This window comes from Camelus dromedarius, unplaced genomic scaffold, assembly GCF_036321535.1.
Source record: "Camelus dromedarius isolate mCamDro1 unplaced genomic scaffold, mCamDro1.pat HAP1_SCAFFOLD_179, whole genome shotgun sequence".
Taxonomy (NCBI): domain Eukaryota; kingdom Metazoa; phylum Chordata; class Mammalia; order Artiodactyla; family Camelidae; genus Camelus; species Camelus dromedarius.
The window spans coordinates 3952537-4077502 of record NW_026989756.1 but is presented as its reverse complement, the minus strand read 5'-3'; the positions used below and the strand labels follow the sequence as shown (position 1 = coordinate 4077502).

Below are 124966 nucleotides of genomic sequence, written 5' to 3'. Positions count from 1 at the left end.
AATTTTTCTATTATTTTAAAGGGTTAGTAACACATTCTTTAGAATGGAACAAAGTCTCTTATTCTTTATCCTAAAATGACCTACTAAAATAGTAACCTGTAAGTTACAGAGAATTTGGTAAATCTAAACACTCACCTTGCTATTTATTTTAACATTAAATTAAGATGAATGCAAAGATTCTTTAATCTGGAAATAAAGATGAGAGATGCATCAGTACATATTTGGTGATTGAAGCCAAAAAATTAGTAATTTTGGACATTAGGAAATTTAAATCCTAGGACATTATTTAAGAATGTACAACTGCTAGACTGGCACCAAAACACAAACACTGGAGTGGAGGCTACCAATTGTAAAGCTAGTATTCATAAACAGTAAGGACTTCTCTCAAAATACTTTGATATTTTTTCCCCAAAGTGTGACCAAGGATAGAGCATTTATCGAGACTTAATTGTGATAAGTATCAGGATTGTGTGTTTGTCTGAAATCCATCAATGAAACATAATGAAATAGTCTATAACCACGGATTTAATATTTCCCCTGTTATTTGATTGTGAATATGGGGGGTGGAGAATAAAGTTTAATAAAATTTCAATCACATAGATGCAATAGCATTCAATCTCAATATCCCAAACAAGTGGTTCAAAACAGAATGTCATATATCAAATCACTGATATGCTCATCCAGGACAATGACATTAGCATTTGTCATCTTGTCTCTTGTAAAAACCCTGAAGACCTCAAGAGGCAGAAATATCCATTTTCCTACCCCCAAAGGCCAGTCTCAGATAGGTTGATGTAAATTCTCATGTATTTAGAATCAATTGGAGACTTTTCAATAAAACTAAAATTATATAGCAGTTTTAAAAAGAATTTTACTCTCAGAGGAAACACAGCAGTAATGAGAGAGAGAAAAAAATAAAAAAAAACCCTTGCATTTACTTGGCATTAGTTTTGGCTATTTAGATTCTGCTTTCAAAGGATGTCCGTGATAATTATTTTTCTTTATTTTCCTTCGGATTGGCCCTTCATTTGACAATGACTGTGTAAGCTCTATGTTTTGAATATGCGGCTGATTGACAACAGCAAAAGAGGAAGAAATGGTCACTTAACTTGAAACTCCACAGGAAAACAGGACACTCATATAAAGATGATTTTAAGAGCTGAATATATGTTATTCTGTTTGAAAATCATTGTACTGAGAGAATTTTAATAATAATATTGTAATTAATGTGTGATGAGAAGGAAGTCTGCATTTATGGTACTTGTACAATATTCACTTTGATTTCATGTCTTTTAAAAATATATTTTCTACAGTAACATATCTGGTTCATTGACAGTCATTTATACTACTCATTAGATGATAATACATGAATGAAATTGTAGTTAAATGCATAAACTATCACTACAGGAGGCAAAGATTCTAAAACAAATGCATTAAAGCTGTCTGCCATTCTGCCTGATGCTCCAGTTGATCGCTGATATTTAGGTTGCCATGACAACATGAAATGTGTGTACTACTTAGCATTTAAGAATTTATTTTAATTTTTATCCTTATTTGATTTTTTAATATATTAAATGATAATTTCTCACATATTTCTGTTATATATCAAAATAATAAAACATTTGAGCACCTTAAACTGTTCTAATGTTATTATAAATATTATTGTAATAAATTATATAGTTACTATTTATGAAGTTACAATAAATTATATAATTAATAAAAATATATAGGTATACAGTTTTCTGACAAATTATTAAAATACTATAATAAAGGACACAAAAATTTATGGCAAATGTTTTGCCCTTATGGAATACTTCTTTATTCCTAGTAATACAAATAATTCTAAGAATTAACAGCAGCCCTGATATTTAATAATTTAGTCCATACACACACATGCAGACACACATACACTGACACTAACACACAAAAATCATATACTGGCCAATGTTAAGGGCACCTTCTTAAGAAGACAGTGTCATATCTAACACTTGTTTTGTTGTTTTGGTGGTTGAAACTCTCCCAGTAGGGACTTTGCTTTATTGGTAACCCTCTTTTCCCAAAATGCCATCACAAGGAAATGACTGATTCAACTGTGGCTAAAGAGTTTATGAGTGATTTGTTCACAACTTATTTCTATTTTTCATTTTGTGAAGATCAATGGAAGTCAGCAGTTATGATACTTACAAATCTAAAAAGCATTAAGTGCACCACCACATAGTAGGTCCAGGAATGTTCCCATGTGTGTTTATCAGCTTTACTTATACAAAAGCCTACAGCAAAACTCCAAAGAAGGACTCCATCTTTTCACCTCCTGCTCCTGGGAAGGCGGTGGGGATATTCAGCCTGAGGGACCAATCATATTAAAATAAAAGATAAAGAAATGGAGCACAACCTTATACAAGGCCAAAAATAATATAGACCTTGTTTAGAAATATTACCTATTAAAGGACGTGTGAAAAGCAAGAACAACTACAGATAAACAAACACCCTTTGATCCCAAAAGCCTGTCTTTCCTTCCCACTTCTCTGTTAAAAACCACAAATAAACTTAATAAGGTTATCAGTGTTTTCAGATGACACCTTAAACTCAGGAAATGACCAATATTCAGCCCAATTGGCTTAGTTTGTCAGGGATTGTCTTCAAAGAGAACATAAGAGAAAATACTTGGTGTTTCAGGGAACATTATTTCTTCCTGATGAAAAGGGAGAGTAGTAAGAAAGATCTCCTCCACACACTTCTTCCTTGCTGCTTTCAGATGTTGTTAACTGAGGATGTGATACTGAAACCTCAGCACCATCTGATGAATGGGGGAGTAGCCCGAATACTCAGCAGAATGCTTGAAAAGGATTCCATCATTCCATCACTGGAACACCGTTTTTGATATTCTCTTTTTCTAGAATTTCTATTAAAGGAAAGCACACAAGTGCCTACAGTAGAAGCCAAAATTATTCAGATTTTCTGCAACTTGAAGACAACACATCCTCACTGAATCAGATGCCCACTTGGAAATCAGATTCAGGATTACACATATTTGTTGATTTTCTCCATTCTCTTATTCCACTAGGAAGCAGTTTTGGTTAATTTGTGAAACCAGAAAGAATTTGAAGCCATAGGAAATATATAAATTATGATGGCTATAGAATCTGCTTGCCCTCATTTTGTTCACTTGTAATTTTATCTGGTACCCTTCTTTTCTCTATTTCACTTACTTTTACTGCTTCATTTTCATGTGCTTTATCCTATCAATTGACATCAATTCATATTACCATATTTGGTTGGGCAAGATAAGAAATTATTACCCATGCTAATCCAAATAGCATAACATTCAACTATCAGTGAGTACACATGTATAGCATATAATTCTGTGCCTTATTTTTATCTTTGCAATTATGCTCTGTTTACCATGATATCCAATTGAGGACAGAGAGAGGGCAAAGATAGAAAACATTCAGGAAAAAGTCAGAGCATACCACAAAAATGCAACAAATTAGAAAGCTAGAAGGTTAATAGTAACTACTTAATCCAGTTCCATTCATGATAAAACTAAGATGAGAGACACAAAGCAGTATCAATCCCTTGTGGTGGTATAGTCAAGAAATGAATCCAGGTTCCTATTTACTGACATGGTCCTCTCTTAATTGCATTACATGGCATGCTTTCAAATGGAGCATCTTGGATGTCACATGATTTGCCCTGTTGATAAGCCAAGGCAAGTTAGCCTTACCTATGTAAAATATTAAATGAAGGATGGATGCAGAAATGAGCTAACAAGAGTGAAGCTAAAAGAACAATTTAATTTAATTCAAAACAGTACAGATAGATTTTCTTTATAATCCTCTCTTCTCCCAATTCCCCTGTTTGAATATTTCTTCTGGGCATTATCTTATTTAATTATAATTATTTGTTGATATCTTCTTGCATCTTTATGTATATTTTTTAACTCTGGTCTTTCTATTCATGTATAGGCCAGGCATTTTTTCTAGGATCTAGGAAGATTGTGTAAATAAACTGACAAATTGCCCCTTCTCATGTATCTTTCACTCTAATGTGAGAAATAAATAATAACAAATAAATATATAACCTAACATTGGGTATTTTCCATGTGCCAGGCACTGTTTTTTTAGCCCCTTAGATAAAGTAACATTATCACTATCAAGGTACTATTATTAGCCTCATTTTTAGGGTTATGGAAACCAGAGCACAGAGTGGTAGGTAAAATTGCTCAAGGTCACATAACTACTAAGAAGTAAAACCGAGGAAATATGGCTCCAAAATCTGTACTCTTAATCACTATGCTATGACAGTTCTCCATGTAAGAAGAGTTCTGAAAACAAATTAGAGTGTAACTTGTTAAGAGAAAATAGCATGAATGTGTGAAAGATGAGAGAGTTTTTAGTTAAGGAAATAGATACATGCACCCCAATGTACATAGCAGCAATATATACAACAGCCAAGACATGGAAGCAACCTAAATGTCCATTGATAGATGACTAAAGAAGTTGTGGTATATTTACACAATGGAATGCTACTCAGTGATTAAAAAAAAAGAATAAAATAATACCATTTGCAGCAACATGGATGGATCTGGAGGTTGTCATTCTAAGTGAAGTAAGCCAGAAAGAGAAAGAAAAATACCATATGATATTACTCATATGAGGAATCTAAAAAAAAAGAAAAGAAAAGAAAAGAAAAAGAGGGCACTAATGGACTCATCTACAAAACAGAAACAGATTCTCAGACATAGTAAACAATCTTATGATTACTTGGGGAAATGGGTTAGGAAGGGATATATTTGGAAGTTTGAGACTTGCAAATGTTAACAATTATATATAAAGATAGATTAAAAACAAATTTCTTCTATATAGCACAAGGAACTATAGTCAATATTTTGCAATAACCTTTAATGGAAAAGAATATGAAAATGAATATAGGTATGTATATATGCATGACTGGGACATGATGCTGTACACCAGAAACTGATACATTGTAACTGACTATACTTCAATTAAAAAAATGATATAAAATAAAAAAATAATAGGAGAGCCTCAATGAGAAGATAAGGGAGTTAGCCAAAAAACTAGATGAGAAGGAACTTCAAAGGGGTCTGCAAAGGTAAAGCCTTACTGTGGGATGTGCTTCCTGTGGTCAGGGCATAATCAAGAAAACACCTTGGATGATCTGCAGATGGCGGATGAGTCAACAGAGTGAGAAATGACCAGATCATGTCAGACTTTTGATTGCAGTATGTTTTTTATGAGTAATGAAAACATTTTGAGGAACTCTGAGCAACTAAGTAGCACATTCAGATGAAAAGGATTAGTTAGCCTGGGAAATAGCATATAGGCACTAAAAGTGAAAGAAGAAGAATCAATAAATATTTGAGCTTTAACAGCAGAGGTGGTGAATGGTGGTCAGTTTTTTTTTTTTTTTTTACATTTGTATCACAATTTCCTGGACACTGGATATGAGGGGTGGAAATAGCCTAGAGTTAAGTCTGACTTCAAGTTTTTTGGCCTTAGCCCACAGGCAAATGACAGTGCCAGGTACTGTAGTCAGGAAGCCTAGGAGAGAAGCAGATTTGAGGGTAGGGTAAACATGCAATTTGTGAATCTGTAACTTTGAGACAACTGTTTTTCCCACATTGTTTTATATGGTAGCCTCTGGTACTTAGCAGAGACCAAATTTTACATTTTATTTAATCTACTGAAGTTAAACTTAAATTTAAAGCTGCTACTCAACTCACTGAAAAATTTTCCTTGTATTTGGATCAACTTAGCTTGTGACTCTACTTTCTGAATTGAAAATTTTATAAAATCCAAATACAGATCAAGTAATTGATGAAAATCTAGTATCTGAATTGGGATATCTTTTAAGTGTAAAATACATGCTAATTTTCAAAGATTTGAGGTGAGTACCCCATTAAATATATTGTCTTCCATTCATTAGAGATATTGAGATTGGAGATACGCATTTTGAAAACATCAGTAAAAACATGGTGTTGAAGCTTTGGAAATTAATGATTTGATTAAAGAGTGTGTTTGGTTAGCAAGGAGTAACATCTTCCTATGGGTTGACAATGTGACCATGGTGAGCACCTGGCTTCTTCAGAGGAGGTCTGGTTTGCTTATTTGTGTTCAGGAGTTGGAGGATGGGTGGGGAAGGAAGGGAGAGGAAGGAGAGCTTTTATCCTCTTTGTTTTCATGCAATCTTAGAAAAATAGCTAGATGCTTAGATTTCAGTCCTTTTCACCCACAATTTTCAGTACATCTAGACCAATTTTGGCAAGATAAAACTAACCATCAAATCATTTAGCTAATTTTCAAAAATTTTCCCAGAAAAGTAGTGATTAATTAAGATTAGGATTTAAATACAGTTCAATGTATAATTCAGCAATGATTCCATTATCCTCAGGGTGACCAGATGCCCAGGTTTTCACAGCCTGCTTTAGTTAGAAGTTTCTTGTTTAATTTAATTATCAATAGTGCTCCTTTTCACCCTAAACTCTTTCCTGATTCAGATGATAAATTATATATTCACCCAAATTATTCTACTGTTTTTCTTTAGTCTGATGAATCAAGGGTTTTTTTTTTATTAGTTTATTTCATCTGGTTTTCTGTTTTTGCTTTTATTTTGTTTTTTGGTTTTGTGCTTTACTTTGTTTAATTTCATATTTTTATTTTATATTTCCTAATACCTGTCTTATTGTTTTCCATTCATTTCCACCACATTATTTTATATCAGGTCAGCATCAATTCTTACTTGGATTATGCAATCAGATTTTTAAATAGTGTTCCTGCCTTCTCATCTCATTACTCTAATCCTATCAACAATGCAGGACTGATCTTTCTAAACTACTATAAAGGAAGTAAATGTGAAGGATTCAGAATGGCAGAAAAGGAAGAGATTGATAAAAGAAAGACAGAACTGGAGGTGAGACCAGCCTCACAATGTGCTGACATTTAAATTTGACCTTGATAAAGAGACAGACATTTCCCCATGGGGGTAAAAAATGAAAAGAAAAGGCAGAGACTTTGATAAAGAAGAAAAGAAGGTAAAACCAGGAGAAGGTTGTAGACCTCCCTGACATAAGTCTGTTCAGTTTATGCTTTCCTGCTACAAAGCTCTTAAACTTTTTTTGTCTCTTCTCAGAAAACATTTTTTGCAGAATAATGTTTATTTTTTACATAAATGCATACTGAATGCACTATAAAATGTGATAACTCAACAATATGATTCCAAACAAAGACACACCCAAAAATGAAAAGAGGTTTCTAGTGACAAATTGTCTAGCTTGTACAATGTCACATGGGGCATTTTGAGTCACCTGCCATGTTTTGATGGACCCCAAGCAATTTACATTCCCCTACCTATGCCAATCAAGACAAGTAAAAATGTAGCATTTTCTGCAACTCCTCTATCTGTTTTGCACATGCAATATTTCCAAGTATTTTTAAATCCTCTCTAATATAGCCTTTATCTTTTCCTAAGCATGTTTTCTGTGTTGTAACAATATTTAAGGGCTGCTTGTTTGTTTGCCAGAATAACTGGCACACTAAAAGCCTGGAAACATAAACAAAGAATAAAGTAACTTTCTAAGAATGATCCCTTTGCTGTTTTTATCTACCAACCACAAGTCATTTATTCTTTTTTTAGTGAGGCCAGCACACATTCAGTAGAATACATGTTATGGAAATAATTTTCTAATTAATAATTTGGTGTTTTAAATAATTACTTTTAGGACCAGAGATTCTTAGCATGTTAAAATGCTAAATGTAGCCACTTCTTCCAAAAATACACACCAGGCTCATGGCATCAGTGAGGTCACTTTCATTAGGGCATGGGTGAAATGAGGTAGGCAGAGTAATTAGGAATTGGGAAATCAGAACAAGAACCTTAATTCTGCTAAGAAAATCCCCAGACTTTCTTTTATTTACTGCGGTGTTCTAGCATCTAGACCAAAGCCTGACTTTCATTAGCACTAAATAAACACTGATGAATGAACTCAAGGATACCAAGCACAGCAGTTCTTCAGTTTTCTCATCTGATGTTAAAGGGTCATATCAAAGAATTCTGATGTTTCTGTTGCATCCTATATTCTATAGTTTAGCTAACAAAACAATGTTAAATGTTATTTTTGTTGCCTATCATTTTCCATATATCATTCTTCCTTCCTTCCTTTCCTTTCCTTTCCTTCCTTTTCTTCTCTTTGCTTATTTCTATTTTGTCCTCTCCATCTTTGTCTTTTTTCTTTTTTTTCTTTCTTATTAACATCTTAAAGATAGTAGAACTGAACCTTTTAAAGTTTAAATAGCATGAGTTATCTTTGCTTAGAAGCAGATGATAAGTAGTGGTCCAGAAAAAAGGAAACAAGAAGCCCTTCTCTGCCTTTCAGAGAATGCACAGAACATAGGAAACATTTCTTTTCACATAGAAAAGGAAAAGTTGTCATCCCTGAGACACAGGGAGGTGCTGAGTTACAGGTAGAAATCACTGATTATTAACTCAATTTTTGGCCTATCTCTCCTCCCTGGAGAACAGGGGATGAGGCTGAAAGTTCCAAACTTCTGATAATGGCTTGGTCTGGTGACCAGCTCTGATGCTGAAGCTATCCAAAAGCCCACCAAGAATTTACTCATTAGAACAAAAGATATTCTCATCATCCAGGAAGTTACAAGAGATTTAGAAGCTCTGTGTCAGAAATTGGTGGCAGAGACCAAATATATATCCTATGTTTCACATATATTCATATATTCAAGATAAGAAAATATATTTAATAATTAAAATAATATGCCTTCAATGAGCATTTTACTTATATTGTAGTATCAATTGCCATAATCACTCATTTGGAAAGTACTATTTTAATCCTTAGTTTTACAGATAAGGAAACTAAAGCATAAAGGCTTTAAGTTACTTGATTATATCTAGAACATGCCTGAGCCAGAATTCCAATCCACGCAGTTTACTCTAGAGTTTACTATTTTAAACATTTGTACATTTATGTAGTGATAGCTGCAATTGTTTGGATAAAATAATTTAGAAATATTTTAAATAAGATTCTTTAGATAAGTGGCTGTTCATGGTTCTACTGCACATAATCATATAGTGATGTCTGAGTTTACCATATTGAATGGAAAATGATATTGTTTTTTAAAATCATAAGTAGAAGGTTTGCAAGAAGTGTTAATAATTTCCTGGAAGTGCTATAACACTTGAGTAAAGAAATTGTTTTGATCTATGTTCTATGTTTATTACTTTACAAGAAAGAACAATTCTGAGAATATCAGAGAGTGACAATTTAATTTGGATATACCACAAAACCATAAATGAGTTTGTAGATTGAAACAAATTTATGTCTGTGAGACTCATTAAACTAATTTGTTATCTTTTCCTGTTAATGAATTATATGAATAGCAATAATTGCCTATCCTATAGTACTGCCATCAATGACAGTTCATTTTTTCTATAAAGTAATTTAAGATAAAACAGCTGATCAAAATGTTCATAATGATGCAAAATATTTTTAATGTATTAATGTCCATATGCATAAAATAGAAACGCTCACATGGTATCATGTAAAGATTAAAACATATTGAAATCGGATGTGTTTCCCCCCCCACAAGATTAGTCTCCAACATTTCTAATGAAATCATCAAGACATATAAAATAAGTAAAATTTTCTATCAGCAAAATAGATTAAAATTTACTCACAGATTTGACATTTGAAAAATTACTCCCAGACAAAAACAAGTAAAGCCAGCTTCAAAAATTTGCCAACCAAAAAATCTGTAAAGCAGAATTGAACACATAAGAATCAAAGAATGACCACATTCATGGCCTCCAGTATCACACTAGATGAGAAAGCTTATTATTCTTATTCAGATTTGTTAAGAAAATTCTCAATTCTGTAGGAATCCATGCTGGGGAAAAAAAAATTCATCCATTCAGGACACAAATCTCATTGAAATTCTTAGTCTAGCCCAGTCTTTCATATGCTTATTTGGCTGTGAAATGCACTATGGGATCATTTTCATGAGTTTTTGATAATGCAGGCCACTGGGCTATTAATCCCAGCTTGTGGACTTTGTTCTAGATAAATTCATTGACTTTGTCTTCAGAAAAAGAAATTCTTACTGCAGGATGAATTTACCCACCTTGGCTACATCAGTATGCAGCAACTTCCTTCCTGTTCATCAGCCATTAGCCTCATCTGAGGGCTGGACAAATCAAACACTCTGAGAATGGCAGAGAAGAAAGATGAGAAGAACTGGGTCTTTGTTGATGTCACTGCATGTCAACAAATACAGTTTCATAATGTCCTGTCTCTAAATGTCTTGTATACAAATAATATACATACAGTTAAATGCAAGTTGTTTTGGAGTCTTCTGTTATTTGAAATCTAACAATATGTACCAGCCTGTTGTGCTTGATTCTCTAGAAAATTTCCTGATGGACTTTATTGCCTTACAATGTTATTTCTGGGATGTAGAAGGTTTGTATCTAACACTTGAATTTTATAAACTATGGCCTAAGGCTTAAAATCTGTACCTTAATATATTCTAACTTTTATTTTCAAACAGCAAAATTTTCAGTACTGAGAAATGCTCCTCTAATTTTTGTACCTTCTTTATTTATTAAATACTTAGTGAAAGGAGCAAAACAAGCTGAGTTAGTGATTTTCATGTTACACGTTGCAACATCAAGTAAAATATTCACTTGCAGCTTAGAGTAATCATGAAAAAAAATCCAAGTTTCCTTGGATAAAATATAATCCTTGCCATTCAGTGGTCAGAGATAAATTTATTATGGTTATTTATGTTGTTATGTTTTATTTTATCTAAACAATCTTTCAATCCCCCAAATGTGAGGTTTTTTGCTTGTGTTTTTCCTGCAATCTGCCACCTATAGGTGAGAGAGAAAAGCCCTACACTCATTTCTTTCTTTATACACATTCTCTGAAAGCATTCTCAAATATATATCATGTCTCTAAAGAAAAGCATAGTACATCCTCTGAAATTTTCCTGGCTCCCTCACTAGGCACATCTCCAGCATCATGTTGATGGGCCTTTTCAGATTGTCAGCATCTGTGATTTTATGCTTGCACTGTAGGGAAAACTGAATATGTAGTTAGATGATGCAACCAACCTATATCCTTTAGCTTGACCATGATAATTTCAGTTAGACTTCATCAAAATATACGCACTTGGTTTTGTTCATCTAAAGCTAAAGAATAACAAAGAAATACAACATTGAATATCTTTGTAGGACAATTTTTTTTTCAGGAAAATATATGTGCTTCTTCTTCTTTTTTTGCCTTTTACAGCAGAGCCTTTAAATACTCCACAAACAATATGAACAAATGAAACCAATGGATTTGTCAATATCTGAAATGTTGTCCTAAGGAGAAGCCAAGAACTTAGATATATTGGGAAAGTCTTTAAAAACATGAGGAAAACAGATTAAATGGAGACACACATCTTGAATAATCCTTTATAATAAGAAAAAAAAGAAAAAAAAAGACTCTACAGGGAATGCATGGAACTACTGTGTATTCATTTTAAAGGTTCTATTTGTTGGTTCTTTACTTAAGACTCACTCCCTAGAATTCTAACTAGAGCACTCAGTTTTTCTTTTGTGAAATGGCATTCCCATTCCACTCTCTCCTTGAGTTCGATGGGAATGATTAATCTTAAGCTCCGTGAAGGACTCCTATTCTCCTAGCCACAGAATTCAGTTCTGAGATGACCACAAGACTTAATCCGTGTCATGTGACATTGAGAACACTTAGCTAAGGCAGTAAGGAAAGAAGCTTTGTCTAACTCCTTGAGAACAACAGAATATTGGACTGGTTGGAGTAGCATAGGGATTTTAGGAACTCCTATATATATTTTACTCATCAGATGAGCTGTCCTAATGGTGAAAGTGACTCACAGAGGAAAAAAATGCCCAAAACATCACAGAATACACAGAAATAAAGCAAAATTTCTGAGGATGTGTGAATGTGGAAATTAACATTCAAAAGAATCCAGGGCTCTTTTTAAGTTTTCTGCTCTGTGATCTAAACAGTTACCTTTTTATTTAAATGAGTATATATACATTTATTTACAAATATTTCATATATTAAATATATTATGTATATAGTTATATTTAACTATAAAACTCTTAAATTTTTCAAAGACCAAGTTCAAAATTGAGACTACCAATAAGCCTTAGAAGTAAGTGAAACAATGCTGAATTCAGATTTCTAATCACTTAATAATGAAGAAATAACATTGCAATATCATTTATTCTAAAAATTGTACATATTATAGCATACATATATTTTTATTTATTTTAATATTTTTTTATATATATATAAACAATCAAATATTTCAAGAAGGCAATTTTGCTGAGCATTTAATATGTCTCAAACATTGTTCTAAATATTTTCACATATTAAATCATGTAATCTTTAAAACAACACCATGAATTAGGTTTCTGTATTATCTTGATATTATAGGAAAACACATCCAAGATATTGGGCATCAGCATCCAGGAACTTAACATTTATTTATTATATAAATAATAGGTTGATTGTGAAAAGAGATTGTAGGAGGTAATGTATAAAACCAGTGTATCACATGTTAAGATTTAAGTTTCACCCATTAGGTTAGAATAGCTCTATTTTTGTTTTTCCTCTCACTATTGCAGACTTGTAGTACAAGAATTAAGTACATATTTCCCCATTCTACTTTCTACATGCTTTCAATATCCCCAGTTCCCCCAACAGAGATATTCTAATGCTTTGGGCATGAATAATTGAATATATGTGTCTACAAACATATGTTGAATATGTATGTATCCTTTTAAGTATAATGTATTTTTCTTGCATATCTTCATTGTTTACATGCATAAATGTGATTGAGAAATGATAATACAATGACATTTTATTTTTCTTCTTGTTTGTGCTCAACTTCATGTTTTAAGATCCATCAAAATGCTCTGAGGGCCTCTAGTTTATACATATTTGTTTTGCTACCTATTATGGCATCATATGTATTACACATATCCTACATTTGCTACCTATTATGGCATCGTATGTATTACACATATCCTACATTTGCTACCTATTATGGCATCGTATGTATTACACATATCCTACATTTACATTGTTATTTTTAGTAATCAGTAACAAGGATGGTTCCAATTGTTTGCTTCCACATAGAATGCTGTAATAAACATCTTGAAATTATACACTAAAGGACTTATCATGTACAGAGGCCCCTCTTTCCTTTGCTTATTAGTGAGCTTTGTCCTCTTCGCATTTGGTCTCTACTGTTTTTATTATGTTGATATAAACTTGTATAGTGTAGATGTGAAATATTTTTCAGATACTAATTTTGCAAATACCTTCATATCTCTATTATCTCAGCTTATTTTTCAGTTGTGCCTTTGATTGAACAACAATATTAAATTTACCAATACTGAACCAGAATTTTTAATTTTTGGCCTTGTATATGTGCTTTCAAATGCTTTATTAAAATCCCTTACTGAACACAATGGTGAATATAGTTTCCTTGGTTTTATTCTATTACCTTTACAATTTTACTATTCCCATATAGTTCTTTGTGTATATTGATATGTAGAGATCCAAAGTTATAATCTTCTCCACGATTCAGTTTTTCCAATACCTTCCTTTAAACAAGCTGCACTTTGTCCAATTTTTGTGATACTTTTACCACAGAATAGATTAATTCATATGTGTTTTATTTCTATTTTAAAAATTTCCAATTTATTCCAAGAAGCTGATTTGTTTACTGTGATGTTTATACTACATTGTTTTGTTTTTTTAAAATATGACATCTTCTCAGGTAGGAAAAGTCTTCCAGGTTCTTTTTTTTTTTTTTTTTGAAATGATTGAACTATTATTAAATAGATGCTCTTGTGTATGTATGTTGAGTATTTACTAAAAATAATTTGTCAGGAATTATAATTTAAAATTCACTGAAGTTATGATGGTTTGGGTAGTGATAGTGGGTGACCTGGTCTTATTGTCAATCTTAAGAAAATATGGAATGAGCAAATGCAAATTACAATATATAAAATAGATGAGCAATAAGGATTTACTGTATAACATGGAGAATTACACCTAATATCTTATAATAACACATACTGGAATAAAATCTGCAAAAATACTGAATCACTATGCTGCATACCTGAAACTAATACCAAAAAAACCCATATAAAATTTTCTAGTACATTTAACTTTTACAGAAAGTTATATATCATTTACAATCTTAAAATAGCTACCCTCTGTTCATTGCATTAATAGGGTAATATTCTTTAAGTACTTTTATGTATCTATTTAAATATAAACAAATATAAAGCACTTCCTGAAGTTGGTGTCCCAATAGGGTAGAATAGATTTGGACTACCCCATAGAGCCTTATTCCTACAGATATCTTTTATTATTATTTGGCATGGCAGCCCCCTGTAACCCAAATTCAACAGCTGCTTTTTATTTGATACAAGTCAGCATGTAGAGTGGAAATTTTTACCCCAGGACACGTGTTAAAAACCATCAGCCATAATTGTTTAGTACCACAACTGCTTGAGCCAATAACAACACCTGGAGCAAATGGGAAGATGACCAAAAGACTTAAAAGGAAAAATTGGAAAATAGGACATCCATAGGGGGTTTTAAATAGCTCTGATATATTCCTGAGAATGTGGAAGGTCATGTATAGGGCAGTTTTTAAGCCCAGGAGGAACTAAGAAGGTCTTAATATCTCACTTCTGGCTGATATTGAAACTTCAAAGTGAGAGATGAAGCATAGTGTAAACTGAAGGAGCATTAAAGATGTGTCTAACATGCACATAAAACCCCTCAGCAATATCCAGGAGACTTATTGGAACATCGCATTTAAGTAAAATATGTGCACTTATCAGGTGACCGCTAAGCTAATAAAAGTAGTTCTGGTGACAAGTGATATAGAACACAGACTTTACAGGTTTGTTCAGGAAATGTACCAAAAAAAAAAAAAAAAAAGCAGTAAGAACAAAAATCTTATTTCCACAATCGCCACATTATATTACTTTAAATGTTCAGTTTTCAAAAAAAAAAAAAAAACAAATTTATGAGACATGCAAAGAATCACGAAACTATGCTACACAATAGGGAAAAAAGAGTAAAGAAACTGTCCCTGAGAAAACTTAGATGTGGGATACACCTTACAAAAACTTTATATCAACTTCTACAAATATCTCCCAAGAATCAAATTAAATCATGTTTAATGAACTAAAGGAAAACATAAGAGTTATGCCTTGCTAAATATAAAAATGTTTCCATATACTTACAGATGACATGTGAGTGGATACAGAAATTACAAAGTATTTCACACACACTCAAACACAATTACAAGTAACAAATGAGTTTAGCAAGATTGTTGGATATCAAATCAGTATAAAATATTAGTTGTAATTCTATACAATAGCAGTGGACAAATTTCATACATTTATGATCTTGCATATAAAAGAATAAAATGTTTAAAATCTATTTATCAAAAGAACTATAAGACTTGTACACTGAAAACTGTAAAACCTCTTTTAAAGAAATTAAGATAAACTTACATAAGTGGAAAGGAATCTTGTATTCATATATTGGCAAACAATATTTTGGGGGGATCAGTAGTTCCCAGACTGATTTAGATTCAGTGAATTCCCTATTGAAATTCTACCTAACTTTTTCACAGAAATTGATAAGCTGACTGTAAAATTTATATGGAAATTCAAGGGTCCAGGATACCACAAAAATGGAAAAGAAAAACAAAGGTAGAAGACTCACATTTCCCAATTTCAAAACTTTCTATAAATTACATTATTCAAGATGGTGTGGCACTGTCAGAAGGATAGAGATCAAGTTAACATAACCCACCTCTTGATAAACAATGTTGGAGGGATTACAATTCAAATGATATTAAAAGAAAAACATAGTTACTAACAACTTGTGAGCCATGAAAGTATAGTGCAGAATCAAATATATTGAACAAAATACAAAACACTTAAAGGAGGGTATTAATTCTGAAAATGATCTGTTCCATAATTTGGAAAATGTTTGGGAAATTGTTTTGATTTCTCAGAAGAATGTTATTGATTAAGTGACACGGGGAACAATTTGAAAAGGTTTCCCTGAATTCACAGGACAAGATGAAAATTAACAGAAAAAATATGCAAGTATCTATAGAAGCTGTAAACTGGTGATGCTAAAATGCAGATTACTGGTGATTACTGATAGAACAGAACAAAAAGGGAAGAAGTGGTAGCCAAAATTGTAGTGTGGATATGTTTTCTAGACAAATAAAAATGTTTAAAAATCATTGCATATGCAATGAAATTCTCCCTATGTTACATGTAATATAATTCTTAAGACACCTACATGTAAACACAGAGGAGAGAGGAAGGAAATTCATCCCATAAAATATATAACAGAAAAGTCAAAGATAAAGGTTAGCTTCATACTAAAAATAGCAAATAAACAAACTCATATTCCTCACATTTTCTTTTGAAACACAAAATGATAGAAGAAATAATAAACTCACAGCATCATCCATAGTTTAATATTGAAAATAAAAGCTCATGATCAGATATTCCTTTTCAAGATAAAATCCACTTAAATTAAACAGGAATCAAGAATAATTTAAACCTGTTTACTTTGCCTAAAAATAAATAAATAAATAAAGATCTATTTTAACCAATTGATAGAAAAAGGAAAATTAATACTCTTAAATAGAAAGATTGATTAAAATGTCTAACAATGAACAAGGCTTAATGATAATTCAGAGATGATATAAATAATTGTTAACTTTATTACAACTGTAACAGCAAATTATAATTAATAAGATAATATCTATAGCATATTGGACCTTTAAAACTAAAACTGATTGTGATTATTATGTATTTATTTCTTACATGTTTGTAACAAACACATACACCCCCTTTTTTTGGTTATCTATTCTTCTACTTTGTGGAAATTTCTACCAAAATGTGTCATTTACCATTCCCAAAATTAGGCACATTGAGGTTGTTTCAAACATGTTCTCAAATTCTCACAAGATATATGAGTCTTTGGAATATGGACTGGTTTATTGACTCATTTCTAATGAATATAATGTGTCAGAAGTTACATTGTATAACTTGTGACTCAAAGAAAAAGGAAACGCAACTTCCTTCCATCTGGATCTCTTGTTCTGGAACTTCTGAGCTAACACATTAAAAGCCTGATTACCCTAAGCTTCATACTGAGGTCAGGTGATGAGACCACATGGAGTAAGGAAGAGATGCCATAGGATTCCTGTCTATTCTTTCCCTAAGCTGTCCAACTCCCTCTAACTTCAACCTGCAGACATATGAGTGAGAGAGACTTCAGATTACTTCAGACCCCTGCCTCTGAGATGTCCTGGCAGATGTCAAGTGAAGCAGACAAGGCTTCCCCTCCATTCCCTGTCTGAAGCACTGACCCACAGAACCAACAAGCAAAATGAATTTTCACAACAAAAGTTTTGATAATTTGTCAAGAAGCAGTCACTGCAAAACACAGAGACCAACATTTCAGTTCGAATGTATCTTCCACAGATTGCAATTGGTTTAAGGATGATTATGTGGTTTAAGCTAAGCAAGACAGAATTGGGATTGCTTGCTTGCCTGATTGCTTGATTAATTTGATTTAGCTTGATTGATTCTTTTTTCTGGGTGGTAGAAGTAGACATATGTGGAGTTTTCAACGTGGAATTTGGAAAGGAGGATATCTCTGCATGTGAGGTCCTGAAAAATAAGTTCTTTGTTAAACTGGAACTCTGAGCAGCATTCATAATGATGAAGAGAGGGTGTCTCAGAAAGAAGTCAGAAATGAGATGCAGAAAATGATACAGGTTGCTAGTTACATATTTGAAGCCTGGAATCCATTCTCACCTGAAATAAGCATTTTTCCCCTCGGTTGGCCTGCTCCCGATTCTCAGGAGTGTACTCTCTTTTAGTACCTTTTTACTTTACTAATAAAAACCTTGCTTATATCACACTTTCTATCTCTCATTAATTTTTTTTCAGTTCACTAAGAACCATGATAATTCTTATTTCCCTTATCACAGTATCTATCCTTCCAAAGTATGGACTGATAAGTAATTTTTTATGTCTTAAACTAGTTTGAATCAATGTCACTTTTAACCAAACGGTTACTGAATAATGCAATAGTAAAACATGTTTTATTGTCCTCTTACAAATCTGATTCTCACAGATTTCTTCCAAACAGTATTCACTTTCTATCAGTGTTGTTCCTCAGTAATTCTCCAAAGGGGCATAATACCCTCTGAGAGCTGCCCTACATCAAAGAAAATAAAAAAGTCAGTTTATTTGGTTATAATACAAATTTGGGAAAACTTTTTTCTAAGGAAGTTGCTTTTTAAAAAATTTGGATCTGTGACAATTGTGATTTATTACAAGTCAAAAAAACCCCAGACAATGTCAAAACTTTGAGCAATTGACAATGGATATTTGAAAATAGATAATTGAAAAGAGATATTTGACAGTATCTCATTTCCATACTCATAAAGGAAGACAAGAAGGGTTGCAGATGATCTTTCTCATCTATTGATATTATGCTGTCTATCAGATCCTAATAACATATCTGATGTATATAGTTTCAGATGCATTTAAAGCTATTTTTAGGACATTCAAAAATTAATTGTTGTAAGATTATTAAAGGAATAAACAAAATATTTTCTTCTTTAAAATATTAAAATACTGTTTGAGAATTAATATTTTAAGAGACTAGTTATATTCTCCATTTCAAACTTGGGGATTGTAAATAAATAGAAACAAGTATGAAACTCAGTTTTAGAAAAAAATATGGATAACCATACATTTTGTTCTACTATTTTCTTTTCTTTCTTGTTTTAAACCTGAAGCTGCCAATCATGTTTTTCCATAGGACATATATTCTTCTGATTTTATTCCTTTCAAAATCTAGTTTTTCCCTTAGGGAAAAATGTTTATATTTTAAAAAATGATCTGGAATTTCTCAACAGAGTCAAGGAACCATGTTGTATGAGTCAAGGGTACAAATGGTGTCTTTTTCCCTGCACCGCTCCCACCCAATCAATCTGCATGAAACACTGATGCATGGCAAATTCCAGAATAAAAAAATATAGTGTCAAGAGGAATAAAGCATGACAACAAGAGTGATACAAGATTCACTTTTCTGATTGTATGCACATTCTCCATTTCCCCATTGTATTGTCATTAAGTTCTCACACTATGTAACAGTGCAGAGTGGCCAGAAGTTGGTGAACTATCCTTTCCATCAGAAAGCATACATGCATAAACAAACAAACAAAGAAAGTACAATTGTAAAACACAAACCCCAAAAAATAAGGAAAGAGAAGAGGAGTAGAGGGGAGGGGAAGATCATAAGAGAGAATGCTGTCAAAAACCCACTAGCATAAATATTTAACACACAGGAAACAGAAGCAATGTAGCAGGTGTGACCCAGAAAGAGAGCAATTGACTTAAGATACAGGAGAAATTAAGCCTTGGAAGGATAACACAGAAAGAAGATTTTCCTGTCACAGATTTGACAGGATTGTTTAATACATGTTAATTCCTGTTTTATTCTTACAACTGTATCCTACACAGCAAAGAGTGAGAGACCAAGGTAACCCTCCTCCTCAAAGTCAGAGAAGCATTGTGTCCTGGGAATTGTGGCTATTCTGGACTTAAACAGACAATGGTGAGAAACTAATTTGAATATTCAAATTTTAGAATTAGAGTATTCCAAAATGTGTAAACGCAAAAAGAGTATAACTGAAAGACAGCTGCATGGCCCCAAATGATGATTTTCATAGAGTATTTTCCTAAGCTCTGGCTCTATTACTACATGCTGCATTTGTTGCTGTGCACCATCTCTGGGTCTTGCCCAGAGCCTGCTGAGCTAAAGAGAGATAAGCTGTCAGATGTTGAAGTAGCTGATCAAGACAAAAGGCCAGATGAATGTAACAGTCAAGCCTTCTATCACTTGTTGAGATGACACAGTTAGAGGTTAAACAGGAGAAAGTGCCAGCACCCATGGTGGTTCAATTTCCCCCAGGATATTGCCCAAGACAATGGTCAGGTGGATCAATGAAAATATTTGTCTTACTTTCCAGGGAGCCCTCAAACCAAATGCTCCTGTCATGTTGGATCTGAGGTCTGTGGGGAGCCAAAGGGTAAGGGCTAGGATACCACAGAGAAAAATATTTTCAAGGGTCCCTGATAAGGTTATCAGGGCAGAGGTGCCTGAGAGCCTCCTCTGCAGTGAGACACTGATGATGAAGCCTCCAAGAGGAGGGCCTGGGCCAGGAAATGAGGTAAGCATAAAGACATGCATGACTAGGGTCCCTGGGTTCTGAGACTGCAATTCATTGGCTGGGCACTGAGTCTGGGTGGGCTGAGCAGCTTTCCCCTGTGAATTTCCTCAAGTGAATCCTTTGCAATTGCCTATAGTTGGACTTAAATTAGACATAGTCTTTTGTCCTGGAGTCTGGCAAACTCAATTCTGTCTATGTAAATGATAGTAGTGATAGGACATTAGCCAACTAGTTTGGATGCTTTCAAAAAGAGCAGAGACCTAAGATTGATGTGCTGAATAGATCATGTCAGGGAGGGAGTCTGTGTATAGGGGAGAGCATTGTGTAACTTACCAGCCAGTGAAAGTCTCCAAGGGTAAAATGTAAAAATGCCAGTGAGGAGGAAACAGCTCCCTATTGAGTAACTTGGCTGAATAGAATAAATATTTCTCACCACATAAGGAAGAGGTGTTAATATACAAGTGGTTTGATTTAAGGAAATTAAAGCAACATAATATTTCTTAACCTGAAAGATATTCAGCAAAAATATACCCATTATACAACTATAAAAATATACCAGTGAGGATTGTATTCAGCAGAATATTACAACCTCATGTTCACCACAAACACAGGACTTTTTTTAAAAAATTATTTAACAACATGCCAAGTGATAGATTTTACAAAGGGAACCTAATTTATGTTATCCCAGAAGAGACTTAATGTCTCAAGGATATGTAGGAGATATTCTGAAAAGTGTATCCCAGGTGACAAATATGTGGACCACAAGGTACCAAGGATCCTGGGCTGCTGGAGGGTCTGAATGAGGCCTCCCTGGGCCAAGTCTGATGGCAGGAGATAAAATTGGAGAGGCAATAAGATATTCTTTTCTGATATAAAATTTAAAACTCTCAAAAAAAAAAAAACACTCATGACATTTTCTTTTATTGTACCATATGTCTCCCCCCTTATAACTGTTAACCTAAGATATGAAATATTTTTTAGTGATATGTACTAATGATTTCCTAGAAAGGCATTATAATATATTCAGTCTAGAAACCCATTAGAATTGCTCTTTTAAGATTTATGGTCATGACTTTTTACTGTATGATTTTTCATGATTTTAGAAATGTGTATAAATTTTCCAAATTGTGAAAATAGCTTGATTTCCAGTTATTCTTTTCCTTCCTATTTTTCTCTGAATGTGAAACTATCATCTGAACAATGAAGCTGTCTGATCCCTCACAGCCAAAATGAAAGAGACCCTTAGAAAAGTAGTCCTTCCCTGAGAAAGCAAGAATATGCAGCTTCACTTATAAGGGAACCCAGAACATCTTAAATTTACCAACCTCACAAAGAATACAGGGATGTGATATTGGAATGAATGGCTAGAAATAATTATAAAACTTTCATCCTTACAACCCTAACAGGTTTACTCTCATTTAGAAATCTCCAGTGCATGAGAAATCAAATATGTCAATTTATGAACTTTTAATTCCTTATCATTAAGAGAATATGCTTCACATTTAATTGTAATTTTCTAAGTTCTTTCTGAAACTGCATTTCATGTTCTCCTTACACCTATCTGTGAGATAAAGTGAGCAAATGTTTTAATTCCAATTTTGTACATATGGAAATCAAAATAGAGAGAAAGGAAATAATTTTCTCCAATTTCTTGAAACCAGTCATTGACCAAATTGGGTTTCAAATCTAAGTCTTCATTTTTCAAACACTTAATGGCCTAAATAAATAATTGGATCTGAAGGGCTGTAAAGTTAACCCAAGCAACAATAGATTTTCTCTAAGAAGCTTAATTTTCATGTGAAAATTATTGCACACATGTGGGTAGATAATATCATCCAATGTAGCTCAAAGAAGAAGAAAGGATAGGTCAAAAGAAAAAACATTTAGAGATGATAAATAATCATCATCCAAGAATACTGTAAGTATCTTCTTAGCTATATAAGCAAACATAAAATTGGAGAGTTGAAATTATTTAAGATTAGAAGTAGAATAAGAATCAGATGGCTTTTTTCAGGTCCTCAACATCAATTATATCTTTTCCTTTGTGATTAGTTAAAAGGAAATTATTTCTTCCCATTCAACTTCTGAAAGGAGAGTTAGGCAGTCTTTGCCTGTGACTCATATTAGCTGGTAAAGATGAGGTGCTCAATAAACATTTCTCAAAAATATAGTCTTACAGAATGTTTTTAGTGCTCTTCATTTTTAAAATTCTTGTTTATTCTTGTCTCCAAAACAGACAGACAGTTTAAAAGTAATAAAAAAAAAAAAGAGTCATTGTTTTGGAATATGATGTATGTTTTAGCTGTGGTGTGTGCAATTAGCAGAGCAACGCTCCTCATTCTCTCTTGACTCATGAATCACAGCTGAGCCCAACACATGGCATCACCAAGTGACACACATACAAATCTTCATAAAATATAGTAATACATTTCTCACATAAATTATATTTATTGGCTATTCGTCAAGTCACAGGTTCTTTCCCTGAGTTTTCACAATGATTCAGGACTTGGGACAGTTTGGTTTTGGCAGCTGTTCTCATAATTGCCTGATTGTCAGTCATTAAATTTGCCCTGTTTTTTTTAATAACCTATGGGTTCACACACACTTGGTGTAACAATGATTAAGCCTACACTTATTCAATTATCACTTTTTTATTGTAAAATATTTCTAAATAATTTTGAAAAGAAATTCACTTAACTCTTGCAACATCTGTTAATGAGGGAATCAGATCACCAGTATTGTCTTTTTTGTTTTATTTTTGTTTGCTTGTTTTTGTTTTGACAATGACCAGCACCAAGAGGTTGCTGGCTTTATTTTATTTTTTTAAATTAAAGTGTTGATTTACAATGTTGTGTTAATTTCAGCTGTACAGCATAGTGATTTAGTATATATATATTATTTTTCAGACTCCTTCCCATTATTGGTTATTACAAGAGATTGAATATAGTTCCCTGTGCTATACCTTGTGCGTCTGTTGATCCCAGACTCCTAATTTATCCCTCCACTGCCTTTTCCCCTTTTGTAACCATAGTTTGTTTTCTATGTCTGTAAGTCTGGTTTAGTTTTGTAAATATGTCCATTTGTATCATTTTTAGATTCAGCATGTAAGTAATATGATATTTGATTTTCTCTGACTTCAGATAATATGATAATCTCTAGATCCAAAAATAATTAATAAAAACCATTCTTAGTTTCTAATCAATTCTCTCATTTGGTGGACTCAACACTTGTAGATTTTAACTTTAAACTTTTAACTCTTCCCAAGGAACCCTACAAGTTCATAGTATGTAATATTTTGTATCTTAGTTATAGTGAAATTTAGATTCACAATTTCTCTTGCTGGGTTGAAGAAAAATGTTTTTGAACTATAATAAATTCACATGACCATCTCATATAAGAATATCAGTGCTTTTTCTGGTTCTTAATTCCCTGTCAATGCATAAAACTCGAGAGGAGTGCTATGAATAATATTTCCTAAGGAACGAAAAACATTGTTTTTAAATTTTAAAACATTGAGTGAGAGAGAAAACTTCTGCCAGAAGTGAAAAGTTTTGCTATGTAGATATTTTCCCATGACATATCAAAATATAGTGACTTAAAATCACATCTACCTGTTATTTTTTTGCAAGGTTTTGACTCAGTTTGGAGGTCTTGCTAATCTGAATTGAGTTGGACTGACATTGCTGAAGGTTCTTTCTCCTGTATAATACACTTATGAGTCAGTAGTGAACTGACCAGACTTGGCTGGCTTCAGCTGGGGTGACTTAACCCAGCTTGATGGGGTCTCTTAGCTGCCAGGAAGCTAGTCTCAGCTCATTCTCAGGTTGATGGTGAGGATTCAAGAGAGAGTAGGTCATGTCATGAACAGGACAATCAAAAGTGCACTCTTCTATCTTCAATTAATTTTCAGCTTATATCACAATTGTTAACATTGCTTTGACCAGAGCTTGCAACGTAGAAAAGTCCATTGTCAAAGGGAAAAGCAGAAAATTACAAAGTAAATGACAGGATTTAGAAAAGAATTAATGAGACCATGAATGAAATTAGCCTACCACAAAAGGTGATTCACTTGTTAATAACACTGTTGAAGACCTGTCTTCTAAGACAGGGACTGATTCTCCATTGAAGGGTGAAGACAGTAGTCATAATAATTAATAATAATAATAATAATAATAATAATAATTATAATAATTATAATAATAATAATTAGAACAGATATAGCAAAGCAGAAACAGACTCACAGATACAGAGAATGGACTGTTGGTTGTCAGAAGAGAGGGGTGTGGGGTGGGGCAAAGCTATTATAGAGGATTATGGAATACAAACTACTATGCATAAAATAAGATACAAAAAGACCTAATGGATAGCACAAGGAAAATAGTCACTATTTTATAATAGCTTTGTATGCAGTATAATCTATAAAAATATAAAATTTCCATGCTGTACACCAGAACTAATATATTGTAAGTCAAAAATACTTCAGTTTAAAATAAAAGAACTTAGCGAATGAAATGAGGGTCATTTGGTTTTTTACTATAAAATAATTACCATACAATAATTACTAGCTTCCTGATGGCATTTATAATGACTATAACTTTCAGCTAGAGGCAAACTAGGAACCTCTAAGAAGTCAAAGAAAACACATATTTTGCATGATTGACAAGTCTTTCCTTCCAAAATACACTCATACTTCGATTTAAAAAAAAATCTTTATTAAGAGCCTGGAAATACAGTTATGTTCAATTCAGAGTCCTTGCAGTTGAATTGACAATTGAAATATAAAGAAATCCATGTGCCAATAGAGCTAAATACATGAATTCTATGGAGTGCTACATAATCAAAAACTAAACTTTGCCACATATATGCTTTACTCTAAAAGTCTTTATTGAAATACATAAATGATAAGACAAGTGCATAAAACTTAACTTTAAAGCTTGATGAGATTTCACAAATTGAAAACACTGACATAACCAGCTCTGGGATGTTTTTGAATGTTTTCTCTGTGTTGTCTCTTTCTTTCCCCTTATTATTGGCAAATACTTAGAATAGCAAGTGCGTGTAGTGAAAAATTTGTGGCTCAAACTAGACCAGATAGCTGACCATGTTTTTTTTTCCAGATGCATTTTTCTTGAGAGACATTAAAATGTAATATACTTGTTATCAGTGCATTGCCTCTCTGCTGCAAACCACCCTTAAATGACTGCTCTGAAATAATATATTTGGACCCTGTAGATGTTTCTCCTGTGGCAGATGGCATGCTTTGTTAGTAGAGAGTACCAGAGAGACACTAGAGTAAGAAAGGGTTTTCTCTTCCAAGTCTGCTGTGTTTTCCTAGGCAGGCTCCTGCACCATGTCAACTTCCAAGCTCAGCAGAGGGCATAGTTCCTCCAGTCCCTTGACTCCAGACGTACCTGACTTATAAGCAGCTCAGGATATTCCTGGGGGGTAGATTTCTCCACCAACTCCACAGTGGCTTCTTAGTGGGGATTTTGCAGCAGGGTACCTCCTATTAAAAATTTCTTCCTGTACTCCCTGGGAGGCTTGTGGCCTCTGTGAACTTCTCCACTCTCTCATGAGCCATAGATATACCCACCCTCTAAAAAGAAGTCTGGGTGTTCTCCACACTTCAGGAAATGAGTCTCTCCCTGTGGTTCATGATCTCATCTCTAGGAGATCTGGTTGTTATTTTATCTGTTATTTCTAGATTTTCTATAGGACCCTTTACATTCTAGTAGATGTTTCCCTGTTATAGTTAATACTTTTAATTAAAATGTCCACATTCAAGGTACCACATGGTTCCTGCCTCTGGATTAGTGCTTGACTGATGTGCTTGCTTTCTTCAGGGTCCCAGAGCTCTTCTGATTCAAGACATGATTCACAGTAGTAAAGTTGGGTGCATTTTGCATAGTATTATTTGTCAGTTGAATCTATGAAATTTAAAATATCTGTCAATGAATATTAAGCTCAACTTAGTAGAATATTAAAATCAACCTTAGATATTGGAAAGGTAATTATTGAAATTACATTGAAAGAAAGAAGCAAATGTTATTGAAAAGCAAATCAAAAGGGAGTGGGGAGGAATAAATTGGGAGTTTGAGATTTGCTGACACTACTATGTATAAGATAGATAAACAACAAGCTTATACTGTTTAGCACAGGGAACAATGTTCAGTATTTTTCAGTGACCTGTAATAAAGAATATGAAAAGGGATATATGTATGTATATGTCTGATTGAAATATTATGCTGTACACCAGAAATTGATACATTGTAAACTGACTATACTTACATTAAAAAAAAACATCAGAAATGTATATTATTTGAGTACAAATACCGAGACATATTTTGTTTTATCACTTGAATATATAATAGCATCAGAATATAATTTTAAATTGTCTTTATTAGTTATTTATATATGTTCATACAGTTAATTAATTGATTCATTGATTTGTACACTATATATGACTGGGTGATCCAACTTCTAGCCAGCAAAAGCATACTTTACACAGGATAACTGACCTTGTTACCTCCCTTCTCTGATTTCTCTTAACCCCTTTGGCGGATCATTCACTCCTCTAAATTATACATCAATTTTTTAGGCACGTTGATAACTTTATTCTGGTTCCACCTGGTCTCAAACACCTGGGAGACACCCCATTTCCTAAAGATGATCATGTAATTTTCTCTGACAGAGTTTAATGCTTCCCTTCATCTTTGGCCTTTAGCAGTATGAATTTATTTCTAGGTTGTTTTTTAATTCATTATTTGTTGAAAATTCTTGACCATTCATTTTGCAATTTTTTTCCCTCATTCTTTTACTTTCTTTTTCCTTCTGGGACTTCAATTAAATATATTTCAGACTGATTGGCCTACATCTCTTGGATACACTGTTCTTTTAAATTTAAATTATTAAAATTTTCCAAGAATTTCCTCTTTTGTTTTCATTTGAGTAATGTCTGTTGACTTATATTCAAGTCCACCAAGGCTTTCCTTGAATGTGTCAGGCCTACTGATGAGCCTGTCAAAGACATTCTTCATTCCCTTTGCTGGGCATGTGTTTAAATTTATTCCTAGCCTGCTCTTTGACATTTTCTTATTGTTTCCATTTCTCTGCTGAAATGACCCATCTATTCATGAATATCTTCAAGTCTTTTCACTGGAGCGTGTGATGTATTAATCATAGTGATTTTATATTCCCTGTCTGATTTTCACTTCTATTATTTGTTTTATCTTTCAACAGTGGATTCTTTTTTCTTTCCATTTCATAGGTCTCATAACTTTTAGTTGAAATCTACATATTCCATGTAGGGGGTCAGAAGCCTAAGTAAATAATGTTTAAGGCTGGAAATAGGCACGCCTCTTTTCCTGCTATGCTTTCATTGAGGAACTGAGCTGTGTTTCTGTTTTGCTGGTAGTTTCAATTACCTGCCATGCATGGCCAACCTCAGGTTCCTTCAGTGTCACCTTGTGGTTAGGGCGGGAGCTAGACTGATAGACTATCTGAGTTTTATTCTGGAATGTGCTTGGTCCACCTTCAGTTGTAGATGTTCCCTGTGACCCTGCATCTTGGTCCCTGTGTGCTCTTATCCCTCTGCTGGGGGTTGGTCTGCTGTTGCTTGTTTCTTGGTCCTGGTTACTCCAGGTGGTGAGAAACAAAGAGGCTTTCCACATTTTCCTCATTTAGCATCAGTCTTAGGTTGCTCACGTGTCTCTGAGTCATTGGAGCCAAGTTTCCTTGGTGATCCTGCCCTGCCCTCCATGGTAAAAAGAAATCTTTAATTTTCTGAAACTAGGAGGATGTCTGCCTGTCTCCATTAACCAAACTCTGAGTTTTCAACCCCCTGAAATTGACAGGATTTACTGCCCTTTATTTTCAGCATCTTAAGACATTATTCCACTGGGGAAAGCATCCAGGTAAGAATTGTTTTCTCCCTCAGCAGTGCCATCCCAGGGCAACAGGAACACACCAACTGTGGGAGGCTTTCTCCACTCTTTCCTGCCCCCAGGCTTTTTCACAAGCAAACAGTGAGGTCCATGGAGAAGGGGCTGCGACCATCTGTGATCCCAGGACTCCATACTCTCCCAACTGGGAGTGCTCAGCTTTGAGCAGTTCATTAAGGAGTTAGTTGATACTTTTGTATCTGTTTGCATCCCCATCTTGTCTCCTTCTGTTACCCTAAAAGGGGGAAGGAAAAGGCCCCAGTTCTTGACTTACTCAAAAGATAAGAATTCACATGGGAGATGAAAGCATTGTGCAGTGAAAGATTTTATTAGGAAAGGTGAAGTACCCCTCCAAGAACAGGAGGCAGGCTGATCCAAGTGCAGACAGCAATGGTCTTTGCTCCTTCCTCTTGTACCCTCACTTAGAGGTGGTCTTTTGATTGATTGATGGCTCTTGCCCCTGGAGTGCTCAGTCATGTTTGTCCCCTTTTGTGAATGCCCTTATCCATGATGAACACAGAAAAACCCATGGAGGGGCCAGAACCTCAATGCTAATTATATTACAATGAGCACTGTGTCATGTCCGGTTAGGTCCTTGTCACTACCATGAAGTTCCAGCCTTTTAGTTCTAACTGGTTTCTTGCTGGCACTCACTTAGAAGAAGTAAAGCCCCTTTATGCTGGAGGCAGGCATGCCACCATCATCCAGACCATCCTCTCTCTCCTCCACCTGTCTGCCTGGTGCCCCCACTTATCTAACTACCTAACACTTTCAGTGCTCTGGGACAGGTGACGGATTGCCAGTGTCTTGTCTGTCTGGAGGCTCATGCCAGCGTTCCTCAAATTTTACCCTGATGGTAACCATTCAAAGTCAGCACTCTGATGGGTTCAGCAGCAGTGTGATTTTGCAGATTTCCCAGCTTCTTTTTATGGTTTGATAAGTATGACTCTCTTTCCATGTGTCTATCCTTAGATGGAACCAGGTCTCTGTAATACATGTGATTAAATCACTAATTATTCATGGTTACCAAGATTCCAGGTATTTTTGGTTATTATGTTATTAATATTTCATGATGAAGCCAAAATAAAGATGTGTTCTCCTTTGAAATATGCCAAAATATAGCTTAAAATCTAATGTTTTATATTTATTCCATTAAATTAAAAAATACAGTTCCTGTCTATTTAAAGCAATAAGAAAGAGATGTGGGATTTTCTATGTATACTTAGGGGAACCTATGTACTTTGAAATATGTGACAATTTTTATTGAATTTTTTATACGTATTGCACACATGAGGGTATCTATAAGCTACATACGACTTAAAGTAAAATAATACTCTGATAACTGTAGAATTAATAATCATTTAAAAATATACAATGGCAAAGACACTTGAATCCCTTGGAGGCTCCTCCCCACTAAATTCTCCTTTTTCTCTAGAGGTAACTCCTACCATGAGTCCTATGTTAACCAGTTCTTTGCTAGTCTTTGTATTTTTACTGTAAATGTATGTATCTGTAAAACATGCCATTTATTTTTGCCTGTTTGGAATTTTACATAAATTGAGCCATACCTCATACATGTATGACAGAGTCTGGAGTTCCATCTGTGTTAATATCTATGTCTATAAGTGTGGACTTTCAGAACAGGGACTCAAGAGCCAGAAGGCCTTGTTTCGAATATTATATCATTAACTTAACAGCCTTCATATAGAAGGTCCTTAATTTTCCTGTCCTGTTTCTTTGTGTGTAAAGCATATTGTCATATTAATTAAACAATTTAATGCAGTCGATTCATATAGCTAACTAATACAGCTCAAGGCTATATGACCCTTTAACTTTTAAAGCCCCTCCATTTTGAAGCGGCTCTATTTAAGAAATAGAAGACAAACTATAAATAACTATCAGTCACAAAATAAAATATTAGTTACAATAAGAAAAATATCACAATTATAAATACATTTCTAAATGTAACAAAAATAACTGACCATATAAACACATTCTAGGACTGTTTTCAGGTCCCTGGAAATGTTTGTACAAATGAGGTGCTCGGAAACAAATTCCATCAGCTTCATGGCAAGTCTGACTCCGCATATGTAAAACACTGAATAATAGTTCTGTAAAAGTGACTGATATTTTTATGTATTTTTATTATGCATGTTAATAGAAATTTTTTACAGTATTGTTTCCTTAAGTGAAATAAAATTAATCTAACTAATTAAATGTACCATCAAATAATATTGTCACATAGAATTTTCATACTTTTGGTTTTAGTTTTCTTTTGTTGTTGTTCTCAAAGTTTATTGTTGCAGGGATTAAAAAGAAATTGAAACTAATGCTATTATTCACTCGTGCAGTTAAATACCTTCAGGCACATATGAGACACGGAGTGAAAATTTGAAGCTTATCTTTCTGCAGTCAGGGGTTGGGGACGAGGGAGGGAAGCACGCTCCAGCTCCGGGGGAGGGGGCTGTTTGCGAGTTTATGCGGTGCGCGGTGCAGATCCGGGGATGCCCGCAGGCAGCGGGGTTCCCGAGGGGAGATCATGTCTCCCAGGTGCCCCCCTGGGGCTCTAGATCCCGCGCGCTTGGCACGACCAGCAGCGCGCCAGCCCCTCCCGCTCCAATTCGGACTCGCGGGTGGGCGGCAGAGGACGCACATCTGTCCCGCTGGAGACCTTTTCTCTCTCTGACTTGGACACCAAGCTGGGTCCAGTCAGCCCAAAGCCCCAGCTCCGGGAGCCCGGCTTTGACACCGGATACTCGCCAGCCCTGCACTGAGGCCAGCGTGCCAGGACCTGAGCCCCCAACCTGCCTGGAGAGGTTCTACCCGGGGCAAGGGCCGGCCACGTGGGCAGTCCCCTCTTCCACACCAGGCCTTGACGCTGGATGTCCCCGCTCCGCGTGTCCCGCCGCCCCTGCCCAGGTCCGAATCCCGGCTGGGCGACTTTCTGGGCGTCGCAGCCACGTTAGGGACAGGGGTGCTCATCGATGAACGGTGGCGCCCGCGCCGGGCTTACGTTGGAGCGGGAGCGGCGGAGCGGTCTCGGGCGCAGCCACTCCGCCTGTGCCCGCGGCGCGAGACGCTCCGGTCTCGTCCTGGAGTTACTTTCTCTCTAGGTCCCAACCCTCCCCGCACCCCTGCCGGCCTGGCCCCAGCTTCGCGCGGCCCCTCCCCTCCGTTTACCGCCTCCTCGCCCTGCTCTCCGGCTGCCCTCCCGCGGCTCCCACCCCCTGTCCTCCCTCCCCTCTCTCCAGCGGCCTTCCCCGATGGCCGGCGAGAAAACCAGCCCCCACCCCAGCCGGTAGCTGGCGCCCCACGGCGGCCAGCCCAGGCGCAAAGGGCAGCGGTCCGGCTCCCAGTTACCCAGCGTGGCGCGCGCGAGCGGGAGCGCGCCGCCACTCCTGGCTGGGGGCTCAGCTGCGCCGCCTGGTGGTAGCTTTTCTACCAGATAACGCAGTTGCTTCACTTTTTGTTTGCTACCAATTTGAAATAAGTATTTTAATTCCTGTACATTTCGTTTTCTGCTGTGTTTCTTTGAATTGATACATGAAATTTTTTACTTTAGGAAAGAAAGTTGTTAAGAGTAATGTATCTATCAAATTCAATTTATATATTTAATTTATATTTCACTGTGCTATTTATTGATGAAAGATTAAATATCTAAGTAAATAGGCCAGTAAGAAATTGCCATAATTTTTAGAAAATCACATAAATTTTTAGATAATAGTATTTCTGTGACCTTCAATAATTAGAAGCTTGCCTAAATTACTTTTATTGCTATTTTATAAACATATATTGTGTGCACATTAAAAGCTAGGAAAATAGTTTTCACAATATTACAAAGTAAAAAGCATACTGACATAATCAAACTTAGAAAGGAAACGACTTTAATGTCACTGTATATGAAAGCAATGCATGTTACATAGAAAACTGCATTTAAAGTGTACTAATATGTGGAGACCATGTAATTTAGAACCGTGAGTACAAACCTAATATGAAATGGGAAAATAAACTTAAATTTACAATTGACCACATTGTAACAGACAGAATTTATCTTTTACATCGTAACAAACGCCTATGGTTAAATACATGTCTGAAATTCAGCTGCTGGAGTCCGGTGTAATCACACTTGATGTTCACTGCCTTGTACATTCTGACTGAAAAGTGCTCATCACCTACAGGTTGTCAAACCTTGTGATTATTATTCTCACACAATATATTACAGTCAATTAGCACTAGCCATACAATTTTCAAAATTTTAGAAATGTACTACAAATTTTCTCCCCCCCACCAGTTCCCTTCTGTGCTGTCTTGAAAATAAAATTAGCAATCAACTCAGTATAATATATTATTTTTGGTATTTCCTATTGACTTTCCAGATATTAGCACCCTGAGGCAACTGTTTAATAGTGTTGAGGCCTATAAAGATTTAATCACTGAGAAAATATTTATGGAGTGTCTATTAGCAGCAAGACTATAGAGACGTAATAAGGGTTCTGAATAAGTCAAGATTTTGTCCCTGAATATAAGAAGTGTCGGTTCTAAGGCCGTAGCTCTCCCTGGTGACTAAACATCACAATCACACATTTGACTTCATCTGTTTAAGATTGGGAGAATGCTGAGAAAGTCAAAGAGTAAAAGATCAGAAATGCTGAATCAGGATGGAGGTAAAGAGTAGAACTGATGTATCTGTGTTAAAGAAAAACTCAACAGATGATTTTGATGTTTCGCTAAAGTAGTGGAGAATTGGGAAAGAGGAAGATGGGTTAGTAATTGTAATATCACAAGAGCAGGTCAGTTCTAGAGTCTGACTGGTTGGATGCCAATCTTAGACCATTGCTTTGACGTATGTCTTATTCTGCTGGGCTGCTGTGACAAAATCCTACCACATTAGTGACATAAACAACAAAAATGTCTTTCTCACAGATCTGAGGCTAAGTCCAAGATCAAGGTATGAGCACGTTAATGTCCTGGGTGAGGGCCTCACCTTATGGCTCATAGCCAGTCTTCTCCTGTGTTCTCAAATGATGGAATGGGTGAGAGATCTCTGTGGGGTCTCTTTTCTAAGGGCACTGACCCATTCCTGGGGGCTTCACCCTCACAATCTAATCACCTCCCACAGGCACCAGGATTACAACGGATGAACTGTGGGGTGGGGCACACATTCAGCCCATAGCGGTCGATGACCCCCAAACTTAATTTAACATCAGTATATTTCAGTTTTCTTGTATATAACATGGGGCTAGTAGTAGTGCATTTTAAAAAGATAGTTTAAAGGATGAAGTTTATTTATTTAAATTCTTAATCACAGTGCCTGACATATTTAAGTGATCAATAAATATTTATCGAGTTTTACTTTAAGTGTAGTGAAAAGATCCATGCTTTATTCAAAGTGGGGAGGCAATATTAAAATATGACTTATTCAGAAATGCTGTCTGGAATGGTGATTGTAAAGTTGAGTCTGGAAGTTTCTGCTTCCACTTAGAAGAAAGAGGAAAAAACATGGGAAGATATATAAGTTAGAAGTGATCACACAATATTCTGATTGAGACAATATCTAAATGAAAGGGATTTCCTGTTGCACAATGACACAGATAGCAAATTAAGATACTTTAATAAACATTCTCAAGGTTATATTCTTGGATAATTTTCACTTCACTGGGTGAAGGGATCTTGATTATAGCAGATAGCGAAGGGCTGTGCTTTCTAAATAGCCATATAGGAAAACGGTGGAAAACTTGTTTATTTCAGGTTTTAAGGGTTATTTTTAAAAGATTATTTGAAAATAGACTTTAAAAACATGTATGCAGTTTGGGATAAAAGAATATATAAATGTAATTACAAATATCAGATATACTTTGTGTTTGGATGATCGTTTCCAGTTATTCTCATCCAGCAAAGGGGCTCATCTTTGTTCTGATGTGGTCCCCTGAGCTGTTCTGCTTGTGAAAAAGCTTTCTCATACTTGCATTCCTGTGTGCTTGTCTATCTTACACACACTGGTTATCTTACTGTTACACTTCAGGTCATCGAGAATTCTTTTTGGCTTGTGAGATTTTTCAAAATATTTTTAACTTGAATCATCCTGAATTGGTATCTGCAGAAGTTTGACCTCTTCCTTATGATACCCAGCCATGTGTCCACTACCTGTCTTGGTGTTAACTGGAGGGATGGCTCTGGCCTTTCTGTTTGGAATCTCTGTTCTACTGCCTAAGTGCTCGCCCAGGAACACTGTTTTTCATGATAGCCTACGGTGGTGTTGGGGGTGTTATCACACAGTAGTGTTACACGGCGATGTCTTTGTTAGGGTCTAAGCCCGATCTTCTCCCATTGTCCAGGTCATGAGGCTTTTCCTGTAAGTCCACAAAAGCTCCCCTTGGGAGTTGCAGAAACATGATATGCATAATCATCTATAATATGACATTGAGAAATTTTATTTTGTTTGATAGTTATTAAGAATGTATTCTTCTTGAGCTAAATAATACGGAAGCCAGAACACACAGGATGTTTCCCTTTCTCTTCAGCCCCTCCTCCTCTTCACCCTCTCTTTGACTTTCTTGATGGAGAGAATATTTTCATCATTCGAGACCTAGATTCAACAGCCCCATAATAATTTTTTTCCTTGATTGCCATCAATCTGTGTCTATCAGTTGGAGGGAAGCCATTTTTAACAGAAATGCACATGTTGTGAATACAGGTAAATTCAGAAACACAATAGAGAAGATTTTTGGAGCCATGCTTTGTGGATATTGCTAAGTCCCTGAATACTACAATATTTTAAAAATACAGGGATAAAAAATAACAGATGAGGGAAAGTTTTCTTAAACAAATGATGCTGACACAATTAGTTACAGTTTAGAAAAAGAAGTAAAGATGGATACTTACTTCCTTAAAAAAAATTTGAAAGGAAATGTTAAAGGGTTTGATGGAATTGTTACAACAATAAGGGAATGAGTGAAATGTATTGGGAAATGTATTAAATTAGAATGAAAAAGGGCTTTCTAATCATAAAGTTGACATAAAGAATGAAAAAAATCCCAATCAAAAATGTTCTACACAAAAATTAAAAGATGAGTAATACATTAAAAGTAAAATTGAAGAACAAACATGAAAAATAGTAAACTGAATACTTAAAAACTGGAAAAGATAATAAAGAATTCTTAGAGGGTACATCCTAATCATTAACAAATATATGAACAAAAACCTTTAAATAACACCTATAGTAAGAGATTCTGAAAATGTGCAAATCACAGCTTAAGAAGACAGGTGCATCACCCCCTCCTGGTCATCCTCATTCTCTGCTGCTGAGACAGTGAAGACACCACTTTTGACTCTAGTTTACAGGTTGTTGTTTCCTGACCTCAGGAGATCTGTCAACTTTTCTTCCCTTTACCCATGCATTTCCACTGTATTTCTAGCCTCTCATCTTCAGCCCTATCAGGATATTTGACCTCCTTTGATTTGGGCATTTTTCTCTCTGCTTGCTTCTTTGTTCTCCTTTCCTGTCTTTATTCCTATTTCAGTTCATGATTGACAAGGTCAGCAGTGTGTGTAGGGGCTTAAAAGCCCGGCCTCTGGAGGAAACTTACTGGTGTCTGAGCCTAGCTCTGCTAACTAGGGGCCAAGTGAAACTAAGAAGATGACTTGACTTCTCAGTATCCCCCGCTTTAAAATGGGAGGTTTGTAGTAGTCTCTTGTCATTGGTTTGTTATAAGATCAAATATGTCAATATGTATGGATTACTTAGATTAAGTATCTGGCATATAATAGCTGCTATGTAAGTAGGATTCAAATGCACTGATGATCTGTTTTTTCATTTTGCATACATAGATTGGGTTATTATATTTCAAGCTTACAGTGTTTTGTAATTCAGTGTTTCTTCTTTAGAGAAACATATTGATCATTCTTTCTAGATTTCTAATTTTTTAAAATTCATAAAGATTCCATTAGCCAAAGTGATATATGGCTTTATTTTAATAAACTTAATTTTTCATTTTTATGTACTCCATACATAACTTATTTTTAATAACAATTTAATTGAAATATAATTCTCATATGATAAAATTAACCCCCATAAATGTGCAATTTAGTGGTTCCTAGTATATTCCCAACATTATTCAGTCATGAAAGCTATTAAACTTTAGAATAATAGGATTCCATAGCTATTAGTAGTTATTTCTAGCAACCCACCCCCTCAGCTCCTGGTAAGACTAACATATATTCTGTCTCAATAGATTAGGCCATTCTGGACGTTTTCATATAAACTGACCCCTACAATTGGAGGCTATTTTCATTATCATAATGTTTTCAAGATTCATTTATATTGTAGTATATATCAGTACTCTATTCCTTTTAATTGGTAAAAAAAATTCTATTGTATATAGGTATTCAATTTTGCTTTTGCCCATTCATCAACTGATAGCTTTTTGAGTTGTTTTCACTTTTGGTTACTATAAACATTCGTGTATAGTGTGTGTGTAGACATATGTTTTTATTCTTTTGGATATATGCCTAGGAATGCAATTGTTACACAAAGAATAACACTTTGTTTAAATTTTGAGGAACTGCCAAACTGTTATTTAGAGTGGGTACACCATTTCATATTCACACCAGCAAAGCTGAAGGCTCCAACTTTTCCACATCCTTCCTAAAGTTGTTATTGTCCTTTTTTTTTCATTTCAGCCATCCTAGCAGGTGTGAAGTTGTATCTCATAGTGATTTTTATTTTCATTTCCCTAATGACTAATGAGGCTGGACATTTTTTACTGTACTTATTTTTTATGTGCTCTCTGTAAATTTTTTTTGAACAATATCTATTAAAATCATCCAAGATGTAATGCAGATAATGGTTATCGTGTCTCTTTTCATGCCAATACTTTTTTTTTTTTTTTTTTTTTTTGCCTGGCGGCACTTGCTAGAACTTGGGAGTAGCAGGCCCTTTTGTATTTCTGACTTAAAAAATAATGATTTTAGTGTTTCACTGGTGATTACTATAGGTTTTTGTAGAAATGCTTTTTCAGGTTAATACAGTGCCTTTGCATTCCTAGTTTACCAAGAGGTTTTTTTAAAAAAAAAATTTATTATGAATAGATGTTGACATTTAAGGCTTTTTGTATATCTGCAAAGATGATTATATAGCTTTTATAATTAAGCTCCTAACATGGTGAATTACACTGATACATTTTCAAATATTGAACAGTCTTTTATTTCATTCTTGAGGTAAACCCTAATTGGTTATGAAATATCAAGTACATGCTAAATTGTATTTGCATATATTTGGCATTTTTGTATCAATATTCAAAAGTGAGATAATTTTCCTTTCTTGTACTAGTTTAATCCAGTTTGTATATCAGAATTTTACTGGCTTTGTAAAATTAATTTTTTAGCTTTCTTTTTCTATTCTTTGAAACAGTTTATATAAGATAGGAATTATTTATTCTGTAAAGGTTTAGTAAAATATATGACATTCTTTTGGGAAACATATTGGATATTTTTATTTTAAAAATTACTATTGTCAACTGCTGTAGCAGGTGTTCTTAAGATCCAGAATTTATATCTAAATCTTTAGATGAAATCTTCCTTAGATATATGGTCCCTAATAATCTTCTTTAGATTGCCCTCAGATGACTTTTTAGCACTTGGAGAATAGCATGTCTTTTCTGGTTACACACATTCTATTTTTTAAAAAAAAATCTTCAAAATGTTTACATTGTTCTTTATTGAGTTTAATCTCATTAGTTTTGATTCATCATTACAGCTAACTGAGGTGTTTTAATTTTTAATTTGTTTAAATCATTTAAAACTATTTTTTGTCTTTAAAATATTTTATTTTGAAACAATTTTAGAGCCACAGGGAGTTGTAAAGAGAGTTTAGAAAGTTCTATTTACTCTTCTTTCTGTTTCCTCCAAAGGTTACATCTTACACAAATATAGTACAACATCATAACCAGAGGTTTGACATTGGTACAATGTAAGTGCAGTTCTCCGTTATTTCATCCCGTGTGTGGATTTCTGTAATCACCACCACAGTCAAGATACAGAACTGTCTCATAATCGCAAAGATCTTTCCTACGCTATTTCTTTATAATTACACACTCCCCCTCCCCTCCACCATTCCTGACCTCTGACAACCACTCATCTGTTTCCATCTCTCTAATTTTGTTATTTTGAGGATTCTTGGTATATACTAGATATGAGTCCTTTGTCAGATGTGTGTAATTTCTCCTATCACATAGCTTGCCTTTTCACCTTCTTCCAGGGTCATTTGCTGAGCAAAAGTTTTAACTTTTGATGAATTGTCTTCTTGATTCATTGATTTTTGTCTATTTTTTGTTTTGCATTTCATTAATTTCCTCTTTTTATTTCCTTTCATTTGCTTGCTTTGGGTTTACTTTTATCTTCTTCTAGGTTATTAAGGTGAGAACATAGATTATTGATTTGAGACTTTTTCTCTTTTCTAAAATTTTTCCTTTTGGCACTGCTTTAGTTATGTTCCACGCATTTTAATATTTTGTATTTTCTATTTTCATCCTGTTCATATAGTTTTTAGTTTCCCTGAGCCTTCCTCTTTGATCCATAGATTATTTAGAACCATGTTGTTTAGTTTCCAAGTGTTTGGGGGTATTTTCTCGTTACCCATCTCTTGCTGATTTCTGGGTTAATTCCATTGTAGTCAGAAAGCATTGTCTGTATGGTTTCAGTTCTTTTAAAGTTTTGAGGTTTGTATTATGATCAGTATTAAGTTTACTTTGGTCCCCTATGCACTTGAAAACAATGTGCGTTCTGCTCCTGCTGGGCGGAGTACTCTCTTCGTGTTGGTTAGACCCTGCAGGTTGATAGTATTGTTGAGTCCTGTATCCTTGCTGAGTTCCCGTCTACTTGTGCCATCAGTTGCTGAGAGAAGGGATTGAAGTCTGCAGCTGTAACTGTGCACTCTTCTACTTCTCCTTTCGGTTTTTGCTTCATGTATCGTGCAGCACTCTTCTTTGGTACATGCACATTTAGAATTGCTATGTCTTCTTGATGGATTGACTTTTGATCATTATTTAGTATCCCTCTCTGTTAGTGGTAATTTTCTTTGCTATAAATTTTACTTTTTCTGATAGCAATGTGTCCACTCATACTTTCTTTGATTAATGTTTATGTGGAATATATTTTTTCATCTGTCTAGTTTTAACCTACATATAGGCATACCTTGTAGATGTGGTGGTTTTGGTTCCAGACCACTGTAATAAAGCAAATATCACAAGAAAGCCAGTCATATGAAATTTTGGTTTCCCAGTCCACTTAAAATTTATGTGTATACTGTGCTGTAGTCTGTTAAGTGTGCAATAGCATTATGTCTAAAACAACAATGTATGTACCTTAGTTTAAAAATATTTTATTGCTAAAGAATGCTAACCATCACCTGAGCCTTCAGTGAGTCGTGGTAGTTACATCAAAGATCTCTGATCACAGATCTCCATAAACAAATTAATAATAATAAAGCAGTTTGAAGTGGTGTGAGAATTACCAAATGGTGACCCAGAGACACAAAGTGAGCAAATGCTGTTGGAAAAGTGATGCTGATAGACTTGCTTGATTCTGAATTGCCACAAACCTTCAATTTGTAAAACTCAATAAACTGAAGTGTAGTAAAACAAGTATGTTTCTATACTGTTAAATTGAAGTGTTTCTTATAGACAACATAGAGCTCAGTCATTTTTTTTTAAGTTGACTGTTATTTAACTGGTGTGTTTAGACCACTTAGATTTATTGTGGTTATTGATTGGTCCTTTATCTGTTTGTTCTGCTTTTCACTTCTCTGTTTTGCTTTATGTGACTTCTTGTGGATTACCTGAAAATGTTTTAGAACTTAATTTTGACTTATCTGTGGTGTTTTTGAGTGCTTCTCTTTGTGTATCATTTTTTTTTTTAAATTGAAGTTGAGTCAGTTTACAATGTTGTGTCAGTTTCTGGTGAACAGCATAGTAGTTCAGTCATACAGATTTATTCATTTTCATATTCTTTTTCATTATAGGCTACTACAAGATATTGAATATAGTTCCCTGTGCTACAGCTATTTGTGTATCTTTTTAAGTGGTTACTGTAACCATTACATCATATACACATAACTTTTCTTAGTCTGCTGGTGTCAACACTTACCAGTTTGTTATGATAGTCTTGTATGTTTCCTCTTCACACACTGAGAAGTGCATCAGCATTATAATTTTTGCTTCAACTACCAAACAAAATTTAGCAAACACAAAGGAGTAAGAAACTGTAATTGTCCATATTTGTACTATTTTTATTGTTCTTTCTTCCTTCCTGATGTTCCAGGATTCCTTCTTTTTTCATTTTCTCTTTGTTTTGTTCATTCTTTTAGAGTAGATATGTTGGTTGACAAATTCTGTTAGTTTTGTTCATCTGAGAATGCCTTATTTTGCTATTTAAAAAGTTTTTTTTTATTGACACAACATTGTAAGCTGACTATACTTCAGTTAAAAATACATACTTAAAGTAAAAACATTTTCTTTTGTTGATGTACAGTCCATCTACAATGTTGTTACTTTCTGGTGTACCACAGAGTGATTCAACTTTATATATATAGGCCATTATGAGGTACTGAATTCCCATGCTGTACAGGAGGACCTTGTTGTTTATCTATTTTATAGATAATAGTTAGTTGATTTGCTCTTCATCTTTGAAGGTTATTTTTGCAGAATACAGAATTCTGAGTGGGCAGTTCTCTCAACACTTGAAAAATATGTAACTTCCTTTTGGGCTCCCTGATTTCTGATGAGAAATTTGCTGGAGGCATTCAGAATTTTTTCTTTGGTCTTTAGTTTTTAGGTGTTTAACTATAATATGTCAGAGTGGATTTCTTTGGGTTAAGATCCTGTTTGGAATTTGTTCAGTCTTAAATATTTAGGTTTGTTTATTTATTTATATTTATTTATTTATTTATTCATTCATTCATTCATGACAAATTTGGCAAAATTTTAGCCATTATTTCTTTGAATACTTTTCTAGCCCTACTGCTTTATCCTATCTGGGACTCAGAATGCATAAATGTCATATTCATTGATATTGCGCCCATCTGTCCCTGAGGCCCTGTTCATTTTTCAGTCTATTTTCTCTTTGTTTTTCAGTTTGGGTAATTTCTATTGTCGTGTCTTCAAGTTCAGTGATTCATCTGTTTTTTCTGCTGTTGAGTCCATGTATTGGGATTTTATTTCAGGTATTAGGTTATTTGGTTCTAAATTTCCATGTGGCCTTTTACCTTTGCTGTGATTTTGTGTTTCTTTGCTGACTTTTCTGTTTGTTTGTTTGTCTTTCATTTGTTTCAGGTGTGTTTGTAGTTGCTCACTGAAGCATTCTGTGATGGCTTTTAAAGTCTTGTTTGGTAACTGTTACCTGTGTCATGCCAGTGTTCTTATCTATTGATTATCTTTTCTCCTTTCACTTGAGATGTTCCTGGTTCTTGCTATGTTGAGAGAATTTTTGTTATTCAGTGCTGGACATTTTGGGTATTATATTATGAGGTTCCAGATCTTATTTAAATATTATGTTTTAGTAAGTCATTTCTGTTAATGCTCCAGCAGGGAGAAGGGGATAATGCCAGTTAGGATTTGAAGCTCAGATTTTAATCTTGGCCTTTGCTGACACTCATCTGGGGAGGGGCTCCATGTTACTGCTGATTGTGGACCAGAGTTCGGGCTTCCCCCCAAGGCCTCTGCAGGTACCTTCTTTCTGGGATGGCAAGGGGTGCCCTACTGTCATTGGTGGAATTCCTGATGTTCCACTGGGCCTCCTGTCATAACCCAAACATGGAGGCAGTGAGGGGGATGGAGGTCCTCGTTCCGCATGTGGTGTCTACATTGCAGGTGGGGGCTTGTCTTCCTGTAATGTTTGGCTGGAGTCAGGCAGTAACTGTGTAAGTTTTCTGTGTTTCCACTGTCCCTTCATCTCCTTTGGCTGGAGAGAGCAGGCTTTCTGGGGACATTTTTTATTTGCTCCCATTGGCGTTTCTGGGTTGTTGGCTTCCCTGGCACCTAGTGTGGGATGCATGAGACAAAAAGAAAACTCAGGAAGTCACCACTGTGTAGTTCCTCAGGTCCTGATCCCTGGCCAGTCTGCCACATTCTCTTCACCTCTCAGCATGTTTTTGTTTCTTTCAAATATAAAGCCTAGGGAGTCTAGCCATGCTTAGTGGGAAGAGCAGGGAAAAGTATGTTTATCCATCTTTCCAGAAGCAGAAGTCCAAATTTAATTAACTTTGAATGGGTAATACATTCATGTGACATACAAGTTGAGTGATATAAAAAGAAGTTACAGTGAAATTAACTTTCTCCCACCCACTTCCCCTCTTAGATGGCAACAGTGCTTCTGGTTACTGTGCTTCCTTCTGAGGTAACTTTACAGATACCAGCAGACATACACAGATGCGTTCTTACCCAGGTGGTGGCATACTGCATACACTGTATCCTGTTTTTTTTTCTCATAACACTGCAATTTAGTGAACCTTCTGAATTCATACAAGAAGAACTTCTTTATCATTTTTCATGGCCTCATGCTGTTCCAGTGCATGGAGATGCCATGTGTATGTAACCACTTGCACTGTTTAGGTGTTGGTCCTGTTACCTGATATATTTATTTTCCCTTCCATCTTAGTGTCTTCTGCACATTTCTTGTGTTTTCTGTGTACACCTGAGTCAGGGTCCTGTGTAAGCTGAAGTGTGTTGGAGACAGGTGCTGGTGACTGAAGTCTTCATTTTATGATAAGTCATATGTATACTCCATAAGTATTTGGAGATACTCATTACAGCTGCTTTCCTAGACTTGGTTCTCCATCATGTTCACAAGGGCTCTTTGGTCCACAGCTTGCTTTTCATAGATGTCAACAAAAGATTTTGGGTATAAGCTCTATATACCCTTATTCACTTTCATGGGTTTAGGTGCTTCCACATAACAGTTAACAGAATGTATGCACTTTGTTGTTGTTATTTCTAAGGGGCATGAAAACACAGGTCTACTATGATTTGGGGTCAGAGTACTTGTATCTACCTTTTGGGAAAGATGAGATTGATTTTGTTATCATTTAAATTTTTTAGCATGGTAGTTTCATTCTCACTAAATTAGCACTTTTTCTTTAGGGTGGTGATTTTTTTCTTTTGAGTAGAATTATTGCCCTCAAATTCTTGGTGAACTTGAGTAAAGTCATGAATTGAAGAACCTTTTTGCCTTTGTCTCTTGATAGTCTTTCATGTTCTCTTGGCAGTTTAATGCTAAATCCATGCATAATTAACTTTGATCTTGCACAGAGGATGGAGTCTGGAACTTGCACTGATAGACTGGAACTTGCACTGACAGACTGTGTGAGGATTTTTTTTTTTAATTTCAATTTTTTAATTTGATATTTCCAAATATATAAAACATCAAGTTTCTTACACCAGTTATCTCAAATGAGACCATACAAAGCAATTTTAAAGTGTATACAACAATCATTTCCGCCTTCAGTTTTGCTACTTTATACAACTATGGGATAGACAGAAAATTGAATGGCATGTGCCTAGTTGGAAAATTTCACCTGTTTACAAAAAAAAAAAAAAAAGGAAGAAATTAAGAAAACTCAAAATCAAACATGTAGGATACTTGCTACTTTGTGTCTGCAAGTCAATTTACAAACTTTTTTTTTTAATTTAGTAGGCACTTGGGACTGAAAATTTTAGCTGCCCAGTTTTATCCAACTACCCAACAGAAAGCAGCACAAATGAAAGTCCCAACACTCTGTAAACTTTGAGGGACTGAGAGAGTAGACACTATATTTTATCTGTAGTAGATTCAATTGTTGAGCCTACAAATGTAGGCTTTTTTCTCTTAACAGAAATAAATATCCTCAGGGCCTTTCCTCTAGCTTCAGTGGGCTGAGTTCAAGAATAGTGAAGAACCCCTCATGTGAAATTTAAAGTGTGACAACTCTGAAGTATTCTGATGCATTATACAAAATTTTGCTAGTTGCATAGACCAAAGACAGATGTTTTGCTAAATGGCACTGAAGAAAATCCTGACCCAAGTGGCACTACTTGGTCCAAATGTTACTGACCAAAGAAAATGATACAACAATATTTATAGGCTCACCTTTAAGAAATGGTTGACATTAATACTGTACATATTTTACACATCAAATACATAGTCCAAGAGTTTATAAAAGAAATTCATGCATTACTACCTTTAAGAATATCTATGTACAGCATACCCAGGCCCCCCAGTAATTGTGACATTTCAGGTGGACACAGTGTTATGTACAAAAACAATCAATTTATCTTCTGTGTTAAGTATATAATTTAAAGAAACTTCAGAGATTACTGAGGAAAAACTTAGTCCACTGAAGATTGATAACAAGTGTCAGTCTGTGGGATTTTTAAGTATTTCCTTTAAAAAAAAAAAAACACCCAGAAAACATAACCTCTGTACAAAGAAAAATATAAAAATTCTGGAAGATCATGTCTGATCACACTACATAATTTAGAATGAAATGTCAGTGGTTTAAAGTTTTTCTGTCTTATTCCTTTGGCAGCCTTAATTTGTGAACTAATACTCATATTTAGCTCAGCTGCTTTTATGGCACAAGAGCCCAGTTTCAAAATGGTGGCACTGATTTTCCTTATAACAGCACTATTTTCAGCAGCAATTATATTTTTAAAGGTTAACAATTTGTACAACAAATGTCTAACTATGCTTCTTCCTACTTTATTCTCAACAGTTATGATCTTTACAAAAAGCTAATATCTACATAGACAACCACCTTTTACTTGCCCCATCTCATCTCTGACTTGGTTGAGGAAGTACAGGCATTTCAGATTAGGTATTTATGTGTTTTGGATGGGATTCTTGGATTTATGTGAATATAAAAATAAGACAAAATAATTCTTTGGTACATTCCAGTGTCCCAGTAATTAGTTACATGATAAATAGTACCTACCTGCTGACCACCTATAAAAGATGAGACATTCTGAGGCACCCTAAAAACCTAGGTCTGTAACAGGTGAACAAGAAGGCCATTTTACTCAATTCTGATGCAGTCACCACTGACTGCTATTTAAGGTGTTTACTGGCAACCAGCAAGTTTAACTGAAGAGATGTCACTAAATTTAAACTGAAAATATATATTTAAAAGCAGCAATTTACATTGAGGGAAATATGGTTCTTGTGTGTTCTGTGTAAAGAGAGATTATGAATAAAGGGAATTGGCAACTGAGCACCCTAATTCAATTCCATGAATACAGGTTCCATGATAAGATATCTACTACATGCATTTTGCTTACAGTAACTGCCTAAAACTCACCAGCTATATAGAGTTAAACTCTGTATTAAAGGACTATTGAGTTACAGGGGAATTGGCCATATCAGGTAGCTAGTGACATAGTACCAGTTGTGAAAATTGAGATAAATGAGTTGACAAATGGATTCATTGAATATGTTAATATTGTGAATGAGAAGACAATTCACCAGGATAATATACTCACATGTATGTTGATCTGACAAAAACCACAGACTGACATCAAATGGATAAAAAAATACTGGGGAAAAAGTGAAAATGCCAACCAAAATAACAAGGTGGGTGGGCTGGGTGGGAGAGCACATTTAAGGCATCTAAAAAAAAAAATTCCACATGGCTTTGGCTTATTAAAATATTTTACACTATCTTTTTTCTTTTTAAAGAAGATTTGAAAGCACCTACAAATCAAGCAGAGTGTTAAAAAAATCCCGCATGGCAAATTCAGTTTGTAAGCGTCATTCAGATATTTGTCAAGGAAAATAAAGAAGCCTCTGCCCATGAGATTGCACATGGTGGAAGAGGTCCTTCCAACCCTGTCTATCTTATGCTGGATGGCAGCCCAGAGGTTCGCTGTGCAGCAGCTACAAACAAGGTGTTACTCTCTGGAAGGGAAGGGACTGTGGAATTTCCACTGGTTGGCGAGCAACCCAGCTTTAATTTTTCCAGATACTCTGCATGTACAGGCTTATGACACTGGAGAACTTTGATGGCATCCTTTACTTGGAACCACTCTGTCTTCCTTCCTGTATTAACAGAATCTTCCCAGTCTTCTAATATTTCAGTGACAGTAAGGACATAGACATATGCCCTGTGCTTTCTGTCTTGGTTCTCAAATATGCCCAGGAGTCTGCCTGACTTTCCTTTGACTCCAACCTCTTGGTAAGCCTCCCTCACGGCAGCACCGGCAGGCTCCTCCTGGGGCTCCAGTCCTCCTCCTGGGCCAGTCCACTGGTCCGGGACCGAAGCCTGCCCACCTGCAGCACCTCGTCCTCCTGTTCGCTCCGGAAGCACAGGGACCCCGCCCGCTTCTTGAAGCCCTCGCGGTCCTAGGTCCGCGGCCTAGGGGGGCTTGGACCTCATCGCAGAGGCGGGCTCTCGCTGCCGCGGCCCCTGCGGAGGCCGCCACCCCGCCGGGGCGCGGGGGCGAGGGCGAGTCGGGGCGCAGGGCGGAGCGGCCGGCCAGTCCCGTAGCCGGCGGCCGCTCCGACGCGGGGCGGGACGCGAGCGCTGGTCCCTGCAGCCCGGGCGCCGCGGAGGGAGCGCGGCCTCCGCCCGGGCGTCTGTGGCTTTCCCCGGAGCCCGCCGCCCGCTCGCCCCGGTTCCCGCCGCTGCCGCCGCCGCCCAGGGCGGAGCGGGGGGCGAGGCGAGGGCAGACGGCTGCAGGGGCTCCCGCCGGCCCGGCAGCAGCGCCGCAGCTGCGCGAGGCGTTTGGTGTCGGCTGCGGGCCGTCCCGTCAGGGCCCTCTGACGTGCTGCGTGTGCACAGGTGGCTGCGCGGTGCCCGTCAGTGCGCCGCCCGTGGCGGGGTCTGTGTTCGGGGACGGGTGTGTTTGTGGCTGCAGTTGCCGCAGTTCGTCCCGGCCCTCCAGACCTCCCCAGCCCCACTCTCGGCCTCGTGGTCCTGGCATGCTCGCTGCTTCTGCCCCGGATGCTTCCTCTGGGCTCCGCCCCCAGCACGTCCACGTCACGCCTGCTGCCTTAGTCCTGCAGAAATCCTGCGCTTTGGATTTGTGCCACCTTCTGTAAGTTGAAAGCTTCTGGACCAAGTGCGGCAGTGAGATGGAGTCAGAAGAGGAGGTGAGCAAAGTGATTTCTGTCCTGTACCTCTTTTTTTTTTCCTACCTTTTCAAGCTATTATTTCAAGATGCCTTTCTGAGGGCAAGGTTTAAAATTCACTCCCTTAGCTTTGCTGTTATTCTTCATTTCTAATAAATTGGGAACTACAAATACTCTACTTTTAAAAATGGTTGTATATGTTTACTCATTTATTTTGGAATAAATTTCATGAAGATGAGTTTATGGGAAAGCAAAGTGTGACCAGGGGTTAGGAATTTAAGTGGAAAATTGAATCTTCATGAAGCTTTCCACATTTCATTAGATGTTAAATTCTACAGTGAAGTTTCATATGATTATTAACTATAAGTATATTCCTAAATATCGTGGTTAAACTTTTATTAAAATAATATATCATAAAGCCATTAATATTTTTACATAATACAGTTGTTTGATTATTGAATTTTTCTTGTGAGATATTAGTCAGCAACCTCAGTTTTTTCTTTTAGTGATTTTGTAACAAGAATAAAAATATATTTTAAATCTGTGTGACACAGTTTTATTAAAATGACTTGAGAGTGTATGAGCATTTTTCAGTTTATTTTCTTCTTTCACATTATATTTTTAATTTTGTGTCCTTCTACATTGTATTCTAAAATTTGGAACAGATTGATATGTGCTTTTCACTTCACTATCATGAGGGATGTTTTTTCAAATGAAACTGAAAAATTTAGTAATTCATCTTTTGTCAGTATTAAAAGCAGACCAGCTAGGCTCCTTTGTGCCTCACTAAAAATAATACCAGAACATAAGAAAGGTTTCTGTATTACTTTATGTGCTCTGTGATAGCGTCTTTTCTGTGAACACTCTCAATTCCAAATAAGACCCTGACATTGAAAATTTACTTGTACATACACAGGGGTTATATTATGCTTCCTTGACCCTTGAAATGAGTATGGATGCAGACAGAAATCTTTGCGTTGTTCTCCCTAAGGTATTGCCATCAGAGAGTCAGCAAAAGTGGTTGACCAAGCCCAAAGGAGGGTGCTGAGGGGAGTTGATGACCTGGACTTTTTCATAGGGGATGAAGCCATAGATAAACCCACGTATGCCACAAAGGTAATCTCCCCACCGGGATTTGCTTCTGTAAGTGTATCACCAAGAACAGAGAGTAGGATGAATCATGCAAAATGGTAGATTTCATAGCAATTGTACTTGTGAGCTGTGTATTTTATTCTTGTGTTGGAAAAGAGGTTTTGTTGTTGTTGGTTTTGAATGGGGTATTTTTCAAAATTGAAGTATAGTTGATTTACAGTGTTGTGTTAGTTGAACAAGGTATTTTTCATGTGGGGAATCAAGTGAATTTAAGAAACCCCAGAATGCAGGATTGACTCTGGGAATGCTGGGCTTCATGTGAGAGCAAGGTCTGCTTCTGTGGAAAATTGCAGGTTGACTCACTGACCTGTCAGATGTAGAAGAGCTGTAGACTGATTAATTAAAAAGAAGCACTAAAATTGTTTAACTAGGTATTTGTTCTAAAAGCCTCCAAACTCCAAATGGAATGGTATGGCGGATTAGCTGTACTTTTGCATCTATTACTCCACTGTTAAGATGATACTTTGTACTTAGAGATGTGAAGTAGAATATAAATGATAATATAACTTAATATTTCTGGTAAAGTGCCTGTTATTTCTTTACATAAATTAACATTCACCCAGTGCAAAGGGCCTGTTTTCTCTAATAACTCAGTCTCTTCTGGGCCAGTGTTTTTAAAACTGTTGCTCTTACTGACATGGACTGAAGCTTGACATAGTTTGATTTCTCTTGCTTTAGTGGCCAATAAGACATGGAATAATTGAAGACTGAGATCTAATGGAGAGGTTCATGGAACAAGTTATTTTTAATTTTCCCTGAGCTGAACCTGAGGGCCATCACTTTTTGATGGTGAGTAACTGGGACTGAGAGAAGAGCCCTGTGGATTCTTGGTTGCTTAGATTTTAAACCCAGGATATTCTTCCCTGGGGAGTTTTTAATTCCCACTAAAGCTCTTTGTATGAGTTGGAGTGCTTTTGGGGCAAATAACAGAAGGCTCAACCAAAATGTCCAAAACCAAAGAGGGCTTATTATCCCACAAAACAGGATGCCAGTGTCAGGCCACTCAGGACTGGTTACTTGAGCAGCTCAGAGATGGAGGTGAGAACCCAGCCTAATTCACCTGTTTGGCCTCTTGTGCTGGTTCCCCTCAGGCCCCAGGGTGGCTGCCCTAGTTCCTGTACTGACTTTTGGTGTATTTACTTTCAGAGTTTTAGAATTAAGACTCTCATCCTCAGAAACCTTCCTAGCAGATTTGCCCTGTCTGTCCGTGCCCAGTGTGGGCCCTAGAGGGGAACAAAATTACTTTGGTACATTTTGATGAGTCAAGATTCTCTCCTGTTGCTGGTGAGGGGACCACATCTCATCACCTGGCCCCAAGAGGTAAGTACCTAAACCGGCCTCCAGCAGCAAGGAATGAGGAGGGAGGAATGGGTTTGGGTAGGAAACCACCTGTGTAGTTAGGTGTCCTCCTGAAATAACTGGTTGGCTCTGACCTTTTCTTCTTACAGCAGAGGGAGCTGAGTCAAGGTGCTGTTTTGCCAAGGTTAAATCTCACACTAACACTGAGCTGAGTTACAGGCCCTGATATTGTGGATGTAATTGATCTTGTTCAGATGAAATAAAACAATACATAGAAATGAAGAGAAGTGTCTCTTGGTTGTGGAGCCTGTTTTCATTGTTTTATGTTCTTTTTAAGTTAAAATTAATTACATGTATAAAACACTTACTTTAAGGAGAGCAATTGCATGTAACATAAGCTGCACATTAAAACCTACATAATTTAGCTTTGCATTTTTTCCATGCTAGTGCATTGTCAAATGGTCCCTGATCCAATTATATAATTCTTCCTAATGTTAAATATGGAATATTCTTTAGAATTATCTGGCTTAAAATATGTTAAGTACAAGGCTGTTATGGTAGTTAGTGGAATCTATATATTTTGTGTCTATTAAATCAAGTCCTTGAAAGTGCTCTAAGCTTTTTCCTGGCTGTATCTTTACTACTAGGAATTGCCACGTCCAAGTAATGTGTTTTACAGGCCACTGTGTATTTTCTCTCCTGTGTATCTACGATGGTTTATGCAAAATACATGGAGCCAGGAAACTGACAGTATGTCTGAGTGGCTTTGTCTTTACAGCCAAAACAAATTACAGACTCCCACCTGCCATGCTTGGCATGTTCCCTTCTCTCATACGTCACATAACTACCTGTTGATAGGACTCCAGGCATGGGCCTGGGGCCCAGCTTCCTCTCCCTGCCTGCCCCATCCCGCTCTGCTCAGAGGGAGTCTGAGTCTTAGGCCCGTGGAGCAAATGCAATCACCAGGACACAGCCCACAGGAAATTTTTCCTACCAGGAATTTTTCTGCTCTAGCTGGCATATACACCGCAGTACAATAAAACCAATTGCTGGGAACGAACTGGTGGTGTTTGGTATGAATATGGAAAAGCTTAAGTCCTTTGCCAAAAATGAGTATCTGAAGAGAATTTTCAAAAATAATTGTTTATTACATTAAACATAAGAAAATATTGTGTTACATTTATTGTACTTTGAAGTTAGGAGGTGTGTTTGCTGCATGATGTGACAGAGGAAGTTATGAGAAGGGTGGTTTTATCTCAGGCTTATGTCCTTCCTCATCAGTTAATGGGATAATTGAAGGGGAGTGAAGCAGGTACAGGGATTTGTGGCCATGTCCAGAAATTCATTGAAGACATTTACTGAACCACTACATCAGCTAATGGCTTCTTGGTGTAAATGAGTCTAAAAGTTTTAAATTAAAGTTCCCTCAGTAGCCTATGAAATTGTCCCTTCTGACTGCCATGACAGACATCTGCACATCCATGGTGGGAATGAGCTCAGTAGGGCTCATGTTTTTCAAGAAGTTTCAGAGACTCAACTCATGTTGGTCACGTGGACTAAACAGATAGCAAATGGGAACCACACTCTTTTCTCTAATACTGAATTGCCCAGAGTTCAAGACAGAATCATATATTCTAAAGAACTGCAGTGCTCTTGAAGGGAAATTGAATTGTAACTGTAGAGGAGATTTGCAAACCTTTCTGAATATGAATCAGGGGAGGAAGAGCAAGCAGCAGTGCTGCCCAAGGATGCTGGGAACCAGGAGCTCTGCCATCCACCTGAGAGCAGGAAAGATGCGTGTCCCAGCTCAGGGATGGAGGATCATCCTTCCTTCATCCTTTTGTTCCAATCAAGTCCTCAGTAGCCTGTGTGCTGCCCACCCACATTGGCAAGGGCAGGTCTCCTTACTCAGTCTGCTGCATGCTAAGCTCTTCCAGAGACACCCTCTCAGACACACCCCAGAAAGAATGGTTTACCAGCTCTCGGGGTACCCCTTAGCCCAGTCAAGCTGACACATAATAATCACCATGACATGTGGCTTGTCCTGGCTTACCGCAGTAACTCCCTTCCTGGTTCATGAGGGTGGCTCAGACCTGCTCTGTCCTGTACACTAGCATTGGCCGGTGTGGAGCTGGACATCCTTGGCGCTGCTGAGTCTGTTACTGCTGGCCCGTGTTCTTCCCATTTTCAGTATATTGTCATCTCCACTCCTACTTGCCCTTCCTTGAGGATTTATGTTTTTAAAAATGTTTCTTTACTGCAGTTATGGAGAGGTTTGGGACTGGAGCAATATTAGTTGCATGTGTTCAGCTTGCTTTCTTTATCCAGAAATATGGATTGATTTTTATAGTACTGACTAATTATTCATTTTTGAATTAATACTTGATGATATTTTACCATTATTATGAATAAAATGCTTATGTAACTTGCATTCATGTGAAGTTTTAATCATATACTTCAGTATTTAAAAAATAAGAAAAACTTGATATCTCCAATTTAGATCTCGTTATATATAAATAATGGTTTTTGGAAGGTTTTATTTAAATTAGTCCTCTAAAGGAACAATTACTGGTGGTAAACATAGGAGAAAAGGAGGATTGAGGAAAACATAGATTTATGATTATGGTTCTGAGAACCCAGAAGAATGTGTCTTTAATAATGCTGAATTTGATTCAGGAGCCAGGAGAACCTAATTTTATTGTAAACTTTCTCTTAATGGAAGTGTATAGATTTTAATGTTAGTTCTTCACAGATGGTGAATTGTTTGGCAGCAAGTACTAAAGTGTAAAAATCAGTGATTTAAGCAAGTTAAAGGTTTTATTTTTCTTAAAGTCATTTGTAGCAGGGAGGGCAGTGCTGGTATGTCAGGTTTCTGGTGTCATTAGGGATCTGTGTGCTCTAGTATATTTAGCATATGGCTTCCATTCTAAGATTGCCTTAGATCACAAGTTAGCTGCTGCAGCTCCAGTCATCACCTCCATATTCCAGGAAAGAAGGAGTTAAGAGCAGAAGTGGGCCTACTACATGAGTCTACCTTCAACCTTGTAAGGAGCTTTCCCAGAAGACACATCCAATAACTTTTGCTTCTTATTGGCCAGAACTTACTTAGCCATCCCTGTACACCAGGAAGTCTGGGAAATGCTGTTTTCTGGGCCTGTGATTGATCAGTGGTCTGTCATTAAGGCAGAAGGCAGAATAGATACTGGGTAGGGAAATTGCAGTGCCTGCCATAATGATGTGACTACAGGTATGAAGACTGGCAGATCAAGAATTCAGCTGTCTTCACAACTGTGGTTGGATATGGAAAGTGTTTTCCACGTTACAGAGCCAACAGGCTAGGGAAAAGCCACACCAGGATGTGCTGTGGCTTCTGCCCTGGGGTGAAGTCTTTCTTCTGTTAGCTTCTCTGCCTGTGGAGAAATAAACCAGGAAGTTGTATTGGGAGTTTCTGTGGCCTTCGCACACAGGCTGTAACTCAGGGTTTCACAACTCTTGTAATGAATTTTTTTTTCTTATTATAGAACTATAAGTGCGATTTAGAAAATTTGGAAGATTCTTGTGGGGCTTTTCACACTCCTATCCCATTATCATAAATATTAACATTTAGTATAGCTATACTTAATCTTTTCACTCATGTTTTTATATGATTTTGCATTCAATATTGTGTCCTCCATCCCTCTCCCCCATTTTCTTGCACGGTTTTCATAATCCTCGCTTTAATGGTCATGCAATCATGTATCCAGTGGTTGTTTCCTGTCTGTTTAGCAGGCCCACTATTTTTAGATGTTTACTTTTGTTTCCAGTTTCTTGGTTTTGTAAGACATAACATAAATTAATATTTGCACATTTTTTTCTATATTTAGAGCATTTTTATATTAAGAATATAAAAATTATATATATATATATAATTTGGAGGTCCAGATGTGTTAATAATTTTGAATCTCTGGTATACCATTTCACACTGAAATCTTCAATGTACAAGAAGCCACATTATTTGAACTCAGGATTGATTAATATCATTTTTGATTATTTGACTTTTTAATTTGCAGTTTGAATACCTTTGATCTTAAACAGTTTTTCATGTATTTATTAGTTATATTTTCTCCTTTGTGAATTGCCTATTCATGTCCTGGGTTTTGTACATATCAGTGTTTTATTGCTTTTATTGTTGCTATGATTTCTTTGAACTTTATTCTACTTAAATTTTTCTTTTGTGATAAAATGCACATACCATAAAATTTATCATTTTAACCATTTCTGAATGTACAGTTTGGTGAGTTGCGTACATTGACATTGTTGTGAAACCATCACCACCATCCATCTCAGGAACTTCTTCATCTTCCAAACTGAAACTCTGTCCACATTAAAGAATAACTCTCTTTCCCCCTCTCCCAGCCCTAGCCCCCACCATCCCCCCTCTGTCTCTATGACTGTAACTATTCTGGGTCCTCATATAAGTGGAATCATCCAGTATTAGTCCTTTCATGACTGGCTTATTTCACTTGGTATAAGGTCTTCAGGGTTCAGCCACATTGTAGCATGTGTCAGAATTTCCTTCCTTTTTAAGGGCTGAATAATATTCTGTTGTATGTATGGCCACAATCTGTTTATGGTGTGAACTCTTTCATATAACAGATAAGAATTTTTTGTCATAAGCAGATACTTTTTCTCACTTGATTTTTTGTAGGTTATGTTTTTGAACATCTATAATTGTAAATTTTTATGTAAGTAAACCTACTTTCCTTTGATGTTTATATATATTTTTCATTCATCTGGGATTTATTTGGAACATCACTTGACACTGAAATTAAACCCAGGAAGAATCCAGAGCCAGGGTTAATCTACTTCTTGTTGGAATGCCTTCTATAGGCTCACATTTTTTTTTAAACCAGGCAGGAAGGAAACATTGCATGACTATGCTCCCACTTTGCATACCTTTCTAGCCTTCCTCTCTTCATCCTATTCCCCCCTCTAATCAGTTTAAATGTTATGTTTATAAAATTAACTTATTAAGGTGCTTGGATTCCTCTTCAAGGTAAGAGAAGACTCTAGGTCTCTGGAGTTAATACATTCAATTTCTTCTGGCCTGAGATATATTCTTGATATTACAGTTGATTGTTGATATATTCAGCACTTGCTAAAGGCCCAGCCCTCTCCCCACCAAGCATTTGCATGAATTAACTCACTTATTTAATCCCACAGACAATTGTGGGGTAGGTAGTTATTAGGCCTGTTTTTCAGGTTGGATAGGAGGTGCCATAAGGAGATATATTGTAACCTAAATATTGGAAACCACAGCTATTCTTCATGTGCTTTAAATGAAAGAAAACTAAAAAAAAAAAAAAATCTGATATAGTAATCACTAACACAGTTCTAAATGTGTACTGGGAACATTAAGGTATTAACTAATTTGATCTCAGCCCCTTGAGGTAGGCACATTAAAATAAGTAATGTGTTGTTGAATAACGTTTAGATCATTTACTTACAATCTGCTTTTGATGACTTTATTATTTCTTGTCTATGTCTTAAGATTGCTTTCTCTCTCCCATTCAGGGAGTGTATTGATTCTAATCAGAGTAATTAAAACTTACTTGGGGCATGATATTTGAGCTTTGTATCAGACAGGAGTATAAACTAAAGCCCCCAGCTAGTTGATAGCCAGATTTGATTATTTGCTTGAAGAGTTAGCATACACACAGCACAGAATTCAAAAGGTGCAGTACGATTTCCAGTGCAAGAGTGTCTCTTTCCCACTTCTGTGTTGCCTTCCAGATCCCCTTCCTGGAGGAAACCAACTTTACTGGTGCTTAACCAGCAATAATTATGTGCAGGCACATGGATTATACATAAACTTGATTCATAAAATGGTAACAAAATTGATATACTATGGTACATTTTGATTTTTACTTTAAAAATTTTAGAAATTATAATTTGAAATATATGAAATTTACCCACTTAACACAGTTTTAAATGTATCATTTGGTAACGTTACCTACATTGATATTGTGATGTAACAGAACTCTAGAACTTTTCCATCTTGCAAGATCAAAACTTTGTGCCCATAAACAGCTCCTCATTTCTCTCCCTCATACACCTTGCTTTTTTAAAAAAATGTTGTAGATACAGAAGTATATTTAAGAATGTGTATGTATGGAGAGGCCTCTTTTCATGTAGCAAATTTATAGTAGATATTGTTTCATATCTGCAGACACACTGCCCATCCTTTTTAATTGCTGCAAAGTGTTACATTTTATGGATGTGACCTAATCTGTGTAATCAGTTCCTTGTTATGTGCAGTTATGTTTTTCTGATCTTGGAAGCTGTGACAACTGTGCACCTCTCTGAGGCACCTTGTTTTAGATGTCCCTTGGCTTGACAATGGAATTTGATTTTGTCTCATAGTCTTTGTTCAGAGACTTTCTCTTCAGTAGGTGAGTTTTTCACTGGTACATGCTGATGATTTTAGTGATAATAATGCACTTTCACTGAGTACGTTCCCCATGAGCACTTTGTTTAGACTCCTGTGAAGTCAGTGCTAATTATGCATGGAGAGAGGAAATCACTTTCCAAACTTGGTAAAATCGAAGGTGGGGTGTAGCTGGGCTGATTGGAGTTGGAGCTCTCCCGTTGCCCGTGCTGAAATGGCCTGGGCTGTGTGGCAGGTGTGTGTGGTCACAGCTGCTTTTCTGGTGCTGTGCTTTCTGGTTTTAGTGTGTTTTATTTATGTATGGATATTTTAAAACTCAGGCTTGGCTTTCTCTTTGGTTTCTATTGGGTGCATATTCGTTCTGATAATTGGTAAAACATATTTTAACATAACTGTACTTTTGTATAAGATATTTACCTGTATTTGTTTAGGGATGATTATTTCCTACTGTGCTTAGTGACCACGTTGGTACATGGCCACATTTCTTACCTCCTCCTCCTTTCTTCTATCACCTGCTTTTGATTGTTTATGTTAGTGAACTTACTCTGATATTTATGTTTGTGACTTTATGTTTACTGGTGTCTCTGCTGCTCTACCAAGAAAACAATATCTTTTGATTCCATGACACAAGGGCATCAGTGTCTTTATATTTTCCTCCTTTCCATCTGTGCCTGTCAACTTGATACTACTCCTGTTGTTTTAATTTATAATATTTACATTCTCTTCTATAGCTATAGATTCTCCCAGAAAAGAAAAGCATTTATCCCTATATCTTAAATGGACTACTTGCTCACTGTAAGTCTTTGGCTGTACTTTATGCATTCTTATTATTTGGCTAAAGCTTATTGTCTGATGATTAATTCATGAAGGGTTCATAGAAACCAAATTCTCTCAAGTTGTTGTATGTTTAAATATATTTTGTTTTTGCAACAGACTTGATTGGCAGTGTGGCCAGATATAGAATTCTGGGGTCATATTTTCCTGCCAGAAAAGTCTGTAAATGTGGCCCTGTGTGTCCCAGTGTCCTGCATGCAGCTGTGCCAATGGCCAAGACAGGCTGCCCTTTTCCTGCTTTAAGAGTATGTTGCTCTGCTCAATAAGCCTAAAAAAACACCATAGGCTGAGTGGCTTCAACAACAGACAGTTGTTTTCTCACAGCTCTGGGGGCTTTAGGTCTGAGATCAAGGTGCCATCATGGTTGGTTTATGATCAGATCTCTCTTCCTGGCTTGCAAATGGCCTCCTTCTCACCAGGTCCTTGTGTGGCTCTTCCTCTGTGTGTGAGTGAGAGAGAGCTCCCTGATCCCTCTGCCTTATCCTGCAGAGATGTTAGTGCTGTCCTGTGACCTCACTGATCCTGGATTACCCCTCTAGGGGCTTCATCTCCAAACACAGTCAACTGAGGGTTGCAGCTTCAGCATAAGAGTTTTGGGACACACAGCTCAGTATATAACAAAGGGTAATGTGGATTTTTATTTATTTATTTTTTTGCCAAAAGGCCTAGATATTTTTTCCTTTCTTTGTTTTTTTTTTTCTCCTTTTCTCTCTCTTTTTTTCCCTAGCTTAAATATGTGATGTAAATCCATATTTATTAACATGGAAAAATGTTCAACATATTGCTGAATGACAAAAAGCAGTTTTATTTATTTTTATCTTTCTGTAATCCTGTTAATTTCCTCCTATTAGATAATAGTTATTATTTTAAATAGACATTTTTAAAAACTCGGATATCTATGTCATGATATTCATCTGCTTTATTTTTATATTTTTCTGGGTACATGTTTTTTATCTGCCATTTGTTTTTTCCTATTTTCTCTCTCCCTTCTCTTCTTCTTTGAGTGTTTTTATATGGTGTTTGGCTAGTCTCTTTGTGTTCTTTCCTCATCTTTGAGTGAGGGGATCTCTTTCTGAACTGGCTGTGTGTCGGGTTTAGGCTGGGTGGTGGGCAGTGTCTGGGTGAAGCAGCTTCTGTCCCAGGCTTGTCTTTCTCACAGCTGATGGTGGAGGTGTAACTTCTCACCTTGCTGCCTGTGCTCTGAGTGGAGCGACCTGGGGAGCGAGGCTCCTGCAGCTGTGCTGCTCAGACTGCTCTGACTCCAAGCAAGGGCTCTCTGCTTTTGCTCTTCTCTGGAGAACTGGATATTGCCTGGTATCTGAAGTCACTGGTGTTCTCTTTCCATGTCCTCACTCATCTGGTCTCAGTGGGGCTGTTATTGCCCTTGGCAGCTCAGTGCATGTCTCTTCAGATTCACGGTGTTTGGGTGTTCTGTTATCCGAGGTGGAGTTTCCTTTTCTGTAGCTTGTTCTTGTTTTGGGGTGGATTAGTAAGAGCAGAAGTGTTTAGAGAGGCTTTACTCTCTCAAAGATTTTAAACCTCACAGCCAAAATATGTTTAATCAATCACTCTGGGTGTACTCTGTCTGCCAAATTAAGGAGTTGTACAGCATCTTAATGAACATGCTTTTAGATTAACATTTTGCTGTTCTGATGTAATTACATGAAATTTGGGTGAACACTAAATATAGTGAATATTTCCTTACAGACAGAACCTCCTCTGAATACACCAGAAAATAAAGAATATCTTGCAGAAATTATGTTCAAATTATTTAATGTACCGGGACTCTACATTGCAGTTCAGGTAAGGACAAGTGACTTTCATGATTCCCAAGTGACCTTAGTTGTCTAATGTGGAAGAAATGGTGATTCTAGAGGCCTCTGTAAGATTGTGTGATGTGGTTTCCTTTCCCATGCACTCAAGTGCACATGAACTCATCCCATTCAGGTCTGAGCTCAAACACTGTACAGAGCAATTTCTGTGATTTATGTTTTTACTGCTGGTGTAGAGTTTGTCCAGCTTTTGTCTGTTTACATTCATTAAAATCTAAGGTATCCTCAGGAAGACAAGATCAAGATGTAGGTGTGGTTCTTTGGCTATTTTTACTTCTGATCATAAAAAAGAAAATATACTATAGAATCTGTTAAAACAAAACAAAATGAAACAAAATAAATGTCTTTCAAGGGTTTCCCTTTGTGGATCTGAGCTCCTGTGGTTCCATGAGTTTACAGAACTTCCCCTGAAGCTGCTTGTTCTTCGTGGGGGGGTTTGTTGTTTTTAGGTGTAATGTATCTGCCTCTATATAAGGGAATTGACTGAAATTTGGGGGAATAAATGATAAAATTGTTTTCCAAAATGCTTCCTGCATATTCTATTCCCTTACTTGTAGGAAAAAAGAGGAGGAGTTGCATAGATGTTTAACTTGGAAGATTCCACATGCTGTGTCCTCTGTGTGGTGATTCTCAGTAGACAGTGATGTCCTAAAGGCTCTGAAAATGCCTACATTAGGAAACTCTGTTTATTCCACCACTTCCAAATTTAACCAGAAATATTCCCCCACCCCTAAACTGTTTCTGTTCCATGGAGTAGGAGACACTTCAGGAAACACTGGCCCAGTGGTTCTCAAAGTGATCTATGCAGCAAGGTCTCCTCAAAAGTGTTTTTTTCAAAATACACATTCTCAGAATTTATATCAGACCACGGGTTTCCAGCCTCAAAATTTTGGATCGGGCAGTCCTCAGGGGAGGGGAGGGTACTGAGCTGTGTGTTGGATGTCTAGCAGCATCTCTGGTCTTGACCCACCAGGGGAAGCACCACCACCAGCCTCCCCTCCCTCAAGTGTGACAGCGAGAAATGGCACCAGGTATTGCCAGGTGCTCCTTGGGGCAAAATTGCCCCTGGTTGAGAACCACTATCCTGGTTCTGCCAGATGAGAATTTCTGGGTGCCAGGCCCAGTATTTTGTCTTTCTAAAGTCCCCACAAGTAGTCTTATTGCAATCCATCTGTGGACCCACACTGGGAACCAGTGGATTAGAAATTAAAGCCTCCTGATTCCACAATAAATTTCCTTTCTCTCTGGCTTTTCTTTGCAAAGCTTTGATTTATCTTACTGAGAAGTTGACTCCTCCAGATTAAGTGCACAGAATTTACATGTTAGTTGTCCACTTTGGAATTTGGATTTGGGAGGAAGATGGAAGGTAGGGAAGGGAAAGGTCATTCAGACTCAGTAAGAAAGAAAGGGCTTATTGCTCCAACCTGAAGATAGGCTTGTGGAACACTTGAGAAAGTCCCCATGCTGATGGTCTCTGTGGTATTTGTGAAGGCAGTGCTGGCCTTAGCTGTGTAGTGGACATCATGACAAGTTGGTGAACACACATTAACAGGAATCATCATTGACAGCAGGGATGGGGTCACTCACACTATCCCAATGGTCAGCAGGGCACCGAGTTCTGCTCTGTCTGTGGGCCTAACCTGATTTGAGGTGAAGGAAGCAGTGAAAGGAAAAACCCTTCTGTTAATTAAAGCACCACTTTTGAAGACATACCTGTACTTAGCAAAGGTAACAAGAGCCTTTAAACACAGTTGTGTGAGAAAGTGGAAGATGCCTAGTGTCTGTGGCACTGGCAGTTGGAAATTTGCAGTAGCAGATTTGTGCAGTCTGGTGTCAGCAGTCGTCTGATGTCCCGGGGCTCTGCTTGGCCCCGGTGTCACTTTGCCAGGAGGGCTTTCCTGACTTTCATTCTGAACTGTAATCTGGATATCAGTGGGTGCGGCACATGAACATTTGGAGGATGATTTTGTGTTCTGTGACAATCCTCTGGAGAGGATTTGTTTCTTGCTTTTTAAAAATTTTTTAAGAGCCAAGAAGGAGAGATTGTTCACCTTGACTTGTAGGATGCTCTGCAATGTCACTTTTTGGTTTTAATTTTCAAAATATAACAGAAGTGATTTCTAATTCAGGCTTCAAGAGACTATATATATATAGTACCAAATATATATATATATATATATATATATATATATATTTGGTACAATGGACTAGTTAAATGAATTATTTAAAGTTTTTTTTTTTAATAAATTGAAGCTATCTGGAAGGGGTTACATTGGGAATTCAGACCTGCCTTTCCTTCTCCACGTCCCTTCTTGGAGGCAACCCCTGATACTAATGTTTGTTATTTTGTGTATTACAAGTATCTTTTGTGCAAATATAGGTTTGTGTGTTTATGTGCTAAGCTCCTTTTAAAAATGCAATAAATGAATCACTATGCTATACACTGGAAACTAACAGAATTTTGTAAATCAACTAAGACAAATTTAAAAAATGCAAACTAGTTTTCTTTTAAAAAACAATTCATTTATTTCATTTAAAAATAGTCACTGTTTTATTTCAGGACGTTGCAGAGATGATGTACTAATATGCTGGTGCTTTAATACCTCAAAGTTCAGAAATCACTGCAGGGGGAGGCTGATGTGTCTACAGTCAGGAGGAAAAATCCAAATCTTTCCCCTCTGTCATTGCACCCTGCCAGTGTCCCCTTTGCCCGGGGGTGAGGAGAGGCAGGAGGCCTGCAGAGCATGCTCTGTGCTCGCAGCCCCTTCATCCAGTCTCGGAACACTGCCCCCTCCTGGGTGTGAGGTGTTTAGGTGCCACTTGCTGTGTGGCCCTGCCTGGCTCCTCTCTGAGGTCACATCCTCAGAGGTCAGTGCAGGCCAAGGTCAGGGCCTGTGCCTGTGGGTCTGCTTCCTGGCCTCCCCTGTGCATCTGAAACAAGTTTCACACTACGTGCAGGCCCACAGAGAAAGTTGTTGTTCAAATTTTTCTCTGTTTCTTAATGCAGTTTTTTCCCCCTATTTATAAAAATTACATTTACTGTACAAAATTTAGGTAAAATGGAGAAATGTAAAGAAGAAAATAGAATGACCCTCAAACCTGCCCAGAGGACTGTGCCACACTTTTTTGGTATAGTCTACTGAGCTCTTTTTCTTAGACAAACAACACACATTTTAAGCACAGTTGGGATACCCTCCATCTGATTTCATGTTCTAATTGTACAATGTGCTCCTGAGGTTGTATTTTGCATATTGACTTATCCCTGATGTATCTTTATGGTTAAATACTCTGTGGAAAGATATTTAGTAACTACCTGACAGCCCATCATGTGGGTGTAGCACAACTCACTTACTTGTTTTCCTACCATTGGCTGTGGTTTGTTTTAATATATTTAATTTGTGATGAAGCTGATACTCAAAATGGGTTGAATTAATTTTAGAAAATGTTATATGTAATATATTGAGTATAGAAATTGTGAATAGTTTCTGTTTGTGAGAGCTACTGTTCTTATGATTTTTTTATTTTAATAATGTGTACATATCTTTTATCTTGATCTTAAATATTTTACAATTGGCTTGGGCTCCTGAGAAAGGCTACACACTCTCTCACTTCTAGAAGTTGGGCACCTCAGAAGACATAAGAGGAATTCAGTCACCTGTTCTTGCAACTTCAGTGGTAACTGTGCTTATAGATAGTGGAACTGATCCATCTGTCAGATGGATGAGGATTTGCTCCAGCCTTCTGTCTCCATGAGTGTGTGACAAGCAGCCAGTGCCATCAGGGAGCTCAGAGTGCCTCCTCTACCTGGTGCAGGTGGGGACATTGTCCACTCTGCACAGCTACTCCCACCAGCATGAGCTGGACCTTCCCAGCCTGTGGCCTGCATGTTGAGTGGCACCCCAGGGGGCTGGTGAGGACCTGGGACCACACAGCAGCTCCTGTCCCTCTCCTGCTGGTGATGGCTGACAGCCTGGTCACTGGTCCGGGAGGGCAGCTGGGTGAGCGGATCCAAACTCCCCCCAGCATGGATCTCACATAGCATAGGGTTGAGGGGAACCTGCCAGACTATTCCTTCCTACCAAGTGCAGCTCTTACTAGAGTGAGCAGATCGGTTATTGAGTCTTAAATGCATGCCTAAACCATGCTGTGTACTTGACCCGCTCCCTGTCACTGGGTCTCTTCTGTGCACCCACTCACCGCATATGATGGGTGAAGATGCCAAGGCTGAAACATATGTGTTAACAGATGTGGCCATGGTTACTCTGCCCACAGATGTGGAACCAGGATCTGAGTCCTGGTTGTCACACTCTAAGTCCTGCATGCTAACCAGGTGGTTGACATTTAAATGCAAGCCAATTTGTAGTTGGTTTAAAAATTAATAGTTAAACAGCAAAAAAAAAAAAAGTGACAATGAATATATATATGTTCATGTATAACTGAAAAATTGTGCTCTACACTGGAATTTGACAAAACATTGTAAAATGCCTATAACTCAATAAAAATGTTTATAAAATTAATAGTTAAAACTTTTTCCTTTTTGTTAGAGGAACAATAAAATGACCCATTGTTCGGACAGACAGCAGCATTTTGGAAATTAACTGCCTTCTGTGGTTTTCTCTTCACATTCCTAATGGAAAGGCCACTTTGTTTGCTTACAGAGCATCTCAGGTTCTCCTAATGGAATTGCATGCATGGTCATTTTATTCCCCCTCCCCCAGTCCTGAGCTTTGCACAGAGTGGAGATTCAGTAAATGCTTGCATTGCCAGGGCAGGTGGGGGCAGGAGTCTAACTTACAGTCCAGGGAGGGCTTTCCTCCTGGAGTTACTCACATGGTGTTTTGCCTCTCTGTCTCCCCAGGTGGAAGGTTAGGTAATTGGAAGCTGCATCAAACACATCCCTATTGCAGGTAGAGATATGTATTTCATTCAACAGCTGCCAAGTGAGAGGGAGGTGGGATTCCCTCCTGAGCAACCACTGGAGACCACAAAGGCCATTAAGGTAAAAACAGATGGGAAATGGGCCAGTTTGGTGGTGAGAGAGAAATAGTGTTTGCACACTTCCCCTTGTGGCCACCACCCCTGCTCCCACTGTGCCTTCCCTCCCCTCCCCATGAATGTGGGTCTCCATCTGTTTACCACTTGAATTAAGGGGCTGAAAACTTAGCCTCTTCTCTGAACATGGATGCTTGTGGAGTTCTCCAGCTGTAAATGAGAGCAGCTTGTTAACTGGTATTGAGCATCCTGCCTAGTACGATGTCATTTAATTGGAGCCTGATTAGACAGAACCTTCAATTAGCCAATGTGTCTTACACCTCTCCCTCCAGGCTTCATTTCCTGAGTAAGGAGCAGACAGCAGCAGCAGTGACTGTGAGGAATCCTGTGCAGTCAGCCAGAATTCAAACTCATTTCCAGCTCTTGCTGTGTGTGGTTCTGTACCCTGAGAATTACCATTCAGAGTGATGCTGTTCTAGGGTGAATCATTGAACAGAGTCCACCTGTGTTTTCTAGACTCCGTTACCATGCTGGAGGAGTTACAGGAAGCTCTAAAATTAAATCAGTAAGATTCAGAGGAAAATGGCTCATTGGTCCTTATTTAAAATGCCCACTTGACTGATCCATCGGTTTGGTCTTTGTGTCACTCTGTAGGTAGCAGTTGACAGACCCCTTTCAAAGCAATTTTCTCTTCAGGTTGCAAAATCAGGACAAATTACTGTTTTGTTTTTGTTTTGTTTTAGTCAAATTGAAGAGATTCTTAGTAATACAAGGATAATTATTATATAAAGAGCAAAGATTTTGTTTTTGGAGAAAAATTTAAGCATGGAAGTGACATGTGACCTTGAACACACAGTTTCTGAGCTGCAGGGGAGTTTAAGGGAGGTTAGCCTCCCCCCTTCCCTCCCACTTTTGCACCCAGTAACAAGCTGGTTGAAGGAAAGCTAGTGCCTGGGGGGAGTCCCACATTTTGCATGACACTCTTGGTGGACGGAGAGGTATTTTTAGGACAGGGTGCACAGGTGCGAGTCAGGGCCCATGTGAGTAGGGTGGCTGGGTGCCCGGGTGTACCCAGGACTAGAGTTTCCAGGGATGGGTCACTTCACAGCTTGGGTGTGTGGTCCTGGGCAGCCCATGGGAGTCAATCCTTTTCCCCTGGGGGAAGGTTTACAGAAGTAGCATAAGACTTTCTTTTTATGTTAAAATATTTCCTAGAACTTCCCCTAGTCCTTTCCTTGTGTTTCTTCAAGGAAATAAATTTGGATAGTTGACCCAAATTCCCTCACCTCCCCATTCCTGTTACCAATATGTCTCACAGCCTCTGGCTCCTGACTGTCGGGGTGGCCATGCAGGTGAGAAGGGCCCTGAGTATGCTGACTGTGACAGAGGCTGCTCTCCTAGTCCTCGTCGTGGGCTTTACCTTCCTCACTGGCTCTCTGGGGTCCATCTCTGACCCTGAACCAGGTTTGGCCCATTTGGGCAGTGACAATGTATCACTCAGCCATGAAGGTAGGCAGTGGAAGAGCTCCTTGTGTTCCCTGCAGGTCAGCCACCCCATCCCTGCTGTCAGTTAGTTCTTGCCCCACTTCCCTCTGTGGGAGTGGGTCAGAGTTACCCTGTGTCTTGTTGCCCCTGTGGGCAGGAGTGGGCCTGTGGATGCGTGGATTCTGTTGGTGGGGACAGTGGTGGTCCAGGACTTGGGGCTGACACACTGCACACCATCAACACTGTGGAGGCACTTCCTGCCTTCAGTTAAGCCTCTGAGTTGCTGAGAGACATTGACCTGGTGTCTTAGGACAACTTACTGTTTCTGCCCTCAGCCTGGTAGATTTGAAGTTGTATGGGGTGACCCACTCACTCAGTTATCAGTGAGCACAGGGGTGTGTAGCAAGTCTGGCCCATCAGTCTTACAGTTGTGCAGAGTATACCAAGGATGGTATTAGGTTTCATTTCAGGGATTCTAAGAAATTTTGAACTTAGTATCATGAAAATGCCTTCAGAGGTCCTCCTGAGCACCAGCTTTGGGCCTGACAAAGTGCAGGCATTGAACAATGCCCACCTGGCCCACAGGAAGCTGACTTTCAGAATCCGGTACCCAGGGGCCAACTGCTGTTCTTGTGAGGTTAGCTCTAAGGACAGATGATCAACCCAGAGACCCCCAGTCAGGCATCACCAGCTGAGGAAACACTTTGCACAGCACAGGCTGGGGCTGGCACTGAGCGGGTTCTCATGCCCCAATGTGTGGCAGCTCCATCCTGTCAAAGTCGGGCTTTCCTTTGGTTCATGGTCCCAGCACCTTATAAAGTGCTCTGCCATTTACTTATTTATCACTGTCACTTGTTACTCTGACTCTCAGCCAGTGTATGGGCCAGTGGGCAGGGGTCTGTGTGTGTTTTATTCACTTGTGCATCCCACGTGCCTAGGCACTCACTAACTCTCTGTCATGGAGCCACTGAGTGTGCTGTGTCAGACCGCAGAGCAGGTTAACCACCTGCCAATCGGATGTGGTGACCACAGGGCCAGATCTTCTGCCTTCAGATCTGGGTTGGGCTGCGATGCGGGTCTACTTGTCCCAGTGGGTGGCAGCGAGTGCCTGGGCAGGTGCCACGTGGGGGCATACAAGGAGTAAGAATAGAGGAGATGGAGACTAGGGACTTGATAGGCACCGTCAGACATCATCTCAGATAGTAGGCAGCAACATGTGACACAGTGAGGCTGGGGCTAATAGCAGAGCTGGAAAGAAAGCAGAGTACGTGGCCAGAGCATAGCTGTTAGACATCACTGAGCCCAGTAAGTGTCCCTTGGAGCTGTGGCATTGGGCAGGACTGATGTCGGGGGTTTGTGGTGCTGGAGTTACTGGGTGTTTGCCGGAGGGCAGACTGGGTGGCCGCTAATGCCTGGTGACATCTCTGTGTGTGTGTCTGCAGGAGAAGTACTGTCACATTTGCCCCAATATAGTCAAGAAGTTTGCCAAGTATGACGTGGATCAGCTGAAGTGGATCAAACAGCAAACAGGGAACAATGCCATAAGCCAGAAGAAATTCATTATCGATGTTTTCTAGGAAAGTTTCCCAGGCCCTGAAATTTTCTTTCACCCAGAGGTAAGACATTTGCTTTCTGAGTGTGCAGAGAATGACGTGTGTGGAGCAATGCTGTCACCTCGTGTGTGCAAGAGTGGCTCCCCGTTGGGCTCCCAAGTGAGGTGGCCACCTTTCAGGGAGGACCTTGGGAGTGTAGGCTGCAGCTTCAGTGGCTGCTCTGGCTCCTGCATGGTCCATGCACTTGACTGGGTGTTTCATCATGCTCCTCTTTGGGTCTGGCTATCTGTTAAACAGTTAATGGTTGGTTAAACCAAGAGTGGTTAGGAAGAAGCTTTAAGAGCAATAGAAGAGAATGGATTTGAAATTCATCTCCTACTGATATGAAAACTAGTTAATCTCGAGGATTGATTGTAATTTGCCTCTGTATAAGAGTACGATAGCGTACATATAACCTTCCCATCACACATGACGATCCATCCCCAGTCCAACATTTAACCCAGTGCAGCTGGTCCTGCTGTGTTCCCTGCTGCAAGTTAGATAAAGCTTCTGTCTGAGGACAGCCTTGGAAAGAAGAATTAAAGATATCATCAGTTTAGCAAGTAGTCACAAAGAATTATTACTGCGTTTGTAAAAGCAGTAACTAAGAGGCAATATTTTAAGGTTTAAGTAAAATGGACTTTATTTGTATTTTGGTATATTTTTCTGCCTCATTCAGTTTACATTTAATAGGTAAATACAAACCACTGCCTGTTCTTCGATGTGTATGACTGTTCAGGTAAATGGCACACAATGTATGTCTGACAGTACCTGATATCACGGCACTCATTCGCTCGTGATAGTCTTCAGTTAAAATAGACATAAACCAGCAAAGTCCAGTGAACAGCTGCATGGCGCCTTCTTCTTCCCTCGAGCACATTGACACTTTTCATGATTTTTAAAGCATTTTTAAGAATTTTGTAATTGAATTACTTATACTTTAGCTTATTTCACTTATGTAATTGAATGTAAGATTTTTTAGTTAATAACATGGTTATTACCATATTGATTGTTTCACCTAGAAGCCACCACCATTCCCCATTCCCAGTCTTCTAGCTCAGATTTACAGTGTGAGTCACTGACTAGGTTTTTTCTTATATCCTGGCTAACTTTTTCATGACATTAGTGTCTATACATCACATGCTCATTATCTACAATATTTTTCATTACATGCCACATACACTGCGCACTTGCTTTTTACAATCTCATATAAAGTTTGAGTCACTGTGTATTCTAAAGCAGGACTGGTCTGTCTTTGTTACTGTTTGATTTCTTTTCCCTCTCTAAACCCACACATTTCATCTCTTGAAGGGACATGTCACCATCACTCCATGCACAGAGTCACTTGGATTAATTTGACACATTCATTCCAATGTGATGGTTTAAAAGGCATAGTGAATTCTGTATTTGTTAAAGTTACATTTTAAAAAAGTTTGTTGAGAAAAATGTGTATTGTTTCTTTTATATCTGTACAAAATTCTGTTCACCAACCTGGATTTTATGCAATCCATCTCAGATGTTGTTGACAAAGTAACACAGAACTGTCCCATTGATGTCCACCATCTGCTATATAAGGTATAAGCTGCTTGGGTAACATGCTTGGATTTCATTCTGAAATTAAAGGCCCAGCATTCTGAGAATAATAGACCCTTACCATCAGTCTGCAGATAGTCCTATTTGACTTCTGTTTTATAGGATTTGTTAAGGGTCTGATTCCTGGTAAAATATTTTTCTTGGAGTGAGGGTGACTTAAATGCTTGGCAATATAACTCAGTTAGCCAGAAGTATTTGATTTAAATATTCTAGTATCTCTTATTCTTATCTGCCCAGCTGTATTTTTAAATTGGACAATTTTAACCCTCCATGTTGACTGAAAGATCAAGGGGGTCCTTCCCCTCTTGCTTTCTGTGAGTTTGCTGGTCTTGCTTCATGAGTATTTAGATTAGTGCCAGATGTGTTGTTGTCAGAGAGAAGGAGGAATCTGAAATGAACAATCAGAAAATGCTCATGTAATGTTTCTCCAAAATTCTTTGAGTGCAGGGAATTTTGAAACTTGAAAGGAGAAAAAGGCAGTTCATGTAACTGTAGGATGAAGGAAGCGTTGCTGAAAGCCAGAGGGGAGGGGCAGAAAGTGGCAGTCAGCTGGCCCTGCTTCCCTGCCTGCTCACCTCTGTCTGCACATCCTGCTCTTCCCCCAAGACCACGTCTCCCCTTCACAGATGCAGGGGCCTGCACCTTAGGGGGGAGAGGACCAGGCTCAGTAGGGAGGGCTTAATACAGTTTATTTCATCTGGACAGTAGAATACTATTCAGCCTTTAAAAAGAATGAGGTAAAGCAATGTAAATTCAAATGAAAAGATGTCTACAGTATATATTGTCAAATGAAAAAGCAAGTTGTAAAATTTACACATAGTATTATTTCATTTTATTTAAAATATACTTTATGTATATATATATATATATATATATATATATATATATATATATATATATAAGAAAAGGAATTGAATGATATGTGTTAAACTCCTTAAAGGAAATAAAATATATCTGGGCAAGAGATGGATAACTCTTACTTTCTACTCTTTGTGTTTTAAAATTATTTGAAATTTTACGGTTAATAAATGTTATTTTTATTATTGGAAAATATTTTCTATATAGACAAATTTGATGGGTAAAAGCAAATAATAATTTGGTTTTTATTGGTATATAACCTTAATTAAACACATCTCACCTCCAGTAAATGTGCAAGGAAGGGAAAGCAAAGGCAGATGAGAGTATTAAGTTTAGTGCAGTATGTGGCTTGTTCTCCCTACTTCTTAAATCTCACATAACATCAGCTGTGTCTTCCTGTCCATGAAAGCAAGGAACAAGTGTGCACTATCTAGTCCTCATTTCATCATGGTGGAGATGGAACTTCTGCCAGCAGTAAGGATTGCTCATGCTGGGGTTGAGTTTTCTCATTTGATCATTTAGTTTGCTTTCAATAGATTTACAGGATTCTTGAAGTAGAGCTGGTCTTCTAGCCTGAGTACCTTATTTAACAGATGATGACACTGAGCCCTACAGATAGGAAAAGGAGGCAAAACTGGAGGGACCTGGGTCACATGGGGCAAACTGGTCTTCGACGTTTTTCTAATTGAGGTAGGGTTGATGTACAATATTATATAAGTTCCAGGTTGCAGTTTTTAAAGGTTATACTCCATTTATAGTTATTATAAGATATCAGCTATATTCCCTGTGCTGTATAACATATCCTTGTAGCTTATTTATTGTATAAGTAGTAGTTTGTACCTCTTAATTCCCTATCCCAGTCTTGCCCTCCCCTCTTCCCTGTCTCCATGGATACCCATTAGTTTGTTCTCCATACCTGTGAGTCTGTTTTTTGTTGTTGTTGTTGTTGTTGTTATGTTCACTAGTTTTCTTTTTCAGAGTTCATATATAAGTGATATTCTACAGTATTTGTTTTTTCTGTCTGACTTATTTCACTCAGCATAATACTCCCCAAGTCCATCTATATTGTTGCAGATGGCAACATTTCATTCTTTTTTATGGCTCAGTAATATTCCATTTTATATATACCACAACTTCTTTATCCAGTCATCTGTTGATGGACACTTAGTTTGCTTCCATATCGTGGCAATTGTAAATAAGGTTACCATGAACATTGGGGTTCATATATATTTTTAGGTTAATGTTTTCATTTTCTTTGGATGAATACCCAGAAGTGGAATTGCTAGATCATATATTAGTTCTATTTTTAGTTTTTTGAGAAGCCACCGTCCTGTTTTCCATTGTGGTTGTAATAGTTTGCATTTCTATTGTTCCTTCTTTTCCTAGTTTGGGTGTATAAATTATACTGACTAAGCCCAGAGTGAACTAGTTGCTCACAGTGTCTCTCAATGTGACTACACATTGAATCAAGTGGGAAGCTTTTCAAATCAGGATGCCTGGGCCAATTATATCAGAATCTCTGGGTGGGGGTTTGTGATTTTGGGGGACTCAGCTCCTGAGGAGACTGATGCACATGGACAGCCAGGGCTGAAAACTGGCTTCAAGCAGCACATGCTGCCTGCAATGACTTGACCTCCTGGATAAATCACAGGCCTCCAGGACTCAGCTCTCACACACTAGTCTCTGTATAAACTATACACCAACAGTGTATATGGGTTCAATTTTCTCCACATTGTTGCTGAATGTTTGTGGTTTTGTGGTCTTTTTGATGATAGCCATCCTGGTAGACACGAGGTAATATCTCACTGTGGTTTTAATTTGCATTTCTCTGATGATTAACAACACTGAATGTCTTTTCACTGCCTGTTTTCTTGGCTCAGTGGCAGGAACTATAGGTCGATTTTCTTTTGATGAAGCAAGTAGGAGGAGGCTTGCTTTAGGTCCTGCTGACAACACCTGAGATCTTCTTGGTCACTGAGTGAACACCTTACTCAGGCTCATTGACAAGAAAAAGGTGGTGGAGAATATAAAATGTGGCTTTGAAAATTCAGACATTTTAGAAAACTAAAACTTTTTTTTAAGAAGTAGTCATAATCTAATTTTTATTTCAGTCTGTTCTGTAGATAAGGGTGTTCACATGCTGCCCTTTTTTAATTTATTTTTTGTTCAGTTTCCAAGTGTGTTGGAGGTTGGGTCTGGGAATGGTTCTTCTTTTTCATTTTATTATAGCTCTCTATCTTTATGGGTTAAAGATTGTCAGTTATCTGTTGTAGACTTGAAGGGCTTTTTTTAAGTGGAAGTTTTCCTATGTTGGCTGCACACATTTCCATGATATTGCTGTGAGATCTGTTTTTGGTATAGTGTGGTGCCATGTCATTCTTGTGAGTGCATTGCCTGTTGTTTCTATGATTGCCAATGTGGTTTTTGTTGTGGTGAACACAATCTACTTTTGTTGTTTAACAGAACCTCATTTTGATTAGGTGTTTATCAAAGATTGGAGAGTGGCTAGGGCTTCTCCTTTTATTGGAATTGAGACTTCCAAACCATTTCTGGGGTGCAGGCTGTGGTATGTGGTGTTGGAATGTTTCCAATACACACTCATAACAGTTCCTTTGCCCTTTCTATTGCCATGGGAATGTCCAAAATCTACACAGAAACACCAGTGGAAACAAATCTAAAGATGTCATGCACTAGGGCCTTCTGTAATGATCCTTCAGTCTCCCAGCTGGGTCCTCAGTGCAGTATCAGGTCAGTGCCATCCCTATTGTCACATTTTCATGTAGTAGACAAGGCTGATGGAAAGGCTTCAACTTCCCCTTCTGTGCACCCAGATCTCTGCTCTTGGCTCTCTCTTCCTTGTGGCATGGGACCACCAAGACAACCACAGAGCATATCCACACCCTCTGCCTTGGACCCAATAAAAATCACAGTTGTGCCTATGAAATATGCAGGTTCTTTGGCCATGGATTCTGATTTCAACCCGAACTTCCCCTGGGTCTCTCAGACCAAAATTATGATGATTCTGATAGAACCGTGCTTCTCTTCTATTGCAAAAATGCCAAATTGGGCCCTGGACCTGCAGAGATAGTGAATATGTCCATGAGATACCTAGATAATCCACACCATGTGCATCAGCAATGTTGCTTTTTGAATTCAGGTCCCAGGCAGTTCTGTTCCATAGACACTACCAATCACAGAAAACAACACACTCCAACCCCATGAGACTCAGTCTGTGCCATCAGCCTCAGCTCTCTCCCTCAGCTTCAGCAGACATTCCTAGCTCAGCATCAACAGCTCAAGTCAAGGTCTGGGGATTGATTACAGGGATATTTTGTGCTGGTTTCTTTCAGTTCTGTCAGCCAGGCATCTGCTGTGCACTCCTCTCACCCTCATTGGATCTCCTTCAATCCCAACTGATCTCTGTGTGTGTGTCCCAGTAAAAGAGTGTTTTCCCCTTTTTGGCTCCCTCACCAAAAGTCAGGTCCTGCACTGATTTCCTTTTCTACTTTTCTTTTTCCTCCTTCCCAATTTTGTGAGGACCTTTTCTGTCTCTTGAAGTAAGAGACAGAAAAGGTGAAATTGATGTTCAACCAATGTCCAGCAGGTGTCCTGAGCCAAGGGGTGGGTGTACATGGATGAGAGTGAGCTAAGAATGCACTTGTAATCAAGAAAATATATCAAACACAAGAATGTTATATGGGGATTAAGTTTTATAGGAGAAGAGGAATGAAATGAGTTCTGCAAGGGAAACAACTATGTAAAATTCCTGGCTTTTCTAGAACAGTTTGTTTATAATGTGTGTTTTTTTTTTTTATATGGATGACATGGTAGATACAAAATCACTTTGGTATTTAATTTAGCTTCCATTGTGTACATTAAAAAGAGTGGTTTTTGTAAATCAATATTTATAATGTAAGAAGCACCATCTTTTATAATGATTTAAAGTCAAGATAAAATTTTTACATATTATCTTTTTAAATGGATGAGGAAAGGACACAGTGTTTCAAAATCCTTTAAGAGGGTAGTGGATGAAAAAACATTCAGGCACTATGTTCTAAACTGCCTGGAATCTGAGAACCTGTGCTGACCATTTAACATTTTGACCCAGTGAAATGATAAAGCCAGAGTCATTTCAGAAATGTCCAAAAGCTATTTCAAGCATCCCCTGCAATTGGCCACATCCAGAACTCTGAACACAGTAAATGTTCAGTTAACACTAGCTCATTGACAAAATATTTTGGCCATTCAACTGATATCTATTAACAGCATAAATACAATATCCCTTCTTCCTAACTCTAACCTTCAAGGAGATCTTTCAATTTTTCAAATATCAGTCAAAAGTATGTTATTGAATGAAGCCCTCTACTAGATAATAAGTACACTGAATTTGGTTGTTTTGTTCTTTTCCAGATACTGATTAACATGCCAAGTATAATGCCTGGCCCAGGAAGCTCAGGAGATGAATCAAATAACTTGACCATGAAGGAGCACTGAGGAGGAGGCAGAGATGATCTCTGGCATGGGTATTATTATAGGCATACTACAAGGCTCAGAGGCAGTGCAGAGGAAGAAATGAGGAGCTCTTGGAAGTGGTGGGCAGAGGGCAAGTGTTTGGAATGTTCTTTAAGAATAGGTACACTTGAACTGACTCTTAAAAGATGAGCAGGTGTTTGACAAGGCAATGTGAACACCACAGATAGAGGGGAGTGAAGCCACCTGGAATCCTTCCTCTCTGCACTGCAAACAGTTTGGGATGGTTGGTGCATATGGCACGTGACTGTGCACATTCTGTCCATGTTGTGTGCACTGATGATTTAGAAATGACAGAAGGGCAAGTGGTGAAGCTGGAGAGTTGCAGAAGCACACAGAGGAAGACTGCCTTACATGGTTCTTCAAGGTATTTGGACATGATCCTGTGGCAAAGCAAGTCATTACATGATTATTAAACTAAGCAGTATTGGTGTGGAATTTACCTTCCACAACAATTATTTTCCTGCAGTGTGGATGACAAATTTGGGAGGTGGAAGAGGGGAAAGAATACAAACTGAACTGCTGGTTGGAAGACAATTATCAGTGGTCCTGGAAAGACTCAAGGCAATCAAGAAGCTGTGAAGGAAGGGTGCTGAAGGGAGGGACCTTAAGGATATGGCCTCTGGACAAACTGATTACTATTGTTTAAGGAGTAGTTTAGTGGGGAGCAAAGCAAAGACAAGCACAAAATGTGTTCTAAGACTTTTGGGGTTATGTAATTGGGTAAATGGTATTGATATTTGCAATATATATATATATATATATATATATATATATGGAATCAAAAAATTAGTCACAAGTTTCTGGGAGAGAAAGTATCTTCGGGACCCTAACTCCAGGTCCTCAGTTTTTCTATGAGGCAGGAAGCACAGGTGATGTTATCCCTATTTTATGTCCAAAGGGGTAAACTTTTTGCCTACTATCACATGCAGCAGGTTGGGAAGTTTACTCTCTACCAGGCTTAAGAACAGGTAAACAAGGGAGACAAGAACCATGCTTTCACAGAACTTATATTCTTGTGTTTGTGTTGGGGGGAACAGAATATGAACAAGTCAGCAAGCAATGAACCCAGGTCTGAAGGACTATGATGGTAGCAGGCAGTGGTACTTTATCTAGATATTAGGGAAAGTATCCCTGAGGTCACTCTGGAGCTGACCTTCCATTGAGAAGGAAGCAGTCATTCAGATTCTTAGGGGAAGAATTTTCTAGGCAGAGAACAGCAATTGAGAAGTCCCTGAGGTCGAAACAAGTTTGCTGCACCCTGAGGGAGGAATTCCAATTACAGAGCAATTGAAGAGCTGGGGAAATTCCTAGTTCCAATGGCATTCCTGGGAAGGTGAAAGTGAAAGGCTTGTGACGCCTTAGGGTAAATACCTAGCACAAATACTCTTGGGGAGGGCTGGGAACCTGCCCACCGAGCACAACACTATGCCTCTAGAAACTGCATCATGACTCACAAATGCTTTTGGAAGACAAGCCCTTGCTCAGTTGCCTATTTTGATACCTCATTTAACTAAAACTCATTTAGGTTTGCCTACAGAGATGAACTTAAAAATCTTTAGATGAATGGAATTCATCTTAAATTTATCAGCTCAGAACAAGAAACCACCTACAGTCCGATGGCAGGCAGCTCTTCCCCCGAGGATCAGTCATGCCCTAACATGTTACATGGGAACAGAGCCTCCCAGCCAACTTCCAAACCCCTAAAAGAGACCAGAGAGGCAACATTTTCCCCAAAGGATGCCCCGTTAGCTCAGCTGGACAGGACAAGGAGAAATGGTACCCCACTGCCAAGGTGCCAAGCTGGGTTCTTGTCTATGTGAACCTGGAATGCCTTGGAGAGATGGGACATTGGGGCTGCCTGCTGGCTCTGAGATGGGCCATCACAAGCACAGTCCTGCCTGCTCTCTGGAACACACTGCTCACACCTCTCATCCTGTGGTCATCCTCCACTGCTACTTTGTGGGCTACCTATTCTTCTGCCAACAGTGTTTCTTATGCCACCCCATTCAGCCAAATGGCTTCAAATTCAAATTCTCACTACAGGTAATGCAGATCAACACTCTGACCCTCTCTGAAAAGATCCTACTTTACAGCCAATTTTCTCAGATATCTCTGCTTGGTGTATCAAAAAAAAAGTATGTGAATTTAATATTTATCAATATAGCATGAATACATTATGAAATAATTAGATTATTCCTAAGTTATGTAGCCCCTTTCAGAGTATAAAATTGAGAAGTTATACATCACGGGCACTTATTTTAAATACAGCCCCAAACCATGAAATGCATTCTTTGGAGTGGTGCTGGAGACTGTGGCATGTTTTGGTCCATGCCAAGGGCAGGCTCACCTTGTGTCTGAGCTCATTTCAAACCATATGCTCATAACATCTCTTTACTTCAACTGACTGGTCAATTTTTTGTTCCTAAAATCACCATTCAACCTTGGATCATAAGATGTTCACACATACTTTCACAGCACCGGTATGTCTCCTTCCTAACAACTTTAATAATGGCAATTTTTCATTTATTTTCAGTGATTGATTCACCTGTCTCCCTCAGTAACTGCGACTTCCACAGCAGCAGGGACCATGTGCATTTCTGCTTACCAATATGTCCCCAGAAACTAGCACAGCTTCTGGGACACAGTAGGGGCTTAACAACTAGCCACTGGGGGAAAGATGCTATGAAATATACTCATTGGTGGAAATGTTTCTGCTTCTAAGAGTGGATCTGCCAAAAATCATTCAAATCAAGGCTAAATAAGGTTAAGGCTCAGCTATGCTGTTTTTTTCTTTAAAAAAAGTACAAGAAAGACTTTGCTGCTATTTGGGTTTAAACTGATTTTGGAGACAATTATCAAAAGGTTTGACTAACAATTTAACAACACTCATTTGTATATGTATGGAGATGACCAATTTTAAAACTTTTTTTTTTTAATGGAATAAGAGTTCATTTTCAAAAAGGTTCACCCAGATTAGGCCAAATTTAAAAAGATAAGAAAAACTACCACTTACTTTGTCAGGCGCTCTCTCTCTATTATTTTCATTTAATCCTCATATCTGAATCTTACCCCAGGTCACAGATGAGGAAATGGAGGGAGCAAGAGGCTGGGGTTAGACAGTGACTAAGTGGCAGAACCAGGATTCACATCTAGGTCTATTTGATTCCAAGAGCTTTGTCTTAAATCTAAGCCAAACTTTAAGCTAAAAAATTAATGCTGACATTGAATAATAATGTATTTGTTGCTCCCTCTTATGAAAAGGTACAAGACTACAGCTTAGTACCATCAACTGGCGCAAGTATTTAAAATAGAATTTGGATGCCAATGATGGGGTATCAGGGAAATGAGAAAATTCACAAAAAAGGAATAAGGAGGGATATTAACTAGCATTAACCGAAAGCTTGTTTTATGCTAGATACTGTATTAGATGCTTTCATAGTAACATTTATTTTAATCCTAAGACTCCTGTGAGATGGGTAATAACAGTCAAGAAAAAAGTGGTATAGAGTAACTGGTATTTGGCTACTCCAATGCTCCTTTCCCCCTTTCTTTCTAACGATGTGAACCACCCACATGTCAGCTGAGTATTGTCTGGAATAAGGACAACATTCCCCAGTCTCTATTCCAGCTTAGTGAGGTCACAATACTAAATTCTGGTCAATGAAATGTAACAGGAAGTGTATGACAGCCTCTGGGAAATTTCCTTAAGAGATCATAGATGCTTGCCTTCCTCTGTCTCCTTCCCTTCCTTCCTTCCTCCTTTCTACATTGCATGTGATGGATAAAGCTCCATCTAGGGCTATGAGATTGAGGACCTCATCTGATGTTTAGCAAACCTAAAAAGTGGAACCAGCCTAAGCCTCAGGAGATTTGTGAAGTCATAATACCAGTTCTGGATTGTCTCTCTAGAAATTTTTTTAATGTGAAAGAGAAACAAACATCACTTTGTTTATGCCACTGTTCTTTGCAGTCTCTGTAACTGGCAGCTAATTTTAACTAATCCAGAAACTTATCCAAAGTGATCATGTAAGGTTCAAACCCAGGCCCACCAGTCTGCAAAGTCCACCCTCTTAGGCAGAAGCCTGAAGAACTCCTGATTATAATCTGCAAAAGATTGGTGGTGGGGGAAGAGTGTGTGTGTGTGTAAAACTGCTGACAAGAATTTGACAGAAGGAAAGAAGGAAAGTTCGAATATGCTCGCAATTCTGCATACCTAAGAGACAATCAAAGGGAATATGCTACTGGACAGTAAAGAATATAGTCTCCATCAGAGGTGGACAGAGAAAGATCTGTCACCTCCATGGATCTGGAAAGAGAAAGGAAAGAGAAGCTGTGTCTCTGAAAGATGCTGCTGTATTTTATTTCCCATCTATATTTTATAAATTTCCTATATACATTTATTATTCTGTTCATAGAAAATTCTAAAAGACTCAGTCACTATTTCCACAGCCAAATTTGTCAAAGTGTAAAATTGTGTTTAGAAGTCTCATCATAATTATTAAGCACTCATTCTGTGCCCATCAGTATGCTAGATATCAAGAACAATATCAAAAAGCATCAATATTGGTTTCTGACCTCAAGCAGCTCAGAACTTAGGTGAACACATAGAAAACAACCAAGTACTACTTACATGAAGAGATGGATCAGTGCAGGTGTTAATAATCAGAAAGAGACTCATGAAAGAGAAGTAAAATTTAGAAAGACCTAAATTCTATATGTTTGCCTTATCTGCCCCAAATATTGTCTTAAAATGACCAATCCACCCTCAGGGCTCAGTCAATCTCTTTCTGGTAACCTGAGAAAATCCAGAAGAAAAAGACATAGAAATACTCTGTTTTCTACAGCATCCCATTGGTTTGGGGACATATCTAGTGGTAGGCTCCTCACATTCATATGATAAAGGAGATGACTGTGAGCAGCAATGTGGCCGTTTCCTCTGCCCAATGGCACAAGCAGAGTCACAAATAACAGAAATGAAAGGATCACTACAAATTGTGTTATTGAACTGCATGACCTACATGGAGCAATCAACTCACTCCTAGGTTTGGCAGGGCCTTAATGAGTTGATTCCCTGAAAAACAAAACAAAACAATAAAACCCAAACCAAACCAAAAAATAAAAAAAAAAATTAAAAAATGAGAGACTCTGAGTGTCATCATCTCTGCTCCATGTGGCTGCCTTGATAAGAGTTCAGATTTCTCTGTGTCATGAGAAAATTTTTATGATTAATGGAAGACAGAATATTATCCAGTATTAACAGTTATTTTCCAATTCTGTATTATAAAATTATTTCTGATAATGGAAAATTCTCTATTTCTTTCAATTAATTAAAACATTGGAATTCTACAGTGTATAAAAGAAAGCACTGGAGTTCTGGAGAGGTGAGGCAGAATACGAAGGTAAACAGGAATCATTATTCCTTTTCTCAGAGGTATGTAATCTACAGGGGAAGCATGCAGCACCTGAAAGGGGAGGAGAGGTTGGTGGGCCATGCAGGGTTGAAGGAGGAGCATAGGAACATGGGTCTGGGAAAGTTTGGCTAGCTTTACAGTGCTCAATTGAAATACTACTTTGCAATATTTTCTCAACACCAGGGTTCAAGTTTGTTAGTCCTACTGAGACATCAGGTCAGAAGAAAAGAACAAAAGTGAGAAGGCATTCATGGCTTTGCATTCTCAGAAAGTCATCCTGCTGGTTCAACTGTGTATGATTGAGCATATTGTCATTGATGAAGAATTTTTATTTATTTTTGATCAAAGACTTCACCATGTTTTCCTGAACTTTTCAATCTCCTGTTTGCAGAGTTTTAATGTGAGCTCTCCTCGGGCCTGGGAGAAATTCTGAGAGTGACCCCTGAGAATGAGCTCAGTGGTGAGAAGTCCAAGGACAGGATGAGGTCGACATTGCAAGTGTTTTTGGAATAAGGTAGGTTGACTAGAAACTGTAATTGTGCAAGGCCAGCTGTGCACTTCTGTGTGAGCTGATCCCTTATCATGGTCCCAGTCTTAAATATTCATGACCAATTACTCTGTGTTCTCAGCCCACTATGCTGATTGACCCTCTGTCTTAACTATATGACATCCCTTCCTTTTATGACAAGTGTTAGGAAGGTGATCTTCCAGGCTCTCCTTCAAGGGAAAAACACGATTTCCTGCAGCAGGATGCCCGCCATCTCCAGCTAATCTGTCTTCTGGGAAGATGTCCAAATATTTCTTTGAAAGTTTCCCTTGCATCCCATTTAAAGAATATGTACTGTCATCTGGGTCCCATATTGGAATCTGCCACACAGGAGCCAGCCAGTTATTGACTATTGTCTCTTTCCCATCCATAAAATGAAGACTTCTAAGAAAATATTTGCAAGTGAAGCCAGGCTGAAAGCTTAGAATTAAAGCAGAGTTAGTGCTCCTTAGCTCCTGTGAAGTGATATGAAAAAAGCCCTGATGGGTTCTGCTAGTGACTGAGACAGTGCTTGCTGGGATCCCTGTAAGAATTCAATCTGTGTTCCCTGGACCATGTTGAAATCTGGGCAAAAGTTTTCCTGATACTGTGAAAACAGCTGGTTTCTGAGGTTCCTCATAGTCAACTTTTTCATTTCTTTGATTTGAAGTAACCCAGGTCTAATACCAGCTAGGCCTTGATTCCATGCCCCTCCCATCTTTTTTTCCTCAATGACTGTGCGTGTATGTATTTGTGCATATGTGTTTCTTGGCCTAATATTAGGCTATCTGTTAATTGTAATACACATTTAATACTGAACTTCAGTTCTAATCTTAACTGATTCTCTAAGACTAGGACATAATATGCATGCATATGTATGTGTGTGTGTGTGTGTGTATGTATGTATATATACACACATATATATAGTTTGTTAAGAATTTTTAAGAATCAATATAAATTGTAAAAGAACAAGATTCAGAACATTTTAGAAATAGAGGAAAAGATATGAGTCAGAAAGTGTATGAGAATTGGTATCTTGGCTTCTGCTGGTGGCTCTTCTGGCAGTGAGATCTGGGGCAAGCCACTAACAGTCTAGGCAGGAGTTTCTGTTTTCTATGTGTTTAATGTAACTATCCTGGACTATATCAGAAAAGAAGATAGGAATATTTCATGTTCCAGATATCTCAGACTTCGTTTCATCTTACCACTCATTTATCATCCAACAAATGTTTATTCTATGCCTACTGTGCAAAACACTGGACTGGTTTCTGAGGATACATTGGTCCATTTGATGGATGTGGCCTTTGCCCTCCTGGGGTCCACAAGTCTCCAAGCTTTCCTCCAGGGACCATTAGGCTGGACATGATACATCAGTGGGGACTAACTAAACAAACCCCAGTGTGTCCCTACACCACAGTTCTCTTTGTCTTTGTCTCCTGAATGCTATGTATCCAAATGCAGGCACACCTTCCAGTTATCCACTTATTCTACTAATTTATCTCTGCTAACTTCTTTATCTCCAATTCAGTCTCTCCACCAAATTGTTTTTGGAGGATTTAAAAACAAATAAACATGTGCCCTCAAGAAACTTATAGTTTAAAAAAAAATAGAGGCAAATATGTAGCTGGATATATGAGCAAATTCAGGGCTGATTAAAATCTCCTAGTACAGGATATTGACATGGTTCAGAGCCTATGACTCAAATATGCTTTATAATAGCTGAATGTAACCAGGTCACCTTATGAAAAAGAGCAGTATGATAATAAATCAGGCGTCCTTTATCTCATTACAAAATTGAAGGGCAAATGTAGTTGGGTCTTACATTGGTAGATGAAAGAGTGGGCTAAAGTGGAGAGGACTTCCCAGATTTCTCAGAGAAATTGAGACCTAAAGGGCAAATTAAAAAAAAAAAAAAAACTTAAGGCTTAAGGAAACCTGTTGTTTTTGTGAGCAGAATAGCTTTTTGTGTCTGGTAAAGGCCTCTGTATAACTGGGGGAGTTACAGACAGATTGATTACAAGTAAAAATGAGGGGGGGAAGCATACTAAAGGATGAAACAAATATGTAAGTGGGTGTAAATTTTATAATTTTACCTTCATCTTTGAGTGAACTTGATTATCAAATAAAATGCCTGGATTTGCTTAATTTACTTAACCAATTCAATAATCAGATACAAAATTTTGTTCTTCAGGGTCCTCAAGGACACAAACACACAAAAAAGATGTGTGCATTCTGACAAAACATAATCATAATGCAAATAATTTCTATTTATAAACTATTTTATAGTTCATGCATATCACTCAAACAGTGTATTACTGTCATTTCAAAATAACATGCTCTCTCCTCTGTAGTCTGCACACCTGAGAGTGACAGCATCTCTTAGCAGTCCCCAGTCTTGCTGAGTCATTCTGTTCATCCTCCTGTAGCTCAGGCATCATTCAGAGGCCCAACAGGTTGAGAATTGACAAGTGCTTAACTATTGATCCCTAACTTACTCTGGAGGAATGCTGTAAGACTGTGGACCTCAGGAGGGTAAAGGTCACATCCATCACATAGACTAGCACATCCCCAGAACCCAGTGCATTGTTGTGCATATGGCAGGCACCCAATAAATATTTGTTAGATAATAAATGAATGGGTGAAGTGAAGTCTGAGGCTTCTGAAATGCACATTTTCTCTATCTTGTATAGTGCAGGGTCCTCTCAAGAGTTAATCCCTAGCTCTGTCTACATTAACATGTTCTTATTTGATTGAAGAATCAACACACTTAAAGACTGGGATTTGGAAGTGAGAAGGAGTACATGGAAGTGATTCAGGAAGACAAGGAAATGAGACAGAAGTGGCAACATTTGTCAAAGTAAGATAAAAGAATACTTATTACAAGATTACTTATTATATTTCTCATGTCTGTGCATGTCTTCATCTTCACCTTCTGGTAACATATACATCCACGTTGAATTGAGCCATTTTCCCCAAATCGAGGATCTTGTGACTTTGAAGTACCATAATATCTTGAGATTTCTTTGATAATTTTTGACCAATGAGTTCTAGAGATGCTGGAAACCCTGACAGTATAAAATAACAAGACAGTGTAAAAACATGAGTCAGAAAATCATGACTGCCTTTAGACATAGCTACTTAAATATAGTATGGTGACTAAAAGTATGGATTCTGGAGCAAGACTACTTAGATTCAAATCCTGACTTTGCCCTTGTGAGCTGTTTGATTTTTGTTGTTAATTAATTTCTCTGTGCCTTAGTTTTGTATTTCAAAAATGAGTTGTGGTGAGGATTAAATAAAGAATACTGTTAGAGCAGTTCTAGGCGTATAGGAAGTGCCATATTAATCTTAGTTCTTGTCGTGATCGTGGGTAAGTCACTTATCCACTCTGGGTTTAAAGTTTCCAGGTATAAAATGAGAGACTTTGACTAGATTTTCTCTAAGGCCCTCCTGAACCTACTGTTTGCAAATGCTTACAGTCCATGTGCTTTTCTACATATATGTATGTAGTTTGTGATAGGAAAGTGCATGATTAGTAAATGCTTTCCTTGATTGATGCAAGGAGATGTTATTAGGGGATTGAGACAGTCTTCTTCACTAGGCCAAATTCCTTGAGGGTAAGAGTGTATCTTTTCCTCCTCAGGATCCCAAGGCCTAATGTGGTGCCTGGGGACAGTGGGTGCTCTGTAAACTGTTAATGGATATGGAATAAATGCCTATGTCTTGTGTACCCAGATATATGGGAATGGGAAATGGTTGTAACTCCTTCCTAGGCCTTATCTCAATTAAAGCTACTTACACCGAATATTCAAAAAACATTAGTGCTCTCTACTGGAGACATTCCTAGTACAGGAATTCAAGTTTGAGTTTTTGATGGCAAATTCTGATTTGAGTTCATAAGTCCTGGATTTGAGAAGTAGGGTATAGCAGATACACATAGTTTACTGTGTTGCAAGCACAGATTTGGTGTTATGGCACTGAGGATGGCATGATCAGCATTAAAATGCCAAGTCTCATTTCTTTGCCATGTATTTATGCATTTTTTCCAGAGCAGATTTATCTATAGATTTGTACACATGTTGTGTTTGCTCTGATTCATTTTAAGTAAAAAAAAAAAAAAAAAAAAAGAGCGAGAGAGACATAGCATTAATTGAAAAAGTAATGTTAAGAAAATGAAAAGACAACCCACAAAATGGTAGAAAGTATTCACAAATAATATATCTGATAAGGGACTTGTATCCAGAGTTCATAAAAACAAAACTAAGCAAAACAATAGGATTTACATTTCTCATTTAAGTTATTATTTTCTCTACACCACAAGTCTTTTTTTGGCATTACTGTTTTCTTTTTCATTAATTGAATATTTTCTAATATTACTTTTTAACTTCTTTAATGATTTTCTTGCTATATATATTTAGTTATTTACTTAGTGATTGCTTTATGCCTTACCATATATGTCTTATCAAAAACAGTTTCACAATTACACCAGCAATTTCAGAGAATGTAGAAACAGCATTCCCATATAGCTCTACTCTCTTTTCTTTCTTACTGTGGTATTCTTGTCATAGGTATTATCTCTATGCATGTTATAAGCCTGACAGTATATCATTATAATTATTATTCCTTTATGTAATTTTATGTCTTTTAAAGAAGCTGAGAGGAGAAAAGAGGGCAAGTTTATACGTATAATTTTTCTTTTTTTTAAATTGAGTTATAGTCAGTTTCCAGTGTTGTGTCAGTTTCCAGTGTAGAACACAATTTTTATGTTATATGTATAATTTTTCTCATATTAGCCTTCTTTCCATTTCAGGTTCTAAGCATTTGTTCCTTTGGATTCAAGTGAAACATCTGGAGTCAATTCTTAACCCAATGTTGGTTTGTTCTCACCAACCTCTTTGCCCTGCTATTGGAAAATATATTACATTTCTGTATGTTATATGCCCACAAATACAATTAAATGTATACTGCTTTATGATTTTTAAACAAGATAAGAAAGGATAAGAAATAGGCAATTATACTCCTTTATAATTGCGTAATTACCTTTATCAGTGTTCTTTGTTTTGTGTGTGTGTGTATTCAAATTACTGTCTTGGGTCACTTGCTTTCAGCCTGAAGAACTAACTTTAGTATGTCTTGTAAGGTAGGTCTACTGGCAGCAGATTCTTTCAGATTTTGTTTTCCAAATGTCTTTTTATTTCATCTTCACTTTTAAATGATAATTTTGCTGGATATATGATTCTTGATTAAGAGCTTTTAAAATTTGAGGGCTGAGAATAGGTTATCCTATTGCCTTCAGCCCTCTATTGTTTCTGATGATAAGTCAACTGTTAATCTTATACGAGTTTTCTTAAGCAAGATGTCATTATCCTCTTGCTGCCTTCAAGATTTTCTTTGGCATTTTTACTATGTGTCTATTCATGGGTCTTTTTGAGTTTATCTTACTTGCAGTTTGTTGAACCTCCTGGATATGTAGATTTAAATTTTTTAGGAAATGGGAATTTTTTAGCCACTAATTTTTCAAATATTTTTCTGCTCCTTTCCTTCTCTGTTCTTCTGGTGATGCCTTTACATGTCTGTTGGTATACATTAGTGTCCCACATTTCTCTGAGACTTTGCTCATTTTTTCTTCATTCTTTTTTCACTCTGTTCTTGGATTGCATAATTTCTATTGATCTATTCTTAAGTACTTTTACTTTCTGCCCGTTTAAGTGTAATATTGATTCCATCTAGTGAATTTTTAAATTTCAGTTATTGCTCCTTTCAGTTCCAAAATTTCCATTTGGTTATATTTAATAATTTCTGTGTCTTTATTAATGTTCTCTATGTGATGTGACACTATCATCATGCTTTACTTCTAAAATCATGGTTTTCTTTGTTTCTTTGAACATATTTATAATGGCTTCTTTTCTCACATCTGGTCTCTCCTGCAGGTGGCTTTATTGACTGCTATTCTTCTGGTATCTAGGCCATAATTTCCTGCTTATTTTGCATGTCTCATATTTTTTGGAAAATGAACATTTTAGATATTGCAGCAACTTTGGGTACTGGCTTCATCTCTCCCCTCTTTCAGTGCTTGTCATTGTTGTTAGCTTGTTTACTTGTTTAAAGACTAACTGGATTATTTTAGTGTTGTACATTCCCTTCTCTTCCTCCTCTATCCCCTAAACAGACACAGGGTAAAGCCTCTGATGTTTTTCCTCAGGGATTCATCCTTGGACATGCCCAGCCACTTTGGGATAACAAGGTTTTAGCAGAACTTAGGCAGTGTTTGTCAAGTTACCTGACCACACTAACCTATGAAACTCCACTAACTGCTGGTTAAAAGCTCTATTGTTCATAACAATGTCCTGGAGAATAAATTATTTACACCCTAATACAGTCAAATTCAGGCTGCTATGAAGGGACAGTTCCTGATGGTCAAAGTTTGAAATTTATTCAGACTCTAGGTCTTGCAGCTGGTTTCTTATTTTTCTCCAGCAACTAGTTGGCTTATCATTTAGCCTGTATCTTCAATGAATTTATCAGTCTCCTCCCCATTGCCTCTCACCAACACTTCTACTGTTTTTGAAAGCACACTTAGATTTGAACTTCATATGCTGTTGCAAATAAAGTTGGCTCCTTTGGGGAGATAATTTGAGCTCTGTGTTCTATGGTCTGCCTTTCCTCCAAGGGAAAATCTCTGAGCCACAACTCTGGTGCTGGAGTAAGGAACAATAGGTCAATTCTAAGTGACAGCCCAGTTTGAAGAAGTAAGTGCTCAGTGGATATATGGGCAAGAGCCCCAGGTGTCCTTGGCTTGTCTCCCTTGGCACAATCCCCTGTCCTATGAGCTGAGTCAATAGCAATTGGGACCTCAATGTCCTACCATGTCCAAGGTAGAACCTTTGTCTCATGAGAGGAAACGTGGTGGAAGAAAGGGGCCCCCACCTGTTGGCTGCAGTAGTACAGAACTTTGCCTCAGCAACAAGTATCTAGGGGCAGTATGAGAAATGCTAATGTCATGTCCTTCCCAGGAAGACAACCCTCCAACCAGGACCTGGGGGGAGTCAAAAACTTGTGTTCTTGGTTGTACAAGTCTGGGTGGAGTTCCCAGCTCAATGAGTGGAGAGGGGAAAAGTGTGGATCTTCAAAAACTAAAGACTCATCATTTTATGGAGCTTTAGTAAATATTCTTTAGTAAATGTGTCTTCATTTGCTGTATATCTGTAGCGGCATTTCCATTTGTGTATGCTCATAAGGTCAACTATTTTTAAATGTGTTTTATAAATAGTTTTCATCAGTTTTTTTGAGGAGTGATTCTGAGTTGCACACCATCGTGCCAGAAGTGGAGCCATGAAGGGGAAACTGATACAGTATAGATTAGCATTCTCTTTAACTGAGGGCTTGCTGTATCTTTGGTTGCTAGTGGAAGGCCTAAGATATATTTGTAGTATTAAAAATAAAAATTAAAAAATAATTTTCTAATGTTAGTATGTTAGAAGCAAAGCATAAGATGGCAATTCCTGTAGATGATTTGTTGCTTGAATCCTCTGAGAACAAAATTTAGAGAAGTGGAGACATAGGAGGATGCAAGTTCCCAGGCATTTCTCAAGGGAGATCATGTAAGCATTTCTAGAAGCCAGCACCCAAAGCATCTTGGGATGGATACTCTGCTGTAAAGAGACTAAGAGAGTTCAATATCAGCTATCAAAATCAACCTCATAAAAATAATCATATTAAAGAGTATGTAGAGTAAAGAAACTCAGTGTAGAGTTTAGTAACAGCTGCTCCAAGAACCCAAATCAACCACATAAACAAAATTGTAGCAACAGTAATAAAAACAATATAACAGCCACTCTTATTGGACACTTTCTACCTTTAAGGAAGTACACTTACTATCTCTAATCCTCATGATCACACAGTAAATTAGATATTATTCCTACATTTATGCAAGTGAAGAGATTAGACTTAACATATTCTAGGTCACTTAGCTTGGTTCTAGAGCTTAGTCTCAGATGCAAGCTCTCTGACTCCAAGGCCTGTCCTCTGTCCATTACTTACACAAAACTGTCCAAAAAGGGGTGAAGAAATGAGAAAAGAAAGAAAAACAAAGGGTAAAAATAGATAAGAGAATAAAGTGGTAAGGAAAAATGTATGAAAGTATAGTCATGCATGGGAGTGCCAGGGTAGGATCAACAGGTTCCCCTGTAGCTCTTCATTAGCACAAATACCCTCCAATTTGGTCTAAGCCTTCTGAGGTGAGCTTCATCAAGGCTCAACAATGCTGAGCCCACAAATCCTTTCAATGTAGCCCTATTTCTACATTGGGTTTTTGCTGAGAAGTCTGAGGAAAAACTCCCTTAAACTTTCCAGAAGCCCAATTGTTTGAGAGCATCTATGATACATACTGTATCTCCTCAGAGAGTCTTTTTCTCATTATGTCATACTCCAAGGATGCAACCGTAATGATTCTGAGGTTTAAGCAAAAGACTCTTCAGTCACGTCCTTCGTTTCATATTTGACCCCTCCATCTTTTTTCTTTTGTTTTCTGGCAACACCCTGGATTTGTTCTTTGCTTGGAAACCATTTATGAATTTAATTTTAGGATCATTTCCCTTCCTGGGAACTGCTGCTTTGTGTCTTCCTATTCCCCTTCCCAAAATTGAGTTTATGGTCTCCATAAGATTATATATCATGCCAAAAGTATCTTACAAGTCTCCTTCAACTTTCACTGCATTTTGCAAATTTTGATGAGTTGTATTTTTATTTTTATTTCATTGAATACATTTTAAAATCCCTCTTGAGACTTATTTGACCTATTTATAACGTAGAAGTGTGTTGTTTACTATCCAGGTATTTTAGGACTTTCCAGCTATCTTTCCATTGTTGATTTCTAGTTTAATTTCACTCTAGTCTGAGACATACATTATAACATTTCTGTTCCTTTCAATTTTTAAGGTGTGTTTAATGATACATAATGAGGTCTTTCTTGGTGAATGTTTCATGTTAGCTTGAGGAAAATATGTATTCTGATGTTTTTGGTATTCTATAAATGTTGATTACATCCTGTAGATTCCAAATAGAAAAATCAATCAATATAATATACCACATTAAGAGAGCAAAGAAAAAAAATGGTCATCCAATTGATTCACAAAAATCCTTGATCAAATTTAATAATTTTTCTGTTAAAAAAATACTAAAAAATTAGGAATAGAAGAAAACTTCCTCAACATGATAAAAACCATGCATGAAAAATCCACAGCTACATCCTACTCAATGATGAAAGACTGAAATCTTCTCCCCTAAGATAACAAAAAAGACAGTAATGCCCATTTTTCCCTCCTCTATTTAACATAGTATTAGAGGTACTAGCCAGTGTAATAAAACAAGGGAAAGAAATAAAGAGATTTAAAATTGGAAATGAAGAAATAAATTCTCTCAACACACGACAAGATATTAAATATAGAAATATCAAAGATTTCACCAAAAAATAGAAAAAATAAACGAATTCAGCAAATTTGGAGGATACAAAATCAACAATTAAAAATCAGTTGCATTTCTATACACTAACATGACAATTCAAAAAATTAAGAAAGCAATCCCATTTAAAATAGGATCAAAGTGATTAATTAAAAATAAATTTAGCCTAGAAGAAGAATGATTTGCATACTGAAAACATTGCCAAAAGACATTAAAGAAGACATAAAGAAATAGACATCCATGTTCATAGGTGGGAAGTTTTAATATTGTTAAGCTGTCAGTACTACTCAACAGATTCTACAGATCTCATGCAATTCTTATCAACATTCCAATATTTTTTCCAGAAAATAAAAAGTTCTAAAATTCATAGGGAATTTCAAGAGATTCCAAATAAACAAATAAAAAATCTTGAAACAGAAGAACAAAGTGGGAGATATCATACTTCCTGATTTCAAAACTTAGTACAAACTATTGTAATCCAAATAGACATATAGACGAATACAGTAAATAAATCTTCTCATATGCGGTCAAATGACTTGGTAAAGGTGTCAAGACCATTCAGTGGGAAAAGCACAATATTTTCAACAAGTGATACTGAGGAAATTCGATATTCACATGCAAAAGGATGAAGTTATACCCTTACCTTCCTCCATATTCAAAAATTTACTCAAAATAGAACAAAGATCTAAATGTAAAAGCTAAACAAAATCTCTTAGAAGAAAACGTAGGGGAAACTCTTCATTCTATTGGGTTTGGCAGTGATTTCTTGGATATACACCAAAGGTGTTTGTAGACAACAAATGAAAAAATAGATAAATTGGTTTTTACAAAAATTTAAAATTTTGTGCATATCAAAGGACAATATCAAAAGAATAAAGGGTAACTCACAGCATGGGAGAAAATGTTTACAAATCATACATTAGATAAGAAATTAATATACAGAATATATAAAGAACCCTTTAACTCAGCAACAACAAAAACAAAAACAAAGAGCTCATTTCAAAAATAGTCAAGGACTTGAAGACACCTTCCCCAAATAACAAAGATAAATGGCCAATAAGTACCTGAAAAGGTGCTCATCATCATTATTCATTAAGGAAATGAGATACATTTCACACACATTAATATGGTTGCCATTTCTTTAGAAACAGAAAACAAATTTTGGTGAGGATGTAGAGAAATTGAGAATCCTGTACATCATTGGTAGGAACAAATTGAACAGCTAATGTAGAAAACAGTATAACTATTCCTCAGAAAATTAAACGTAAAATTACCATTTGATTCAACAGTTCAACTTTAGTTATATATCTCAAAAGAACTGAAAGTAAGAACTCAAATATATAGTTGTACACCAACGTTTATAATAGCATTATTCAAAACAGTACAAAAAAATGGAAACAATCTAGTTATCCACTAACGTATGAATGGGTAAATAAATTGTAGTGTATTTGCTGGTCAGAATGGTTGTCATCAAAAGAACACAAGCAACAAATTTTGGCAATGATGTGGAGAGAAGAAACCCTTGGTGGGCTCTTGGTGGGAAAGTAAACTCATGCAGCCACTGTGGAAAATAGTATGGAGATTTCTCCAAAAATCTCAAAATATAATTACTATATGACCCAGATTCCAACCCTGGGTATATAAAAGCAAAACCAAAACCAAAACCAAAAACACTAATTTGAAAATATACATGCATGTCAATGTTTCAATGTTCATAGCATCATTATGTACAATTGCCAAGGTATGGAAGCAACCTAAGTGTCCATGAACAGGTGAATGGATAAAGAAGATATGATATACACACACACACAGATAGATAGATATAGATAGATATAGTATGTATAGATATTTATTGTACACTACACACACACACACACACACACAATAGAATACTACTCAGCCATAAAAAATGAAATTTTGCCATTAACAGCAACATGGATGGACTTGGATGGCATTATGCTAAGTGAAATAAGTCAGACAGAGAAAGACAAATACTATATGATATCACTTATATGTAGAATGTATAAAATACAACAAACTATTGAATATAACAAAAACAACAACAAAAAAAGAAGCAGGCTCACAAATATAGAGAACAAACCAGTGGTTACCAGTGGGAAGTGGGGTGGGCAATAAAGGTATGGAGGAGTGGGAGGAGTGGGAGTAACACACTATTGAGTATAAGACAGGCTACAAAGATGTACTGCACAACAAAGGGAACATAGCCAGTATTTTGTAATAACTACAAATTAAGTGGAAATGTAAAAGTTCTATAATAATTAAAAATTAAAAAAATAAAATAGAGTGTAGTACATTCTTACCATGGAATGTTATTCAGCCTTAAAAAGAAGGATATTCTAACACATGTTACAGTCTAAATAAACCTGAGGACATTATGCTAACTGAAATAAGACAGTCAAAAAAGAAAAATACTATATGATGTCATTTTTATGAGGTATCCAGGGTAGTTAAATTCATAGAAACAGAAAGTTTACTCACACTTACCAGGAGCTTGGGGAGAGGGAAATGGAGACTTGTTTATTGGATACAGAGTTTCAGCTGAGCATGATGCAATGGGTTGGAGGTAGATAGTGATGATGATTGTAACATCTATGTGAATATACTTAATTCCACTATATTGTACACTTTAAATAGTTAAAATAGTAAATAGTTGTGCATATTTCATCAAAATAAAATAATTATGTACTTTAAGTGGGAGGGAAATAGAACTTGATTGTCTGCATTTTCTATATTAATGGACAGTCAGCAGGGGCAGAGAGAGATTGGGGCCTTAGACCAAATATATCAGGGGAGGAATTCATTACTTATGTTTTATCAGGGACTGTTTCCTGGGCTAAGAGTGAGCACCATATTCAATGCAGCCTGGGACCACTGTCCACAGAACAGTGGTTAAGGAATAAGATCACATTATCTGAAGTAAAAGGAATTCCATCCAAATAACACTGTTGAGTGGCACAACCACACTTCCATGGAAAAAGAGACACAAGGAAGAATATTCCAGAGTTGTCATATCAGTCCTAGTACAGTCATAGAAACAGAATCCACTTTAGTTTGTTTAAACATAATAATTTGTACAGGTGATAAAGGAATAGAGATCAAAAAACACAAAATTCTTCACCAAAGCCTTTACATTTTGGCCTATAGGTAATAAGAGGGATATTTATTACCCTTTGAAATAATAAACAAATGTCACACTTATTCATAAATCCAAACATTAATCTATTTATTCATTGTTTCAATCACCATGCACTCTAGGTTTTACCTTACTTTAAAGTTACCATATTTGGTCCTTAGGCTCTATAATACACAATTATATCTCCAGGCAAGATGCACTAGATTGAAACCAAACTTGAAAAATGACTATTTGGTTGCAACTTAGATTCTTGATCACTACACATAAAATATTTATATATATACACACACACATACATACACATACACATATCTATATACACACACACATCTATATACACACACATATATATATATACATGTATATAATTACAATATTTATTTCTGCCTAAAAAACATTATGTAAGGCCCATACACAGTGTAAGCTGCATGAGGACAAGATCTTTGCTTTTCTCTCTTTACATAATCCAGAACAATGGCAGGGAGGACATAAGAATTTAACAAACAATGTAAATAATTAGAACCAAGCATTCCTTAATGAGGATTAGAATAGATGTGTGAATAAATTGTTAACTACTTTTTAAAGCCTTTTTATTTTTCTAAGTGACCATTGTCAGTTTTATTATTTTTTATTGAAAGAAAATAGAAACAGTATTTCAAAGAGATATCTGCACTCAAGTTTATTGCACCATTAACCACAGTAGCCAAGAAATGAAAGCAACCTAAATGCCAACACATGAATGGATACAAAAGATGTGGCACATATACATATACACAAGGGAATATTATTCAGTCACAAGGAAGGAGGATATCCTGCCATTTGCAACATCAATGGACCTTGAGCACATTATGCTAAGTGAGATAGGTCAGAGAAAGACAAGTACAGTGTGATATCACTTGTATGTCGAATCTAAAAAAGACAAGGCTTCTCTTTGCTCTTCAATGCAGGGTGTGTCTAGTCCAAGGGATTAGAACATCTGCTTAAGTCAAGCTCTCAGTGGGAACAGATATACAGATATTTCTGTAGAATAGTTTACTTTTCCATTAAACCCCATGATACATTGGTCACATATTCATTACTATATGGTTTCTTCTTTAAAAGGCAAAGCCATTCATTCTTCCTTCTGAACACTTGAAGCCACGACTAGACGGAGTCATTTAAATTCTCCAGTGGAGATGAGTTAACATCCTCGCAGAGATACTGAGACTGTGGTGAATAAGGTCACAGAGGGGGAAACTGTACCAAAAGAGTTTCTTCTGCTCCTCTGGTCCTTAAGTCAAATTAGAGACCTTAATCTAATATCTAAAATCCAAACAATCTATTATCTCAGAGGTTTGGTGTGATCATGGAATTCTGGCAATTGAAAACAATCACACATGTGTCAGCTTTTGGTTTTTACAGAAGTTTCTTACTAAGTACCCTCTGTGCCTAAACATACACTATGAAGATGTAAAGAAAATACATATATATATATATAAAATGGTGTCTGTCTTCAGACGAACTATACTTTTATTTGAAAAAAATACTAGACCAAGTTAGTTGCACCTGGGCCAAGACTGTGTTCATACCAGGATGTCATGTACCTCTAACAGGGAGACTGTGATGTCTTTTCAGGATCTGAGCATCACTCCTAGCTTGGATCCTGATTCTGAGAGTCCTTGAAGTGTTTGGGCATTCTCATTTCCCAGCATATGGATCCAAGAACATTTCCAGAGGTCCCCTAGGAGAGGCACTGTGAAAATCATTATCATTTATCCTCATCCCAGAGTTGCAAGGTCCTCTCTCCTGGGATCCTGCCCTCCCCTCCAGGTGATAGTTCCATCATCTGAAATTGGTTTAGACCAAGGCTACGGATTATAACCTTTTATCAATGTTACCTCTCAGCTTCCTATAAATATCCTTGATTCCAATGGTTTCCTCCCCATTCTTTTTTTCTCTACAGACACCTTGTTTTATTTGCCATCTTCAGAATTTCCTCTGGTCAGGTCTGCTGGCTGCCACTCCAACCAAATTATAGACTGAATGTTTGAATGTGTTCTCCAAAATCCATTTGAGGAAACCCCAAATACCAATGTCCCAATGTGCTTGGAAATGGGGTTTGGGAGGGATTAGATAATGAGTGTGGGGCCTTCATGAATCTAATTAGTGCCTGTATAACAAAGAATCATGAGATTCATTCTCTCTGTCTCTCTCTCTTCACCATGCTAGGACACAGTCAGAACCTTGTCATCTGTAAAGCTGTAAGAGGACCCTTACCAAGAAAATAACAATGCTGGCACAGTGCTTTTGGTCTTACAGCCTCCAGGACTGGGAGAAATAAATGTTTGTTTTGTAAGCCACACAGTCTATGGTAATTTGTTATAGCAGCCTGAGCTAAGACAAACCACGATGCTCATTACTCTCATTGTATGTACTTGAATTCTGATGTTTAAATGCCAACACCTGGCCTCTGTGTGTCTGGGTTTTTCATTCCCCATTACTATCAAGGCATCCATTTCTGCAGTGGTGCATCACCCCTTCTGTACTTGCCAACAGCAGAGACGCCACCACTGAACTTAAGGATGATGGGAATTCCTCTCACCAGTGAATATTCTTAGTGTTTAGTAATTTGTTTCTAAACACTGTAAAAGTGTAATTGAAACCTATGAAGTAAAGGTTACTGTTGTTGAGATTTCAAGGGGTAACAGGAAAGTTCATACCTTATTTTTGAAGCAAATATAAGGGATTAAAAACCAAGGCCAAAGCAAAAACAAGATTAGGATGCAAACGTTATTTTCTAGTATTCTGATCTTAGTCTTATACCCCTCATTAAGCAGGCTAATGTCATTTCTGGAAGCAATGAGCAATTCCATTTATTCACATTCCATTTACTATTTTAATTATTAGTATTGTAGCTTGTTTTCTTTGTTATTCGAGAAATAACACAAGCTAACTTTGCAAAATTGAAAGTATAGAGTATATAATGAAAAGCATGTGTCCTTTCCATCCCTGATGCCAAGCTGTCTTCTCCAGGAAGAACCAATGATATCAATTTCTAATGAATCTTCCAGAAATGTACTATACATACATGTGTATGAGTGCCCAAAATAATTGCCTTTTTTTTTTTTACGGTGAACACATTATACAAACTGTTTTGTGCCTCATTTTTTCACTCTACATTCTATCTTCCAGATTGTTCTATATTTATACAAATAGAGCTCCACTATCTATTTACTAGCAACATAGTATTCTAGTATAAATACATGCAAAATATATATTACCAAATTACATAAATGAGCATTAAGTGGCTTCCAATCCTTTGCCATTAGAAGTGAAGCCTCAGTGAAACTCTTGTATATATGTACATACACATATATATTATTTTGCACACATATATATTCCCTAAAACTGAACACACTATATCAAAGTGTCCATGCATTTATTCTATCTAATGTGGGCCAGGCATCAGTATTCTCTAGAAATCACTTTTTATATTTAAAGCATTGCTGGATGAAAGTGAAAAGCATGCGTATCAGAAATAGGCCAGAGAACATACATGTATATTATATTATATATCTGATTTATTTACAAGGAGAGCTACTTCTTTTTAAATAGTGAGCTCACTACTTTCATAACATTACCAAGAATGTTAGCTGGGGCAGGCAATAATGAAGCCATTCTTTTGCCAAGGTTGTCCAAGGCTTGTTCAAGCAAGGAACTATCATCATTTTTAGTATCAACAATTCTCTCTCCCAAATGATTTATCTCTGTACTCATCTCCTCACATTTCTTTCTAAATCCTTCAGTACACAGATCTTCTTGGACCTAAAAAAAAAAAAAATGAGGAAGGAAGTAAAACTTTTTAAATCTCCCATTTTTTCAAGGATTACATTTTGTCAAACTTTGAAACTTTGTCAGACTATCTTTGTTTTATTCCTAAAATTGTTCTCTCTTAATCATGAAAGGAGACTCTTGTAACAAGGAATATTTCCTGGTTTGGACCGAAATATTAAGAGGAAGTGTAGTTTACAGCCTTAATAATATTCATATACCTTAGGGTTTTGCCAGGAGGCTAAGCCTGGCATGAGGACAAATGTAATATTTTCCAGTCAAAAAATGCAAATGAGAGGTAGCCTTGGTCTGACTGCACTAATTCTCAGTCCCACTCAGGATGACACTGTCACCCATATTATAGAAATCTGTTATAAACACATGGCCCCTAAATTATAGAAATCTCTTATAAATCATGTTCAGATGAACAATGAGAGAAATCCCTCCAAGCCACATGATAGCTTGGGGATCTATACAAACCTGGAGGCAATGCAGCAAGTGTAAAATCTATCATTTCTATGTGTTTTTAAGTCTGGACATTTCTGGAAGTTTTATGTCAGATCTACCTCAGGGCCTTGGGCTGAGCAGGTCTCCTGGTAAAAGGTAGTGACCTTGGTAGAGCGTACTAGTTGTTGTTCATATTAAACACACATAATTGGAATATCTGTTCAATCAAGCCCTGTGAGATCATTTTAAAATTCTCTAAATGGCTATTCAACCCTATTTATATTCTCTGAGGGCTTGGAGTAGAGGGGGGAATACTCATCCTGAACTCTCCAAAGTCTACTTACAGAGCCAAATTTAAAGGTTTTGGAAGGATTCAAAGGCTTCAGGGTTTTAATAAATCACAAGCAGTAGATGCACTTGTGATCTCTGCATGACCATGCTGTAACCTTCACCCATCCCTTCCTGGGGTACCAGGGCAAAGCTATCAAGCTCTACTACTGCCACAGCCTGATTCACCTTCAGCTGATGCTCCAATATCTTGTTTGGCTCTCTCAGCAGGTTTTCTCTTTCTCTCACCATCTTCTCCATTATCTGAACTATGTGTTTCTGGAGACTTCTCTTCTGAGCCTCCACCTGCTGCTGCTGCTCCTGCAGTTTCTGTTTCAGCAGCTCCTGTTCCTTCTCAGCTGTCTCCTTCCAGGTCCACTCTTCTGCCCCAGGAAGGTATTAGAGAGGGAAAAAATAGGCAAGGATTGACCTCCACCCTCCTGAGCTCAGAGGCCAAACCAAATTAAAGAGACAGGTAGGAAATCTCTGAAGTCCTCCCCCAAAACCCCATGTCCACACCATCGAGAACACACTTCAGAATGTGAGAGAAAAGGCTCTGCCTGTCTGGTGTCCAACCACAGTTCCCTTTGCTGTTTCCAGATGCAGCAGGGTTGTTCCACAGAAAGGAAGGAAGCTCCGGTATTGGGAAGGTTTTGCTCTCACACCTGTCAGAGGGCACTGCAAGAACATACACATCCCACTGTGAGCCCAGCCCTACCCTGTACCTGCTATGGGCTTCTCCCCATCAGTGAGGGCTTTATCTGCCTGCAGGATTTCTCTAGTGCCATCTGGGACTGCAGAAACCTCTGGAGGAACTCATTTGCCTGAGGAACCAAGGAGGAGCACAGAAATTAGATTTCCAATAGAGAAATTAGTGATGCAAAGACAACTAAGTCCATGTAACTTTTGCTTCAAGTTTAAAGTTCCACAGTGGTTCCTTACAATGAGTCCAAGCTCCTTAGGGTGACCTGTCTCTCTCTCCAGTCTCTTGCCCAGTGCTACTTCCTTCTCCCCACTCTAGAATCCAGCCAGTCAGAATCATGTTCAGTTCTACAAACCCCAAATCTCTGGTGCTTTTACATATCTGCTTTACCAGTGTGAAATAGTGCCTCTAAATTGTGCTGCTGTTCTCCTCTGCCACTAGCTGGTTATAACTTTAGACAACTTATTTTAACCTGCCTATGCTTCTCAGTTGAGATCTTTAAAATGTTGATAATGTAGATGCTTCTTAATGCTATTTGAAAGATTATGTTAAAGAGTCTAGGGAAAGAGCTTAACATTTTGGCTATAGGAAACAACAGTTCAATATATATTAGTTGCATTATTATTGTTTTTTTATTATTATTATTATTATTATTATTATTATTATTATTATTATTATTATTATTATTATTATTATTATTATATTTGTTTCTAACACCTAAGTAGCTCTTTCCTGAGTGTTATAGCTTGCCTATGTAGTTGACTTCCTGTCTCACTTGTGATCATCCTTGTGTACAAAGACTGACTTGTAAATTATCAGTGCTCAACACGTCAAATATGTTGTTGAGTAAAAAAAAAATGAATAATTTCTGTTCTGTCTCTTGTGGATTTAAGAAATCTGTACTCATGGTTGGGAGTTGACATTTGTACTCTCTTCAGGAATAAATAGCATGCAGTGAACCTTAAAAGCCACAGCTGTTTGAATGGCCCCATACACTCTCTTTATGCATGCATGGAGCTGCACTCTCAGATTTTCAGGAGACCCCTTTGAGTATTCTGTAGGTTCCCCATGTTTCCCTTATTCCTCACCTTCACTCCTTTCATGGGCACTTGGTATTATCCTTTTCAATAATTTCCTTTGCTTTCCTGTAGAGTTCATGACCTCCAGGAACAGAGAAAGTTCCTGCTGAGATACTTTTTATTAGTGCCTTTGAAAGCTGATCAAGTTTAGTCTGGCAATATTTGATTGATGTCTCTTCGTTCTGCATCAAGAAATCATCTTTCTTATTCTTTATGATTTCCTAGAGGGAAGAAAGATAGAGGGCTGTCACCAGAAGCAAGGAACAGAGGAAGTAAATTTCCAAAGGATCTGGTAGAAGAATTGGTCTAACTGTGTTCCTCATGAGAAAAGTATTCTGTTGGAGGACATGTAATAAAACAGCAGTCACAAGATTTGATTTATTCACAGCTCTGAAAACTCTGGAAGACCATGGGGAAGTTCCCTAACCTCCTTTGGGTATTTCATCTGAGCTGTTGGATTTGCATTACCTAATCTCTCTGGTTCCTTGAAGCTGCCACATTCAGTGATTCTGTCTTCAATGATAGATACAACAAGGAGCAACCTAAGCTGAAAGTGGCCTGAGATGTGGATCTGAAAAGAGAAATTTTGGTTCCCAGCCATAGGAGTGTGTTCACAGAAAAAGAAGCCAGCTAAAGAATGTCTTGGGTGTTCTGGACAGGCTTGGAATCCACAGAAGTATTTATTTCAAGAGGATATCTATACTGATTTTTCATTGAAGGTCAAAGGGAGTTCCAGATAAACTGCCTGAGTTCTGGCAGTCAAAAAAGAAGGAAATGTAGTCCTTTGAAACTCTGTCCCTCATGAGAACATGGACTACTTTATCCTTGAGTGAGAGATGAGCCATGGGACCGGTAACAACACTTCTAGGCTTCATTCTTCAAGGGGAGGCGACATAAAGTAAATACTAAGACAGATTACCACAAGGTTCCTCTGGAAATCCTGCTTGCCTTCCTTGAAGGAGTGCTCCATGAAGACTGCAGGGGCTTCCCTCTCACAGGCAGCATGTGCCTCCAGCAGCTCCTGCAGCATGTCTGTGGGGAAGCTCACTCGCTGGGCTATCTGCTCGCTGTAGTGGTTGTCTGCCTTCTGAATGGCAGCTGAGTTCTCCAGCTATGCCAGAGTTGTCACCGCGTTCTCCAAGCGAGGTACTGCTCCACTATTGATAGTATCCAGGTAGGTCACAACCAGAGTCCTCAGCCCTGAAGAAGCCAGGAAATTTAGGGGCTAAATATCAAGTTATCAGTTAATGGCTCCAGGATTCTGAGACTATGCTTCTAGGGTCATATACACATGCACACACACAAACACACACACGCACCCCTACCTCCTTCTACTATTATCACCTTCATTTTCCTACTGACTCTTCATTTTTATGGTTTTCCAGGCCACAGGACTAAAAAAGTTAACATCTACTTCTATCTAACATACTAGGGGCTACCTGGAAAATGCAGTTTCTCATTTTAAAAATTGAAAGCAATACAGATTACATAGATAGACAGATGAGGCAAAGTGTACCATTTTTAATTTATTCCTAATTCTGAGGCTTTGAATGGATTTTCAGTGATTTATGGACTAATATTTATTTTTGGACCACTCTAAATTCTCAAAATATCTTTTGAATTCTCCTTGTGAAGAACAGTTATTGTATAGGACTTCCTTTGAAAACATGCAGTATTCTGTTTTTACACCAAGAGAGTGATTATATTCTAAGTGGAGGATGTATTCAGATAAGTGGGAGTCACTGATATCATTGACAAAAGTTGCAATTTGGGGAAGGAATTTGTAAATCCCCCAAAGTGAGATAATTATAAAGTATACAGATTTCTTCATGGAGTATAAAAGTCTGTAAAATCAGAATCCTTTATAGAATCAAACAAAAATACTAGAAAGCACATTATATAAAATATTCAACACATAGCAGTCCCCATGGAAATGGGAAAAAGAGACTCACCTTTCCCAGTGACCATGATTCCTTCTGTGAGGGTCTTGGTCCTTGCATCAGTGAAGATGTAAGAACAGAAATTTTTTGTTTGCTCCTGGAATTTAGGATCCAGTTGGTCTTCAGATACCATCCCAATATTGGCTAGAATTTTTTTTTCCTATGTTGGCCAGTCAAAGACAAAACACTTCCATCTTGGAAATAAATGCCTGATGCAGTCTCTGGGTTGATTGGATGTTTGGGCTTTGGGATTATTCCCTGAGGGACAGAAAAACAGGGATTAGAGTGTGTAGAGTCTTGAGGCGAGGGGGTTACAGGTGTTCATGGCAGGGATTTGTGTGTCTTTGCCATTTCTACACATAGAACTCTTTTAACATAGACATTCAATACTTCTTTGCACATCAGACTTATACCAATTATATAACTGCAGAGAAATTTAGGGAGACATCTGATCCAGTAAAGGAAACCTATGGCTGGTCTCTCCAGACATGCACATAGTAGAGTGGTTGTCTATGATGTGTTTGCTTAACTAGCAGCTAAAAGGATGAAAGGTCACATGAAACTTTCTGCTCAACTCAACCTCATGTAGGAATTGAGCTGTGGAACCAAAAAGGAGAGCTACAAACAAGGGATCATGGACAGTAATTGGAATATTAGGAATGACATCCTCATTATTTAAGAAAAACTGTTTTGATGCTAAAAATAATTGATGCAGTGTTATGTATTTATTAGTAAAAACCTCTGAAGTATAAATGTACCTGAAATATAATTTTAAGTTATCACCACTAATCTATAAACTCTTTGAGGTAAATGTTTATATCTGGTACTCTCCTGCCAGCCAATTTCTTAATAGCTGTTTTGAGAAATCATAAATAGAAACGTGAAAGGAAGAATGAATAAATTGGGATTGATATTTCTCTCAAGGTTTCAATAGACACACATCCTTGGAAATGTAACCCATGAAAATAATTTTTTACCTTGTAATTAATTCATGGGTAAACATGTGGGAATTAGGAGAAAGCTATGATGTGGAAGGTAAAATGAATATTCTAATAATTGTCAGTATTATTGAAAAGGCATAGATTGTAAAGACAGTCACTTCTTCAGGTTTATTTAGAACATACAGTCATTTTGTAGATGATATAATTATACAGGATTAGAAAGTTTTCTAGCCCTCTTTGAAAAGAATAATATGTGAAATCTATATTTTGTTCATTAGATAATCTTTTCACTGCAGTTTCATGTCTAACAATTAGCTGATTAGTTGTTTTCTTCAACAGAGAAAAATTGATGGAACAGGAAACACAGTGTCCACTCTTTGGAATGTTTCATCACCCATGTAAATGTGGATGCTAAATTTAAAGATGTATAAAAAAATTGGTTTTGAGTAATTTCACTTTACACTTTACTTTTCTTGAGTAAACTTCAACTGTAGCCCCTAGATCTTTGCAACCCACTTTCCAGCCACCATTTCCACAGACTTTGATTTAGTCTCAAATACAAATGCAATCACAGAGATGAGGGATATTGTTTAGTAGATCCCACACTCTATTGGACCGTACACTGCCCAGGCCATACTCTGATACCTGGAATCAGCTTCAGGGCATTCTCCAAGTACTCATCTTCTGTGATAGGCTGACCACATAACTGCAGCTCCAGGGTGAAATCCCATACAGTCCAGATAAAGTCTGGAAAGAAATTCACAAATTCTGTGGAATCTTCTACTCTATCAGGTGTTTGAGAGGACTTTGCCCTGATGTTTTGCAAGCTCTGTCGCATAACTAACATTTGGTTAGGGAAAAGAAACTCACTACCAACAATTCCCACATTTCTTTAGTATAAAAATATTATAAACACACTCTTTTGCCATGGGTCCCCTCTGTTCCACCCAAGAAACTAAATGACAGGAAGGGAGAGACTTACTCTATCCTCATCCCCATGAATTCAGTGAAACATGGTGGTTCAGGACCTGGAAGGATACTGCAGATACTCCAGGGCCTGGTGGTTGATGGTGCTCATGCTGTTCTAGACAAAGCTACTGCAGAGAACCACGGCCAGGGCAAAGATCCATGAATCCTTCTTAGACTCATCCTAGAAAGCACATTAGAACAAGAGAGTTAGAAGTTTTCCCCTACATTAGAAATTCATCTGTACACTTCTTCAATCATGGTTTCATTTATTATTTCAGCTAACATACTCACCATGCAAAGAAATTGAAGACAGATGTAAATGCAGATATCAACTTTGACAATTACAGAGACATTTCTTGTGTTTGCAAATTTTTCATACATAAAATGATTCTAGTTTTCACAGTGCTTTCTTTTTCCTCAATTGGATAAAGTAAAATAACATATACAGAAAAACTAATACTGTACCTGTTGTGTAATTAGGAATTCAGTGATGAGTGTGGGCACTTATTCATTCTGCATATATTTGTTAATCAGAGTCCATATAAAATATACCATAGTTGGCATAACTGGGTATTTAAATTATATGCAATCAATAAATACTTGCAGGAAGCTACTAAATATCCCCCACTGTTCTTAGATTTTAAAAAAGCAATGCTAATAATGAAAATTTTCTTTCAACATGATTATTTCAAAGCAGTGGACAAACATCCATAACAGTAAGTGCAACAAAGATAGAAGTATCTGTAAAAGGCTTACTCTCAGTAATGTATATAAGCAGTGAAACCTATAGCTATAACACTAAACTAAAATTTAGAAGTCTATCAAGGAAGAACAGAGCTATGAAATTTGGAGAAAGAATATGTGATCTGAAAGCTTCCTCAATGTCTTGAGCTGAATATTAAAGAACTGGTAAATGTGGAACTGAAGAAATGAAGGTGATCCCATAGACAGGAAAACCCAGAGAAACAAAATTAGAGATGGGAGAAGACAGGGGTCTTGTAGTTAGAACAGAGTCATTTGAGGGCAGAGGGCAAGTGGAGAAGTTAAGGTGAGTTTCATGCAGCCTAATCAAGGGCCCTAAAGCCCAGGCTAAGTTGTATAAATCATAGCATTGTCTAAATGATGGCATAAATTGGAAATAGTTTTTTTTTTATTATAAATGGCATGTAAAGTTGCTCCCAGTGTAAATGCAAAAACTGTGGTTTATGTTGAGAAGATTCTAAATGGGAGTTTGGGGGGATAAGAGTCTATTCATTACTTTCTTTCCCCAAAACCCAGTTTTTAAAAATAATCAATTAGGATAAGAAGAAGTAGCAGTTATGAGAAACAATTATTTCAACAGCAAGATTATATCATTGTTTGATATATGGCTTTAAAAATAAGCAGACTTTCTAACTCCTGTTGAGAAAAAAGACAGAGCTATAAAAATGTAGGTACTATTTCCAAATAAATCTCAAAACTGGGAAAGGAGGGATAGTTCATTTCACCCATTAGCAGAAAGCTAAAACACCAAAAATCCATTTTAAAATGTTTCTTGTAGGACAAAAACTTACTTTTATAGAACTTGCACATTCAGAGGTGTCTCACAGATTTCCAGAACACTCTGTGAGTAGTTGATGAACTTCATCATAGAAAATGTAAACCCGTCTCTTAAATCCAACCCTCAAATACACTCTTCACCTTGTAGCTAAGAAGGTGAATCAGAAATTTTTCCTCACTCACAGATTGATACTTCTCCTCTTTCTTAGTTATGCTTAACTGTAAGTTCTCAAAACCAGTAAGGTGCTGCCTGGATTGCTTTTCAAAACTGAAGGACTTATTCCCCCAGCTGTTGGGAGTGCTGGTGGAAGACAGTCTTCAGGTGTCAGCCCTCTTAATTAGAAAGGCTTCTGGAGCAGCTCTTCAAAAATGTATCAGCACCCCTGTCCCAAAATCAGGATAACTCAAAAAAGCCAATCCAGCCATGGAGCTCCCATGAAATTCCCAGAAATTGGGGATTGCAATGCAATGTAATTTCTTCTTCTCTCCAGCCTGCTTCTTTCCCAATTACATGATATTAAATCTGACTACAGATAATGTCTTGTCAATTGAACTAAAGACTCTTTTAGGGAAGGATATTTACTTTGGTCACTGATATCTACAATCCTAAGTCCAAAGGCCTGGAACTCAGCCGTTCAATAATGACTTACTAAAAGTAATCAAGTCATCCACAAAGTGCCAAGAAATAAAAGAATTTATCTAAGACACTATGATAACTTACCTAGAAGTGAGATTCAAACAAAACATAGTTTGCCTTATTTACTATAATTGATTTCTAGATTTTACAGATTAAAGCAGTAAAATTTCTAGGACCATGGAGAGATAAGGGGAAAATCCAGAATAAAAAGGATTTAATTGTGAATTTCTGCTTTACCATTCACACATCCCCCAGGCTCTAATTGTGAAGAAGGACCACCAGAGTATGATTGGGCTTGCGTGGGTGAGGCACACACCACATCCAGATGCCCTTGGTTTCAGACTGCACTGTAGAGCCTAGAGGAAAGCCTGTGAGGAGAGGGGAGAAAGCAGCATTCAGTTAGAGCAGATAATCTAAACAACCAAGGGACTACAGAGTCAGATCTATTGGAATGTCAGTATCCCAGCATACGAGTTGGTGCTTTCTCCATTTCCTCAAGAATGTCCTACTTTGTGTGTCATCTGTTTCAAGGAGGAAGGAATATTAATTGTGATAAAGATACCAAGCAAGGGCTCAACATAGAGGCAAAGGGGAATCCATGAATCAGACAAAATGGAAGTCACTGATAACCATAACAAGAGTATCTTGAAAGAACGGTGAGGTTCAAAGCCAGAGAGAAATGGACTGAAGACAGACATGGGAAGAGAAAAAGGTGGGAAAAAAATCAAGATTATATTTTTTGTCAGACAAATTTTTCAAAAGTGGGGAGAGGTGTTAGCCACAGTAGTATATGATATACAGGAAATATTTTTAAGATTATAGACATTTGAACACATTTATATGTTGAAGAGTATAGTCCATAAAAAAGCAAAATGTGTTTCAAGAGCGAGTAGACACAATTGCAAGAGTCCAGTGCTTAAGCATGTAAAATAAGGTAGGATTGTGAGAATTGGTAGGAGAAATTTTGCTTTACAGGAATAAAACATACAATATGATAATGAATTACAGTAAGACAGTGGTTTAGCAGTGAGAAAAAGGAGTGGAAAGTTGATTTGTTAAGAGAAGTTTGGTTCTCCCTACACATGATCAGGACAAAAATTAAGAAGCTGAGGTATTAGCTAGAATCAAGCAATTGGTCCTTGACCCAGTACAACACTCACCATGATTCTGACCTGCAAGATGGTTCATCAAGTAGGATTTGCCTGTATGATACGGCCCTACAATGGCCACCACCAGCACTGGCAAAGAAATCTCACCAAGAATCTGCAGAGATTTTTGGTTCACTGAAAGCCCCTTGACACTTTCCAGCAGACAAATGGGGTCCATCATTTTGGGTCTGGATGCCATGGCAACCTGCCAACCTAGAAGAGCTTCTTAGTGGAAATCAGATTATAAAGTCATTCTCTAACTCAGACTTATACAAAGCATCTATCAACTTAGGATAAGGTAAGTAAGAGTTCTGTGCTTTCCATGAGACAAAATGTAACCTAGAATTAGCATACTGCAGAGGTTTTCCCCCATCATTCCCTCAAGTCTCTCATGATATTGGTAGTGAAATAATATAATATCACTCTCCAAACTTATTTCAAAATAATAATATAATTAAAGTTATTGTTATGATGCACTGAAGGCCTACAATATACCAAGCCCTTTGATAATAACTTACATATCCAGCTAAACTGATATTCACAAGAGACTGAAAGTTAGAAATTAACATAACTACTTTGGAAATGAGGTAAATGGTTCTCACAAAGGCTGAGTGAATGTCATTGAGAAAGGATTGAAAATCTACATACTTGAGCAAAATGACAGACTAGCAAACTCTAAGCTCTTGTTTCCCCGAGGAGATATAAACAACAACCAAAATACTAGCTAGAATAACCTTACAGTAGTTCCATAAAACAGTCAAAGGTCCAAAGCAACCAACCAAATACCAAATGAAGAAACAGCCTCATTCAAAATGGTAGGAAATTCTGTGGTTTTTCTGTTGCCCTCGGTCCCCATTGTGGTAAGGTCTTTAAGGAAGTGGCAAATCATTTCCCAATTCCCTCCCCTGATTCAGAGAGAGGGAATTTTATAATGTTCTAACCTATCAGGGCTGCCTCTTCAGGTCTCTGTTTCACTTCACATGAAACTCAGGGAAGGGTGGCAGAGGGGTAGGTGGTGGTAAAACTTGGATATCAGGTGGAAAGAAGCAGCAGGTATTTCTCAAGGAAAAATGTGGAGAGACAGCTCCACAGATTCCTAGAGCAAGAGGTTACCAGTGAATATATAAAATAGACTATCTAAGGCATCAATTGAGTTTCCAATTCCCTTTTTCAAAATAAACAGAGCAGAGCAGACTGCATTTACAATGTTCTGACATCTCATGGGCTGCCTGAAGGACTGTTATCTTTTCCCTTATTTGGATCTTAGGCAGGGAGAAGCAGTGGGCATTGCTTGGGAAAGCTGCAGGGAGAATGACCTGCAGACACCTATGACAAGATATTATGGGTGTGTGATATTGAGATGTATAATAAGAAACACAAATTTGATCATTGTCCTTATTCCTGGTATATAGCTCTTAAAACCCTATGTGATGAGAGAGATGAAATTATTTTTCTTGTAACTTTTGGTCTTTTGTCCTCAATTCCTAAAATAGCTCCAGACTGATAAAGATGAAAGGAGAGTCTTTTGTTATTTATAATAAGCACCTTTCAACAACAACTGAGTTTATGTTAATGAGGTGATTTTGTAAAGCCCCTAGATCACTACAATGGAGTTGTTTGCTAGAGGAATCAATGTTAATAGAAAGTTGCAACATTTAGCCTGATGCTCCAACCACTGGGGAGCAGAGAAGAGATGAAAGTTGAGTTAATCACCAATGACCAATAGTTTACTCAACCATATCTATCTAAGAAGTCCTCCATTAAAAAATAAATAAAACTTAACTGAAATGGCTCAGAGAGTTTCTGGCTTGATGAATATGTGGATGTTGTTAGAAGGTGGCTCATCCAAAGGGGTCATGGAAGCTCCACATGCTTTTCTTGATATCTTTCCCTTTGCATCTCCTATTTTGCTGTTTATAGGCTGTATCCTTTTTTAAAATAAACCAGTAATCTAGTAAGCAAACTATCCTTCCTGAGTTCTTAAGCCATCCTAGCAAATCATAGAACCTGGGGAAGAGATGGGCAACTCCAATGTACAGCCAGTTAGTCAGAAGCACAGGTGACAACCTGGATTTGTAATTGCATCTGAACTGAGGAGAAGTCTTGTGGGACTGAGCCCTTAATCTGTAGGGTATAAACTAACTCTTGGAAGTTAGGGTCAGAATTGCTTATTGTGAAAAAATACTCACGTATGTGGTGACCAGAAATAAGTATAGAGAATAGAAAGTTGAGAAGAGAAACTGAATTTTTCTTTTTCTTTTCAGGGTGGAGACACACAATAGACAATCAAAAGTTCAAAGGAGGCATCCTTTGGGAAATTAATATACTTAAAAGGAGCACATATATGGGAAAACTGAAAAAGCAAAACACAGGCCCAGGGAAGATGCATGCTCAAAAAAGCCTAAAAAGACTTTAGAACTTCTCTTAAGTTTAATCCCAAGTTTCAAAATCAAGAGCCAGCTTAGGAAAAGACTTCCTTGTCAAAAGGCCGGTATGCAAAGAATGGGAAAGGTGACTGCTTTCATAAATGCTCAATTTTCAGGGGGTGTGAGGGTAATAACTCATAGTAAAGCATGTAATTAACATGTCCAAAATCCTGGGTTAGGTACTGAGTACCTTCATTTAAAATAAATAAATAGATAAATAAATATCCAATTTTTCAACAGCAACAAAAATCACAAGGCATACAAAATAAATGAAAATATGGCCCTTCCAAAGGAAGAATATAAAGTGGTTAAAAAAAAAAAAAAAAAAAAACCCTGAGGAAACATGTGCATTAGATGTTTTAGGCAAAGACTTTAAAATAACTTTTTAAAAATATGCTTAAAAAGCTAAAGGAAAACTCAGAAAAATAACTAAAGAAAATCAGAAAAACAATATATGAACAAAATTAGAAAATGAACAAGGAGATAAAATTAATTAAAAAAGGAACCAAACTGAAATTCTGAGGCTGGAAAATACAATGAATGAATTTACACATTTTCTACAGGGAATTAGCCTTGGTGGTAAAGCTCAGGGAAAGAGCATTTGAATACATATAAAGGGGATTAGACTTGCACAGGCAAAAAGACTCTGCAAACTTGAAGACAGGACATTTGAAATTATCAAGTCTCAGGAGCAGAAGGAAGAAATAACTTTTTTAAAGTGAATACAGCCTAACAAACTTATGGAATACTGTCATATAGACAGGTATATACATTATGAAAGTCCCTAAAGCAGAAGGGAGAGGCAGGGCAGAGAGATTATTTGAGGAAATAATGGCTAAAAAATTCCCAATGCAATGAAATATATAAATCTACAAATGCAAGATATTCAACAAACTCCAGTAGGATAAATAATCAGAGACCAATGCTGAGGCATATTATAATCAAACTGTCAAAAGACAAAGAGAGAATCTTGAAAGCGACAAAAAGCAGTAACTCATCACATCCAATAAGATTGTCAGTCAATTTATCAACAAAATATTTGTAGGCCAGAAGGCAGTGGAATGATATGTTTAAATTGCTAAAAACTGAGTGATGGGGTAGGGGGGAAACTACCAATGAAGAATACTGTTTCCAGAGGAGGGGGGTCAAGATGAGGGATAATAACTTCTCACAGAAAAGTGACTGAAAACTGGCAGAACTCCTATACAAACAAGATTTCAAGAGATATTTTGACATAATTAGGGAGGAGTAAAAACTTCAGGTTGGGACCTGTGCACCTAGGGAAGGACTAAGAGGAAAAGGAAGACTGTGCAAATAGACCCTAACCCTGAGGAGTGAGTAGGTCAATCCACAGACTTGGCATCCCAGTCCTCGGGTCCTGCACAGAGGAGACAAATCCCCTTGGCTACTTGGAGAAAGACTGAAACAGATAGAAAGGCTGGAGAAGCCTAGACTAGAAGGAGTGAATGGGTGCTGGTTTGCCACCAGACAGGTTGGAGACAGGTCAGCCTGAGCAACTACCACCTTACTGTACATCCCAGGAAGATTTTCTATTCAAATAACAACAAAAAGAGTACTGTTGTGGTTATATCTATATGAGATAAAAAAGTTATTTCAAGCACTGTTAAAAGAGACAAAGAAGGACATTATGTTAAGAGAGTCGTTTATCTAGAAGATAAACAATTCTAAATATGTATACCTGAACCTCAGAGTTCCAAAATATGTGAAATAAACATTGACAATATTGAGCAACAGATCACTTAACAATAATACAATAGTTTAATACCTTACTTGCAATAATAGGTAGGAAAAACAGAGTACTTGAATAACACTATAAATTAATTGAACCTAACAGACATATACAGAACACTCTCATCCAACAACAAGAGAAAACACGTTTTCCCAGATGGGCATGGAATATTTCCAAGGATAGACCATATTTTAGGCCACAAAACAAGTCAACAAATTTTAAAAGGTTAAACTCATACAAAGTATCTTTTCTGAACCCAATGAAATGAAACTGGAAATTAATAGATGGAATAAAACTGCAAAGTCTACAAATATGTGAAAACTAAACAAAATACAATTAAGAATAAAAATAAACTACCTGAACATAATGAAGTCTATGTATGGAAAAACACACAGGTAACATCATCCTCATAGGTAAACTACTGAAGACTATTCCCACCCTCCTGCCTCCCCTTTTTGAGAAGGAGACTGCACACTTTAGGTCAATGTTCCCACACACTTGATCCTTCTCCCGCTTGCCACTCTTCTTCTGTTTCAGGAGGATGTCCTGAATCTTGAGAGATTTAGGCCAAGGTACTTAGCTGAGAAGGGTCAGGATTTTTGCAACTTAATCCCATAAATGAAAATAAGAATGAAAATGCAAATATTGTTTTATATTATATTGAGAGACATATACATATATTTAGAGAGAGGAAGCAAATCTAGGAAAATGCCACCAGTGGGTAAATCTAGGTGAAAAGGATATGAGATTCCCTTGTAATTGTTTTCCAAGGCAAATTTGATTTTAAAAATTAAGTACTAAAAACACAATTACACCATGATTCTTCTGGCATATTTCTGATTGGCATTATAATAAAAGTTCCCTATAATATCTATGCATATTTCATAATCAGACTATATAAACATGATATTATATTCAAATGTCTCAACTATTCACTTCCATATTTATAGGTCAAGTATTCAAGATGCCTCAAATACTATCAAAAATATTTTTTAAAAATACCAGCTTTATCAGTTACTACTTGTGTGGCCTTAAACAAGAAGCCTCACCTAGCTAAACCTAAGTTTTTAAGAATAATTATAGGGGTAATATGAAAAAAATGGTAAGTCCAGTGTGGAGGATGTTTTGATAATAAAATCAGATAAGTAAAAGCTTATATATGAGCATAGAATGCAGCACAAAATGGGAATTCACTGCATGCTTACTGAATTAGATGGAGATTTATCCACAATAATTGCACTAAAAAAATTGGGTTACATATATGAACACAATCTGCAAACTTCAAGTTACTAAGAAACAAGGTCTATAATTTTTTTTTTCAGAGCAAAGCAGCAAGAAAATTCAAACACTGCTCCTGTACCATCTCCTTTTTTCTGATTCTTCATTGTGGGAGAAAAGAATACAAAGGTAAAACAGGATCCTCTAACAGCTACATTATAATGACGAGAGTTGTCCAGTCCCCCTCTTTAAATGGAAAACTTAAAGGAAGCTGCAGGAATATGTGAGAGAAACAACTTTATAAAAACCAGGTCTGCGGAATAGAATAGAAAGCCCATAAATGAACTCACAAGCTTTTGGTCAACTAAACTTCGACAAAGGAGGCAAGAATATACAATGGATTAAAGATAGTCTATTCAGCAAATGATTTTGGGAAAACTGGACAGCAGCATGTAAATCAATGAAGCTAGAACATTCCCTTACACCATACACAAAAATAAACTCAAAATGGATCAAATGTTTAAACATAACACAAGATAAAATAAACCTCCTAGAAGAAAACATAGGTAAAACATTATCTGACATACAGCTCAAAAATGTTCTCCTAGGGCAGTCTACCCAAGCAGTATAAATAAAAGCAAGAATAAACAAATAGGTCCTAACTAAGCTTACAAGGTTCTGCACAGCAAAGGAAACCATAAGTAAAACAAAACAAAAATATAAGGAATGGGAAAAAATTTTTGCAAATGATGAAACCAACAAAGGCTTGATCTCCAGAATATATAAGTAGCTCATACTACATAATAAGAAAAAACCAACAGCCCAATTCAAAAATGGGCAGAAGATCTAAACAAGCAATTCTCCAAGGAAGACATACAAATGATCAATAGGAACAAGAAAAAATGCTCAAGATCACTAATTATCAGAAAAATGCAAATCAAAACTACAGTGAGGTATCACCTCACAACAGCCAGAATGGCCATCATTCAAATGTCCACAAATGACAAATGATGGAGAGGCTGTGGAGAAAAGGGAACCCTCTTACACTGCTGGTGGGAATGCAGTTAGGTGCAGCCACAGTGGAAAACAGTATGGAGATTCCTCAAAAGACTAGGAATAGACATAACATATGACCCAGTGATCGCACTCCTGGGCATATATCAAGAAGGAACTCTACTTCAAAAAGACATCTGCACCCCAATGTTCATAGCAGCCCTATTTACAATAGCCAAGAGATGTCAACAGCCTAAATGTCCATCAACAGATGACTTGATGAAGAAGAAGTGGTATATTTGTAGAATGGAATACTATTCAGCCATAAAAACTGACAACATAACGCCATTTGCAGCAATATGGATGCTCCTGGAGAATGTCATTTTAAGTGAAGTAAGCCAGAAATAGAAAGAAAAATATCATATGAGATCTCTCATATGTGGAATCTCAAAAATTTTTAAAATGAATATAAATACAAAACAGAAACTGACTCATAGACATAGAATACAAACTTGTGGTTGCCAATGGGGCAGGGCGGGGGGAGGGACAGCCTGGGAGTTCAAAACTTGTAGATACTGACTGGCATATGCAGAATAGATAAACAAGATTATACTGTATAGCACAGGGAAATATATACAAGATCTTGTGGTACCTCACAGTGAAATGTGTGACAATGAATGTATGTATGTTCATATATAATTGAAAAATTGTGCTTTACAGTGGAATTTGACACAACATTGTAAAATGACTATAACTCTATAAAAAATGTTTTAAAGAAACAGACCTGTGATTTCTTAGCTGTGAATAAGTAACATAATTTTTAACATCAAATTAACAAACTGCAGCTATTCAATCCTGTTCCAGGTTGGTTTTCAAAATGTGATCTACAGAAAAAAAATCACCCAGAGGGATTGTTAAACCTAGGTTGTGTATGTATAAAATATGCTACAAATGATTCCAATGTTCTTATGAAAAACAAACCCACAAATGCGGGGGCGGAGGTTGGGGGACAGGGGAAGAGAGAGAATAAGAGGGAGGAAGAGGGAGCCAGAGAGACAGAAAAAAATAGTTTTGATGTGATCGTAATGTTTAAGTAATAAAGATCAGGGGTGAGGGGACTAAATTTATCTCTACATAGAGATTTACAGAGCTCTCACTCTGAGCTTTCTTAAATTGACTAATAGAAACATTAAAAAGAAACAATCTCTATAGATGACAGTTCCCTATAACCTCCTTGCCAGGGACTGTCTTATTCTCTGAATTCTAACGCCAGCCCATAGAGCTTGACAGAGCAAGACAGGCAGGCCCCCAGGAGGACTCTCTCAAGGAGCAGCACATCGAGGTGAACACAGTGTGTCTTGCTGTCACTTTGCATCTGCTACTGGTCCATACAGAGAAGCTGAGCTTCCTTTGAACTAAAGCCAGCCACAGACCCCTGCATGCCAGACAGCAGGCCACTTGCCCTTCCTCAGGTGTCACTTTGAATCTGAAATCAATCTTGCTAACTACTACATACAGAATAGATAAGCAACAAAGTCCTATTGAACTATATTCAGCATCTTGTAATAACCTATAATGAGAAAGAATATATATATATCAATCACTGTGTTGTACACAAGAAACTAACACAGCATTGTAAATCGACTCTATTTCAATAAAAACAGAAAAGACATCAATTTTGCACTGCATGTAAAAGACAAGGACATACCTGCTCCACACACTGGGGATAAAAGAACGGTTCTCAGTGCCTCTCACACCTTGCTCACTAGCTCCTCCTACCAGTCTGACTCTCCTTCATGAAAGCTTAAAAAGAGCAAGGAGGTTCATCTTTTCTTGGTCCATCTAGTATGATGGTAATAAAACTGAAGCTGAAAGCAAAAGTAATTCATGCTGTTTTTCAGTTAGCAGAGTCATGCTAGATCCACTGATTACATTTCGAATCTGGGTGTGTAGTTCATGGTGAGAGGAGATTAGAAAAAGCTATTTAATAGTCACATCTTAACACATGCCACCGCTTTCTGTGGGCTGCCCTGCACTGGAAGGCCTTCATAGCCCCCCTTCTTGATACATCTCTCCCCCGTGTAAAGTTGCTAAAGGCGGCTTAAGTTTCCTTAGCAAACAAGAAAAATAGAAAATCCATGGCACAAATGTAAGCAAGGCTGTATACAACAAGTATATTTCAAGCATTTTTCTCTTGGCGGGGATTCCTGGGTATTATTGTTAGTAAAGGGCTTTTAACATTTTACATCTGTTCCTTAATATATATGTTATTTAAATGAGAATCTTTTATCATAATTAGAAAATAAAGATTAAAGATGGAAATGAACAACCCTTCATTGTATTATCTGGAGATGCTCACTATTGGCATTTTGCTCAGCATTCCTGTACTTCCCTAACACATGGACCCTCTCCTAACATAGATACCCTCTTTCCACAGGAATTTAGCCAATTGGACCAGTTCCAAAGGGATGTATTTGGTCAGATAAGAAAGTGACTGGGTGCACACATTTGTGAGAAAGAAAATGGAGCAGCGTAAAAGGGAAAGATGAGAAGTGCAGCAGGGAGATGTCCAAGGAAGCCAGACTGTGAGGGTATAAGGAGTACTTCTCCTTCCTCCTCTTCTCCACCTTCCTCAGCATTCTCCGTGTCTATGGGAACTTCTTCATAAAAGGCCAGATAGTAAATATTTTAGGCTTTTTGAGATATAGGGTCTCTGTCACAACTATTCAGTGAAAGCATCCATGCAATAGGTAAACAAATGGGCATAACTATGTTCCAGTAAGACATTGTTTACAAAGGTGGACAATGGGAAGTCATCCTGGTTTAAGTAAATGTGGTGCTACGATATACCAGGGGTTGTCATCAGCTCATATATGTATCATTGTCTTACAAGCCAAGTAAAATGGTCCAAGTCCAGAATCTCAGGCTGAGTGTCTGCTTCTAGTGCCATTTGGGTTAAACAGTGTCTAACTATCCTCATTGTCTTGGAGCAGAGATGCAGAAAAGGAATCTGTGTACTGTCCATGTGTCTATGCATCATCCACATGGGTTCCTGCCTGGTCCCCAAGCCATGCATCCACACATCTATGCCAGTAACTGTCTCACTCCCAACAACATAGCACTGCCAGTAACTCCTAGATCAGCCAAAGAGAAACAAAACGTGATGGAATACACTCAGTGGTAGTGAGGAAGAGGCTGGTTTGTTGTGTGACATCTGCCTAGGTCTGCAGGCCTCTGTGAGTGTGGGAGGAAGCCTGACATCTGGATAAGTGTCAAGGTGACTGTAAACTCAATTTTGGAATGGGGACTAGGAAGACACCAAGCAGCTATCTGGGTATTTTTCAAATTCATTTGAGTTGGTAAAATATCCACTCTGTTTTCAATTAGCCTTTTCCACATGTGGTAGTTGCTTTTAGGGTCCCTACATTTCCAAAAATCCCCAGAAGGGCAAAAGAAGCCTAAAGCTGAATGATTATAGAGAGTTTAAGGGCTAGAGTGGGAAGGGGAAATTCTGATAAGGGTGGATTGAGGGTTGAAGTATATAGTTATGGGAACATTTAAATAGACCTCAGGATAGAGTTCTATTAGATTTGAAGGGGAACATGTTAGCATCTCCAGTCTTGGAATAGCCAGTATCCTTTCCATTTGGCTTTTAAACAGACAGAATGAAAGTGTTGCATGGGATACAAGTAGGAACCAGGAGTACCTTATCTAATAATTCTTGAAATATTAGCACCCATCAAGTTTCTCTTGTGTTATATTATATTGGGGTATCTTGGGGGGGGGGTGGGCATGGTCAGAACTAATTCTACTTACCATGGCATTCTATTATGGGGTTCTCCACCTCATACGTGCCCAATTTCAGTTAAATTCCTTGTCTAGAAAGAAGAGAACTCCTGTCCACTAATTGACTTAAGTCCACAGTAAGATTGGTACTAGTTTGAAGAGGACAGAGAAGCTTAAGGAAGTCAGGTAAAGCCATTAGAGGTAACAAAAGTGAAAGAAATGAATAGGAGACCTGTGAAAGGAGTCCTGCAGTATCACAATGAAGAATAATACCCCAATCCATGATGTTATTGGAGTAGATGGTCTAAGAGGAAAATTGGGTTGACACAGAAGGGATATTATAGATATACTAAGGGACTGGGAGGCAAACTATGAGGGAAATTATCAAAACCCACCACTGGCAGTTTGGTGACTTTGAAGAAGGTGCCAGAAAAGGAAGCAGTGTTAAAAGTGAAATATGTCACTCCAAAATTAAAGAGAATTTTGTTAGGGTGCCCTTCAACTCATAAAGGTAACCTCACCCTGTGAATTTAGTGGGAACTGTGGTCAAAGAATGCTTGCTTCCTCAGAGCTAAGTTAGTATTCCTCCTGTGTGTTTTGGGGGCTTTTCTTTCTATATGGAGTCTAGACAGTCCAAAATCCAGTGAAATTTTTTTTGTAATGCCAGCAAGTATTCTATTCAATGGAAGCCCATATTTTGGGGTCCTGTCTTTGTTCAGATTTTTGCAATTGTTTTAATTGTAAAGCCATGTGATTTGATAGTGAATTTTCTATTTTTTAGAAACGTTACCCTCACAATGCTGAGCTGATGTCTGAAATTCAGGCATCTCAGCATTTTAACAGTAGACTTTTTTTCTGTCATAAAGCTCAAGTCTTATATCATTCAGAAAGCTGCGGCTAGAGCAAAGGCTACTTTTGTAATTCAGTTCAAGCCTTGACTGCTCTTTCCAAATAGTTTCTAATTGCTGGTGTTAATTTGCCACATTTCATCCTTCAGTTGCTTACAATTTTGAACACAGGACCAAACGATTTTAACAAGATAAAACTTGGAATGGCTTCTAACCCTTTTTCTCTAACTCTTACTTTCTGACTGAACTCAGCAGTAATTTGAGACCCCTCCAGGTCTTCCAAGATATTGGTCCATTTAGTTTTCTGAAACCAAAGAAAAGTATCACCACAAATAAGTTTATAAGTTGATATAAGTTTGGGGAATCTCAGAGAGTAAGCAGCCAAGGCTTCTTGACTTTTTGCATAGTTTCCCTCTTTCCTTTTGGGACTTGGGGAAATCACTCGCCCTGCAATTTAATTGAAGACAAAGGTTTAAATGCTACTTTCTCAGTTTGTTTACGGTTGGGAGTAGGTGGCATGAGTGGTTTGAGCATTGTCTCCAGAAGGTGGAGATCCAACAGATTTATTCTCCACAGTAAGCTGAAAAGCAGGAGATCATTTTGAGGGGGGAACTAAAAGAGAGGGTGAAGAGGGAAGAATGGAGGCCCTGGAGGATAGGGCATATGGGATTGTGTTTGAGCAAGCAAACTCCTCTGCTGCCCTCTTGTGGATATCTGTGGCTGAGCAGCCAATCATCAGGCTCCCACTAACGAGCAACTGGTAGGTTGCTTTCCTCCTTGGCAGTAACCAGGATGCTGAATCAGTCATAGCCACACTTTAAAAAGATTAACCAGGGAGGCCGAGGGTGGGAAGGGATAGACTGGGATTTCAAAATTGTACAATAGATAAACAAGATTATACTGTATAGCACAGGGTAATATACACAAAATATTATGGTAGCTCACAGAGAAAAAAATGTGACAATGAGTGTGTGTATGTCCATGTATGACTGAAAAATTGTGCTGAACACTGGAATTTGACACAACATTGTAAAATGATTATAAATCAATAAAAAATGTTAAAAAATTAATTAATTGCTTTGTTTGTTTGTTTGTTTGTTTGTTTAGGCTCAGCTAGTCTTCTGTTGTTGGTAGCTTATGAGAAGTTTCCCCTATTTTCTGTCCTAGTCCCAAGGTTTAGAGTCAAGGAAGAAAGCAAAGCATTTCACAAATGTATGAAGCTGTTCCCTGCAAAGAGCTCCTGGATTGTGACTAGGTGGGATCAGAATGGTCTTTCTCAAGTGTCCAGATTTAACTTCATTCAGGGTGCCAGGGAGTTACTGAGCTATTTCTGCTGTTTTTTTTTTCCCTCCAGGAGGGTGCTAAGCATTTAAAATATCTATATCTATATCTATGTCTATATTTATATCTATATAAAAGTCACATGTTCATTTGTACTTTGGGAAAAACAAATAGTGAGAGAAAGAGAAAGGTCTCCTGTGATGTCAACACAGTGACAAGCTGTTGGTGGTTTGCATTGTATCATCCTGTGTGTACATGTATCTTTGAAGAGTTGTATCCTATTAGAGAAGATGTTCTAGACCCCTCTTCTCACACAGCACCATAATTGCAAACATGTTCCTCAGCCGTGCTCATCTTTTTCACCTGTGTAGCCATCCTCATGCTCACATCAGTGCCTTTACACTCTGCTATCACTTGTGAGGTTGGGAAGATTTAAGAGGTGTCCCCCGTGGCAGCTCCTTGTTGTCACTCAAGCCTCAGCTCCAATACTGCCACCCCAATGTAACCTTCCCTCTCCCTCAATCTAGGGAAACTCCTCTGTCATTTATTATTTCCTTCATGCCATGCACCAGTCCTATTGGTAATGAATTTGTTCATTTACTTGTTGGCTTCTTTTTGGCTCTCCCCTGAGAGCAGAAGCCTTCTCTATTTTCTTTATCACTCTGTCCTCAGGGCTTAGGGTAGTATTGATGCCAAGAACTTGCCTGGGTGGTAACTGTTCACTGATTGGCTGAATTCATTCTGTGGCTGGACCATCTGTACTAAATGTGTTTAAGTGATTTATTTTTGCAGTGCATTTAGATTGTACCCTGAGTTATAATATTTTTAACAGCATTGCAAGAATGCCTTTCTACACTTGGACAGTTCTTTTCTCTCTCCAAACATTAAATTGATACATTTTAAACATACAGAAAAGTGGAAAAGATAGTGCAATGAACACCCATATACCTTCCATTAAGATTTAAAATTTGTTAATATTTTGTCACGTTTACTTTCTCTCTCTACATACTTTTTTCGATGAACCATTTAAAACTTGTTTCATGACAATTCACAATACCCCTAAGTATTTCAGCATGCATCTCCCAAGAATAAGTATCTTTTCCTAAATAAACATTTGTTATTAGTGTAACTGGGAAAGAATGGTAATTTATAATTCTCTAATATAACCTGATAGCCAATATTTGAATTTCCCCAATTGCATCTAACATACCTTTTTAGCTGTATCATTTATTTATATCTTTGAATCAGGGTCAAACCGAGTATCATGTCCTATATTTATTTGTTATATCTGTTTATATAAACCTAGAAGTATCATTTTGTGTTTTTAATGTGTTATTCATTTTAAAAACAGCATTGAATTTTAAAAGAAACTAGTTTTCATATAGAATATCCTACCTGTTTATTTTCTCATGGTGTCTTTTATATTGTTTTTCTTTCCCTATGTTTCCTATTACTGAAGTTATATCTGGATACCGGCTTAGGTTATGTGAATATAATCACTTATAGTCATGAGTCTTTTTGATATTAAAATTATCCCAATCTTGCCCATGATATGTCCATTTGGCATATTTGATATGACCTATTTGATATGACCTCACTAATCTTTGAGTGTACTTTTGTTTTCTGGCACCAAACTATATCATAGCCACATGTTGTGTTTTTCCCCTACACCTGCAATCAATCTGTGATTTCTCTAAGGAACATTGTTTGCTACATTTTTTTAAGTGAACAAAAATTTGAAAACAAAAATCTGGGTGTTGCATTTATTCATTATTTCTGCAGTACTGTTGCTTCAAAAACATTTTAGGGGGCCAAACTTCTATATATATATATATATTATATATATTTATATATATATAATATGTATACACATACACACACACTTTTTAATTTAATTTTTATTAAAGTTTAGTCAGTTTACAATGTTGCATCCATTTCTGATACACAGAATAATGTTTCAGTCATAAACACATACATATATTCATTTTCATCTTTTTCTTTATATGTTACTACAAGATACTGAATATAGTTTCCTGTGTTATACAGTATAAACTTGTTTATCTATTTTATATATCTTAACAAGTTTTTAAGTGTGTAGTGCAGTATTGTTAACTGTAGGCATAGTACCATACTGCAGCTCTCTGGAACATACACATCTTGTGCAACTGACAACCTAATGAGCAACCAATCTCCCTTTCATCCTCTTCATAGCTCCTGGCAACCAGCATTTTATTCACTACATCTATGACTTTGACAATATTTAGGCACATCATGTAAGTAGAATCATGCAGTATTTGTCCTCTGTGACCAACTTAATTCGCTTATATAACGTCTTCCGCTTTCATTCATGTTGTGTTAAATGGTGGGAATTCCTTACCTTTTTAAAGCCGAGTAATATACCATTGTATGATTAGACCACATTTTCTTAATCTACTCATTTGTTGCTGGACATTAACTGTTTATAGCTTTGTCTATCTTATAGTTCTTTGTTCCTCTTTTCCTTTCTTGCTGTCTTCCTTTGTGTTTTGTTGATTTTTGTTACTTTTTGATTGTTTTCTCTTTTTCTTCTGTCTTCTCTGTTGGTATTTTCATGTCATGTGGTTACCATGAGGCTTGCATAAAATATCTTAGAGTTATGTCTCTTTTTAAACTGACAATAACTTGACTTCAATCACATACAAATACTCTACTCTTTTACTTCTCCAACTTTATATTTGTTGTCACATTTTACATATTTTTATATTGTGCATCCATTCATAACTTTTTATACTTATGTTTATTTTTAACACTTTTGTCTTTTAACTCTTATACCAAAATAAGCTGTGATTTACACACTACTATCACAGTGTACAATATTCCATATTTGTTTATATATTTATATTTATCAGTGAGTTTTATACTTTGGTATACTTTCCTGTTGCTATTTAGTGTCTTTTCTTTTCAACTTGAATAACTCCCTTTAATATTTCTTGGTGATGAACTCCTTCAGCTTTTGTTTGTCTGAGAATGTCTTTATCTCTCCTTCACTTTTGAATACCAATTTTGTTGGATATAGTAGTCTTATTTTACAGTTTTTCTTCTATCAGCATTTTGAGTATATCATTCTACTCCTTTCTAGCCTATAAGATTTATGCTGAGAAATTCTCTCATTTCTGGGCTCACTATCCTGTTCCATTGGTCCATATGTCTGTTTTTGTACCAATACAATGCTGTCTTGATGACTGTAGCTCTGTAGTATTGTCTGAAGTCTGGGAGAGTTATTTCTCCAGCCTCTTTCTTTCTCTTCAGTAATGGTTTAGTAATTCTAGGTCTTTGATGGTTCCATATAATTTTATAATGATTTGTTCTAGTTCTGTTAAATATGTCCTGGGTAATTTGATAGGGATTGCATGAAATCTGTACACTGCCTTGGGTAGTGTGACCATTTAAACAATATTGATTCTTCCAATCCAAGAACATGGGATATCTTTCCATTTTTTAAAGTCTTCTTTAATTTCCTTCAGCAGTGTTTTATAGTTTTCTGTATAATTCTTTCACCTCCTTGGTTAGATTTATTCCTAGGTATTTTATTATTTTGGGTGCTATTTTAAAGGGGATTGTTTCTTTACTTTCTTTTTCTGTTGATTCATCATTAGTGTAAAGGAATGCAACTGATTTTTGAACATTAACCTTGTGACCTGCTACCTTGCTGAATTCTTTAAACAGATCTAGTAGTTTTTGTGTGGACCTTTTAGGGTCTTCTATATATAGTAACATGTCGTTGGCATATAGTGACACTTTTACCTCTTCTCTTCCAATTTGGATCCCTTTTCTCTCTCTTGCTTGATTGCTGTGTCTAGGACTTCCAAGACGATGTTGAATATGAGTGGTGATATTGGGCATCCTTGTCTTCTCCCAGATTTTAGTGGGAAGCTGCTGAGTTTTTCACCATTGAGTATTATGCTGGCTGTAGGTTTGTCATATATAGCTTTTATTATGTTGAGATATGTTCCATCTATATCCACTTTGGTACGAATTTTTATCACAAATGGGTGTTGAATTTTATCAAATGCTTTTTCCACATCTATTGAGATGAGCATGTGGTTTTTGTCCTTTCTCTTGTTGATGTGATGTATTACATTGATTGATTTGCATATGTTGAAACATCCTTGTGTCCCTGTGATGAACGCCACTTGGTCATGATGTATAATCTTTTTTATGTGTTGTTGGATTCTATTTGCTAATATTTTGGTGAGGACTTTGGCATGTATGTTCATCAGTGATACTGGCATATAATTTTCTTTTTTGGTAGTGTCTTTGCCTGGTTTTGGTATCAGGATGATGATGGCTTCATAGAATGAGTTTGGGAGTATTCCCTCCTGTTCAGTCTTCTGGAAGAGTTTGAGAATGACTGGTATGAGTGAACCCACAGACTTTTGGTCAACTCATCTTCAACAAAGGAGGCAAGAGTATACAATGGAATAAAGACAGTCTCTTCAGCAAATGGTATGGAGGAAACTGGACAGAACATGTAAAGCAATGAAGCTAGAACACTCCCTTACACCAGACACAAAAATAAACTCAAAATGGATCAAAGACTTAAACATAAGACAAGATACAATAAACCTCCTGGAAGAAAATATAGGCAAAATATTATCTGACATACATCTCAAGAATGTCCTCCTAGAATAGTCTACTCAAGCAATAGAAGTAAAAGCAAGAATAAATAAATGGGACCTAATGAAACTTACAAGCTTCTGCACAGCAGAGGAAACCATAAGTAAAACAAAAAGACAACCTATGGAATGGGAGAAAATGTTTGTAAATGAAACCGACAAAGGCTTGATCTCCAGAATATATAAGCAGCTCATATGAATTAATAAAAGAAAAAACCCAATCCAAAAATGGGCAGAAGAGCTAAACAACAATTCTCCAAGGAAGACATACAAATGATCAATAGGCAGATGAAAAAATGCTCAATATCACTAATTATCAGAGAAATGCAAATCAAAACTACAATGAGGTTTCACCTCACATCAGTCAGAATGGCCATAACTTAAAAATCCACAAATGACAAGTGCTGGAGAGGCTGTCGAGAAAAGGGAACCCTCCTTCACTGCTGGTGGGAATGCAGTTTGGTGCAGCCACTGTGGAAAACAGTATGGAGATTTCTCAAAAGACTAGGAACAGACTTAATATATGACCCAGGAACCCCACTCCTGGGCATATATAGAGAAGGAGCCCTACTTCAGGATGACACCTTCACCCCAATGTTCATAGCAGCACTATTTACAATAGCCAAGACATGGAAACAGCCTAAATGTCCATCAACAGATGACTGGATAAAGAAGAAGTGGTATAGTTATACAATGGAATACTATTCAGCCATAAAAACCAACAACATAATGCCATTTGCAGAAACATGGATATTCCTGGAGAATGTCATTCTAAGTGAAGTAAGCTAGAAAGAGAAAGAAAAATACCATATGAGTTCGCTCATATGTGGAATCTAAAAATAAAAACAAAACAAAACAAAAAGCATAAATACAAAACAGAAATAGACTTATAGACATAGAATACAAGCTTGTGGTTGCCAAGGGGAGTGGAGGGTGGGAAGGGATAGACTGGGATTTCAAAATTGTAGAACTGATAAACAAGATTATACTGTATAGCATGGAGAAAGAAATACAAGGTCTTATGGTAGCTCACAGAAAAATACATGTCACAATGAATTTATATATGTTCATGTATAACTGAAAAATTATGCTCTACACTAGAATTTGACACAACATTGTAAAGTGATTATAAATTAATAAAAACGTTAAAAAAAGGAAATTCTCTCATAGTTATGGGTTCTCTTGTATGTGACAAGTTATTTTTTTTAATGACTCTTTGTAAAGTCTGTCTTCATCTTTGATTTGACAATTGCTTATAATGTGTCTCAGTGTCGAGTTTAAAACCATTCCCTTTGGATTATGCTGTATGAATATGGATATTTATTTCCCTCCATAAATTTGGGAAGATTTCAACCATTATTTCTTTCTAATAAACTTTCTGTCCCTTCTCTCTCTCTCCTCCTCCCCTCATACTGTTCTAGTATTTCCTTCCTTCTACTCACTTTGGGCTTTCTTTGTTTATTTGTTTGTTTGCTTTAGTTTCTTTTGCTGTAAGGTTAGATTGTTTATTTGCTTTCTTGTTTCCCAAGATAGGCCTTTATAACTATACATTTTTGTCTTAGAATGATTTTTGCTGTGTCCTATAGATTTTGGAATGCTGTATTTCTATTTTAATTTGTTTCAAGGTATTTTTTAATTTCCTCTTTGATTTCTTTGTTGACCCATTTACTTTTTTAGAACCTTGATCTTTAGCCTCCATGTGTTTGTGCCTTTTTTTTTTTTCCAGTTTTCTTATTATAATTGATTTCTAATTTTATACCGTTTTGGTCAGAAAAGATGCTTAATATAATTTCACTCTTCTTAAATTTATTGAGTTTTGTTTTGTGGCCTCACATGTGATCTATCTTTTATAAGACTTATGTGCATTTGAAAGGAATATGTATCTGCTGCTTCTGGGTGGAATGTTCTGTGTTTATCT

General features: G+C 37.2%; 1 long non-coding RNA gene and 2 pseudogenes across 2 annotated transcripts; 1 reads left to right on the top strand and 2 right to left on the bottom strand.

The window, feature by feature from the left end:
* Positions 1-44700: 44700 nt before the first annotated feature.
* On the bottom strand, positions 44701-46678 carry LOC135320548 (diphosphoinositol polyphosphate phosphohydrolase 2-like; annotated as a pseudogene).
* Positions 46679-47040: 362 nt separating this feature from the next.
* On the top strand, positions 47041-85284 carry LOC135320549 (uncharacterized). Of its 2 annotated transcripts, XR_010379728.1 has the most exons (13): positions 47041-47425; positions 48396-48520; positions 49235-49345; positions 49703-49876; positions 57606-57740; positions 58824-58919; positions 61509-62761; positions 63807-63947; positions 66868-67041; positions 73879-73991; positions 79351-79926; positions 82695-82795; positions 84749-85284. It is a non-coding gene; the product is annotated as an uncharacterized LOC135320549 (long non-coding RNA). The 2 variants fall into 2 exon arrangements; XR_010379727.1 differs by lacking the exons at positions 57606-57740; positions 61509-62761 and having other exon boundaries at positions 47045-47425; positions 84749-84965.
* An 11859-nt stretch (positions 85285-97143) lies between these two features.
* Positions 97144-106498, bottom strand: LOC135320541 (guanylate-binding protein 6-like; annotated as a pseudogene).
* Positions 106499-124966: the final 18468 nt, after the last annotated feature.